This window comes from Pleurodeles waltl, chromosome 4_1, assembly GCF_031143425.1.
Source record: "Pleurodeles waltl isolate 20211129_DDA chromosome 4_1, aPleWal1.hap1.20221129, whole genome shotgun sequence".
NCBI lineage: Eukaryota > Metazoa > Chordata > Amphibia > Caudata > Salamandridae > Pleurodeles > Pleurodeles waltl.
This window is the reverse complement of record NC_090442.1, coordinates 235,608,174-235,752,352: the sequence shown is the minus strand read 5'-3', so window position 1 is coordinate 235,752,352 and position 144,179 is coordinate 235,608,174. Positions and strand designations below refer to the sequence as shown.

The window sequence follows — 144,179 nt, the reverse complement described above, 5'->3', positions numbered from 1 at the left end:
TTTCTTTCATATCACTGTGTGGATCGCTTTGTAGATGGTGTGTCTGTAGTTCTCATGCAGTTTTTTTGTGTGCGTGGAGCTAGGATAAGCTGTGAAAACATCAGCTTTCACAACTAACCCCAGACACTCAACTTTGACAAAGGGGAAACGCAGAGCCGGCTTAAGGGCGATGCAGCACCGAATGCTGACCTGGATTGGGGGGCGCTGACCTCAGGGGGGTGCTGTGCTTAGCAATGAGTTACGAAACTTGTGATATAAAAGCACCTGCTGAAATGTTCCTTGTGCGTCCATTCTTCAGGAAACAATTAAAATTTCAAGATACCTCTTGTGATTAATGTTCCTGCTAGGGAGAGAGATGAGAGTTTTGTCTAGTAGCAACTTAGACTCGCCATAAGTAGCACAGAGGGTTAATATGCCTGCTGCAAAGAACAAAACTATATTTTATGTGGATAGCTGAGTGGATTAATGAAGCCAGCCATTCAAGCGCTTCAGAATAAATGCATTTTTGTGAAAGAGGGGCTATGGAGAGATGAGAGGTACATTTGCCGGGTAGTAGTGAGTGAATCTGTGGAGGTGGTCATGGGGTGGAGGGGCGTTGAGAAAGACTGTCGCACAGGCTGCCACCAGCGCTAAAGCGAGCCCTGGGGGAACGATTAGAAAGGAAACAAAGCTGCAGCAATTAAAATAAAAGGGCACGCTCTCTGTGAACAAGGGCACATATGACTGTAAACGGCTTTCAGACCCATCAAGATTGCTTATTCAGCTATCTGGCCTGCAGCACGCGCCCAGCATGGAGCACACTGGAAAGGTGGGCTAAAGCCCTTTCAGCCCAATGGGCATTGCACGCCTGATGCTTGGAGTCTTTGATGTTGGTGGTGCCTGTGGGACCCACGAACATGCCTTGGTGCCCCACACTGACCTCCTTGTTGGGGGAAGAGGGATTAGGGTCATCATTAACTGAGCTGTCATCATCCATTTTCAGTGGCAGTCCCTTCCTGGCTGCAATGTTCACAACATTCCGCTTGATCATAGCGTGTAGCCCATGACATGAGAAAAAACCTGCAATGTATTAAAAAATTATCTTTGTGTTCTCTAATTCTAGTGGGTGCTTAGAGAGTTAATGTGTGTTTTTAATGTACTTACAAGTTTTCCTAATAGCTGTGTAAACATTTTAGATCACGCAATTAGGGTATGTCTCGAGCCACAGCTATTGTGTATTAATATGTTCCAGAAGTATGAAGCTGTACTGCACAAAAAACCTACATGTGTGTAAGAATTGCCTGACTGAATTTTGTTTGTCTTCCTAGCACTGGATGGAGCTCATCAGTTAGGGCTAAAATGATGCGCTCTGAGCCTGCACCTTCCACACATCCTTCTCACATTGCAAAAGAGAATTAAATTCTTGCAGGAGAATGTATGTTTAAAGGAACAAATAAAGATAATAATGGACTGAATGTTCCTAATTCTAGGTCGCACACTTAGGACCTGATTTAGATATTGGCGGACGAGTTACTCCATCACAACGATGACGGATATACCGTCTGCCGAAATCTAAATACCATAGAATATAATGGGATCTAGATTTCGGCGGATGGGATTTCCGTCATCGTTGTGATAGAGTAACTCGCCCGCCAATATCTAAATTAGGCCCTTAGTACCCTAACCCTGTCATGCATAGCAAAGCAAATGCTGTCTGTGACATGTGGGACCAATAAATCGCCATCAAGTACATAAATGTGGATGTCAGTTTGAAGGTCGTGTGGAAGAATAAAACCTAATTTCTCCATCTAATAAAGCAGGTGTAAATCATGTGAGTAGTGCCTGTAATACTAACACTTAAAAGATAAGCCCCATCTATGTGCATTCACAAAGCACACAGCACAAACATCGAAATGCAATTTACACAATAGAGTAAGCAGCACTGTGAAACATTACACTGGCTTCACTTTATGATCCAGATGTATCATGGATTTTGTTCACAAATCTGTTTATTGTAGTTTCTGTGAATTACAGATTTATGGCAGTATTACATGCACATACGTCACACGCATATAGATCGGTGAAGCATTACAATCTGATCATATGTCTGGACAGTCTTATACAGCACTTTGTATTATGGATATGGGAACGGGTCAGACGATCCAAACAATCTGTGCACATCGTGCGTAAATATCGATTTCGCTTGCAATTAACAATCCGAGCAGTTACGGATTTTGCTATAACAGATGTCAAGGGATGTCATATATCGAGTGCGGATGTCTAATGCGCGCAATATCTGTGCATGGAACTAGTGGATCTATCCTGTGTTAACTAAACCTAAAAAAAGGGGGTTTATAACATTAACTATCAGGCTAGGTCCTGCTCCACGACTTGTTGCTTGTGATCAGCCAATTGGAGGATATTTACTTCAGTGTGTCACACCTCAAGAGGGTCCGGAGTATTTCACGAGGTGAAAACACACCCTAGGGGGAGGGCATATTAAGTCAAGATAGCATTTATGTGTTTGGGGCATCTATGATATCAGTACGTGGCAACTAGGACTCTCCCTGTGGGGACATACCAATGGTTTTTGTGTAAAGGTCTGTCGGAATGGCGTCCGAACTCCTGGCAGTAGGGTTTCTGTGTAGCCTCAGGGAGCCTTCTCTGCGCAGTGCAACTCCTTCAGCCTGCCCAGGTGTATCATCGATATGTAGAAACACCAGTGGGGCTGGAACAATGTTCAAACTAGGGGTGCTGCCATCAGCGTTACATCATAGGAGCTGTGAAAAACCCAAGAACTCACAAAGAACAAGGATAGCAAATATATTCAGCAAGAGAGTGATAAGGATGCTGTATGGATCTGGTGGTGCATTTTGGAGCACACTGTCACACATACATTACTAAAGCATGATGTGGCTGTCATTTGCAGACTGCACACTTTCTATTGGAATAGCCACTATATTTGAACATAGAGTTTTGCCGATAAAACGATTTTGCGCAAAAATGAAAATGTGTGGAAATCGAGTTTCATTAAATATTTATAATTTATGCATTAGCAAGTAGATTCTTGATTTGTTTGATCCTATTAAAATATTTGTTTCCTTCACAGTTCACGATTCTAAAACAATATGCTTTACAGGTTCTGGTATTGTGAAATATTTGTACCGTTTGTTTATAAGTATGTACATTTTGTTGTGTGCTAGAAAAAATGACGTTCTACACCCTGTCCTTTCACACTCCCAGAACCTTTTAAACTCACCCCCTCCCCCACCCCACCCCCCCGGCCCCCGCCCCACCCCCCAACCCTCCCGCCCGCCTCGGCATTCCTTCTTCCAGCAGCTGTGAGACTTTACCGCGAGTAGGCATCCCACGCTGTGTTTTAGTTAACGTACTGGAGACGGGTTTGCCCTTGAGGAATATTTATTTTGTGTGACTGGCTTACAGGAGTTTTAATTAAGAGACATCCGAACGATTTTGCAGTAAATAAAATATGGGGAAAAACATCCACGGTATCACGCCTTAGGAATGTAACCTCCCTCAAGCGTTTCAAATTAAAAGATAAACATTTCATCGCGTCTACTTACATGGGATATCTATGCAGGAATAGAAAGGTGAAAAGTTCACCGGGCGCGTCTGAAAGCACAGGGCAGAGACATATTTATTCAGGTAAGAGCCTGAAACAATTGGCCGCCAGGGCACCCATCACCGACTGCCCCAACTTCGTACACTAATATTCCACCGCTACCGGAACATGAATCCCTGGTGGCAGCGTTCTACAGGGCCCCAAACACCTGCTCCCCACGTTTTGTAATAACAAATAGTTATACAATAATAACAAAACAAACTTAAAAACACTATAATACAATCAGGCATTATATTACATTGTAAGAGATAATAATAGCAATATAATGTAATATAAGCAGAAAAATACCACCACCTAGATCCTCAACTAGAACGAGGAATTTAAAATAAATAGATGTTTCAACAGTTCACTATAAATTCAAGGGACCTATGTGGAAGTTTGCGAACTCGTTACAGCAGAGTTCTCACAACAGTCCCCTCACCACCCACCACATTATCACCTTGGCTACCCACATGTTTACAATTGGTAAATAAAGGACTTCCTCGTCGCCACTGAAACTACAGAGCCGAGTCAAGATGGATCGCTACTTCATATTTATTCAGCAAAGTGCCAGGAAATAACCGGCCGCCAGGACAACCTCCCCCAACTGCCCCAACAGTGAACGTTAACAGCGTTCCATGAACCAACCAGGACCCACCACAACTGAGCCAGCCTGAGGCGGAGGCCGTGGGCTTTACTCGTGGAGGCGCGGCCTGGAGGTGAATTTCCAGGCATTCGCCTCTGCTGTCTGCTCTGTTGGTTTCAGAGTTCAACAATTCAAGTTTACACTGTCCCATCCTACACCTATTATTTGGTCCAGTTAGTTTAAAGCCACCCATGGTCAAGAAAAGGGAATACTGCTATTTTCAAAACCTATAAGAAGATAAACAATTCCAGATTATTTCAGTTGATCCAATAAAATATTTCATAAAAGCAACACAACCCCAACAAAAAATCTCTGCATCATTGAACATATCTCCTGATGTTATGAATACACAAACATCCTTCATATTTGTAAGGCTGAAAATTGATGGTGAAGGTTAATGTAAATCCATCAGCTATCTACAATTACCTGAAGCCGCCTGTCACTGTAGGAGGCAAAGGAGCTTCAACCACTAGAAGGTTAGCAGCTGAGATGACGGTAGCTGTTGAGTGAAGGGCATGTGTGAATGTAGGTAGATTAAACAAGGTAAAGGCAACTCAACGCAGAAAGGTGAGAAAATGGTACACTGGAGATGATAATACGAAGCAAGACTGAAGTAGTGCCCGCTCCAGGAACTCCAGGAAGGCATCTCTCCAGGTTCCTGATGTGTGTCAGATACGTAGATTTATTTATTGATTTATCAGAGGGCCTTTATTCAAGGTCTTCACCCATGGCATGGAAACATCTCTGCCTAGTTGTAGATTCAAGCATGTAGAGCGTCAGTCATTACAGCACAGCAAAGACAGCAACAAGATGTGGAAGAAATGGTCAGATGCCTACAAATGAACCTTTGGCACATGGAAGGCAATATCAAACAAGTCCAGCCCTAGCCCTGTCATAACTCAAATGTCATTACAGTGGTGGAATTCTGTAAGAGTTGACAGTCAACCCATCTGATCATCACTGTAGTCCTTGGTCTGGTCCATCACATACTTTGCCCAACTGGCATTTTCAATTCATATTGAAACTTAAAATACTATGACGTGGACGAGCAGGCACATAGCGCCTTGTGAAGCTGTATTTGATGCATTATTAGCTGTGTATTCTAAAATGGTGAGCGCTTGGAGGCCGCCCCTCTTTGCAGGAGCTCTACATAAACAAACAACACTGCAGGTTGTAAGGCGTGGTAAGCCTGCAAGGCAACTGCCTTAGAGGCTCACATTACGGCAGTATAAACAGCACTGTCATTTTCCATTAATTAAAAAGTTGTCACACTCCAGTCCTCTCGTGTTACAAGAGCTGGAAACATCTGTCAACAAAGCTGTAAGATGACAATACAATACATCAGGGCCTGATTACAACCTTCGCGGATGGGGTACTCTTTCACAAACGTGATGGATATCCCGCCCGCCGTTTTACAAGTTCCAAAGTATATAATGTAAGTTCTAATAATGCAGACGGGATATCCATTTGTGACAGAGTATCCCATCCGCCAAGGTTATAATCAGGACCTTAGTTAAGTCCAAATCTCTTTAATTAAACCGATTCGTTAAGACTCTATAAGACAGTTTTGGAGTGCCATTGAGTAAACTGACCACATTAGAAAGAAACAATATTATTTCAGTAATTTAGTACATTTGGTTACATTTTAATGCAGCTAAAGATGGACAAGGGCTCAAGGACCTAATGCTATTCTGATAGGACTATAATATTTTACTATAAGTCTTCCATTCACCCTCCAGGTTTCATGTTAAACCACTGGAGTAAAAGAGACAGATGTCTAAGAAATATATATTTAAAGTCCATTGATAACTATATTTATTCAACCCCGCAATCTCCACCTCTGCATTAAAAAAATCTACACATTTGCTATAAATATATGGTCCTTCCATTAATTGTCATTGTTGTTGAGTGAGCCCAAAGGGAATGATGACAGTTGTTTTACTTTCGATGTGAAGTGCCAAAGGATAAAAGCCACAAAGTAAGAGGATTCAAACTAAAGAATGATTTCCCTTTTTAGTTACCAGATGCCACCCTACCAGTAGAAACCTTGCCACTGTTTTAACCACACTGTAGTCTTAGTACTTCAGAGGGAGAGAACTAAAAGTAAGTAGATGTGTGCTGATTTTGTCCCTATTGCAGCATTTACGTAGCGCTACACACTGTCATAGTGGGGAGTCACATAGAATGGCATACACTTGAGTGGCACAGAGTAGAGTGGACTGGTGTAAAGTGCATTGGTGTAGAGTGTGCAGAGTGTAGTAGCGTAGAGTACAGTGGCTTTGAATTCAGAGGTGTAGAATACAGCATTGTTGAGTGGAGTGGTGCAGAGTACAGTGGTACAGAATACAGTGGTGAAGAGTACAGTGTAGCAGAGTGGATTGGCATAGAATTGAGTGATGCAGAAGGCAGTGGTGCAGAGTAAATTCAAGTGGCAAGGAGTGCAGTGGTATAGAGTGGAAAGCAGAGACAAGTGCATAGAGTGTAGTGGCATAGAGTGGTGCTGAGTAGAGTAGCGCAGAGTGGTGCAGAGTAGAGTATAGTGCTATACAGTACATTGGCATAGAGTGCAACGGTGTAGAGTGGAGTAGCATACAGTGGAGTAGTGCAGAGTGGAGTGTCGGAGTTCTGTGGCATTAAGTCCGGTGTTGCAGAGTAGAATGTCCGAAAGTGCAGTGTTGAAGAGTAGAGTTTCAGAGTACAGTGTAGGAGAGTGGAGTAGAGTGACGTAGAGAGCCGTGTTATAGAGTACAGTGATTTGGAGTAGAGTGCAGTGGCGTAGTGTGCAGTGACATAGAGTGCAGATGTGGGAGTGCAGTGGTTAAGAGTAGAGTGGAGTGGTACACAGTGGAGTAGAGTCAGGTAGAGTGAAGTTGCATAGAGAGCAGTGGTGGAGAGCAGATTTGAGTGGCACACAGTGGATTGGCATGGAGAGCAGGGGCATAGAGTTGTGTGTTACAGAGTAAAGTGCATTGGCGTAGAATGCATTGGCATAGAGTGCAGTGGTATAGTGTACAGTGTTGCAGAGTGGCATAGAGTACAGCGCCGTAGACTGGAGTTGTGCAGAGTTGCTTGGTGTGGCCAAGACTGGAGTGCTGTATAGTGCAGTAGTGGAAAGTATGATGTTGTAGAGTATAGTGGCGAAGAGTGCATTGAGAGTAGAGTGGTACAGGGTAGAGTAGACTGGTGTAGTGTGAAGTGGTGTAGAGTACAGTGGCGTAGAGTAGAGTGGTGCAGAGTAGAGTGCAGTGATGTGGAGTGGTGCAGAGTAGAGTGGAGTGGCGCAGAGTCGAATATTCATGATGTGATAGCACACTGCCGTTACAGACAAAGCATTTTCAACTGAAATGTCCAACATATTTGACAGACATACAGTTTTACTAATAAAACTACACAGTGCACAGACGAAAATGTGTGGAAATTGCATTCCTGAGTTTAATGATTCGTTTTAATCATAGTATTTATTTCCATTGTGGTCAAGAAAAAGTGCTTCGTTTGTGTGCTCATAATGCTTACATATTCTGAAATTCTTACACAGTTCATTTAAAAGTTGTCCTGTGCTAAAGCTCTTTCGTACCCCCACTATCTAGCAAGATTGTAACATAAATCCTCTCACTTTGAAGTCAGAGAAAGAAAAGTAACTAAGCACCCTTCGAAGACAGCACCTGGCACTTGAATGCGGTCTTCGAATGCACAGCAAATGTGACGAGATAAAAACAAGACTTTCAGCCCTGTTTACAGAAAGGGAGAACTCAGAAGGATTCTGTGACTAAGGTTTTGGCAAGGGAAGGGCCGAACTCAAGCTGGACTACCTAAAACAGATAAAGCCAGCAAATGGAAAGCAAGAATACTCAAGCTACAAACCACAAAGCCAATGGCAAGCAACTGGCAAAAGCATTCTTCGGTCAACTTTCTGAATGTCCTCAAGATATCTTTAACAAACCAGCCAGCTCCACTGTCTGGTAGGCTGCGACCTAAAAACGAGGGTAATAAAGAAAGCCCAGCAATTCATATGGCAACTTGCATAAGGCAAAGGTTCTTTTGAATACATAAAATAATGCCAAGTGGGCAAGACTGGAAGTTGGTGACATGAGCAAAAGCCATGAGCCTTTTTAAAGACAGGAAGGCTAATTCTGAATAAGCACCAATAGGCCAAGAGATTGGTGAACATTGTGCCACAGAAATACCACAAAACATAACAAACTATTAGTGCTCTATCCATTTACCTATCAATGATGATGGAATATGTGAACCCCACAACACCGTGGCAGTTGGATTAGCAACTCTAGATTACTCACACTTCTATACAGAATGCTTAATAATACCGCTGTCGTATGAGCACAAATACATGAATATAGACACATCTGCTTCAAATAGATTCTACATAACCTGCTTCACATTACACTTGACTTAATCTAATGACTGGATCTTGCAACATTTTTTTCCAAGTTTTTATAGGATGATATTTGTGTAAGAAAAAAAGTGACTGTGAAAAGCAACTGTCTGGAACGTCACACAGGTTAGAAGTAGGCATTTCCAAAAAGAATTGGAAAGTATTGACGTATTCCAGATCCTTTATTTTTCAAAAAGCACGAGTTTTGCCTTGAGAAAAGCTGCCTAAAGCCTGTTTCTAATTGGTTCCATGCATAAAACACCCTCAAATTGAAAAAGAAACTGCTGTTGTTTTATTTGAACAGCATGTATGGCAGGCTCAAGCATAACACCATCTAATGGGAATTAGCTTCCTAAACAAGACAACTGCCTTAAACTCAACTCCAACGAGACAGAAGTTCTGATCTTCGGGAAGAACACCTCCATATGGGACCACAGCTGGTGGCCAGAAAGAACTCGGGCAAATACCCACAGACCATACACGCAACCTAGGCATCATCCTCTACAGAGAACTTACCACAAAACAACAAATCAAAGCAGTAGCCTCCTCCTGCTGCCACACCCTTTGCTCACTCTGCAGAACCTTCAGATGGAACCCAATCAACACCAAAAAGACCATCACTGAGGCCATTGTCATCAGCTGCCTCGGCTACAGCAATGCTCTCTACACCCAGCCCCTCAAAAGCCAGACTCATCCTTGACATCCCAAAACAGACCCACACCACCCCCTAACTTAGAAACCTCCACTGCCTCCCAATCCAGAAAAGATGCCCATTAAAGATCCTCAAGCACACCTACAAAGCTCTGCATGATCAAGACTGGCTTACATCAATCATTAACTGAACTTCCACCTACTCGCAAGATACCTGCCCTCCGCCTCACTAGCCCATGCACACCCACCCCACTTCTCCTACATCACCGCCAAGACATAGAACGGCCTACCCCTCCATCTTCAAACTGCACACTCCCTGGAGGATATCAGGAAGAGACTCAAGACCTGGCTCTTCGCTGAGACGTCGCACCTACAATGCCCAGATACCCCTAGGGGTGACAATGGTGTGCTAAGCAAATTCTGATTGATTGAATGAGGATCATATTGTGCTCTTTAGGCATTTGGAGTGACTCAGTATCACTGGTAAAGTTTTAGGTCTAACCAATAAACAGCTTTATGCTGTCAAAGACCTATTGTTTACTGTAGTAACACTTACAGTGTGATTTGGGTCAGCCCATGGCTTACTATTGGCTGGATGTCTTGTCAATTTTAGTTGCTTGATTCTTATTCTATGGCCATTCCACATCTTCTCTTTCTGCCTTCCATGTAACGCAGCTCTTCACTATTCTTGTGAATGAATAATTTGTATACTTATACTGCTTACATTCAAGAAAGTACTTTTTCTTTTTCTTTCAGCACTCCATGGGAGTACTTGTGCTTTTATGCTCTCTCCTTCATGTTCTCTTTCCCCATTCAAATGTACCCCTACTCTCATTGTGTTGTTTCCAGCTTGTGACATTGTTTCGCCTGCCTATCCCTGCCCAGCACTTTTTAAAACATGTTTCCAAACCTCTTCCAAAGCTCCCCCTCCACTCTAGCACCCTGCTGCTTCCGCTGCACTTCAGTGTTGAATTGCTTTCCACATCACACCACCTGCTCCTCCGTTGTCCCCCTCTCTTTGATGTGTATTTGTGTATCTTTGGCATTACTTAGTGTAGTATTATAATTTTTAATACTGCAGATATTTATCAAAATTGATCACTCATCACAATCAAGTATGGGAGCATACACCAAGATGGCTATGGTCCTCAATAAAGCAATCAAGACTTTCAATAGCCTATTCCCCTGAAGTTGAGTCTTTTATACTACAGTCTTGTGACACAAGTACAGTAATTTCTCAACCAGTAGATAGTTTTAATTTCACCTTTATTTTCACCTCTTAGTTCCCTAGTGTTCTCCTATAAGAAACCTCACCATCAGATCACTTGCAGGTGATAGGATTATCAGCACAAGTAGGCAGATAATTTACAGAGAACAGTACACATGAATTGTTATCTATTGAATTATATCTCTCCATTTTGGGCTGCCAAGTGTAAGCCAATATGTCAAAAGACCACATGATATTATGGGTAATGGAGAGTGTACTCAACTGGTGGACATGGCAGATACCTGCTAATAATAAGGCATCTTCTGCCACTGCTACACTGTGGCAGCTGTGGCACTGGAGGCATGCATTTGACTTCCAGGATGTTGGGGAGCCGCTGGGGGTGATGTCGGCCCGGGCAGCAGAAAGATGGAAGCCGCATATTGAGGAGGCCTTTCCCTGACAGGTCAGAGGGGCTGCCTGGAGACTGTTCCTAGCAGTGCTTGGCTGAGGTGGCAAGCGTGGAGGTCAGAGATGTGACCCCTCTCCACTGCAGAAATATAGCCCCTTCTAACTGCAGTGTTGACACTTCTTGTGGCTGCCCTGTACTCAGACTCAGGGGCTGCCAACTTCAGCTGGGGAGCACGCCAGGTAGGCTCGATGGCAGGTGTGGGGTGAGGTGGCGAGCGGCCCACTCCAGAGACCACAAGCTCTGATATTGCCAGTGAATTGGGCCCCCATGAAGCCCTGTGTTTTGAGCTTCCTTTGTGTGGTGAGAGAGGACACTCTTGGACCATATGAGGCCTGGAGAGCTGTTGGCAGCCCGGCCTTGATGGTGATGTGTGCTGACGGCTGTCTAGAAAATGCAGTTTCTCTACCCTCCCTTCCTGGCTAAGGCCTAGACGGATCTGCACCCCTCTGTCTCCGGTGGGTGGGCCCGGTTGAATAGTCCCCCGTTCCAACATTTACGGGGGCTCTCTTAGAGACTGGGGCAAACTGTGTCAGCTGCTCATGCTGGCCCTTCCATTGTTGGGGCAGCCTGGCAGGCTATATTTTGGGAGAGGGCCCTACATTCCCTGCCTTGTGGAGCTGCCTTTGGCACCTGCAATGGACGCAGCCTTCATTACCTGCGCAGCAACTGCTGTTGTGTTGCGCCAGAAGGGATCCTTGTAGTGGATGCAATGGAAACTAAAATTGAAGCTCTTTCTATGGATATCAACCTGCTCCGGGAGGATGGACAGAGTAGCAGCGACGGAACAAAGGCTCCAAGAGCTTCACTCCCGCTACATTTGCAAGAACTCACAGAGAGGATCTGGATGCTGGAGGAGCGGGCAGAGGATGCAGAGTGACGACTGTGACAGAACAACCTGCAAATTATTGGACTGCCGGAGGGGTGGAAGGACAGAACCCCACACTGCACATTGAACAGTGGAAGAGTGGATCCAGACAACTATCGCAACTGACAACCTTTTCAGAATGTATGTAGTGGAATGGGTTCACCAGTGCCTAGCAGATTGCCTCCTCCTGGAGCCACTCAGCGACCGAAGGTGGCCAAACTCCAGAACTTTCAGGACCGGGATCTCATATTGCAGAAAGCTTGAGCGCAACACCCCATCATGAAGGTTGTGTCCTGAGTCTCTGTCTTCCCAGACTTTGTCTTCGCAGTACAACAACTTTGGGCTTTCTTTCGGGCTGTCAAAAAGAGCCTTTGAGACTTGTCCTTGAAACACGCCCTATTGTTCGCTGCACTTTTAAAGGTAATAACGGACAAATGCACTTATTTTTTCATGGACGCAGATGAGCCCCAGTTTTGGCTAATGGAGACCCATGTCCCAGAGAGGCACTCAACTACCCAGGATGCTGATGGAAGCTAGCAGAGCCTGAAGAAACGCCAATCTTTCCTTTGCTGGTGGAACACCGAACTGCTATTGCGTCGCTCGACACCCACTGCGGTACCAGTTGATTGGTCTTCCTGAGGGACTGGGCTCTATCTGCCTCAGGTGAGATGTGTCAACTGCTAAGTGTGAAGATCGTATCTGTCAGAATCTCTGTGATAATCTGGCCAAAAGATCTCTCTAACAAGTGGGCTAATGACAGTCCTTGTATCCTAAATCTTTATTAGAGATTGGAATGTGTGTGCTAGATTGTTCACATTAAAGTATACGCTTATGATGTTGGTGTTATGAGCATGTGGTGGAAAAGGACATCAATTCAGACAACACTCCTTTGATCCAATATCTATACCATTTGTTATGTATCCTTGACAGAAGGAGGAATCAACATTTGACTCAGACTAATGTCTCTTTAGAGTTGGCATTGTTCACTGATCAAGGAGTTAGAAGATGTTATGTTTTTAGAGAAGACAAGGTCTGGCAACAACAGTGCTATCATACAGACACAACAGTGATTCTAGAAGAATAGGGAACACAGCAATGTCTACAGACTAAGATGGAGTCAGGGCCTAGCTAAGACAGAGACTGACTTTCGGGACCTTATGTCATCTTCCCTTAGTGTTGCAGGCCTCCTGCTGATTGTGGATCCCACCCTTGCTGAAGTAATTAAATACATTGGTAAATGCCCCACCAGGAGCAGCATCCTACTGCTCAGCCCACTCTTTCTAACTGACACTCCCCCAGCTCAAGCACTCATCAACATTCCAATACATCACACACTGGCTGAGCAGCAAGGACCTGAGAAACCATGGAGAAGATGCATTATAACAACATTAGATTACAACACATCTCTTCCCCTTCGAAAAACAAATAAAAATACAATAGGACATAAGATGGAAGTTACAACAATATAAGTTTTGTAAATAGTTAAACACATAAATCATAAAGCAAGAAAAATATAATTACACTCCTAAATCAACAAGACTGATAAATGCATGGCAGGACAAGGAACAAATACCCTTTACTGCACAAATTAATCCTTAACCCATAAAGAAGGATTAATACTACATAAAGGTCCGAACCACAACACCACATTACACTGTGTAACACTTTCAGGACCAATGCAACAATAGGGTGCAACACACAAACCCTTGTTCTGCTTAGGGGTAAATAGCCATTTAACTCTTTACTCCATGCTCATCCCAGCACACATGGTATGTTGTGAGAAATAAACAATGGGTGCCTTTCAACACAACCAATGGGTCTCTTCCAACCCATATACATCCCCACACACAGGGAATCTTCGCAATAGGTGCCTTTCAAACCTCACACATCGCCATACACAGGGCATTTCCGCAATGGGTATCTTTCACCCGTCACACATCCCCACACACAGGGAACCTTCGCAATGGGAATCTTTCAAGCCGCACACATCCCCACACACAGGGAATCATCACAATGGGTATCTTTCAACCCTCACACATCCCCACACCCAGGAAATCTTCACAATTAGTATCTTTCAACCCTCACACATCCCCACACAGGGAACCTTCGCAATGGATATCTTTCAAACCTCACACATCCCCAAACACAGGGAATCTTCGCAATGGGTATTTTTCAACCCTCACACATCGCCACACACAGGTGAACTCTCCAATGGGTCTCTTCCAACCCTCACACATTCTCACACACAGGGAATCCACACAATAGGTATTTGTCAACCCTCACACATCGCCACACACAGGGCATCTTTGTAATGGGTATCTTTCACCCTTCACACATCCTTGCGACAGGACACTACTTAAACTTAGAACCACTCATCCCAAAACAAGGGAAACTCACACTCACTTCCACTCATAAAAACTCATTGCAAACTTAGGGAGCATGTAAAATTACCCTTGATACCTACTCATACCACACTGTATACCACGTAGGACCAGGGACACTATAAGCACAAACTCCCTCTCCTGCATACCTTGCAGGGCCAAAGACACTATATATAAAACAGACTTTCCTCCACTGGAACAAATGCACAATACTCTCTGCCTCACTTTCAACATGGCATTCACAAAAATAGTAACTACACAAGCAACATTACTCTCTGCTGCAATTTCAACATGGAATCAGCCAAAAAAATAACAGTACTTCTTAAACATGCAGTACAGCAATAATACCCCACAAGCATATACAGTCACTTGACATTCTGTGAAAAGTCACTGTAGTCCTCCGCCCTGGTGAGTGACCTCTCGCCCAAATACATTACCACAGAGTCTTCTACTCTGGTGAGCGACATCTCACCCAAACCTTTAGTCATTGCAAAACTAACTCCAGCACAGCCCAGTACCTTAAAATCACTCAGCTCCCGATTACTACCATTCCTCACAAAGTTTACATTTTGTAGTCACTTTATTCAATGTATGCATATGTTGCCAGCAGGAGAATGCACAACTGTGTTCATGCGCAATTCTGAACAGGCAGGATGTTAGAGCACATTCTCCATAATGTGAGTCTCTCCTTCACCCACAGTCAGGGACACACCTCCCTCACGACAAGATTTAGAGAGCATTTGACACTTCCCTTATGTCATGCTCTGCAGACGTGGCTTCTGATGAAATATCTGCACACGAAAGAACACTCACACTGGGGCACAAACTATCTTCAAGGTGTACCATGTTCCTCGTGCTGGGAATACGAGTCTCTCACAGCATGACAGAACAGGCACTCGGGCAGTATGAATGTGCACACCTGCGATGTCCCTGCATGGCCTGCTCCACATGCACTGGAAATCTTCCCAGTGTCCAGTCAGCCGCCCACGAGGCCTCGTGCACATCTCCAACAGCAGTGAGGCTCTTGCGGCATCATTGTTATTTGAATCACAGACCTTTAAAACAGTACCTGCCCCATAAACCAAAGCGTCTTCTCTAAACACAGTTGTTTCCCCACAACAGTCCCTTAAGCATCTCACTGTTTGATGTCAAATTATCCACAATAGAAATCTGTACAGCCCACAGCCTCCCACCCATACTAGGGGTCCCTTGTTCACACTGGTTTCCAACTGCACTTCAAAAGGAATCCGTGGTCTCAAACACCACACGTCAACAATCCCTCCAGTGCCCAGGGAACACACAGAAAATAGGCAATACAGATTCTATAGGCTTACCTTCTTTAACAAAGCTGACTGCAATCTTTCTGTTGACATAGACACTGATGCAGCACATACACTTCTTTTGCTTCCATTTGCTGATCTGTATTTCTTTTTGTTCCCTCAGTGTAAAATGGTTAATTTCCAATATACCTTCTGTTCACGTTCCTCCTAATGCATAGTGTTAAGATATAAAGGAGATGCCAGAAATATGGATGAAAAACTTCCTTTATAAGTATGCAGGAACAACTCCTGCGAGGGTTCACAGAAAGTGCCTAGCTCTATCGCCGACTCTGTCTTCTCTCTCACAGTCTCCCCTTCAAATCATAACATTCAAAATCACATTCCTAACAGACCTGCAATGGTTACTAGGATACAACACATCTCCCCCTTTACAAATTTTTTTAACAAGTGCAAGTGAACTAAACAGTAAGATATAAGAAATACATAGAACTTAAAAAAAAAAAAACATAGGGTAGGGAAAATTATATTATTGGCAGATGTTTCAAGGAAAACAGAATGCAATGCTGTATCTCCGTTACCATAGTGCAAAATCTCTGTTATTACACCAGCTTAGTGCCATAATAATCTCTCATCCACGATGTCTTGGATGTAGTTCTACCACTTTTCCTCACATTGCAATCCACTTGATTGGACCTTCCTCTGTTAACTTCCTCACCGTTTGCTCCACACTCCCTCTCATTACAGCTTGTAACTTTTCACACATTCCATTTCTTGCCATCACTTAACCACACGCTGTTGCCTACCCCAACTTCAACTTGTTTGGGTTTAGACCATTTTGACAAACTCTTTCTTTGTCCACATGGTACCAACGACCTGACCCAGTCCCCTTTTTTATACTTATAATTCAGTCTTTTCACACTGTCATTGTGTCTGTCAATATATTTTTCCTGATACCTTTCAACTCTTTTCTCAATCTCCTTTCTGTCTATCCTCTTAACCTTGGCTTTATTCATCCATGGCGGTGTTAATTTAGTACCTGACACTCTCCCCTTTAACAAGCAAAAAGGGGATTTACCAGTAGCTGAATGAGGGGTATTGCGATAATTCCAAATCATTTCTTTGACCGCTTCCTTGCAGTCCATGCCCTTTTCTTCACTCAATTGCACACACTCCTTCAACACTCTATTGAATCTCTCGACAAGACCATTCTCCCTGGGATTGTAGACAGCGGTAGTATAGTGTTCCACCTCCAAATTCCTCATGTAGTCCTTAAACTGTTCTGACACGAATTGTGGACCATTGTCAGTTACCACACATTCAGGATAACCCTCCCTGTGAAACACTTCTTCGCAAAAATTAATTACATTGTCAGTCTTCACCTCTCTCATAAACGCCACCTCCGGCCATTTATAAAAGTAATCTACCAGAACTAGGGTGAACTTCCCCGTTATTCCTTTGGAAACAAACGGGCCACAAATGTCCATGGTTACCTTCTGCCAAGGTTTCTCCGGAAATTTAGTCCCAGATATAGGCGATTCCCTTACCGCATGGGATTTGTCGCTACAAATGCATGCTACGCAGTTGCGAACACACCTCTCTATATCTTTGTCCATACCCCGCCACCAAAAATCCACCCGAGCTCTCCTTTTCATCCCTGTCATACCACCGTGACCTTCATGTAACAGATTCACCAACTTTTCTCTCAAACTCACAGGCACCACTAATCTTTCACCCCTTCTCAACACACCATCTATAGTAGATAGTTCTGGCCATAATTTACTATATTCGCGCAACATGTCCTTCGGATTGCGTATTTTAGTAGAATTCTCAATGTATTCACACAACGTGCTCAAAACTTAATCATCCTTTAATGCTCTCAACCATTCCTCCATTCCTATGCTACCTCCACACGATTCACTGACACTGGCCACCAACCATTCTTCGTCATGCTGATTATCCTCATTATCCACAATACCTTGTAAGGGAATGCGTGACAAACAATCTGCATACCTGTTAACCAATCCCAGAACATATGTCAAATTGAAGTCATACTCTTGCAATCGATAAAGCCATTTAGCTATCCTTGGAGTTGCTTTGCCGGCTCCCTTGGTAGAAAATATATCTACTAATGGTTTATGGTCTGTCCTTAACTCAAATCGATTGCCCCACACATATATTTTGAAGTAGTTCACGCCCCACCGACATGCTAGGGCCTCTCTCTCAATTACTGAATATGTGGCTCCCGCTCCTTTAAGTGTGTGTGACGCAAAGGCCACTATTCTTTCCTGACCCATCTTTTTCTGCATCAATACCGCCCCAAGACCGCGTGCACTGGCATCCACCGCAATGATTGACTGATCATTGGGATCAAACGGTTTCAGACTCACAGATTCTACAATTTCCTTTTTTATAAAGTCAAAGGCTTCCTGACACTCCGTTGACCAGTGAAATTGGGCTTTCGATTTCATAAATGTTCTCAATACATGCACTTTTGTAGCAAATTGGGGAACAAACTTTGAATAATATTCTGCGAGGCCCAAAAAAGACCGTAGTTGGTCCTTGTCCATCGGAGCTGGTGCATTTTTGGTGGCATCGAGCAATTCTTTTTTTGGCCTCACCCCATTCTCAGATAACGTGTGACCTAGATATTCTATTTGCTTTACCCCAAACTTGCATTTATCTGAACTGATGGTGAGTCCAGAATCTTGTAACCTTTGCAGCACTTCCACCAACACATCATTGTGGTCATCCACATCCTTGCCCCATACCAAAATGTCGTCTTGGAATGCTGCAGCCTTCTCAACTCCTGCCAATATACTGTTCATAACTCTTTGAAAGACCGAGGATGCCGATGCTAACCTAAATGGCATACGAACGCACTGAAACATGCCCTCAGGCGTAATGAAAGACTTTAATTTCTTAGATGAGGGATGTAATCGTATTTGATGGTACGCATTTGAAAGATCAATCGATGAAAAATACTTAGCCCCTCTAACAGATGACAATAATTCATTGATGTGCGGTAGGGGATGACGATCCACTAATATGCATTTGTTAAGATCCCTCAAATCTATGCACATGCGTAACTTCCCATTAGGTTTTCGCGCTAAAACAAAAGGACTGAGCCACTCTAATGACTCAGTTGGTTCAATTACTTTATCATTGCATAATTTCATTAACTCCTCCCTCAACTGTGGTCTCAAGGCGAATGGTACATTTCTCACCTTGTGTATTTTAGGAGCAATATCCGATTTGACTACAATTCGATGCTCATATTTTTTTAGATAACCCAACTTATCTAAAAATAGATTTGGAAATCTTCCCCGCCATTTGTTCTTTTCCTCGTCATCTACTAATAACACCTGTTCTAGATGGTTGGGATTTAACACCATTCTTAAAGTCCTTTGCTCACTTCATCCCAATAGGCTCTTTCCATGCTCTACCACATACACAGGTACCTCTGCACTCCTCTCCTTGAAAGCTATAGTACACATTACGTAACCGATCAAGAGTAATTTGTCTCCACAATATCCTGCCGGTTTAATGTTTGTGGGCAAGATTTCACCACACTCCAACTCCTTCCACACTTGTTTGCTTACAATGGTGTATGGTGAACATGAATCTATCCACACTTCCACCACTTTATCATTCGTTTTAACTTTACACTTTGGAGGAGTATAGTTAACTCCAATTGCCCCCACACATTCCTCTTTTGTTAACACCTCAACGTTTCCATCATCCTCATTCTCATCTTCTTCATCTGACTGTGCATCACTGCACGCTTTGATACTGTTCACCGACTGTCTTTGTTGTTGCTTCTGCATACGTCCCAGTCTGCATACACGTGCAAAGTGACCTATTTTCTTACATTGGTAACACTTCATAAATGTCGCAGGGCATTTGTTCACCTTTGCAGTGTGATTACTACTACCGCACCTATAACATTCCCTTTCTTTTTTTTCCCACTTTACAACTTCCACTTTTTTTGCCTTGGAAATAGCGTTCACATCTTTCGAAAAACTTTCATTACTGCGTTGCTTCAGATTAAGTTCAGTTAAATATTTGGATGTGTTTTCTATCCGTCTCGCTATGTTGATTGTCTTTTGCAACAAGGGATCCTTCAATTCTAATAACCATTCTTGAATTTTAGAGTTGTTTGTTTTGTTAATGAATTGGTCTCTTATTAGTTCTTCCTGCAGGTCTCTAAATTTACACGACGTGGCTAATGTTCTCAATTCGTCAACATCCTGCTCTACAGTTTCTTCCTGTGCTTGAATCCTGTAGAAGAATTTGTGTCTCTCCACCACCACACTGACTTTTCTGCCATAGTTGTCATCCAATGCTTTCAGGGCTATGCTGTATTTATCCCCACTGAAATTGTCAGAAGGTGATGATGAGTCATCATCTCCTTCTCCATCTACATTTGAGGAGACGTTCCAACTGGGTCTTGGTAGTGTTTTCAGTACTCTCTGACCCTCGACACCCAAACAGTGTTTTAAAATAGCTAATTTTCGCAATGGTTCGAACGTGACCCCTCCAATTGCCTCCTAGTACGTCTCGAAGGCCTCGCACCAGTCTTCCCACACCATGCATGGTGGGCCCAGACTTTGTAAGGGGCCCAGACTTTGTAAGAGTTTCACTGGCGCTAAAATGGACGACATTTCCATTTTCTTACCTCTTAAGTCTTATTCAATAATCATGAAAAACAGCAATAGTTAAGTAAATTAATGAGTAAATTGCTCCTGAAAAAAAACAAATCTGTAAAATAATTACATAAATAATTGAATAAAGTGGTCACCATCGTCTGCGTTGCTTACTTTTGTCACCTTCAATATCCGAGACCATGTGCATGCTGTAGTGCGTGATACATGTTGTTTCTCCTTATGATGTTATTGCAGTGTTTACCTTGTTATTGTAGTGTTTACCTTGCCCCTTCCGAGTTTGCACTGTGCTATCACATCGCTGTGATTGCTGTGCGTGCAAGTATCACTGCTCGTCCGCTACCCCACTGCTCCGACCGTTGCCGTGGCTACTTGTACGCTGGCGTCCTCCGTGCTCACCTCCTAGGCCACGCTGACTGCTGCCGTGGTTACTAGCGCATTGCTGTCACCGCACGTCTGCTCTTGCACCACGCTGATAGTTGCTGTGGCTGCACACGTGCTGACGCTCTTTGCACGTCCTCCCCCGAGCCTTTCCTCGCTCTCCACCGTCTTCCAACCGAGCGAGCACGGTAAGATTCCTGAGTTTATATTCAAAAGGTGCAAAGGAGCGCGCAGACTCAGTTATTTGCTTTTTTTAATAGAAACTGTCCCAATTTATGCGCATTAGCATTAATACAAATAAATTGAACCGCTGCAACGACACACCTTACGCTGTTTCGTGTTCTTCTGTTTTCTTCTTTTCCTTTTTTTTCCCCTTTTCCTCCTAGCCGTGTGTCACAGTTTATTTTTCCTTTAATCCTTTTCCACACCGCACCGCACTTCGCTTGCTCATTTCACACCTTTTCTTCTCTATCTCCGAGAATTTGTCTCCTTCTGGCAGGGGTTGACACCGTCTTCAGCAGCAGCATCTCATCCTCGTCGCCAATGTTAAGATATAAAGGAGGTGCCAGAAATATGGATGAAAAACTTCCTTTATTAAGTATGCAGGAACAACCCCTGCCAGGGTTCACAGAAAGTGCCTAGCTCCATCGCCGACTCTGTCTTCTCTCTCACAGTCTCCCCTTCAAATCATAACATTCCAAATCAAATTCCTAACAGACCTGCAATGGTTACTAGGATTCAACACATAGGTTCATTTTCCAGTCATCACCAGTGTTATAAATGAGGATAAAGCTCTTGTACGCAGGAAGTAAGGTAGCCTGTTACATTGGTTAGGATGTAGATTTATTAACATGAAGTCTCTTAGGTTGCAAGTTACAAGTAATTAAGTAAATAAATGGGTAGGTGCCCTACCAAGAGCAGCATCCTACTGCTCAGCCCACTCTCTCCAACTGACACTCTTCGAGCTCATCAAGCACTCATCAGCATTCCATTACATCACACACACTGGCTAAGCAGCAGGGAACTCAGAAACCACGGAGAAGATACATTATAACAATATCAGGTTACCGCAGACCACCACAGGGAATGTAGTAAATACACATTCTCCTGTGGAATGTACGTGGTATGGATAACGCCCACAAATGCTATCAGATACGATAACACCTTGATCGACAGAGGGTGAACATAGCCTTCCAACATGAGAAGCATCTTGGTGCTGTGGAAGTACCAGCCGTCAGTCGCAAGTGTCGGGGACAAGTCATTAGCACGTCCTATTCATCCTTTTCCCGGGATGCTGTCATCAGGATCTGGACCGGGGTCCCCTTTCAGCTGGAAGAAACCAATGTTGACAAGGACGGCTGATTCGATCTGGCCCGCACATGGCTGGTTAGCCTGCCTGTGATTCTGGGATTGGTCTATGCCACTATTGCTGACCAACCCCATTATTGGACTGCCCTGTCTGCTCAATTGCGGCCATGGGTGGATCTTGACTGGATATTAGGGGGGGACTTTTACACATTCTTGGACATGCTCCTGGATAGGTCACACCCTCCTTTGCCTAATGCTTCTGCCATGTGTAACTCGAAGTCGCTCTTGAATGGCTACACCAGTGGGGCCTTTCTGATGTATGTAGGTCATTGATACCCAGAGCTACAACACTACTTCTTTTCCACTGTACATTCCCTGCGCATATGCCTAGACTATCTGGTTTGTACAATCTCATTACAATCACAAAGCCTTGACATTGATTATCTGGACAATATCTGACTATATACCTCACTGATGCGTTTGGCTTGGGGCAGAGTCCCAACCCTACTCCGCATATGGCAGAAGCAACCGCTATGGCTTGAATATGAGGATTTTCACAAAATCGTATGGGAAGCCACTACACACTATTTCCAAAAAAAACAGATACTGTCATGTCCAATGCAGCGGAGTGGGAGGCATATGAAGTAGTTATTCAGGGTTTACTATGGCATACCACAATACATCTGGGAGGCTTTCGGGAGACTGAGTAGCATAAGCTGGAAACAACACTGTACAGGTCACTCACTCAGTCACACCTGAGTACACTGAACAACTCTAACAGGCAAGGCATTAGCATGCCGGTTTGCTAGAGAACCTCCGCTGCTTAAATGCAAGGGCTGATGGGGCTACAATACACACTGAAGCGGATAAGCTGGGACGGTTGCTGGCACACCTCATCCAGTCCCTGGAGAAATGCTCGCCCACATTCGCTGTCAAGGGCAGGGCAGGATCATTAGTATACAAGCAGAATGCTAATAATGCAATGTTTTTGCGTGATTATAAATACATTTACTCTATGGGCAATCCTCTTTCTCACCTGCATTTCCAACAGTTTTTGGAAGGTCTGGAATCCCCGCAAATCCTATCAGAGTCTGTTCAGGAACATGACACCCCTACTTCAGAGACCAAGATCAGGCAAGAGATCAGCTGGAGGAAGACGTCAGAATTGGGTGGGCTGCTGGTGTAATTTCACATAACATATGAGACACTTCTTGCCCACGATTCGAAATTCTCTCTGTCGAGGCCCTACAACTCAGTGTCCTTTCACCCACAATGAGGGAGGCAATTGTCACTTCAATACCAAAACCAAACAGGGACCTGTCCAACGCTGCCTCCTATCCCCGTTATCCATACTTAATTCGGTCTACAAAGTCTTGAGTAATATCTTGGCAGATTGTATACTTCCACATCTTCCTGACCTCATACATCCCGATCAAAATAGGTTGGTGCCTCGGTGTCATACCTTCCTTCATATATGTCGACTCTATCAGGTTATGTAGAGGACAGCACAGGCCTGTCCTGCAGAGGCGTGTGTTTCCTTAGATGTTGAACAGGACTTTGACACATTGGGCCAAGGCATATTTTGAAAGTTCAGCAACACTTTGGCTTTGGCCCTCGCATGCTGAAATGGATCTGACTACTGTGTTCAGTGCCAACTGCGCGTCTCCGGATTGGACGCCACATCTCAAAGGCATACCCCAGAACCCGTAGTACCCATCAAGACTGCCCCGTCTCCTCTCAATTGTCCTGGATGTGGAACAGCTGGCTAGCAAAATATGCATGACAGGGAGACATTGGGCAATACCACTAGGGGACACAACACACACTGTATTGGTCTATGCCAACAACATGTTGGTATGCATCAGTTCACTCCAAACAGATCTCGAACCTCATACACACTTTCTTACTGATTTTACACCCTTTCTGAGCTCATGGTAAAACCTGTGAAAACCTTTATTTCCCACTGTGGCAGGAAGTTGCACCACGCCTACTTAAACTAGGGGCTGATCCTATCTAGTGAGTACTACATTTGTTTAAAGCCAATGGCAGTAAAATTTTGCACACTCCATGAGACACTCTGGAGGGCAACCTGGGCCCTACAACTAGGGTGACCCGAGCCAAAGTTGCTTTTTGGACCCCCCACCTACTGACAGCTTCAGGGCAAGTGGCACTCTCTAAAATAGTGGTGCCACCACGCTTGCTCTATTACTTTGTGAACCTCCTGGTGCTTATTCCCAGGAAGGTCTTTCGTGACCTCAACGTTATATTGCACAACTTAATATGGGGGAGGCAAAGGATGCCTTGTCCAAACTCTACCTCCTGATTGATCAAGGGGGCCTAAATGCACCTGATTTTTTAGCATAATACTATGTAGCCCAGCTACAATGGCCAACACTCAGGCTGGCGGGCCACCATCTTGCAGAAACAGGGCTCACAGTAGAGCAGATACAAGCCGGGAAGCTCCTAATATTCTACTCCAGTCTTTTAGAATCCCTTCTCAAGTCACTCTACTACTAGGCACACCATAAACCTGTGTAAGCAACATTCTGACTTATACTATAAAGACACTATCCCATATGCCCCAGCCATCCCACTAAAAGGCAAGCCAACTCGGCCAACATGGAGCTCCTCAGGTAACTTGGTGTGCTGGGACTCCACAGATCTAAGCAAGGTGGATGATTTGTTTGTAGACGTCCTCCTCTTGGACTTTGCTGCCCTGAACAGTTGCTCAAAATTCCCAGATGAAGAGTTCCTTACCTACAGGGGGTTACGATTGGCCCTGCAACAGATATGGCAGGCAGCTCAGCAAGAACCTCCCACACTTGCTGCCTTACAGGCACTGCATACCATGGGGCACAGGAGAATGATATAAAGGGATCAAGACACAAGCAAATACCTCCCTACACATGCTGCAGACAGCCTGAGAGAACAAACTCCACACAGTCTTTAATGACAGGGACTGGCATTCTGAGCTTCAATATCCCTCACAGATTCCGCAGAATGCGTGGTTAAAGTTTATTCAAACCTGCATCCTCCACATAACATATCTAACCCCACAGAAATTACAGTAATCTTCCCCTCAGCCTAGCCGAATTGCCCTCAGTACCACCAGGCACCTGCCCACCTGACCCATATGATGTGGGAATGCACCAAACTACAGCTCTTCTGGTCTGGAGTCCTATCTACCTTAGGACAAGCTGCTGTAGCACTCTCAAAAGTGATCCTCCTGGGTGGCTAACTCCAGCCAGGAGGATCTAAGCCCACAATCAGATTCCTAGATCTTGCTCTCCTCCTGGCTCACTGTGCTAACTCCTGACACTGGAGGGCAGCACCCTTCCCACTCTACCCTCGTGGGATCGTGACCATGCACACGCCAAAGGCACTTCAGTGCACAGGGAGGAAAAGCGGGGATCCGGAAAATATTTATTTCAGATCTATTGAATACCCTAGTCTAGGCTCATAAAGACATGATCTCCACTGATGTTCTCCTGCCATGAGACTCCCCCCCATCTTCCAAGAGCCCTGACTCTAGGCTGCCCTGCCTCTTCCTAAGACTACAGTTATGCTGTATTGCCCCCAGTACACACCGTGTGACCCACCACACAATGCAACTACTACAGCCACAAATGACTGACCTGGATGTCACAACCAAGACTTCGCTAATGGGGTGAAAAGTTAGGGTTGTGAAGGCGCTCAGGATCTTAAGTAGCACAAAATTAATTTAAACATAAGAATGAAGGGTGCCTGCACAAGGGAAAACACCCATCCCTTACAGGTTTATACAAAACCAACCATCAAATGATACAATATGCGGCACACCAATCATACACAATTGTAGTACACATAAGACCCAAATGAATGATCTTGAGGAAATTAAGAGTCCAATTTTAATACAAGTTTGAAATGTCCAATCCGATCCAAATATAATTTCTTCAAATGTTTGGAAACCCCTCCATGATAATACAATTCAAGCCAACACGTGTTTCGTCATGGGAAATTCTTTTCTATATCCCGAACGACTTCTTAAGGGCTAAAAAATTGTAAATATATTAATTGAGTTAGGAACCAAAATACTCAAACTTAGTCGTTGAAAATTAAATAAAGTAAATAAATGAGTAAAGATCCCAGAACCTAAACCTAAAGTGCAATAGTCTCATGCAACACTGGTGTAGTATCCCTTAAAATCATAATTCACCCAAATGTGAAAGAAAACAGATGAGAGATATATATTAAACACGTGTTCCCCACAAACACCACTGAAACCTATTAAATCAAGCAAACAACCGCCATATTGAGAGGAAATGAATTTGACAGTGCTGACCAAAAAACTCTAAATCCGTGCAAAAATAACCTGTGTCAACCAGCATGTTTGCGAAAATCCTTAGTAATACCTCCTAATTAGTAAGATCTTCCAAATCCAAAAACAATCGACCGTATTTATCGAGCATTATCCGGTGTTTATATTGCATCCCACGCTGTGTTTTAGTTAACGTACTGGAGACGGGTTTGCCCTTGAGGAATATTTATTTTGTGTGACTGGCTTACAGGAGTTTTAATTAAGAGACATCCGAACGATTTTGCAGTAAATAAAATATGGGGAAAAACATCCACGGAATCACGCCTTAGGAATGTAACCTCCCTCAAGCGTTTCAAATTAAAAGATAAACATTTCATCGCGTCTACTTACATGGGATATATATGCAGGAATAGAAAGGTGAAAAGTTCACCGGGCGCGTCTGAAAGCACAGGGCAGAGACATATTTATTCAGGTAAGAGCCTGAAACAATTGGCCGCCAGGGCACCCATCACCGACTGCCCCAACTTCGTACACTAATATTCCACCGCTACCGGAACATGAATCCCTGGTGGCAGCGTTCTACAGGGCCCAAAACACCTGCTCCCCACGTTTTGTAATAACAAATAGTTATACAATAATAACAAAACAAACTTAAAAACACTATAATACAATCAGGCATTATATTACATTGTAAGAGATAATAATAGCAATATAATGTAATATAAGCAGAAAAATACCACCACCTAGATCCTCAACTAGAACGAGGAATTTAAAATAAATAGATGTTTCAACAGTTCACTATAAATTCAAGGGACCTATGTGGAAGTTTGCGAACTCGTTACAGCAGAGTTCTCACAACAGTCCCCTCACCACCCACCACATTATCACCTTGGCTACCCACATGTTTACAATTGGTAAATAAAGGACTTCCTCGTCGCCACTGAAACTACAGAGCCGAGTCAAGATGGATCGCTACTTCATATTTATTCAGCAAAGTGCCAGGAAATAACCGGCCGCCAGGACAACCTCCCCCAACTGCCCCAACAGTGAACGTTAACAGCGTTCCATGAACCAACCAGGACCCACCACAACTGAGCCAGCCTGAGGCGGAGGCCGTGGGCTTTACTCGTGGAGGCGCGGCCTGGAGGTGAATTTCCAGGCATTCGCCTCTGCTGTCTGCTCTGTTGGTTTCAGAGTTCAACAATTCAAGTTTACACTGTCCCATCCTACACCTATTATTTGGTCCAGTTAGTTTAAAGCCACCCATGGTCAAGAAAAGGGAATACTGCTATTTTCAAAACCTATAAGAAGATAAACAATTCCAGATTATTTCAGTTGATCCAATAAAATATTTCATAAAAGCAACACAACCCCAACAAAAAATCTCTGCATCATTGAACATATCTCCTGATGTTATGAATACACAAACATCCTTCATATTTGTAAGGCTGAAAATTGATGGTGAAGGTTAATGTAAATCCATCAGCTATCTACAATTACCTGAAGCCGCCTGTCACTGTAGGAGGCAAAGGAGCTTCAACCACTAGAAGGTTAGCAGCTGAGATGACGGTAGCTGTTGAGTGAAGGGCATGTGTGAATGTAGGTAGATTAAACAAGGTAAAGGCAACTCAACGCAGAAAGGTGAGAAAATGGTACACTGGAGATGATAATACGAAGCAAGACTGAAGTAGTGCCCGCTCCAGGAACTCCAGGAAGGCATCTCTCCAGGTTCCTGATGTGTGTCAGATACGTAGATTTATTTATTGATTTATCAGAGGGCCTTTATTCAAGGTCTTCACCCATGGCATGGAAACATCTCTGCCTAGTTGTAGATTCAAGCATGTAGAGCGTCAGTCATTACAGCACAGCAAAGACAGCAACAAGATGTGGAAGAAATGGTCAGATGCCTACAAATGAACCTTTGGCACATGGAAGGCAATATCAAACAAGTCCAGCCCTAGCCCTGTCATAACTCAAATGTCATTACAGTGGTGGAATTCTGTAAGAGTTGACAGTCAACCCATCTGATCATCACTGTAGTCCTTGGTCTGGTCCATCACATACTTTGCCCAACTGGCATTTTCAATTCATATTGAAACTTAAAATACTATGACGTGGACGAGCAGGCACATAGCGCCTTGTGAAGCTGTATTTGATGCATTATTAGCTGTGTATTCTAAAATGGTGAGCGCTTGGAGGCCGCCCCTCTTTGCAGGAGCTCTACATAAACAAACAACACTGCAGGTTGTAAGGCGTGGTAAGCCTGCAAGGCAACTGCCTTAGAGGCTCACATTACGGCAGTATAAACAGCACTGTCATTTTCCATTAATTAAAAAGTTGTCACACTCCAGTCCTCTCGTGTTACAAGAGCTGGAAACATCTGTCAACAAAGCTGTAAGATGACAATACAATACATCAGGGCCTGATTACAACCTTCGCGGATGGGGTACTCTTTCACAAACGTGATGGATATCCCGCCCGCCGTTTTACAAGTTCCAAAGTATATAATGTAAGTTCTAATAATGCAGACGGGATATCCATTTGTGACAGAGTATCCCATCCGCCAAGGTTATAATCAGGACCTTAGTTAAGTCCAAATCTCTTTAATTAAACCGATTCGTTAAGACTCTATAAGACAGTTTTGGAGTGCCATTGAGTAAACTGACCACATTAGAAAGAAACAATATTATTTCAGTAATTTAGTACATTTGGTTACATTTTAATGCAGCTAAAGATGGACAAGGGCTCAAGGACCTAATGCTATTCTGATAGGACTATAATATTTTACTATAAGTCTTCCATTCACCCTCCAGGTTTCATGTTAAACCACTGGAGTAAAAGAGACAGATGTCTAAGAAATATATATTTAAAGTCCATTGATAACTATATTTATTCAACCCCGCAATCTCCACCTCTGCATTAAAAAAATCTACACATTTGCTATAAATATATGGTCCTTCCATTAATTGTCATTGTTGTTGAGTGAGCCCAAAGGGAATGATGACAGTTGTTTTACTTTCAATGTGAAGTGCCAAAGGATAAAAGCCACAAAGTAAGAGGATTCAAACTAAAGAATGATTTCCCTTTTTAGTTACCAGATGCCACCCTACCAGTAGAAACCTTGCCACTGTTTTAACCACACTGTAGTCTTAGTACTTCAGAGGGAGAGAACTAAAAGTAAGTAGATGTGTGCTGATTTTGTCCCTATTGCAGCATTTACGTAGCGCTACACACTGTCATAGTGGGGAGTCACATAGAATGGCATACACTTGAGTGGCACAGAGTAGAGTGGACTGGTGTAAAGTGCATTGGTGTAGAGTGTGCAGAGTGTAGTAGCGTAGAGTACAGTGGCTTTGAATTCAGAGGTGTAGAATACAGCATTGTTGAGTGGAGTGGTGCAGAGTACAGTGGTACAGAATACAGTGGTGAAGAGTACAGTGTAGCAGAGTGGATTGGCATAGAATTGAGTGATGCAGAAGGCAGTGGTGCAGAGTAAATTCAAGTGGCAAGGAGTGCAGTGGTATAGAGTGGAAAGCAGAGACAAGTGCATAGAGTGTAGTGGCATAGAGTGGTGCTGAGTAGAGTAGCGCAGAGTGGTGCAGAGTAGAGTATAGTGCTATACAGTACATTGGCATAGAGTGCAACGGTGTAGAGTGGAGTAGCATACAGTGGAGTAGTGCAGAGTGGAGTGTCGGAGTTCTGTGGCATTAAGTCCGGTGTTGCAGAGTAGAATGTCCGAAAGTGCAGTGTTGAAGAGTAGAGTGTCAGAGTACAGTGTAGGAGAGTGGAGTAGAGTGACGTAGAGAGCCGTGTTATAGAGTACAGTGATTTGGAGTAGAGTGCAGTGGCGTAGTGTGCAGTGACATAGAGTGCAGATGTGGGAGTGCAGTGGTTAAGAGTAGAGTGGAGTGGTACACAGTGGAGTAGAGACAGGTAGAGTGAAGTTGCATAGAGAGCAGTGGTGGAGAGCAGATTTGAGTGGCACACAGTGGATTGGCATGGAGAGCAGGGGCATAGAGTTGTGTGTTACAGAGTAAAGTGCATTGGCGTAGAATGCATTGGCATAGAGTGCAGTGGTATAGTGTACAGTGTTGCAGAGTGGCATAGAGTACAGCGCCGTAGACTGGAGTTGTGCAGAGTTGCTTGGTGTGGCCAAGACTGGAGTGCTGTATAGTGCAGTAGTGGAAAGTATGATGTTGTAGAGTATAGTGGCGAAGAGTGCATTGAGAGTAGAGTGGTACAGGGTAGAGTAGACTGGTGTAGTGTGAAGTGGTGTAGAGTACAGTGGCGTAGAGTAGAGTGGTGCAGAGTAGAGTGCAGTGATGTGGAGTGGTGCAGAGTAGAGTGGAGTGGCGCAGAGTCGAATATTCATGATGTGATAGCACACTGCCGTTACAGACAAAGCATTTTCAACTGAAATGTCCAACATATTTGACAGACATACAGTTTTACTAATAAAACTACACAGTGCACAGACGAAAATGTGTGGAAATTGCATTCCTGAGTTTAATGATTCGTTTTAATCATAGTATTTATTTCCATTGTGGTCAAGAAAAAGTGCTTCGTTTGTGTGCTCATAATGCTTACATATTCTGAAATTCTTACACAGTTCATTTAAAAGTTGTCCTGTGCTAAAGCTCTTTCGTACCCCCACTATCTAGCAAGATTGTAACATAAATCCTCTCACTTTGAAGTCAGAGAAAGAAAAGTAACTAAGCACCCTTCGAAGACAGCACCTGGCACTTGAATGCGGTCTTCGAATGCACAGCAAATGTGACGAGATAAAAACAAGACTTTCAGCCCTGTTTACAGAAAGGGAGAACTCAGAAGGATTCTGTGACTAAGGTTTTGGCAAGGGAAGGGCCGAACTCAAGCTGGACTACCTAAAACAGATAAAGCCAGCAAATGGAAAGCAAGAATACTCAAGCTACAAACCACAAAGCCAATGGCAAGCAACTGGCAAAAGCATTCTTCGGTCAACTTTCTGAATGTCCTCAAGATATCTTTAACAAACCAGCCAGCTCCACTGTCTGGTAGGCTGCGACCTAAAAACGAGGGTAATAAAGAAAGCCCAGCAATTCATATGGCAACTTGCATAAGGCAAAGGTTCTTTTGAATACATAAAATAATGCCAAGTGGGCAAGACTGGAAGTTGGTGACATGAGCAAAAGCCATGAGCCTTTTTAAAGACAGGAAGGCTAATTCTGAATAAGCACCAATAGGCCAAGAGATTGGTGAACATTGTGCCACAGAAATACCACAAAACATAACAAACTATTAGTGCTCTATCCATTTACCTATCAATGATGATGGAATATGTGAACCCCACAACACCGTGGCAGTTGGATTAGCAACTCTAGATTACTCACACTTCTATACAGAATGCTTAATAATACCGCTGTCGTATGAGCACAAATACATGAATATAGACACATCTGCTTCAAATAGATTCTACATAACCTGCTTCACATTACACTTGACTTAATCTAATGACTGGATCTTGCAACATTTTTTTCCAAGTTTTTATAGGATGATATTTGTGTAAGAAAAAAAGTGACTGTGAAAAGCAACTGTCTGGAACGTCACACAGGTTAGAAGTAGGCATTTCCAAAAAGAATTGGAAAGTATTGACGTATTCCAGATCCTTTATTTTTCAAAAAGCACGAGTTTTGCCTTGAGAAAAGCTGCCTAAAGCCTGTTTCTAATTGGTTCCATGCATAAAACACCCTCAAATTGAAAAAGAAACTGCTGTTGTTTTATTTGAACAGCATGTATGGCAGGCTCAAGCATAACACCATCTAATGGGAATTAGCTTCCTAAACAAGACAACTGCCTTAAACTCAACTCCAACGAGACAGAAGTTCTGATCTTCGGGAAGAACACCTCCATATGGGACCACAGCTGGTGGCCAGAAAGAACTCGGGCAAATACCCACAGACCATACACGCAACCTAGGCATCATCCTCTACAGAGAACTTACCACAAAACAACAAATCAAAGCAGTAGCCTCCTCCTGCTGCCACACCCTTTGCTCACTCTGCAGAACCTTCAGATGGAACCCAATCAACACCAAAAAGACCATCACTGAGGCCATTGTCATCAGCTGCCTCGGCTACAGCAATGCTCTCTACACCCAGCCCCTCAAAAGCCAGACTCATCCTTGACATCCCAAAACAGACCCACACCACCCCCTAACTTAGAAACCTCCACTGCCTCCCAATCCAGAAAAGATGCCCATTAAAGATCCTCAAGCACACCTACAAAGCTCTGCATGATCAAGGACTGGCTTACATCAATCATTAACTGAACTTCCACCTACTCGCAAGATACCTGCCCTCCGCCTCACTAGCCCATGCACACCCACCCCACTTCTCCTACATCACCGCCAAGACATAGAACGGCCTACCCCTCCATCTTCAAACTGCACACTCCCTGGAGGATATCAGGAAGAGACTCAAGACCTGGCTCTTCGCTGAGACGTCGCAACTACAATGCCCAGATACCCCTAGGGGTGACAATGGTGTGCTAAGCAAATTCTGATTGATTGAATGAGGATCATATTGTGCTCTTTAGGCATTTGGAGTGACTCAGTATCACTGGTAAAGTTTTAGGTCTAACCAATAAACAGCTTTATGCTGTCAAAGACCTATTGTTTACTGTAGTAACACTTACAGTGTGATTTGGGTCAGCCCATGGCTTACTATTGGCTGGATGTCTTGTCAATTTTAGTTGCTTGATTCTTATTCTATGGCCATTCCACATCTTCTCTTTCTGCCTTCCATGTAACGCAGCTCTTCACTATTCTTGTGAATGAATAATTTGTATACTTATACTGCTTACATTCAAGAAAGTACTTTTTCTTTTTCTTTCAGCACTCCATGGGAGTACTTGTGCTTTTATGCTCTCTCCTTCATGTTCTCTTTCCCCATTCAAATGTACCCCTACTCTCATTGTGTTGTTTCCAGCTTGTGACATTGTTTCGCCTGCCTATCCCTGCCCAGCACTTTTTAAAACATGTTTCCAAACCTCTTCCAAAGCTCCCCCTCCACTCTAGCACCCTGCTGCTTCCGCTGCACTTCAGTGTTGAATTGCTTTCCACATCACACCACCTGCTCCTCCGTTGTCCCCCTCTCTTTGATGTGTATTTGTGTATCTTTGGCATTACTTAGTGTAGTATTATAATTTTTAATACTGCAGATATTTATCAAAATTGATCACTCATCACAATCAAGTATGGGAGCATACACCAAGATGGCTATGGTCCTCAATAAAGCAATCAAGACTTTCAATAGCAATAGGTGTAGGGCTGAAAGATGACAGGGTCAGCCTATTCCCCTGAAGTTGAGTCTTTTATACTACAGTCTTGTGACACAAGTACAGTAATTTCTCAACCAGTAGATAGTTTTAATTTCACCTTTATTTTCACCTCTTAGTTCCCTAGTGTTCTCCTATAAGAAACCTCACCATCAGATCACTTGCAGGTGATAGGATTATCAGCACAAGTAGGCAGATAATTTACAGAGAACAGTACACATGAATTGTTATCTATTGAATTATATCTCTCCATTTTGGGCTGCCAAGTGTAAGCCAATATGTCAAAAGACCACATGATATTATGGGTAATGGAGAGTGTACTCAACTGGTGGACATGGCAGATACCTGCTAATAATAAGGCATCTTCTGCCACTGCTACACTGTGGCAGCTGTGGCACTGGAGGCATGCATTTGACTTCCAGGATGTTGGGGAGCCGCTGGGGGTGATGTCGGCCCGGGCAGCAGAAAGATGGAAGCCGCATATTGAGGAGGCCTTTCCCTGACAGGTCAGAGGGGCTGCCTGGAGACTGTTCCTAGCAGTGCTTGGCTGAGGTGGCAAGCGTGGAGGTCAGAGATGTGACCCCTCTCCACTGCAGAAATATAGCCCCTTCTAACTGCAGTGTTGACACTTCTTGTGGCTGCCCTGTACTCAGACTCAGGGGCTGCCAACTTCAGCTGGGGAGCACGCCAGGTAGGCTCGATGGCAGGTGTGGGGTGAGGTGGCGAGCGGCCCACTCCAGAGACCACAAGCTCTGATATTGCCAGTGAATTGGGCCCCCATGAAGCCCTGTGTTTTGAGCTTCCTTTGTGTGGTGAGAGAGGACACTCTTGGACCATATGAGGCCTGGAGAGCTGTTGGCAGCCCGGCCTTGATGGTGATGTGTGCTGACGGCTGTCTAGAAAATGCAGTTTCTCTACCCTCCCTTCCTGGCTAAGGCCTAGACGGATCTGCACCCCTCTGTCTCCGGTGGGTGGGCCCGGTTGAATAGTCCCCCGTTCCAACATTTACGGGGGCTCTCTTAGAGACTGGGGCAAACTGTGTCAGCTGCTCATGCTGGCCCTTCCATTGTTGGGGCAGCCTGGCAGGCTATATTTTGGGAGAGGGCCCTACATTCCCTGCCTTGTGGAGCTGCCTTTGGCACCTGCAATGGACGCAGCCTTCATTACCTGCGCAGCAACTGCTGTTGTGTTGCGCCAGAAGGGATCCTTGTAGTGGATGCAATGGAAACTAAAATTGACGCTCTTTCTATGGATATCAACCTGCTCCGGGAGGATGGACAGAGTAGCAGCGACGGAACAAAGGCTCCAAGAGCTTCACTCCCGCTACATTTGCAAGAACTCACAGAGAGGATCTGGATGCTGGAGGAGCGGGCAGAGGATGCAGAGTGACGACTGTGACAGAACAACCTGCAAATTATTGGACTGCCGGAGGGGTGGAAGGACAGAACCCCACACTGCACATTGAACAGTGGAAGAGTGGATCCAGACAACTATCGCAACTGACAACCTTTTCAGAATGTATGTAGTGGAATGGGTTCACCAGTGCCTAGCAGATTGCCTCCTCCTGGAGCCACTCAGCGACCGAAGGTGGCCAAACTCCAGAACTTTCAGGACCGGGATCTCATATTGCAGAAAGCTTGAGCGCAACACCCCATCATGAAGGTTGTGTCCTGAGTCTCTGTCTTCCCAGACTTTGTCTTCGCAGTACAACAACTTTGGGCTTTCTTTCGGGCTGTCAAAAAGAGCCTTTGAGACTTGTCCTTGAAACACGCCCTATTGTTCGCTGCACTTTTAAAGGTAATAACGGACAAATGCACTTATTTTTTCATGGACGCAGATGAGCCCCAGTTTTGGCTAATGGAGACCCATGTCCCAGAGAGGCACTCAACTACCCAGGATGCTGATGGAAGCTAGCAGAGCCTGAAGAAACGCCAATCTTTCCTTTGCTGGTGGAACACCGAACTGCTATTGCGTCGCTCGACACCCACTGCGGTACCAGTTGATTGGTCTTCCTGAGGGACTGGGCTCTATCTGCCTCAGGTGAGATGTGTCAACTGCTAAGTGTGAAGATCGTATCTGTCAGAATCTCTGTGATAATCTGGCCAAAAGATCTCTCTAACAAGTGGGCTAATGACAGTCCTTGTATCCTAAATCTTTATTAGAGATTGGAATGTGTGTGCTAGATTGTTCACATTAAAGTATACGCTTATGATGTTGGTGTTATGAGCATGTGGTGGAAAAGGACATCAATTCAGACAACACTCCTTTGATCCAATATCTATACCATTTGTTATGTATCCTTGACAGAAGGAGGAATCAACATTTGACTCAGACTAATGTCTCTTTAGAGTTGGCATTGTTCACTGATCAAGGAGTTAGAAGATGTTATGTTTTTAGAGAAGACAAGGTCTGGCAACAACAGTGCTATCATACAGACACAACAGTGATTCTAGAAGAATAGGGAACACAGCAATGTCTACAGACTAAGATGGAGTCAGGGCCTAGCTAAGACAGAGACTGACTTTCGGGACCTTATGTCATCTTCCCTTAGTGTTGCAGGCCTCCTGCTGATTGTGGATCCCACCCTTGCTGAAGTAATTAAATACATTGGTAAATGCCCCACCAGGAGCAGCATCCTACTGCTCAGCCCACTCTTTCTAACTGAAACTCCCCCAGCTCAAGCACTCATCAACATTCCAATACATCACACACTGGCTGAGCAGCAAGGACCTGAGAAACCATGGAGAAGATGCATTATAACAACATTAGATTACAACACATCTCTTCCCCTTCGAAAAACAAATAAAAATACAATAGGACATAAGATGGAAGTTACAACAATATAAGTTTTGTAAATAGTTAAACACATAAATCATAAAGCAAGAAAAATATAATTACACTCCTAAATCAACAAGACTGATAAATGCATGGCAGGACAAGGAACAAATACCCTTTACTGCACAAATTAATCCTTAACCCATAAAGAAGGATTAATACTACATAAAGGTCCGAACCACAACACCACATTACACTGTGTAACACTTTCAGGACCAATGCAACAATAGGGTGCAACACACAAACCCTTGTTCTGCTTAGGGGTAAATAGCCATTTAACTCTTTACTCCATGCTCATCCCAGCACACATGGTATGTTGTGAGAAATAAACAATGGGTGCCTTTCAACACAACCAATGGGTCTCTTCCAACCCATATACATCCCCACACACAGGGAATCTTCGCAATAGGTGCCTTTCAAACCTCACACATCGCCATACACAGGGCATTTCCGCAATGGGTATCTTTCACCCGTCACACATCCCCACACACAGGGAACCTTCGCAATGGGAATCTTTCAAGCCGCACACATCCCCACACACAGGGAATCATCACAATGGGTATCTTTCAACCCTCACACATCCCCACACCCAGGAAATCTTCACAATTAGTATCTTTCAACCCTCACACATCCCCACACAGGGAACCTTCGCAATGGATATCTTTCAAACCTCACACATCCCCAAACACAGGGAATCTTCGCAATGGGTATTTTTCAACCCTCACACATCGCCACACACAGGTGAACTCTCCAATGGGTCTCTTCCAACCCTCACACATTCTCACACACAGGGAATCCACACAATAGGTATTTGTCAACCCTCACACATCGCCACACACAGGGCATCTTTGTAATGGGTATCTTTCACCCTTCACACATCCTTGCGACAGGACACTACTTAAACTTAGAACCACTCATCCCAAAACAAGGGAAACTCACACTCACTTCCACTCATAAAAACTCATTGCAAACTTAGGGAGCATGTAAAATTACCCTTGATACCTACTCATACCACACTGTATACCACGTAGGACCAGGGACACTATAAGCACAAACTCCCTCTCCTGCATACCTTGCAGGGCCAAAGACACTATATATAAAACAGACTTTCCTCCACTGGAACAAATGCACAATACTCTCTGCCTCACTTTCAACATGGCATTCACAAAAATAGTAACTACACAAGCAACATTACTCTCTGCTGCAATTTCAACATGGAATCAGCCAAAAAAATAACAGTACTTCTTAAACATGCAGTACAGCATTAATACCCCACAAGCATATACAGTCACTTGACATTCTGTGAAAAGTCACTGTAGTCCTCCGCCCTGGTGAGTGACCTCTCGCCCAAATACATTACCACAGAGTCTTCTACTCTGGTGAGCGACATCTCACCCAAACCTTTAGTCATTGCAAAACTAACTCCAGCACAGCCCAGTACCTTAAAATCACTCAGCTCCCGATTACTACCATTCCTCACAAAGTTTACATTTTGTAGTCACTTTATTCAATGTATGCATATGTTGCCAGCAGGAGAATGCACAACTGTGTTCATGCGCAATTCTGAACAGGCAGGATGTTAGAGCACATTCTCCATAATGTGAGTCTCTCCTTCACCCACAGTCAGGGACACACCTCCCTCACGACAAGATTTAGAGAGCATTTGACACTTCCCTTATGTCATGCTCTGCAGACGTGGCTTCTGATGAAATATCTGCACACGAAAGAACACTCACACTGGGGCACAAACTATCTTCAAGGTGTACCATGTTCCTCGTGCTGGGAATACGAGTCTCTCACAGCATGACAGAACAGGCACTCGGGCAGTATGAATGTGCACACCTGCGATGTCCCTGCATGGCCTGCTCCACATGCACTGGAACTCTTCCCAGTGTCCAGTCAGCCGCCCACGAGGCCTCGTGCACATCTCCAACAGCAGTGAGGCTCTTGCGGCATCATTGTTATTTGAATCACAGACCTTTAAAACAGTACCTGCCCCATAAACCAAAGCGTCTTCTCTAAACACAGTTGTTTCCCCACAACAGTCCCTTAAGCATCTCACTGTTTGATGTCAAATTATCCACAATAGAAATCTGTACAGCCCACAGCCTCCCACCCATACTAGGGGTCCCTTGTTCACACTGGTTTCCAACTGCACTTCAAAAGGAATCCGTGGTCTCAAACACCACACGTCAACAATCCCTCCAGTGCCCAGGGAACACACAGAAAATAGGCAATACAGATTCTATAGGCTTACCTTCTTTAACAAAGCTGACTGCAATCTTTCTGTTGACATAGACACTGATGCAGCACATACACTTCTTTTGCTTCCATTTGCTGATCTGTATTTCTTTTTGTTCCCTCAGTGTAAAATGGTTAATTTCCAATATACCTTCTGTTCACGTTCCTCCTAATGCATAGTGTTAAGATATAAAGGAGATGCCAGAAATATGGATGAAAAACTTCCTTTATAAGTATGCAGGAACAACTCCTGCGAGGGTTCACAGAAAGTGCCTAGCTCTATCGCCGACTCTGTCTTCTCTCTCACAGTCTCCCCTTCAAATCATAACATTCAAAATCACATTCCTAACAGACCTGCAATGGTTACTAGGATACAACACATCTCCCCCTTTACAAATTTTTTTAACAAGTGCAAGTGAACTAAACAGTAAGATATAAGAAATACATAGAACTTAAAAAAAAAAAAACATAGGGTAGGGAAAATTATATTATTGGCAGATGTTTCAAGGAAAACAGAATGCAATGCTGTATCTCCGTTACCATAGTGCAAAATCTCTGTTATTACACCAGCTTAGTGCCATAATAATCTCTCATCCACGATGTCTTGGATGTAGTTCTACCACTTTTCCTCACATTGCAATCCACTTGATTGGACCTTCCTCTGTTAACTTCCTCACCGTTTGCTCCACACTCCCTCTCATTACAGCTTGTAACTTTTCACACATTCCATTTCTTGCCATCACTTAACCACACGCTGTTGCCTACCCCAACTTCAACTTGTTTGGGTTTAGACCATTTTGACAAACTCTTTCTTTGTCCACATGGTACCAACGACCTGACCCAGTCCCCTTTTTTATACTTATAATTCAGTCTTTTCACACTGTCATTGTGTCTGTCAATATATTTTTCCTGATACCTTTCAACTCTTTTCTCAATCTCCTTTCTGTCTATCCTCTTAACCTTGGCTTTATTCATCCATGGCGGTGTTAATTTAGTACCTGACACTCTCCCCTTTAACAAGCAAAAAGGGGATTTACCAGTAGCTGAATGAGGGGTATTGCGATAATTCCAAATCATTTCTTTGACCGCTTCCTTGCAGTCCATGCCCTTTTCTTCACTCAATTGCACACACTCCTTCAACACTCTATTGAATCTCTCGACAAGACCATTCTCCCTGGGATTGTAGACAGCGGTAGTATAGTGTTCCACCTCCAAATTCCTCATGTAGTCCTTAAACTGTTCTGACACGAATTGTGGACCATTGTCAGTTACCACACATTCAGGATAACCCTCCCTGTGAAACACTTCTTCGCAAAAATTAATTACATTGTCAGTCTTCACCTCTCTCATAAACGCCACCTCCGGCCATTTATAAAAGTAATCTACCAGAACTAGGGTGAACTTCCCCGTTATTCCTTTGGAAACAAACGGGCCACAAATGTCCATGGTTACCTTCTGCCAAGGTTTCTCCGGAAATTTAGTCCCAGATATAGGCGATTCCCTTACCGCATGGGATTTGTCGCTACAAATGCATGCTACGCAGTTGCGAACACACCTCTCTATATCTTTGTCCATACCCCGCCACCAAAAATCCACCCGAGCTCTCCTTTTCATCCCTGTCATACCACCGTGACCTTCATGTAACAGATTCACCAACTTTTCTCTCAAACTCACAGGCACCACTAATCTTTCACCCCTTCTCAATACACCATCTATAGTAGATAGTTCTGGCCATAATTTACTATATTCGCGCAACATGTCCTTCGGATTGCGTATTTTAGTAGAATTCTCAATGTATTCACACAACGTGCTCAAAACTTAATCATCCTTTAATGCTCTCAACCATTCCTCCATTCCTATGCTACCTCCACACGATTCACTGACACTGGCCACCAACCATTCTTCGTCATGCTGATTATCCTCATTATCCACAATACCTTGTAAGGGAATGCGTGACAAACAATCTGCATACCTGTTAACCAATCCCAGAACATATGTCAAATTGAAGTCATACTCTTGCAATCGATAAAGCCATTTAGCTATCCTTGGAGTTGCTTTGCCGGCTCCCTTGGTAGAAAATATATCTACTAATGGTTTATGGTCTGTCCTTAACTCAAATCGATTGCCCCACACATATATTTTGAAGTAGTTCACGCCCCACCGACATGCTAGGGCCTCTCTCTCAATTACTGAATATGTGGCTCCCGCTCCTTTAAGTGTGTGTGACGCAAAGGCCACTATTCTTTCCTGACCCATCTTTTTCTGCATCAATACCGCCCCAAGACCGCGTGCACTGGCATCCACCGCAATGATTGACTGATCATTGGGATCAAACGGTTTCAGACTCACAGATTCTACAATTTCCTTTTTTATAAAGTCAAAGGCTTCCTGACACTCCGTTGACCAGTGAAATTGGGCTTTCGATTTCATAAATGTTCTCAATACATGCACTTTTGTAGCAAATTGGGGAACAAACTTTGAATAATATTCTGCGAGGCCCAAAAAAGACCGTAGTTGGTCCTTGTCCATCGGAGCTGGTGCATTTTTGGTGGCATCGAGCAATTCTTTTTTTGGCCTCACCCCATTCTCAGATAACGTGTGACCTAGATATTCTATTTGCTTTACCCCAAACTTGCATTTATCTGAACTGATGGTGAGTCCAGAATCTTGTAACCTTTGCAGCACTTCCACCAACACATCATTGTGGTCATCCACATCCTTGCCCCATACCAAAATGTCGTCTTGGAATGCTGCAGCCTTCTCAACTCCTGCCAATATACTGTTCATAACTCTTTGAAAGACCGAGGATGCCGATGCTAACCTAAATGGCATACGAACGCACTGAAACATGCCCTCAGGCGTAATGAAAGACTTTAATTTCTTAGATGAGGGATGTAATCGTATTTGATGGTACGCATTTGAAAGATCAATCGATGAAAAATACTTAGCCCCTCTAACAGATGACAATAATTCATTGATGTGCGGTAGGGGATGACGATCCACTAATATGCATTTGTTAAGATCCCTCAAATCTATGCACATGCGTAACTTCCCATTAGGTTTTCGCGCTAAAACAAAAGGACTGAGCCACTCTAATGACTCAGTTGGTTCAATTACTTTATCATTGCATAATTTCATTAACTCCTCCCTCAACTGTGGTCTCAAGGCGAATGGTACATTTCTCACCTTGTGTATTTTAGGAGCAATATCCGATTTGACTACAATTCGATGCTCATATTTTTTTAGATAACCCAACTTATCTAAAAATAGATTTGGAAATCTTCCCCGCCATTTGTTCTTTTCCTCGTCATCTACTAATAACACCTGTTCTAGATGGTTGGGATTTAACACCATTCTTAAAGTCCTTTGCTCACTTCATCCCAATAGGCTCTTTCCATGCTCTACCACATACACAGGTACCTCTGCACTCCTCTCCTTGAAAGCTATAGTACACATTACGTAACCGATCAAGAGTAATTTGTCTCCACAATATCCTGCCGGTTTAATGTTTGTGGGCAAGATTTCACCACACTCCAACTCCTTCCACACTTGTTTGCTTACAATGGTGTATGGTGAACATGAATCTATCCACACTTCCACCACTTTATCATTCGTTTTAACTTTACACTTTGGAGGAGTATAGTTAACTCCAATTGCCCCCACACATTCCTCTTTTGTTAACACCTCAACGTTTCCATCATCCTCATTCTCATCTTCTTCATCTGACTGTGCATCACTGCACGCTTTGATACTGTTCACCGACTGTCTTTGTTGTTGCTTCTGCATACGTCCCAGTCTGCATACACGTGCAAAGTGACCTATTTTCTTACATTGGTAACACTTCATAAATGTCGCAGGGCATTTGTTCACCTTTGCAGTGTGATTACTACTACCGCACCTATAACATTCCCTTTCTTTTTTTTCCCACTTTACAACTTCCACTTTTTTTGCCTTGGAAATAGCGTTCACATCTTTCGAAAAACTTTCATTACTGCGTTGCTTCAGATTAAGTTCAGTTAAATATTTGGATGTGTTTTCTATCCGTCTCGCTATGTTGATTGTCTTTTGCAACAAGGGATCCTTCAATTCTAATAACCATTCTTGAATTTTAGAGTTGTTTGTTTTGTTAATGAATTGGTCTCTTATTAGTTCTTCCTGCAGGTCTCTAAATTTACACGACGTGGCTAATGTTCTCAATTCGTCAACATCCTGCTCTACAGTTTCTTCCTGTGCTTGAATCCTGTAGAAGAATTTGTGTCTCTCCACCACCACACTGACTTTTCTGCCATAGTTGTCATCCAATGCTTTCAGGGCTATGCTGTATTTATCCCCACTGAAATTGTCAGAAGGTGATGATGAGTCATCATCTCCTTCTCCATCTACATTTGAGGAGACGTTCCAACTGGGTCTTGGTAGTGTTTTCAGTACTCTCTGACCCTCGACACCCAAACAGTGTTTTAAAATAGCTAATTTTCGCAATGGTTCGAACGTGACCCCTCCAATTGCCTCCTAGTACGTCTCGAAGGCCTCGCACCAGTCTTCCCACACCATGCATGGTGGGCCCAGACTTTGTAAGGGGCCCAGACTTTGTAAGAGTTTCACTGGCGCTAAAATGGACGACATTTCCATTTTCTTACCTCTTAAGTCTTATTCAATAATCATGAAAAACAGCAATAGTTAAGTAAATTAATGAGTAAATTGCTCCTGAAAAAAAACAAATCTGTAAAATAATTACATAAATAATTGAATAAAGTGGTCACCATCGTCTGCGTTGCTTACTTTTGTCACCTTCAATATCCGAGACCATGTGCATGCTGTAGTGCGTGATACATGTTGTTTCTCCTTATGATGTTATTGCAGTGTTTACCTTGTTATTGTAGTGTTTACCTTGCCCCTTCCGAGTTTGCACTGTGCTATCACATCGCTGTGATTGCTGTGCGTGCAAGTATCACTGCTCGTCCGCTACCCCACTGTTCCGACCGTTGCCGTGGCTACTTGTACGCTGGCGTCCTCCGTGCTCACCTCCTAGGCCACGCTGACTGCTGCCGTGGTTACTAGCGCATTGCTGTCACCGCACGTCTGCTCTTGCACCACGCTGATAGTTGCTGTGGCTGCACACGTGCTGACGCTCTTTGCACGTCCTCCCCCGAGCCTTTCCTCGCTCTCCACCGTCTTCCAACCGAGCGAGCACGGTAAGATTCCTGAGTTTATATTCAAAAGGTGCAAAGGAGCGCGCAGACTCAGTTATTTGCTTTTTTTAATAGAAACTGTCCCAATTTATGCGCATTAGCATTAATACAAATAAATTGAACCGCTGCAACGACACACCTTACGCTGTTTCGTGTTCTTCTGTTTTCTTCTTTTCCTTTTTTTTCCCCTTTTCCTCCTAGCCGTGTGTCACAGTTTATTTTTCCTTTAATCCTTTTCCACACCGCACCGCACTTCGCTTGCTCATTTCACACCTTTTCTTCTCTATCTCCGAGAATTTGTCTCCTTCTGGCAGGGGTTGACACCGTCTTCAGCAGCAGCATCTCATCCTCGTCGCCAATGTTAAGATATAAAGGAGGTGCCAGAAATATGGATGAAAAACTTCCTTTATTAAGTATGCAGGAACAACCCCTGCCAGGGTTCACAGGAAGTGCCTAGCTCCATCGCCGACTCTGTCTTCTCTCTCACAGTCTCCCCTTCAAATCATAACATTCCAAATCAAATTCCTAACAGACCTGCAATGGTTACTAGGATTCAACACATAGGTTCATTTTCCAGTCATCACCAGTGTTATAAATGAGGATAAAGCTCTTGTACGCAGGAAGTAAGGTAGCCTGTTACATTGGTTAGGATGTAGATTTATTAACATGAAGTCTCTTAGGTTGCAAGTTACAAGTAATTAAGTAAATAAATGGGTAGGTGCCCTACCAAGAGCAGCATCCTACTGCTCAGCCCACTCTCTCCAACTGACACTCTTCGAGCTCATCAAGCACTCATCAGCATTCCATTACATCACACACACTGGCTAAGCAGCAGGGAACTCAGAAACCACGGAGAAGATACATTATAACAATATCAGGTTACCGCAGACCACCACAGGGAATGTAGTAAATACACATTCTCCTGTGGAATGTACGTGGTATGGATAACGCCCACAAATGCTATCAGATACGATAACACCTTGATCGACAGAGGGTGAACATAGCCTTCCAACATGAGAAGCATCTTGGTGCTGTGGAAGTACCAGCCGTCAGTCGCAAGTGTCGGGGACAAGTCATTAGCACGTCCTATTCATCCTTTTCCCGGGATGCTGTCATCAGGATCTGGACCGGGGTCCCCTTTCAGCTGGAAGAAACCAATGTTGACAAGGACGGCTGATTCGATCTGGCCCGCACATGGCTGGTTAGCCTGCCTGTGATTCTGGGATTGGTCTATGCCACTATTGCTGACCAACCCCATTATTGGACTGCCCTGTCTGCTCAATTGCGGCCATGGGTGGATCTTGACTGGATATTAGGGGGGGACTTTTACACATTCTTGGACATGCTCCTGGATAGGTCACACCCTCCTTTGCCTAATGCTTCTGCCATGTGTAACTCGAAGTCGCTCTTGAATGGCTACACCAGTGGGGCCTTTCTGATGTATGTAGGTCATTGATACCCAGAGCTACAACACTACTTCTTTTCCACTGTACATTCCCTGCGCATATGCCTAGACTATCTGGTTTGTACAATCTCATTACAATCACAAAGCCTTGACATTGATTATCTGGACAATATCTGACTATATACCTCACTGATGCGTTTGGCTTGGGGCAGAGTCCCAACCCTACTCCGCATATGGCAGAAGCAACCGCTATGGCTTGAATATGAGGATTTTCACAAAATCGTATGGGAAGCCACTACACACTATTTCCAAAAAAAACAGATACTGTCATGTCCAATGCAGCGGAGTGGGAGGCATATGAAGTAGTTATTCAGGGTTTACTATGGCATACCACAATACATCTGGGAGGCTTTCGGGAGACTGAGTAGCATAAGCTGGAAACAACACTGTACAGGTCACTCACTCAGTCACACCTGAGTACACTGAACAACTCTAACAGGCAAGGCATTAGCATGCCGGTTTGCTAGAGAACCTCCGCTGCTTAAATGCAAGGGCTGATGGGGCTACAATACACACTGAAGCGGATAAGCTGGGACGGTTGCTGGCACACCTCATCCAGTCCCTGGAGAAATGCTCGCCCACATTCGCTGTCAAGGGCAGGGCAGGATCATTAGTATACAAGCAGAATGCTAATAATGCAATGTTTTTGCGTGATTATAAATACATTTACTCTATGGGCAATCCTCTTTCTCACCTGCATTTCCAACAGTTTTTGGAAGGTCTGGAATCCCCGCAAATCCTATCAGAGTCTGTTCAGGAACATGACACCCCTACTTCAGAGACCAAGATCAGGCAAGAGATCAGCTGGAGGAAGACGTCAGAATTGGGTGGGCTGCTGGTGTAATTTCACATAACATATGAGACACTTCTTGCCCACGATTCGAAATTCTCTCTGTCGAGGCCCTACAACTCAGTGTCCTTTCACCCACAATGAGGGAGGCAATTGTCACTTCAATACCAAAACCAAACAGGGACCTGTCCAACGCTGCCTCCTATCCCCGTTATCCATACTTAATTCGGTCTACAAAGTCTTGAGTAATATCTTGGCAGATTGTATACTTCCACATCTTCCTGACCTCATACATCCCGATCAAAATAGGTTGGTGCCTCGGTGTCATACCTTCCTTCATATATGTCGACTCTATCAGGTTATGTAGAGGACAGCACAGGCCTGTCCTGCAGAGGCGTGTGTTTCCTTAGATGTTGAACAGGACTTTGACACATTGGGCCAAGGCATATTTTGAAAGTTCAGCAACACTTTGGCTTTGGCCCTCGCATGCTGAAATGGATCTGACTACTGTGTTCAGTGCCAACTGCGCGTCTCCGGATTGGACGCCACATCTCAAAGGCATACCCCAGAACCCGTAGTACCCATCAAGACTGCCCCGTCTCCTCTCAATTGTCCTGGATGTGGAACAGCTGGCTAGCAAAATATGCATGACAGGGAGACATTGGGCAATACCACTAGGGGACACAACACACACTGTATTGGTCTATGCCAACAACATGTTGGTATGCATCAGTTCACTCCAAACAGATCTCGAACCTCATACACACTTTCTTACTGATTTTACACCCTTTCTGAGCTCATGGTAAAACCTGTGAAAACCTTTATTTCCCACTGTGGCAGGAAGTTGCACCACGCCTACTTAAACTAGGGGCTGATCCTATCTAGTGAGTACTACATTTGTTTAAAGCCAATGGCAGTAAAATTTTGCACACTCCATGAGACACTCTGGAGGGCAACCTGGGCCCTACAACTAGGGTGACCCGAGCCAAAGTTGCTTTTTGGACCCCCCACCTACTGACAGCTTCAGGGCAAGTGGCACTCTCTAAAATAGTGGTGCCACCACGCTTGCTCTATTACTTTGTGAACCTCCTGGTGCTTATTCCCAGGAAGGTCTTTCGTGACCTCAACGTTATATTGCACAACTTAATATGGGGGAGGCAAAGGATGCCTTGTCCAAACTCTACCTCCTGATTGATCAAGGGGGCCTAAATGCACCTGATTTTTTAGCATAATACTATGTAGCCCAGCTACAATGGCCAACACTCAGGCTGGCGGGCCACCATCTTGCAGAAACAGGGCTCACAGTAGAGCAGATACAAGCCGGGAAGCTCCTAATATTCTACTCCAGTCTTTTAGAATCCCTTCTCAAGTCACTCTACTACTAGGCACACCATAAACCTGTGTAAGCAACATTCTGACTTATACTATAAAGACACTATCCCATATGCCCCAGCCATCCCACTAAAAGGCAAGCCAACTCGGCCAACATGGAGCTCCTCAGGTAACTTGGTGTGCTGGGACTCCACAGATCTAAGCAAGGTGGATGATTTGTTTGTAGACGTCCTCCTCTTGGACTTTGCTGCCCTGAACAGTTGCTCAAAATTCCCAGATGAAGAGTTCCTTACCTACAGGGGGTTACGATTGGCCCTGCAACAGATATGGCAGGCAGCTCAGCAAGAACCTCCCACACTTGCTGCCTTACAGGCACTGCATACCATGGGGCACAGGAGAATGATATAAAGGGATCAAGACACAAGCAAATACCTCCCTACACATGCTGCAGACAGCCTGAGAGAACAAACTCCACACAGTCTTTAATGACAGGGACTGGCATTCTGAGCTTCAATATCCCTCACAGATTCCGCAGAATGCGTGGTTAAAGTTTATTCAAACCTGCATCCTCCACATAACATATCTAACCCCACAGAAATTACAGTAATCTTCCCCTCAGCCTAGCCGAATTGCCCTCAGTACCACCAGGCACCTGCCCACCTGACCCATATGATGTGGGAAGGCACCAAACTACAGCTCTTCTGGTCTGGAGTCCTATCTACCTTAGGACAAGCTGCTGTAGCACTCTCAAAAGTGATCCTCCTGGGTGGCTAACTCCAGCCAGGAGGATCTAAGCCCACAATCAGATTCCTAGATCTTGCTCTCCTCCTGGCTCACTGTGCTAACTCCTGACACTGGAGGGCAGCACCCTTCCCACTCTACCCTCGTGGGATCGTGACCATGCACACGCCAAAGGCACTTCAGTGCACAGGGAGGAAAAGCGGGGATCCGGAAAATATTTATTTCAGATCTATTGAATACCCTAGTCTAGGCTCATAAAGACATGATCTCCACTGATGTTCTCCTGCCATGAGACTCCCCCCCATCTTCCAAGAGCCCTGACTCTAGGCTGCCCTGCCTCTTCCTAAGACTACAGTTATGCTGTATTGCCCCCAGTACACACCGTGTGACCCACCACACAATGCAACTACTACAGCCACAAATGACTGACCTGGATGTCACAACCAAGACTTCGCTAATGGGGTGAAAAGTTAGGGTTGTGAAGGCGCTCAGGATCTTAAGTAGCACAAAATTAATTTAAACATCAGAATGAAGGGTGCCTGCACAAGGGAAAACACCCATCCCTTACAGGTTTATACAAAACCAACCATCAAATGATACAATATGCGGCACACCAATCATACACAATTGTAGTACACATAAGACCCAAATGAATGATCTTGAGGAAATTAAGAGTCCAATTTTAATACAAGTTTGAAATGTCCAATCCGATCCAAATATAATTTCTTCAAATGTTTGGAAACCCCTCCATGATAATACAATTCAAGCCAACACGTGTTTCGTCATGGGAAATTCTTTTCTATATCCCGAACGACTTCTTAAGGGCTAAAAAATTGTAAATATATTAATTGAGTTAGGAACCAAAATACTCAAACTTAGTTGTTGAAAATTAAATAAAGTAAATAAATGAGTAAAGATCCCAGAACCTAAACCTAAAGTGCAATAGTCTCATGCAACACTGGTGTAGTATCCCTTAAAATCATAATTCACCCAAATGTGAAAGAAAACAGATGAGAGATATATATTAAACACGTGTTCCCCACAAACACCACTGAAACCTATTAAATCAAGCAAACAACCGCCATATTGAGAGGAAATGAATTTGACAGTGCTGACCAAAAAACTCTAAATCCGTGCAAAAATAACCTGTGTCAACCAGCATGTTTGCGAAAATCCTTAGTAATACCTCCTAATTAGTAAGATCTTCCAAATCCAAAAACAATCGACCGTATTTATCGAGCATTATCCGGTGTTTATATTGCATCCCACGCTGTGTTTTAGTTAACGTACTGGAGACGGGTTTGCCCTTGAGGAATATTTATTTTGTGTGACTGGCTTACAGGAGTTTTAATTAAGAGACATCCGAACGATTTTGCAGTAAATAAAATATGGGGAAAAACATCCACGGAATCACGCCTTAGGAATGTAACCTCCCTCAAGCGTTTCAAATTAAAAGATAAACATTTCATCGCGTCTACTTACATGGGATATATATGCAGGAATAGAAAGGTGAAAAGTTCACCGGGCGCGTCTGAAAGCACAGGGCAGAGACATATTTATTCAGGTAAGAGCCTGAAACAATTGGCCGCCAGGGCACCCATCACCGACTGCCCCAACTTCGTACACTAATATTCCACCGCTACCGGAACATGAATCCCTGGTGGCAGCGTTCTACAGGGCCCAAAACACCTGCTCCCCACGTTTTGTAATAACAAATAGTTATACAATAATAACAAAACAAACTTAAAAACACTATAATACAATCAGGCATTATATTACATTGTAAGAGATAATAATAGCAATATAATGTAATATAAGCAGAAAAATACCACCACCTAGATCCTCAACTAGAACGAGGAATTTAAAATAAATAGATGTTTCAACAGTTCACTATAAATTCAAGGGACCTATGTGGAAGTTTGCGAACTCGTTACAGCAGAGTTCTCACAACAGTCCCCTCACCACCCACCACATTATCACCTTGGCTACCCACATGTTTACAATTGGTAAATAAAGGACTTCCTCGTCGCCACTGAAACTACAGAGCCGAGTCAAGATGGATCGCTACTTCATATTTATTCAGCAAAGTGCCAGGAAATAACCGGCCGCCAGGACAACCTCCCCCAACTGCCCCAACAGTGAACGTTAACAGCGTTCCATGAACCAACCAGGACCCACCACAACTGAGCCAGCCTGAGGCGGAGGCCGTGGGCTTTACTCGTGGAGGCGCGGCCTGGAGGTGAATTTCCAGGCATTCGCCTCTGCTGTCTGCTCTGTTGGTTTCAGAGTTCAACAATTCAAGTTTACACTGTCCCATCCTACACCTATTATTTGGTCCAGTTAGTTTAAAGCCACCCATGGTCAAGAAAAGGGAATACTGCTATTTTCAAAACCTATAAGAAGATAAACAATTCCAGATTATTTCAGTTGATCCAATAAAATATTTCATAAAAGCAACACAACCCCAACAAAAAATCTCTGCATCATTGAACATATCTCCTGATGTTATGAATACACAAACATCCTTCATATTTGTAAGGCTGAAAATTGATGGTGAAGGTTAATGTAAATCCATCAGCTATCTACAATTACCTGAAGCCGCCTGTCACTGTAGGAGGCAAAGGAGCTTCAACCACTAGAAGGTTAGCAGCTGAGATGACGGTAGCTGTTGAGTGAAGGGCATGTGTGAATGTAGGTAGATTAAACAAGGTAAAGGCAACTCAACGCAGAAAGGTGAGAAAATGGTACACTGGAGATGATAATACGAAGCAAGACTGAAGTAGTGCCCGCTCCAGGAACTCCAGGAAGGCATCTCTCCAGGTTCCTGATGTGTGTCAGATACGTAGATTTATTTATTGATTTATCAGAGGGCCTTTATTCAAGGTCTTCACCCATGGCATGGAAACATCTCTGCCTAGTTGTAGATTCAAGCATGTAGAGCGTCAGTCATTACAGCACAGCAAAGACAGCAACAAGATGTGGAAGAAATGGTCAGATGCCTACAAATGAACCTTTGGCACATGGAAGGCAATATCAAACAAGTCCAGCCCTAGCCCTGTCATAACTCAAATGTCATTACAGTGGTGGAATTCTGTAAGAGTTGACAGTCAACCCATCTGATCATCACTGTAGTCCTTGGTCTGGTCCATCACATACTTTGCCCAACTGGCATTTTCAATTCATATTGAAACTTAAAATACTATGACGTGGACGAGCAGGCACATAGCGCCTTGTGAAGCTGTATTTGATGCATTATTAGCTGTGTATTCTAAAATGGTGAGCGCTTGGAGGCCGCCCCTCTTTGCAGGAGCTCTACATAAACAAACAACACTGCAGGTTGTAAGGCGTGGTAAGCCTGCAAGGCAACTGCCTTAGAGGCTCACATTACGGCAGTATAAACAGCACTGTCATTTTCCATTAATTAAAAAGTTGTCACACTCCAGTCCTCTCGTGTTACAAGAGCTGGAAACATCTGTCAACAAAGCTGTAAGATGACAATACATTTTTAGGGCCTGATTACAACCTTCGCGGATGGGGTACTCTTTCACAAACGTGATGGATATCCCGCCCGCCGTTTTACAAGTTCCAAAGTATATAATGTAAGTTCTAATAATGCAGACGGGATATCCATTTGTGACAGATTATCCCATCCGCCAAGGTTATAATCAGGACCTTAGTTAAATCCAAATCTCTTTAATTAAAGCGATTCGTTAAGACTCTATAAGACAGTTTTGGAGTGCCATTGAGTAAACTGACCACATTAGAAAGAAACAATATTATTTCAGTAATTTAGTACATTTGGTTACATTTTAATGCAGCTAAAGATGGACAAGGGGCTCAAGGACCTAATGCTATTCTGATAGGACTATAATATTTTACTATAAGTCTTCCATTCACCCTCCAGGTTTCATGTTAAACCACTGGAGTAAAAGAGACAGATGTCTAAGAAATATATAATTAAAGTCCATTGATAACTATATTTATTCAACCCCGCAACCTCCATCTCTGCATTAAAAAAATCTACACATTTGCTATAAATATATGGTCCTTCCATTAATTGTCATTGTTGTTGAGTGAGCCCAAAGGGAATGATGACAGTTGTTTTACTTTCGATGTGAAGTGCCAAAGGATAAAAGCCACAAAGTAAGAGGATTCAAACTAAAGAATGATTTCCCTTTTTAGTTACCAGATGCCACCCTACCAGTAGAAACCTTGCCACTGTTTTAACCACACTGTAGTCTTAGTACTTCAGAGGGAGAGAACTAAAAGTAAGTAGATGTGTGCTGATTTTGTCCCTATTGTAGCATTTACGTAGCGCTACACACTGTCATAGTGGGGAGTCACATAGAATGGCATACACTTGAGTGGCACAGAGTAGAGTGGACTGGTGTAAAGTGCATTGGTGTAGAGTGTGCAGAGTGTAGTAGCGTAGAGTACAGTGGCTTTGAATTCAGAGGTGTAGAATACAGCATTGTTGAGTGGAGTGGTGCAGAGTACAGTGGTACAGAATACAGTGGTGAAGAGTACAGTGTAGCAGAGTGGATTGGCATAGAATTGAGTGATGCAGAAGGCAGTGGTGCAGAGTAAATTCAAGTGGCAAGGAGTGCAGTGGCATAGAGTGGAAAGCAGAGACAAGTGCATAGAGTGTAGTGGCATAGAGTGGTGCAGAGTAGAGTAGCGCAGAGTGGTGCAGAGTAGAGTATAGTGCTATACAGTACAGTGGCATAGAGTGCAACGGTGTAGAGTGGAGTAGCATACAGTGGAGTAGTGCAGAGTGGAGTGTCGGAGTTCTGTGGCATTAAGTCTGGTGTTGCAGAGTAGAATGTCCGAAAGTGCAGTGTTGAAGAGTAGAGTGTCAGAGTACAGTGTAGGAGAGTGGAGTAGAGTGACGTAGAGAGCCATGTTATAGAGTACAGTGATTTGGAGTAGAGTGCAGTGGCGTAGTGTGCAGTGACATAGAGTGCAGATGTGGGAGTGCAGTGGTTAAGAGTAGAGTGGAGTGGTACACAGTGGAGTAGAGTCAGGTAGAGTGAAGTTGCATAGAGAGCAGTGGTGGAGAGCAGATTTGAGTGGCACACAGTGGATTGGCATGGAGAGCAGGGGCATAGAGTTGTGTGTTACAGAGTAAAGTGCATTGGCGTAGAATGTATTGGCATAGAGTGCAGTGGTATAGTGTACAGTGTTGCAGAGTGGCATAGAGTACAGCGCCGTAGACTGGAGTTGTGCAGAGTTGCTTGGTGTGGCCAAGACTGGAGTGCTGTATAGTGCAGTAGTGGAAAGTATGATGTTGTAGAGTATAGTGGCGAAGAGTGCATTGAGAGTAGAGTGGTACAGGGTAGAGTAGACTGGTGTAGTGTGAAGTGGTGTAGAGTACAGTGGCGTAGAGTAGAGTGGTGCAGAGTAGAGTGCAGTGATGTGGAGTGGTGCAGAGTAGAGTGGAGTGGCGCAGAGTGGAATATTCATGATGTGATAGCACACTGCCGTTACAGACAAAGCATTTTCAACTGAAATGTCCAACATATTTGCACAGACATACAGTTTTACTAATAAAACTACACAGTGCACAGACGAAAATGTGTGGAAATTGCATTCCTGAGTTTAATGATTCGTTTTAATCATAGTATTTATTTCCATTGTGGTCAAGAAAAAGTGCTTCGTTTGTGTGCTCATAATGCTTACATATTCTGAAATTCTTACACAGTTCATTTAAAAGTTGTCCTGTGCTAAAGCTCTTTCGTACCCCCACTATCTAGCAAGATTGTAACATAAATCCTCTCACTTTGAAGTCAGAGAAAGAAAAGTAACTAAGCACCCTTCGAAGACAGCACCTGGCACTTGAATACGGTCTTCGAATGCACAGCAAATGTGACGAGATAAAAACAAGATTTTCAGCCCTGTTTACAGAAAGGGAGAACTCAGAAGGATTCTGTGACTAAGGTTTTGGCAAGGGAAGGACCGAACTCAAGCTGGACTACCTAAAACAGATAAAGCCAGCAAATGGAAAGCAAGAATACTCAAGCTACAAACCACAAAGCCAATGGCAAGCAACTGGCAAAAGCATTCTTCGGTCAACTTTCTGAATGTCCTCAAGATATCTTTAACAAACCAGCCAGCTCCACTGTCTGGTAGGCTGCGACCTAAAAACGAGGGTAATAAAGAAAGCCCAGCAATTCATATGGCAACTTGCATAAGGCAAAGGTTCTTTTGAATACATAAAATAATGCCAAGTGGGCAAGACTGGAAGTTGGTGACATGAGCAAAAGCCATGAGCCTTTTTAAAGACAGGAAGGCTAATTCTGAATAAGCACCAATAGGCCAAGAGATTGGTGAACATTGTGCCACAGAAATACCACAAAACATAACAAACTATTAGTGCTCTATCCATTTACCTATCAATGATGATGGAATATGTGAACCCCACAACACCGTGGCAGTTGGATTAGCAACTCTAGATTACTCACACTTCTATACAGAATGCTTAATAATACCGCTGTCGTATGAGCACAAATACATGAATATAGACACATCTGCTTCAAATAGATTCTACATAACCTGCTTCACATTACACTTTACTTAATCTAATGACTGGATCTTGCAACATTTTTTTCCAAGTTTTTATAGGATGATATTTGTGTAAGAAAAAAAGTGACTGTGAAAAGCAACTGTCTGGAACGTCACACAGGTTAGAAGTAGGCATTTCCAAAAAGAATTGGAAAGTATTGACGTATTCCAGATCCTATATTTTTCAAAAAGCACGAGTTTTGCCTTGAGAAAAGCTGCCTAAATCAAATCAAATCAAATCATTAACATTTATAAAGCGCGCTACTCACCCGTGCGGGTCTCAAGGCGCTATGGGGGAAAGGGGGGGTTATCGCTGCTCGAACAGCCAAGTCTTTAGGAGTCTCCGGAAAGCGGAGTGGTCCTGGGTGGTCCTGAGGCTGGTGGGGAGGGAGTTCCAGGTCTTGGCCGCCAGGAAGGAGAAAGATCTCCCACCCGCCGTGGAGCGGCGGGTGCGAGGGACGGCAGCAAGTGCGAGGCCAGCGGAGCGGAGGGGGCGGGTGGGGACGTAGAAGCTGAGGCGTCTGTTGAGGTATTCCGGTCCCTTGTTGTGGAGGGCTTTGTGTGCGTGGGTGAGAAGACGGAAGGTGATCCTTTTGCTGACTGGGAGCCAATGCAGGTGTCTCAGGTGTGCGGAGATGTGGCTGTTGCGGGGTACGTCGGGGTAAAGCCTGTTTCTAATTGGTTCCATGCATAAAACACCCTCAAATTGAAAAAGAAACTGCTGTTGTTTTATTTGAACAGCATGTATGGCAGGCTCAAGCATAACACCATCTAATGGGAATTAGCTTCCTAAACAAGACAACTGCCTTAAACTCAACTCCAACGAGACAGAAGTTCTGATCTTCGGGAAGAACACCTCCATATGGGACCACAGCTGGTGGCCAGAAAGAACTCGGGCAAATACCCACAGACCATACACGCAACCTAGGCATCATCCTCTACAGAGAACTTACCACAAAACAACAAATCAAAGCAGTTGCCTCCTCCTGCTGCCACACCCTTTGCTCACTCTGCAGAACCTTCAGATGGAACCCAATCAACACCAAAAAGACCATCACTGAGGCCATTGTCATCAGCTGCCTCGGCTACAGCAATGCTCTCTACACCCAGCCCCTCAAAAGCCAGACTCATCCTTGACATCCCAAAACAGACCCACACCACCCCCTAACTTAGAAACCTCCACTGCCTCCCAATCCAGAAAAGATGCCCATTAAAGATCCTCAAGCACACCTACAAAGCTCTGCATGATCAAGGACTGGCTTACATCAATCATTAACTGAACTTCCACCTACTCGCAAGATACCTGCCCTCCGCCTCACTAGCCCATGCACACCCACCCCGCAGCAGGGCTTGCTCCTTCTCCTACATCACCGCCAAGACATAGAACGGCCTACCCCTCCATCTTCAAACTGCACACTCCCTGGAGGATATCAGGAAGAGACTCAAGACCTGGCTCTTCGCTGAGACGTCGCACCTACAATGCCCAGATACCCCTAGGGGTGACAATGGTGTGCTAAGCAAATTCTGATTGATTGAATGAGGATCGTATTGTGCTCTTCAGGCATTTGGAGTGACTCAGTATCACTGGTAAAGTTTTAGGTCTAACCAATAAACAGCTTTATGCTGTCATAGACCTATTGTTTACTGTAGTAACACTTACAGTGTGATTTGGGTCAGCCCATGGCTTACTATTGGCTGGATGTCTTGTCAATCTTAGTTGCTTGATTCTTATTCTATGGCCATTCCACATCTTCTCTTTCTGCCTTCCATGTAACGCAGCTCTTCACTATTCTTGTGAATGAATAATTTGTATACTTATACTGCTTACATTCAAGAAAGTACTTTTTCTTTTTCTTTCAGCACTCCATGGGAGTACTTGTGCTTTTATGCTCTCTCCTTCATGTTCTCTTTCCCCATTCAAATGTACCCCTACTCTCATTGTGTTGTTTCCAGCTTGTGACATTGTTTTGCCTGCCTATCCCTGCCCAGCACTTTTTAAAACATGTTTCCAAACCTCTTCCAAAGCTACTCCCCCACTATAGCACCCTGCTGCTTCCGCTGCACTTCAGTGTTGAATTGCTTTCCACATCACACCACCTGCTCCTCCGTTGTCCCCCTCTCTTTGATGTGTATTTGTGTATCTTTGGCGTTACTTAGTGTAGTATTATAATTTTTAATACTGCAGATATTTATCAAAATTGATCACTCATCACAATCAAGTATGGGAGCATACACCAAGATGGCTATGGTCCTCAAGAAAGCAATCAAGACTTTCAATAGCAATAGGTGTAGGGCTGAAAGATGACAGGGTCAGCCTATTCCCCTGAGGTTGAGTCTTTTATACTACAGTCTTGTGACACAAGTACAGTAATTTCTCAACCAGTAGATAGTTTTAATTTCACCTTTATTTTCACCTCTTAGTTCCCTAGTGTTCTCCTATAAGAAACCTCACCATCAGATCACTTGCAGGTGATAGGATTATCAGCACAAGTAGGCAGATAATTTACAGAGAACAGTACACATGAATTGTTATCTATTGAATTATATCTCTCCATTTTGGGCTGCCAAGTGTAAGCCAATATGTCAAAAGACCACATGATATTATGGGTAATGGAGAGTGTACTCAACTGGTGGACATGGCAGATACCTGCTAATAATAAGGCAGCTTCTGCCACTGCTACACTGTGGCAGCTGTGGCACTGGAGGCATGCATTTGACTTCCAGGATGTTGGGGAGCCGCTGGGGGTGATGTCGGCCCGGGCAGCAGAAAGATGGAAGCCGCATATTGAGGAGGACTTTCCCTGACAGGTCAGACGGGCTGCCTGGAGACTGTTCCTAGCAGTGCTTGGCTGAGGTGGCAAGCGTGGAGGTCAGAGATGTGACCCCTCTCCACTGCAGAAATATAGCCCCTTCTAACTGCAGTGTTGACACTTCTTGTGGCTGCCCTGTACTCAGACTCAGGGGCTGCCAACTTCAGCTGGGGAGCACGCCAGGTAGGCTCGATGGCAGGTGTGGGGTGAGGTGGCGAGCGGCCCACTCCAGAGACCACAAGCTCTGATATTGCCAGTGAATTGGGCCCCCATGAAGCCCTGTGTTTTGAGCTTCATTTGTGTGGTGAGAGAGGACACTCTTGGACCATATGAGGCCTGGAGAGCTGTTGGCAGCCCAGCCTTGATGGTGATGTGTGCTGACGGCTGTCTAGAAAATGCAGTTTCTCTACCCTCCCTTCCCGGCTAAGGCCTAGACGGATCTGCACCCCTCTGTCTCCGGTGGGTGGGCCCGGTTGAATAGTCCCCCGTTCCAACATTTACGGGGGCTCTCTTAGAGACTGGGGCAAACTGTGTCAGCTGCTCATGCTGGCCCTTCCATTGTTGGGGCAGCCTGGCAGGCTATATTTTGGGAGAGGGCCCTACATTCCCTGCCTTGTGGAGCTGCCTTTGGCACCTGCAATGGACGCAGCCTTCATTACCAGCGCAGCAACTGCTGTTGTGTTGCGCCAGAAGGGATCCTTGTAGTGGATGCAATGGAAACTAAAATTTACGCTCTTTCTATGGATATCAACCTGCTCCGGGAGGATGGACAGAGTAGCAGCGACGGAACAAAGGCTCCAAGAGCTTCACCCCCGCTACATTTGCACAAACTCACAGAGAGGATCTGGATGCTGGAGGAGCGGGCAGAGGATGCAGAGTGACGACTGTGACAGAACAACCTGCAAATTATTGGACTGCCGGAGGGGTGGAAGGACAGAACCCCACACTGCACATTGAACAGTGGAAGAGTGGATCCAGACAACTATCGCAACTGACAACCTTTTCAGAATGTATGTAGTGGAATGGGTTCACCAGTGCCTAGCAGATTGCCTCCTCCTGGAGCCACTCAGCGACCGAAGGTGGCCAAACTCCAGAACTTTCAGGACCGGGATCTCATATTGCAGAAAGCTTGAGCGCAACACCCCATCATGAAGGTTGTGTCCTGAGTCTCTGTCTTCCCAGACTTTGTCTTCGCAGTACAACAACTTTGGGCTTTCTTTCGGGCTGTCAAAAAGAGCATTTGAGACTTGTCCTTGAAACACGCCCTATTGTTCGCTGCACTTTTAAAGGTAATAACGGACAAATGCACTTATTTTTTCATGGACGCAGATGAGCCCCAGTTTTGGCTGATGGAGACCCATGTCCCAGAGAGGCACTCAACTACCCAGGATGCTGATGGAAGCTAGCAGAGCCTGAAGAAACGCCAATCTTTCCTTTGCTGGTGGAACACCGAACTGCTATTGCGTCGCTCGACACCCACTGCGGTACCAGTTGATTGGTCTTCCTGAGGGACTGGGCTCTATCTGCCTCAGGTGAGATGTGTCAACTGCTAAGTGTGAAGATCGTATCTGTCAGAATCTCTGTGATAATCTGGCCAAAAGATCTCTCTAACAAGTGGGCTAATGACAGTCCTTGTATCCTAAATCTTTATTAGAGATTGGAATGTGTGTGCTAGATTGTTCACATTAAAGTATACGCTTATGATGTTGGTGTTATGAGCATGTGGTGGAAAAGGACATCAATTCAGACAACACTCCTTTGATCCAATATCTATACCATTTGTTATGTATCCTTGACAGAAGGAGGAATCAACATTTGACTCAGACTAATGTCTCTTTAGAGTTGGCATTGTTCACTGATCAAGAAGTTAGAAGATGTTATGTTTTTAGAGAAGACAAGTTCTGGCAACAACAGTGCTATCATACAGACACAACAGTGATTCTAGAAGAATAGGGAACACAGCAATGTCTACAGACTAAGATGGAGTCAGGGCCTAGCTAAGACAGAGACTGACTTTCGGGACCTTATGTCATCCTCCCTTAGTGTTGCAGGCCTCCTGCTGATTGTGGATCCCACCCTTGCTGAAGTAATTAAATACATTGGTAAATGCCCCACCAGGAGCAGCATCCTACTGCTCAGCCCACTCTTTCTAACTGACACTCCCCCAGCTCAAGCACTCATCAACATTCCAATACATCACACACTGGCTGAGCAGCAAGGACCTGAGAAACCATGGAGAAGATGCATTATAACAACATTAGATTACAACACATCTCTTCCCCTTCGAAAAACAAATAAAAATACAATAGGACATAAGATGGAAGTTACAACAATATAAGTTTTGTAAATAGTTAAACACATAAATCATCAAGCAAGAAAAATATAATTACACTCCTAAATCAACAAGACTGATAAATGCATGGCAGGACAAGGAACAAATACCCTTTACTCCACAAATTAATCCTTAACCCATAAAGAAGGATTAATACTACATAAAGGTCCGAACCACAACACCACATTACACTGTGTAACACTTTCAGGACCAATGCAACAATAGGGTGCAACACACAAACCCTTGTTCTGCTTAGGGGTAAATAGCCATTTAACTCATTACTCCATGCTCATCCCAGCACACATGGTTTGTTGTGAGAAATAAACAATGGGTGCCTTTCAACACAACCAATGGGTCTCTTCCAACCCATATACATCCCCACACACAGGGAATCTTCGCAATAGGTGCCTTTCAAACCTCACACATCGCCATACACAGGGCATTTCCGCAATGGGTATCTTTCACCCGTCACACATCCCCACACACAGGGAACCTTCGCAATGGGAATCTTTCAAGCCGCACACATCCCCACACACAGGGAATCATCACAATGGATATCTTTCAACCCTCACACATCCCCACACCCAGGAAATCTTCACAATTAATATCTTTCAACCCTCACACATCCCCACACAGGGAACCTTCGCAATGGATATCTTTCAAACCTCACACATCCCCAAACACAGGGAATCTTCGCAATGGGTATTTTTCAACCCTCACACATCGCACACACACGTGAACTCTCCAATGGGTCTCTTCCAACCCTCACACATTCTCACACACAGGGAATCCACACAATGGGTATTTGTCAACCCTCACACATCGCCACACACAGGGCATCTTTGTAATGGGTATCTTTCACCCTTCACACATCCTTGCGACAGGACACTACTTAAACTTAGAACCACTCATCCCAAAACAAGGGAAACTCACACTCACTTCCACTCATAAAAACTCATTGCAAACTTAGGGAGCATGTAAAATTACCCTTGATACCTACTCATACCACACTGTATACCACGTAGGACCAGGGACACTATAAGCACAAACTCCCTCTCCTGCATACCTTGCAGGGCCAAAGACACTATATATAAAACAGACTTTCCTCCACTGGAACAAATGCACAATACTCTCTGCCTCACTTTCAACATGGCATTCACAAAAATAGTAACTACACAAGCAACATTACTCTCTGCTGCAATTTCAACATGGAATCAGCCAAAAAAATAACAGTACTTCTTAAACATGCAGTACAGCATTAATACCCCACAAGCATATACAGTCACTTGACATTCTGTGAAAAGTCACTGTAGTCCTCCGCCCTGGTGAGTGACCTCTCGCCCAAATACATTACCACAGAGTCTTCTACTCTGGTCAGCGACATCTCACCCAAACCTTTAGTCATTGCAAAACTAACTCCAGCACAGCCCAGTACCTTAAAATCACTCAGCTCCCGATTACTACCATTCCTCACAAAGTTTACATTTTGTAGTCACTTTATTCAATGTATGCATATGTTGCCAGCAGCAGAATGCACAACTGTGTTCATGCGCAATTCTGAACAGGCAGGATGTTAGAGCACATTCTCCATAATGTGAGTCTCTCCTTCACCCACAGTCAGGGACACACCTCCCTCACGACAAGATTTAGAGAGCATTTGACACTTCCCTTATGTCATGCTCTACAGACGTGGTTTCTGATGAAATATCTGCACACGAAAGAACACTCACACTGGGGCACAAACTATCTTCAAGGTGTACCATGTTCCTCGTGCTGGGAATACGAGTCTCTCACAGCATGACAGAACAGGCACTCGGGCAGTATGAATGTGCACACCTGCGATGTCCCTGCATGGCCTGCTCCACATGCACTGGAACTCTTCCCAGTGTCCAGTTAGCCGCCCACGAGGCCTCGTGCACATCTCCAACAGCAGTGAGGCTCTTGCGGCATCATTGTTATTTGAATCACAGACCTTTAAAACAGTACCTGCCCCATAAACCAAAGCGTCTTCTCTAAACACAGTTGTTTCCCCACAACAGTCCCTTAAGCATCTCACTGTTTGATGTCAAATTATCCACAATAGAAATCTGTACAGCCCACAGCCTCCCACCCATACTAGGGGTCCCTTGTTCACACTGGTTTCCAACTGCACTTCAAAAGGAATCCGTGGTCTCAAACACCACACGTCAACAATCCCTCCAGTACCCAGGGAACACACAGAAAATAGGCAATACAGATTCTATAGGCTTACCTTCTTTAACAAAGCTGACTGCAATCTTTCTGTTGACATAGACACTGGTGCAGCACATACACTTCTTTTGCTTCCATTTGCTGATCTGTATTTCTTTTTGTTCCCTCAGTGTAAAATGGTTAATTTCCAATATACCTTCTGTTCACGTTCCTCCTAATGCATAGTGTTAAGATATAAAGGAGATGCCAGAAATATGGATGAAAAACTTCCTTTATAAGTATGCAGGAACAACCCCTGCCAGGGTTCACAGAAAGTGCCTAGCTCTATCGCCGACTCTGTCTTCTCTCTCACAGTCTCCCCTTCAAATCATAACATTCAAAATCACATTCCTAACAGACCTGCAATGGTTACTAGGATACAACACATCTCCCCCTTTACAAATTTTTTTAACAAGTGCAAGTGAACTAAACAGTAAGATATAAGAAATACATAGAACTTAAAAAAAAAAAAACATAGGGTAGGGAAAATTATATTATTGGCAGATGTTTCAAGGAAAACAGAATGCAATGCTGTATCTCCGTTACCATAGTGCAAAATCTCTGTTATTACACCAGCTTAGTGCCATAATAATCTCTCATCCACGATGTCTTGGATGTAGTTCTACCACTTTTCCTCACATTGCAATCCACTTGATTGGACCTCCCTCTGTTAACTTCCTCACCCTTTGCTCCACACTCCCTCTCATTACAGCTTGTAACTTTTCACACATTCCATTTCTTGCCATCACTTAACCACACGCTGTTGCCTACCCCAACTTCAACTTGTTTGGGTTTAGACCATTTTGACAAACTCTTTCTTTGTCCACATGGTACCAACGACCTGACCCAGTCCCCTTTTTTATACTTATAATTCAGTCTTTTCACACTGTCATTGTGTCTGTCAATATATTTTTCCTGATACCTTTCAACTCTTTTCTCAATCTCCTTTCTGTCTATCCTCTTAACCTTGGCTTTATTCATCCATGGCGGTGTTAATTTAGTACCTGACACTCTCCCCTTTAACAAGCAAAAAGGGGATTTACCAGTAGCTGAATGAGGGGTATTGCGATAATTCCAAATCATTTCTTTGACCGCTTCCTTGCAGTCCATGCCCTTTTCTTCACTCAATTGCACACACTCCTTCAACACTCTATTGAATCTCTCGACAAGACCATTCTCCCTGGGATTGTAGACAGCGGTAGTATAGTGTTCCACCTCCAAATTCCTCATGTAGTCCTTAAACTGTTCTGACACGAATTGTGGACCATTGTCAGTTACCACACATTCCGGATAACCCTCCCTGTGAAACACTTCTTCGCAAAAATTAATTACATTGTCAGTCTTCACCTCTCTCATAAACGCCACCTCCGGCCATTTATAAAAGTAATCTACCAGAACTAGGGTGAACTTCCCCGTTATTCCTTTGGAAACAAACGGGCCACAAATGTCCATGGTTACCTTCTGCCAAGGTTTCTCCGGAAATTTAGTCCCAGATATAGGCGATTCCCTTACCGCATGGGATTTGTCGCTACACATGCATGCTACGCAGTTGCGAACACACCTCTCTATATCTTTGTCCATACCCCGCCACCAAAAATCCACCCGAGCTCTCCTTTTCATCCCTGTCATACCACCGTGACCTTCATGTAACAGATTCACCAACTTTTCTCTCAAACTCACAGGCACCACTAATCTTTCACCCCTTCTCAACACACCATCTATAGTAGATAGTTCTGGCCATAATTTACTATATTCGCGCAACATGTCCTTCGGATTGCGTATTTTAGTAGAATTCTCAATGTATTCACACAACGTGCTCAAAACTTAATCATCCTTTAATGCTCTCAACCATTCCTCCATTCCTATGCTACCTCCACACGATTCACTGACACTGGCCACCAACCATTCTTCGTCATGCTGATTATCCTCATTATCCACAATACCTTGTAAGGGAATGCGTGACAAACAATCTGCATACCTGTTAACCAATCCCAGAACATATGTCAAATTGAAGTCATACTCTTGCAATCGATAAAGCCATTTAGCTATCCTTGGAGTTGCTTTGCCGGCTCCCTTGGTAGAAAATATATCTACTAATGGTTTATGGTCTGTCCTTAACTCAAATCGATTGCCCCACACATATATTTTGAAGTAGTTCACGCCCCACCGACATGCTAGGGCCTCTCTCTCAATTACTGAATATGTGGCTCCCGCTCCTTTAAGTGTGTGTGACGCAAAGGCCACTACTCTTTCCTGACCCATCTTTTTCTGCATCAATACCGCCCCAAGACCGCGTGCACTGGCATCCACCGCAATGATTGACTGATCATTGGGATCAAACGGTTTCAGACTCACAGATTCTACAATTTCCTTTTTTATAAAGTCAAAGGCTTCCTGACACTCCGTTGACCAGTGAAATTGGGCTTTCGATTTCATAAATGTTCTCAATACATGCACTTTTGTAGCAAATTGGGGAACAAACTTTGAATAATATTCTGCGAGGCCCAAAAAAGACCGTAGTTGGTCCTTGTCCATCGGAGCTGGTGCATTTTTGGTGGCATCGAGCAATTCTTTTTTTGGCCTCACCCCATTCTCAGATAACGTGTTACCTAGATATTCTATTTGCTTTACCCCAAACTTGCATTTATCTGAACTGATGGTGAGTCCAGAATCTTGTAACCTTTGCAGCACTTCCACCAACACATCATTGTGGTCATCCACATCCTTGCCCCATACCAAAATGTCATCTTGGAATGCTGCAGCCTTCTCAACTCCTGCCAATATACTGTTCATAACTCTTTGAATGACCGAGGATGCCGATGCTAACCCAAATGGCATACGAACGCACTGAAACATGCCCTCAGGCGTAATGAAAGACTTTAATTTCTTAGATGAGGGATGTAATCGTATTTGATGGTACGCATTTGAAAGATCAATCGATGAAAAATACTTAACCCCTCTAACAGATGACAATAATTCATTGATGTGCGGTAGGGGATGACGATCCACTAATATGCATTTGTTAAGATCCCTCAAATCTATGCACATGCGTAACTTCCCATTAGGTTTTCGCGCTAAAACAAAAGGACTGAGCCACTCTAATGACTCAGTTGGTTCAATTACTTTATCATTGCATAATTTCATTAACTCCTCCCTCAACTGTGGTCTCAAGGCGAATGGTACATTTCTCACCTTGTGTATTTTAGGAGCAATATCCGATTTGACTACAATTCGATGCTCATATTTTTTTAGATAACCCAACTTATCTAAAAATAGATTTGGAAATCTTCCCCGCCATTTGTTCTTTTCCTCGTCATCTACTAATAACACCTGTTCTAGATGGTTGGGATTTAACACCATTCTTAAAGTCCTTTGCTCACTTCATCCCAATAGGCTCTTTCCATGCTCTACCACATACACAGGTACCTCTGCACTCCTCTCCTTGAAAGCTATAGTACACATTACGTAGCCGATCAAGAGTAATTTGTCTCCACAATATCCTGCCGGTTTAATGTTTGTGGGCAAGATTTCACCACACTCCAACTCCTTCCACACTTGTTTGCTTACAATGGTGTATGGTGAACATGAATCTACCCACACTTCCACCACTTTATCATTCGTTTTAACTTTACACTTTGGAGGAGTATAGTTAACTCCAATTGCCCCCACACATTCCTCTTTTGTTAACACCTCAACGTTTCCATCATCCTCATTCTCATCTTCTTCATCTGACTGTGCATCACTGCACGCTTTGATACTGTTCACCGACTGTCTTTGTTGTTGCTTCTGCATACGTCCCAGTCTGCATACACGTGCAAAGTGACCTATTTTCTTACATTGGTAACACTTCATAAATGTCGCAGGGCATTTGTTCACCTTTGCAGTGTGATTACTACTACCGCACCTATAACATTCCCTTTCTTTTTTTTTTCCCACTTTACAACTTCCACTTTTTTTGCCTTGGAAATAGCGTTCACATCTTTCGAAAAACTGTAATTACTGCGTTGCTTCAGATTAAGTTCAGTTAAATATTTGGATGTGTTTTCTATCCTTCTCGCTATGTTGATTGTCTTTTGCAACAAGGGATCCTTCAATTCTAATAACCATTCTTGAATTTTAGAGTTGTTTGTTTTGTTAATGAATTGGTCTCTTATTAGTTCTTCCTGCAGGTCTCTAAATTTGCACGACGTGGCTAATGTTCTCAATTCGGCAACATCCTGCTCTACAGTTTCTTCCTGTGCTTGAATCCTGTAGAAGAATTTGTGTCTCTCCACCACCACGCTGACTTTTCTGCCATAGTTGTCATCCAATGCTTTCAGGGCTATGCTGTATTTATCCCCACTGAAATTGTCAGAAGGTGATGATGAGTCATCATCTCCTTCTCCATCTACATTTGAGGAGACGTTCCAACTGTGTCTTGGTAGTGTTTTCAGTACTCTCTGACCTTCGACACCCAAACAGTGTTTTAAAATAGCTAATTTTCGCAATGGTTCGAACGTGACCCCTCCAATTGCCTCCTAGTACGTCTCGAAGGCCTCGCACCAGTCTTCCCACACCATGCATGGTGGGCCCAGACTTTGTAAGGGGCCCAGACTTTGTAAGAGTTTCACTGGTGCTAAAATGGACGACATTTCCATTTTCTTACCTCTTAAGTCTTATTCAATAATCATGAAAAACAGCAATAGTTAAGTAAATTAATGAGTAAATTGCTCCTGAAAAAAAACAAATCTGTAAAATAATTACATAAATAATTGAATAAAGTGGTCACCATCGTTTGCGTTGCTTACTTTTGTCACCTTCAATATCCGAGACCATGTGCATGCTGTAGTGCGTGATACATGTTGTTTCTCCTTATGATGTTATTGCAGTGTTTACCTTGTTATTGTAGTGTTTACCTTGCCCCTTCCGAGTTTGCACTGTGCTATCACATCGCTGTGATTGCTGTGCGTGCAAGTATCACTGCTCGTCCGCTACCCCACTGCTCCGACCGTTGCCGTGGCTACTTGTACGCTGGCGTCCTCCGTGCTCACCTCCTAGGCCACGCTGACTGCTGCCGTGGTTACTAGCGCGTTGCTGTCACCGCACGTCTGCTCTTGCACCACGCTGATAGTTGCTGTGGCTACACACGTGCTGACGCTCTTTGCACGTCCTCCCCCGAGCCTTTCCTCGCTCTCCACCGTCTTCCAACCGAGCGAGCACGGTAAGATTCCTGAGTTTATATTCAAAAGGTGCAAAGGAGCGCGCAGACTCAGTTATTTGCTTTTTTTAATAGAAACTGTCCCAATTTATGCGCATTAGCATTAATACAAATAAATTGAACCGCTGCAACGACACACCTTACGCTGTTTCGTGTTCTTCTGTTTTCTTCTTTTCCTTTTTTTTCCCCTTTTCCTCCTAGCCGTGTGTCACAGTTTATTTTTCCTTTAATCCTTTTCCACACCGCACCGCACTTCGCTTGCACATTTCACACCTTTTCTTCTCTATCTCCGAGAATTTGTCTCCTTCTGGCAGGGGTTGACACCGTCTTCAGCAGCAGCATCTCATCCTCGTCGCCAGTGTTAAGATATAAAGGAGGTGCCAGAAATATGGATGAAAAACTTCCTTTATTAAGTATGCAGGAACAACCCCTGCCAGGGTTCACAGAAAGTGCCTAGCTCCATCGCCGACTCTGTCTTCTCTCTCACAGTCTCCCCTTCAAATCATAACATTCCAAATCAAATTCCTAACAGACCTGCAATGGTTACTAGGATTCAACACATAGGTTCATTTTCCAGTCATCACCAGTGTTATAAATGAGGATAACGCTCTTGTACGCAGGAAGTAAGGTAGCCTGTTACATTGGTTAGGATGTAGATTTATTAACATGAAGTCTCTTAGGTTGCAAGTTACAAGTAATTAAGTAAATAAATGGGTAGGTGCCCTACCAAGAGCAGCATCCTACTGCTCAGCCCACTCTCTCCAACTGACACTCTTCGAGCTCATCAAGCACTCATCAGTATTCCATTACATCACACACACTGGCTAAGCAGCAGGGAACTCAGAAACCACGGAGAAGATACATTATAACAATATCAGGTTACAGCAGACCACCACAGGGAATGTAGTAAATACACATTCTCCTGTGGAATGTACGTGGTATGGATAACGCCCACAAATGCTATCAGATACGATAACACCTTGATCGACAGAGGGTGAACATAGCCTTCCAACATGAGAAGCATCTTGGTGCTGTGAAAGTACCAGCCGTCAGTCGCAAGTGTCGGGGACAAGTCATTAGCACGTCCTATTCATCCTTTTCCCGGGATGCTGTCATCAGGATCTGGACCGGGGTCCCCTTTCAGCTGGTAGAAACCAACGTTGACAAGGACGGCTGATTCGATCTGGCCCGCACATGGCTGGTTAGCCTGCCTGTGATTCTGGGATTGGTCTATGCCACTATTGCTGACCAACCCCATTATTGGACTGCCCTGTCTGCTCAATTGCGGCCATGGGTGGATCTTGACTGGATATTAGGGGGGGACTTTTACACATTCTTGGACATGCTCCTGGATAGGTCACACCCTCCTTTGCCTAATGCTTCTGCCATGTGTAACTCGAAGGCGCTCTTGAATGGCTACACCAGTGGGGCCTTTCTGATGTATGTAGGTCATTGATACCCAGAGCTACAACACTACTTCTTTTCCACTGTACATTCCCTGAGCATATGCCTAGACTATCTGGTTTGTACAATCTCATTACAATCACAAAGCCTTGACATTGATTATCTGGGAAAAGAAATATCTGACTATATACCTCACTGATGCGTTTGGCTTGGGGCAGAGTCCCAACCCTACTCCACATATGGCAGAAGCAACCGCTATGGCTTGAATATGAGGATTTTCACAAAATCCTATGGGAAGCCACTACACACTATTTCCAAAAAACCCAGATACTGTCATGTCCAATGCAGCGGAGTGGGAGGCATATGAAGTAGTTATTCAGGGTTTACTATGGCATACCACAATACATCTGGGAGGCTTTCGGGAGACTGAGTAGCATAAGCTGGAAACAACACTGTACAGGTCACTCACTCAGTCACACCTGAGTACACTGAACAACTCTAACAGGCAAGGCATTAGCATGCCGGTTTGCTAGAGAACCTCCGCTGCTTAAATGCAAGGGCTGATGGGGCTACAATACACGCTGAAGCGGATAAGCTGGGACGGTTGCTGGCACACCTCATCCAGTCCCTGGAGAAATGCTCGCCCACATTCGCTGTCAAGGGCAGGGCAGGATCATTAGTATACAAGCAGAATGCTAATAATGCAATGTTTTTGCGTGATTATAAATACATTTACTCTATGGGCAATCCTCTTTCTCACCTGCATTTCCAACAGTTTTTGGAAGGTCTGGAATCCCCTCAAATCCTATCAGAGGCTGTTCAGGAACATGACACCCCTACTTCAGAGACCAAGATCAGGCAAGAGATCAGCTGGAGGAAGACGTCAGAATTGGGTGGGCTGCTGGTGTAATTTCACACAACATATGAGACATTTCTTGCCCACGATTCGAAATTCTCTCTGTCGAGGCCCTACAACTCAGTGTCCTTTCACCCACAATGAGGGAGGCAATTGTCACTTCAATACCAAAACCAAACAGGGACCTGTCCAACGCTGCCTCCTATCCCCGTTATCCATACTTAATTCGGTCTACAAAGTCTTGAGTAATATCTTGGCAGATTGTATACTTCCACATCTTCCTGACCTCATACATCCCGATCAAAATAGGTTGGTGCCTCGGTGTCATACCTTCCTTCATATATGTCGACTCTATCAGGTTATGTAGAGGACAGCACAGGCCTGTCCTGCAGAGGCGTGTGTTTCCTTAGATGTTGAACAGGCCTTTGACACATTGGGCCAAGGCATATTTTGAAAGTTCAGCAACACTTTGGCTTTGGCCCTCGCCTGCTGAAATGGATCTGACTACTGTGTTCAGTGCCAACTGCGCGTCTCCGGATTGGACGCCACATCTCAAAGGCATACCCCAGAACCCGTAGTACCCATCAAGACTGCCCCGTCTCCTCTCAATTGTCCTGGATGTGGAACAGCTGGCTAGCAAAATATGCATGACAGGGAGACATTGGGCAATACCACTAGGGGACACAACACACACTGTATTGGTCTATGCCAACAACATGTTGGTATGCATCAGTTCACTCCAAACAGATCTCGAACCTCATACACACTTTCTTACTGATTTTACACCCTTTCTGAGCTCATGGTAAAACCTGTGAAAACCTTTATTTCCCACTGTGGCAGGAAGTTGCACCACGCCTACTTAAACTAGGGGCTGATCCTATCTAGTGAGTACTACATTTGTTTAAAGCCAATGGCAGTAAAATTTTGCACACTCCATGAGACACTCTGGAGGGCAACCTGGGCCCTACAACTAGGGTGACCCGAGCCAAAGTTGCTTTTTGGACCCCCCACCTACTGACAGCTTCAGGGCAAGTGGCACTCTCTAAAATAGTGGTGCCACCACGCTTGCTCTATTACTTTGTGAACCTCCTGGTGCTTATTCCCAGGAAGGTCTTTCGTGACCTCAACGTTATATTGCACAACTTAATATGGGGGAGGCAAAGGATGCCTTGTCCAAACTCTACCTCCTGATTGATCAAGGGGGCCTAAATGCACCTGATTTTTTAGCATAATACTATGTAGCCCAGCTACAATGGCCAACACTCAGACTGGCGGGCCACCATCTTGCAGAAACAGGGCTCACAGTAGAGCAGATACAAGCCGGGAAGCTCCTAATATTCTACTCCAGTCTTTTAGAATCCCTTCTCAAGTCACTCTACTACTAGGCACACCATAAACCTGTGTAAGCAACATTCTGACTTATACTATAAAGACACTATCCCATATGCCCCAGCCATCCCACTAAAAGGCAAGCCAACTCGGCCAACATGGAGCTCCTCAGGTAACTTGGTGTGCTGGGACTCCACAGATCTAAGCAAGGTGGATGATTTGTTTGTAGACGTCCTCCTCTTGGACTTTGCTGCCCTGAACAGTTGCTCAAAATTCCCAGATGAAGAGTTCCTTACCTACAGGGGGTTACGATTGGCCCTGCAACAGATATGGCAGGCAGCTCAGCAAGAACCTCCCACACTTGCTGCCTTACAGGCACTGCATACCATGGGGCACAGGAGAATGATATAAAGGGATCAAGACACAAGCAAATACCTCCCTACACATGCTGCAGACAGCCTGAGAGAACAAACTCCACACAGTCTTTAATGACAGGGACTGGCATTCTGCGCTTCAATATCCCTCACAGATTCCGCAGAATGCATGGTTAAAGTTTATTCAAACCTGCATCCTCCACAGAACATATCTAACCCCACAGAAATTACAGTAATCTTCCCCTCAGCCTAGCCGAATTGCCCTCAGTACCACCAGGCACCTGCCCACCTGACCCATATGATGTGGGAATGCACAAAACTACAGCTCTTCTGGTCTGGAGTCCTATCTACCTTAGGACAAGCTGCTGTAGCACTCTCAAAAGTGATCCTCCTGGGTGGCTAACTCCAGCCAGGAGGAACTAAGCCCACAATCAGATTCCTAGATCTTGCTCTCCTCCTGGCTCACTGTGCTAACTCCTGACACTGGAGGGCAGCACCCTTCCCACTCTACCCTCGTGGGATCGTGACCATGCACACGCCAAAGGCACTTCAGTGAACAGGGAGGAAAAGCGGGGATCCGGAAAATATTTATTTCAGATCTATTGAATACCCTAGTCTAGGCTCATAAAGACATGATCTCCACTGATGTTCTCCTGCCATGAGACTCCCCCCCATCTTCCAAGAGCCCTGACTCTAGGCTGCCCTGCCTCTTCCTAAGACTACAGTTATGCTGTATTGCCCCCAGTACACACCGTGTGACCCACCACACAATGCAACTACTACAGCCACAAATGACTGACCTGGATGTCACAACCAAGACTTCGCTAATGGGGTGAAAAGTTAGGGTTGTGAAGGCGCTCAGGATCTTAAGTAGCACAAAATTAATTTAAACATCAGAATGAAGGGTGCCTGCACAAGGGAAAACACCCATCCCTTACAGGTTTATACAAAACCAACCATCAAATGATACAATATGCGGCACACCAATCATACACAATTGTAGTACACATAAGACCCAAATGAATGATCTTGAGGAAATTAAGAGTCCAATTTTAATACAAGTTTGAAATGTCCAATCCGATCCAAAGATCCAAACATAATTTCTTCAAATGTTTGGAAACCCCTCCATGATAATACAATTCAAGCCAACACGTGTTTCGTCATGGGAAATTCTTTTCTATATCCCGAACGACTTCTTAAGGGCTAAAAAATTGTAAATATATTAATTGAGTTAGGAACCAAAATACTCAAACTTAGTCGTTGAAAATTAAATAAAGTAAATAAATGAGTAAAGATCCCAGAACCTAAACCTAAAGTGCAATAGTCTCATGCAACACTGGTGTAGTATCCCTTAAAATCATAATTCACCCAAATGTGAAAGAAAACAGATGAGAGATATATATTAAACACGTGTTCCCCACAAACACCACTGAAACCTATTAAATCAAGCAAACAACCGCCATATTGAGAGGAAATGAATTTGACAGTGCTGACCAAAAAACTCTAAATCCATGCAAAAATAACCTCTGTGTCAACCAGCATGTTTGCGAAAATCCTTAGTAATACCTCCTAATTAGTAAGATCTTCCAAATCCAAAAACAATCGACCGTATTTATCGAGCATTATCCGGTGTTTATATTGTACACCGAACTTCCAGATCTATCGTGTAAACAGAAAACAGGAATACGATTCATTAACACATAATGTTGGCTGAATAGTATAGCCAAACGATTAAAGCCTCATTTATACCATGCGAGCCCCATATGACCCCTATGTCAAATACCTTTAATCCAGAGTCCAATGGTATCAAAGCACTTCCCGTATTAGTCCAACATCATCCGTGAGGTACAATGTAAAAATTATACAAGTTGCTGACATTATATCCCGATAAAACAGGAGCTCGACTATGAGTCTCCTACCAGACCCAGACAATATTCAAAGAGTAAAGAAGATAAAGCAACACCAAACCCGGCACTCACCGTGCTGTAGTGTAATGTTACATATATCGACGAACGCTAAACCGCGACTATGCGACTCAGCTGTAACGCGTATTCACACCGGAAGCTAAGTAGACTTCCGATTGCAATACTAAAGTAAATCCATGGAAAGAGAAAGCGGACTAGCGACTACTTCAATAAATCGGTATCCAACCAAACTTCGGCTTCAAAATAAACACCACCATGCCCACTAAAATATCGAAGCTACAAGTGGAACTCACTATTCACACACATGATCCAATTACCAATGACAATTAAACAGACTCGGCAAAGTATGATTTTTTTCTTTCTTTTTTCTTTCACAGTCAAAACAAAAATAGACCTCCTCCATGACTACACAAACTGCCCACTCAACAATCAATCAATTGATTAGAGATATTTTCCCTCAAATAGTGTTCAGTCTAAAATTGATCTAAGTTGTGCCCAACCCACATGGTATTGCTATCCAACGTACCCTATATAGTATCATAATGACAATGTTGAAGGATTTTGGTTGATAACTCCATGTTGTGTCCCTCATGAATATGGGAAACATTGACATACAAAACAAAACAACAAACAAATAGGTAGATGATACAAAAATCACAAGCAAAGATATCATATAAACAGAAATCAAAATTTCAGTCACCTAGGAAGAAATTCCATTTCCCTATCAGAGTTAAGACCTGATTCCACAGCCCTCAATCTCATGATCCAAAGTGCCTCTTTTTTACGTAGGGCTAACTCTCTATTACCCCCCCTAGGATCTCTAGGGACATGTTCCAGTCCCAAAAATTAAAAGCTCTTATGTACTGATTGTGAATTACAGTCTGCAATATGTGCTACTATTGGGTATCTAGCATCATCATTTTTAAGCGCTCGGACATGTTCACCAATTCTAGTCTTCAGTTGGCATATTGTGCTACCCACATAAATGTTAGAGCATTTACAAGGTATTATGTACACAACATAAGTCGTATTGCAATTGATCAATGAACTAATTTTAAATTGTCTTTTTCCATCAGAGAACTCCTTAATGTTATGGCAAGCCCAGCGGCATACTCCACAGCCGCCACATTTGAAAAAACCCACAAGTCTTGTAGAAAGCCATGTTTTGCCAGGAGAACTAGTAGTGAAACTAGGACTCAAAATACTCTTCAAATTTCTACCTTTTCGATATGTTATTGGCATTCTTTCAGGTATCAACTCTTTTATTGATTCATCTTGAGACAATAAACCCCAATGTGTATTCATAAAAAAATTTAAAATCAAAGAAGCATCATTGAAGTCTGTAATGAACCGAACTACATTAGATTGATCACTCATCTTGCTTCGATCTCTAGTTTTCAAAGTATCACATCTCTCCAAGCGTTTAGCTTTAAAACGAGCCTTCTTCACCATCTTCTTCGAATAGCCTTGTGCTATAAATCTCCTACCCATGTCATCTACCTTTTGGAAGAACTCCTCATCCAAACTACAATTGCGTTGAGCCCTCACAAATTCCGCAAAAGGAATAGAAACTATTTGATGTCTAGGGTGTGAACTATCAGCATGAAGGATAGAATTACATGCCGTAGCTTTACGAAACAGTCAACTCTGAATTTTACCATCTGCAATAAATTCCTCAACATCTAGGAATTCAATACTTACAGAACTGTAATGATATGTGAATTTCACATTCATAGTTTTGGAATTTAAAAAATTGCAAAATTCCACCAATTTCTGTTCTCCACCAGTCCAGATATAAAAACAATCATCTATAAACCTTCCCCAAAACAATATATAAGTTTGCCATTGAGTTGAACCAGGACCCCAAATCCATTTGTGTTCAAACCACCCCATGAAAAGATTTGCATAGGAGGGGGAGAACTTGGATCCCAACGCCACACCTTGTTTTTGTCGAAACCAGTCTTTATTAAACAGAAAGAAATAATTAGTGAGAATAAGATTAATCATTTCAATTAACATAGCAGTGTGTTCCCAAAGACTTGCCGATCTTCTGTGTAAGAAAAACCGAATAGCTTCTTGTCCCAGTTCATGGTTGATACACGTATAAAGTGAAACCACGTCCAATGTCACCAATAACATGTTGCTTTCCCACTCTACATCATTCAAAATACTTAGAATATGTACTTAGAATATATACTTAGAAAAAATTCAAAAATTGAGGGAAAAATGAAATGTTTTTTTAAAACTCTGCTGTTCACAAAAGCTGGGAAGTGGGGGAGCTTAGCACAGCATACCTTTTGTAGATGTCTTTCTTAGAAAAAAACACAGACTTTTAGTGCAATGCACATTTTCCCATTATTAAAAAAGCACAATTTTGCTAAATTAAGGATATTGTATTGGTTCCCACCAAGGAATCACAAATCCTGGGTACCTTTAGAATCTCCAACATGTTGGAAACAAGCATTGGCTAAGACAATAAGGGGGTCATTAGGACCTCGGCGGTCGGCATTAATGTGGCGGGAAGTACCGCCAACAGTCTGGCAGTACTTCCTGCCACATTATTACATTGGGGGTTGACTGAAGCCAACCCGCCAATGTACCACTCCGACCGCCACAGTGGTAACAGCCACCGGGCTGGAGATATTCATCTCCAGCCCGGCAGCTGCTATTGTGCCACCTGCGGGATTGTGACCCCATCTACCGCCATGGTTTTCGTGGCATTCGTAATGCCACAAAAACCATGGTGGTAAGCCATATCAGTGACAGGGAACTCCTTCCCTGTCACTGATAGGAGCCTCCCCCCTACCTCTCCAGTTATCCCCCCACCCCTCTACCTCTCCATACCCCCCAACATCCATGCCCCCCTTTGCGCACACACACACACATTCACACATGCATACACGCAAGCATACATCCAATCACAGACACATCTGTACACACTCACAAACATACACGCAGACACACATTCACATTTCACAACATACACGCACTCACACGTCTTTACATGCACACATGCATTCAACATTCAACACACACCTGCATTCTCACACACACATACATTCACACTCCCCCACACACACACAAACACCTCCTATCCCCCTCCCCTGTCGGAGACCCGACTTACCTGGATCCAGGGGGTCTTCAAGCAGGAGATGGAATGGGGCGCTGCTACTGCCAGCAGCGCCCACCAGCAGAACACCGCCAGGCCGTATAGTTTGTCATAATACGGCTGGCGGTGGTCTACTGGTGTGGCGCTGATGGTGGTAGCAGCGCCACCTTACCGCCATCCGCCAGTATGGCCACAGCCGGATATCCGCCATTCTTGTTGCGGAAATCCGGCTGTGGTCATAATATGGCAGATGGCTGGTAGCCGCAGCGACAGTCTTTTGGCAGCCATCGCCGCGGCGGTAGGCGGTTTTTACCGCCAATGTTGAAATGAGGGCTTAAGTCTTGTTCTATGCAAGAATTATTGCCTTTGCCTATGTCTTTTATAGATGGCTGCTGTTCAGCATGGCTAAAAGTTAGTGGCACATAGGAGAGTGAAGTAGAGTGGCATACCTTGGATGGACATAGAGTAGCATAGAGTGGAGTGGAGTGCCGCAAATTAGAGTGGAGTGGCATAGGGTAGTGTGCCATACAGTGGAGTTGCGTAGATTAGAGTGGCATGGAGTGAGAGAGCATAATTTGGCTGTGCCATTATACATTCAAGAAAGGGCAATAAAATTTATTCAATGACGTATATAATGTTTAAATATATTAATGTAAGTTAGGTGTGCTGGAAGTCATGTAGTTCTGGTTTTACGATATCTTAGTTAAATGATATATTCATAGTTATTCTTCATTTATTGTACCTTATGAGAAATGCACTTATAATTACGTATTTAAATGTGCATTGAGTTCTATGTTAAGTTAGCTGGTGTTAGGGCCTGAAATGTTTTTCTGTGTTTAACCTACAACATGGAAGTTTTGCTCTTGCTGCATATTTCTTTTTTTGCAGGCTTGTCTGCACAAGTCTCCAGTGAATGAAGAGGTATGGGAAGACAGGTTGCCAAGTGAAGGCAGCGTTAAAGAGAAGTTGTAAAGAAGAACTCCCCTCCAGATTCCAGGATATGGGAGTGATCCAAGGTCATCCTGATGCTTGGACTGAGAGATGAATGTCTAATGAGAAGTTACCATTCACAACTGTGCATAGACCATGGAAATGTACTGGCAGTGATGTTGGCTGCCTAAGGTTCTGCAGAGATAAGTGTGGTTTGGTTAGCTAGAGATTCAGATTTCCTTTGCCCTTTGACTAGAGCAGCCCGCCATATTTAGATGTATTGTGACTGAGCAGCTGACCACCACAATGGAGTGCTCTTCCTAGCCGTCAGGCCAGCGGGTTCCGCTGCCAATATTCAGATGTTACAGTCTTGCAGGCAGTGCAATGGCAGTAGTTTGCTAACAGAGAGAGGACATCCCTGGACTCAATGGACATTGGACAATGGCGGTGACCATGGATTAGAGGTAAGTCCCATCCACACACTCAACCATTGCCATATGCGTCCCCCTGCATCACACAAGACACAATACACCACTTTTATACCAATATCCATTGGCATTCCAACACAACATAACACGTACATGCTGCAAATACAGAGACACATACACCCATGACACAACATACACACACCAGGGACATTGCACCCCCACATGACACAGCCAACACAAATAGACACTCATCTACACAAACACCTGCACACACAAGTCCAACTACACGCATCACAACAGCAACTGCCATACAACATGCACCTTGATTCTGCACACAGCAACACAACAGACAAGACAACATCCATGCCATATGCAGGTGGCACACGTACTGAAACAACCACATCACACACTACACCTCCCTCCAGCTCACACTGCCAATCGCATGGCGCGCACATATACACATATTGACACACAAATAACTCGAAGCACAACATGACAGGTACAGCAATATGCACATATCTGCACAGTTGACAAGTGTGAATGTACCATCATTGTGGTGTCAGCATTCATTTGGCAGTTAATGCTGACGCCATAATGACAGCTGTGTATGTGTTCGATATGTGTTGTGTACCACTGTGTCCCCACCCATGCCTGACCCACCCATGTCCTCGACATATATATGCCACAGTAATATAATAAAATTACTGTGACATATATATGTCTGCATTGGTCCCGTGCCCATGTGCAGTGACCCCCTGCAGTATTTTCTCCATGTCTTCCCATGGCAGCAGCGACGGAGGGTCCTGTCCAGTCGTTTCCAGATGGAAATGGAAGTAGAATCGGGAGAAAAGGTGAATTTTCACCCTCTTCCCCCCCCCCCAATCTGCCAAGTTAGAAGTGGAGGTCAGACCACCACTTTTAGCTTGGCGGTTTCGCACATCCAAATCTTTACAACAGTAAGTGCGCTGGAGTTCCACCATCAGCTACACTTTCCTATTGTGCCATTGCAGCGGATTTGAATCCTTGATGGAGTTGGCGGGACTCGGGTGAGTTAAAGTATAGGGGACTGCCAACATTTAAATCGGGTAAGCGGACTGCCAAGGCAGCGGGCGTGTTTTCCATCGTAAAACTGGCGGCGGGACAGTTACCGCCAACATCTAAATCAGGCCCTTAGAGAGGTAAAGACCTCGGTTGCTTTGCTTTGGCTGATGTGACTTTATGCTGTGCACATCTCTCTTTTAGAAACTCTACTCTACAGAAACGTTACTGACACCTTTAACTTATTATTACTTCCATAAATCAGAGAATTCCTGGTTCCCTGTAGCTTATTGGAGTAGCTAGATTTCTATAGGTTCAAAGGCTAGGCAGCGAAATTAAAGTTTGGACTCTGAACACCACGTATTGTTTCTCATCTTTTGAATTGCTGCTACTGAGATTTTAGTATGTCTCATGTTGGTACGATTTAAGTTGATCCAACGCTTTAACTCACCTTTGGTGAATCTGTATTTATAGAGTTTGTTTTTGAGACTCATTTACATTAGTCTGACTTTGTATTTGTAATAAACCTTTTGAACGTTGATTCTTCCTCCGAGATTCAATTTGTGACCAAATGAGTTACAGTGTAAATTGATTAGTTTAGTTTGATGTGTCTCTCCTTACCCTGCAGAACGCTTGAGAGATTCATCGGATCTACAAAACTAGTGAGTGGGACAGACTCTGGGTCAGAGTATAGAAGCACAGAGTGGATGGAGTGGTGTGGAGTGGAGTGGTGTAGATTGGCAGGGAGTGACATAGAGTGGCTTGGCATAGAGCAGAGTACCGTAGAGTAGAGTGGTTAGAGTGAAGGAGAGAAGGACAGAGTAGAGCGACGTGGAGTAGAGTGGAGTGGAGTAGAGCAGCATACAGTGGAGTGGCATGGAGTCGAGTGACAGAGTACCATGGTGTGAGGATGAGTGCCATAGAGTAGAAGGGCATAGAGTGGAGAGGTGTAAAGTGATATAGAGCAAACTGTAGTGGCATAGAGTGGAGTGGAGTGGAGTAGTGTTGAGTGGAGCAGAGTAGAGAAGCACAGTTGTGGGTGTACTGGGGATGAGTGGCTGAGAGGCAACGAAAATAAGCATACTGCATCAACTATAATTAAGGTGTAAATTTGTTGTTAGTGTGGCATCTATACATTATAACGGCTTAATCCAACCCATTTATTTTAGTTGTACGAGTAAGCTAAAAGATGCAAGGATGGACAAACAGGGTCCAAAAATTTGTTTGAAAACAGAACGAATGGAGAAATAAACACGAGAGCTGGAAACACAGAAAGTGTCCTGAAATGTGTACCTCATTCACAGCACAATCAGTGAAGGGACAATGTTGAAGAGGAATGTATCAGTGCTTGGTTCATGCTCCACATAATGAAAAAAAGTGATGCCTGGCATGTGCTGGCCAATTAGGAGGCAACAAAAACGAATGTCAATGAAACAAACAAGGAGTAAGCAATGGGTGTGCTCCAAACCCTTTATTGTAAACAATGCTTCTCTTAAGCAAGAATGATGTGCAGACGAGATCTTTACATTTCACTGTGTGATACAGGGTGGGCCTTCCAGCACCTAACCTCTAAACAGCCGTGGAGGCTCAATTGAAGGTGCTGTCCAATCGAGTGGGGCAGGACTTAGAGCCAGTGATGGCCTAAGAAACCTCTTCTGTCCTCTACAAAGTTCAACAAAAATGACAGCTTCTGAACCTGCCTCCAGATTTTACAAATGATGCAAAACCCTGAATGGCTGAGGCACCAGAGCTTCCAAAAAAACAAACGGGAAACCTATTCTATGTAGAGGTTTCCAGTTCACCCTAGGTTCACTGTGTGATATTAGCTTTTCTCCAGGCAGCCATGCCGAGGGTTCTGAAAAAGTGTGACACGTGATTGACAGGTCTGTGAGAGCAAGGCAAGTATTGCAGTGAGTGAAGAGTAGGTAAGTGAGCTGGTGATTCATTGTGTTCCACAACATGTTGAGTATTCTGCACAATGCAACCTCCGTGCTATCCTTGAAGAAATGGTCATGCATTCCACACATAGCCAGATGTATCTGAAAGGGAAGGGCAGAGAGCCAAGAACATGGTGTGCCGCGCCCTGCAACAAAATAAGTAAACAGTGGAGAACCTCACGTTCGGGTCTTGTTTTATATCCTCCACAAAGCAGAGTTCTACTTCGAAATAGCAAGTACAGTCATCCAGTGTAGCATAGGCTTGGTGTCCATGTTTCCATGCTGGTGCCAACTCCCCACAACAAGTTATCTAAAAATAAGACAGTTCTTTCTCCCTCTGAAATGTAGCCAAGTAAAACCCAAGAAATGTAATCTACAGAGTTCTCAAGCTCCGAACGGGACATACAAAGGGAACCGAATGCCCATATACCCTGACTTCATTCTGGCGGCACAGCGGCCAGGCATGAATTCTATGTCAGGACCAGAGGCTTCGGATTACGCTTATCTCTTATCTTTACTGCAACACACAGCAGCCAATAACATTAAAGAGAACATGAAAACTACATTTCCCACCATCCCCGTAATGACCCTCCAATCAGGCAGCATAGTCACTCATAAAGTCCGAAGCAAGCAAAGTCCGTCCTCTTTCTTTGCTGCTTCGCACCAGAGAGAAGTGCCTTGTTTTTACTGTGTTGTGATTACGAGTGTTTTCATTCACATTTCATTGTCTAGTAAAAGCGCGACTATTGCCTTCATGCGCTGCACCGGTAAACGTTAATTTAAATAGCGGTTTCATTTGTTTTTCTTAAAAACGATCGACGATCTTTTTTTCTCACGATCGTCTAGCCGATGGAGGGCCTTCGAGAAACGTGACCTCAAAGGGCAGTCCCCTTTCTGTTCCGACGATCGCGCATGCTCAAACCAAGACTTTCTTGGTTTCTTGTTAGCGCGATCGTCAGAGAGAGGGCTCTCTGCTCGGCTGAAACTCCGTTTTTTCCAGTACACGCCCGGAGGGGCTGAAATAATACCAACAGAGCTCTGCTCTAGGAGGAACAGGTGCCAGGCCCCTCAAGCACTCTGACTGCCCCAAAGTGAATGTCTTTTGTTGCCAGTAAATTGTATTGAGCTCTACCGGCAAGGAAGGTCTGTTGACCTTTTGGGCACTGGGGTTTCCACCCCCATTGCTAAGTGGCAATAAATATATATTTGCCATAATGCCCCCTTTTCTCATTATGGCTCAACAAGATGATTACTATGGGGAATACTCAGAAGGCCATCAGATGGAAGAACGCCTGGTTGGGGCTCTTGATTTTCATGTGCAAGACTCTGTAAATAGGGCTTTAGTTAACGCTTTACGCCCTTTTGCCCAACCTATATTTCATTTTGGCCGCAGTCGTTTTGGTGCAGGCTCGGGGAACACCACCCCTAATGAGGTCGAAATAAATGAGCCTGGCCGGTCTGATTCAGACCCCTTGTGACATACCATTAATGCGGTTCTAAATTATCACGAATACGGTGCCTTTTTCGAACAGGGCTCTGTTCACACACCAGTCTACAATTGACTCTTCAGACTCCTCCTCTACTTCCGACTTGTAGGATAAGTCCTCCTCAGATAAACGTAAAGGAAAACGCAAATCCAAAAAGCACCATTTAGACAATAATGATCCTTCTTCCCCTCCGGCGAAGAAGCTGCTCTTTGACCCAGATAATATCATCCACCCAAAATCAACCAAATGGACTCCCTGCCCGGCAGCTTACGTCCAATCCAGACTCAGAAAGAGTTTTGAGAAAGATGTGCGCAGTACTCTGAGATCAGAATGCCCTGGCCCAGCCCTCGAGGGAAAAGTAGCGGACACTCCGGAACTGGACCCACATATGATTACTTTTCTTTAAAAAAATTCCAGAGATCCCAAGAAAGGGATTGATAGAGCTTGGCGAGGCTTCCAAGATAAACTCCCGGACATCTCAGGTACCCTTACCAAAATCCTGGTTTTGGCCATCCAGGCAAAGGAGTTGCAAGAGCCCATCGACCCTGACACCCTGTTGCAATGGGTGAGCCATCTGCCTGCTAGGTTACGCAAACTGTTCAATGTCTACTGAACACAGGAAGTCCTTCCTCCTCCGTATCAACCCCAAACTGTCGGAATTGGCCTCAGCGGACGCTGGGCCAGCGGCCAAGGGACTCTTGTTTGGTGGTAAATTTGTGAAAGATCTTGGCAAATACGTTGTTACTTTTTCGCCGCTAGACAAAGCCCAAACTTCCATTAAAAAAGTATTTAACAATAGCCTTTTTCAGCGGGCTGGGAGTTTCAGGGGTCGCTCGTCAGGCCGTTACTCTTCACAGACCTCCCGCCCTTACCAAAGATCTTGTGGGGACTCCAATTATCAATCCACCCCAACTTCTATCCCAACAGAAACCTTGGATACAGGGGTCGTAACCCCAGAGGACCTCGCAGAGGAGGTTATTATGGACAGAATGCCTCTCAAACAGGTGAGTCTAATTCCCCACTCAGAGGTTGTTTTGGGGGGGAAGAGTGAGTCAGTTTATGCAAAACTGGTTGTTGATTACTCAAGACGCCTGGGTGCTAGACCCCATATCGGGCTACCAACTGGAATTCTACTCCGAACCCCTCCAACATGAGATTTCTCCCCCTCTCCTTTTTTCCCAACAAGAGATGGTTTTTATAGACCAAGAGTTAGAGGCGCTGTTACAAAAAGGCACTATTGTAGAATCATACCCGCATCCAAGAGGATTCATCAGCACGATCTTTTTAGTCCAGTAGAAAGGGGGAGGATCCCGTTTAGTCCTCAATCTGAAGCAATTCAACTCTTGGATAATATATCGACATTTCAAGATGGAGGGTATTCATCTCCTCAGGGAACTGTTACAACAGGGAGACTGGTTGGTTGGGTTAGACCTCAAAGATGCGTATTTGACCATTCCAATTTTTGCCCCTCATCGCAGATTTCTTCAGTTCTTTTGGCTAAAACAATGCTACGAATTGACACCCCTTCCCTTCGGCTTTTCGGCAGTGCCCTGGTGCTTCATGAAAGTGATGCGCCCAGTGGTGCAATGGCTGCAAGAAAAAGGAGTTTATTTGATCATTTATCTAGACGACATCCTAATTATGGCCCAGGAAGAACGCCTTGCTCATCTCCATCTTTCATGGACGATACAGCTTCTTCAGGATCTCAGTTTCGTCATAAACGTAGAGAAATCTCAACTTACCCCAGTTCAGAACATAGAATTCTTAGGTTTCAGGATAGATTCTGTGGCGCCTCTTTTGAAACTGTCTTTGACAAAGAGACTTGCTATAAAGAAAGAATTGAGGAAAGCCTAGTTAGCTCCTTCGATTTCCTTGAGGGTACTTGCCCGTCTGGTGGGCCTCCTAGCATCGCCTATTCAAGCCATTTTCCCGGGTCCTCTTCATTATCGGGCTCTTCAAAGACTGAAGATCCTTCATCTTCAAAAGGGTTTGACATATTCCGAATCGATTGTACTCTCCCAAGATGCTCAGACGGAACTTCAATGGTGGCTGAATCATATGGACACTTGGAACGGCAGAGCGATATTTGCCTCGGTTCCAGAAGTGGTCATAGAATCAGATGCCAGCAGATGGGACTGGGGTGCCAGATGTGGACAGATAGAAACAGGGGGTCGTTGGTCTACGGAGGAACTCAACCTCCACATCAATTGCCTAGAACTCCTTGCAGGTTCTTTCGGAGTGAAGACTTTGTCCCCGTCCAAATCAAAATGCTGCATTCTCCTTAAGATGGACAATATTTCCGTGGTTTACTATGTCAACCAACTGGGGGAACTCGTTCCAAGATGTTAGCGGAAATTGCCAAAGATTTTTGGCACTTTTGTCTAGATCACCAGATTTCGGTGACAGCGGAATAGATTCCAGGGAGAGTGAATTTGGTGGCGGACTGGAATTCCAGGTATCTGAGGGATGCCAGCGATTGGCATCTTCAACCCAGAATTTTTCAGTATTTGAACCGCCTCTGGGGCCCATGCAAGATAGATCTTTTTGCTTCTCGTCTGAATTCTCAACTCCCACTCTTTTTCAGTTGGAGACCAGATCCGAATGCCCTCAGTTTGGATGTGTTTCTCCAGAATTGGGAGGGACATCTTCACTTTGCTTTTCCCCCTTTCTCCATGATTCAACGGGTTCTATCGCAAACCATTCGACAAAAATCAGAATTGATTCTGATAACCCCGTATTGAAAAGCACAACCATGGTTTCCGATAGTTCTAAGCTGGTGCTGTGCCGCCCCAGTTCAAATTCTCCCATCATGGGACCTCTTATTAGACCCTCTGGGGAAACCTCATCCCCTGAACCTGGAGAATCAGTTGATATTCATAGCTTGGAGGATTTCGGGGAACCCCCTTGTACGAGGTTGGCCGATCGAAAACACCAGACTGCCTGTTATGGGTGTTAGATATATTGCCTTTATTGCTCTTTATACAGTATCAATGGTGTTGTGGGCGGATGTCTTGTAGATAGGTATGGGTGAGTGTCTTCTTTCTTCTAGTCGCTAATCTTGTCTTCTTCATTCTTTCTTCCAGAGGCCTCGCGGGAAGCGTGTGGGGACAGAAGAAGAATAGATGTGGTAAGTGTTTGGTTTTTTCACCCCTCCTTTTTCCCTCTCTACTTCTCCTCTCCACTCTACTATCTTACTGCGTGGTTTTTCCTGCTATCCTTATCTTCCTCTGCTATCTTTTTCTTTCAGCCAGTTGGGTTTTCCCTTGGTCCCTCAGTGTTTCCCTTTCTTATCCCTCTTTCCTGATGCTGGCGTTTTTTTTTTCCTTTTTATTTACTTTCTTTTCCTCACTCGTATTATTTATATATTTTTTTCTTTTTCCCTTGTCTTTTACCTATTATACGCTTGGCGTATACGTCTCGCTAATGTCTTTTCCTTTCTTCCTCTTTGGTCTGTTCCTGTTCTTTTCTTTCTCTCTTCTTGCTCTTCAGGCTAAGCTCCTCTGGTTTACTGTCTTACATTGTTCTCGTCTTTGTCTTTCCAATTCCTTACACCTCCCCCATTCTCCCCGTGCTCTTAGTGCTGTGCCCGTGATTTACCCCTTTTCCGCCCCCCTCCCTCCTCCCTGTCCCGAACTCCCGTACCTGGCTTGGCCACGCTTCTCCTGAAGCGTGGCGGGCTCACTCGTGGGCTCCCCGGGGCCAGCGGTCCTCTTCTCGGTATCGGGTCCGCAAGGATCTTGATTCCGGCTTCGGTCCGGGCGTTGGATGGAGAGTCCTGGTGTCTTCCACATCTTCCTCGTCCCTCGTCCTCCGCTGCTCGTCCTCCGATTCTCCCGTCGGCTTTCTCAATCTTCTCCACCGGATCCCGACTCTCTTCCCTTGAATGGGTGAAACCACCCCTTTTACGGCCTCATGTCTGCGCGGCTTCGGCAGGGAGCCAATGGAAAGGGGTTCTCCCCGGGTTCCTTCGGGTTGTCCGGGGCAGAGACAGCACAAGACATATTGGTGTGCGGATCGGTCCGGTCCGATCTGTCACACCCCTCAAGCTCCGGGAATTTCAGAAGACACTAGAATTTTTCTTGCCCAATCCTTGGCACCTAGTACGCATAAACGATATGCCTCTGCCTGGAAGAGATGGTTGGATTGTTGTGATCAAAGGAAAGTGGATCCCATGGGGGCCACAGTGCAAATGATTGCACATTTTTTGTCTCATGTGGCGGCTCAGGGTTTAGCATACAGAACAGTGAATCATTTTAGGTCAGCCATTTCGAATAAGCACCTCCATGTAAATGGGAAATCAGTAGGTGAGCATCCACTAATTTGTAAACTGTTGCGTGGTGTTCATATGCTTCGCCCTCCTCTTCCAAAGTATTCATCTCTTTGGGATGTAGAAGTCATTTTAAAATTCTTGATGGCGTGGCCGGCTAACAAGGGCCTTTCAAGGAAGCAGTTATCAGCAAAATTAACTATGTTGCTTTGTTTAATCTCATGCAGGAGAGTTTTGGATGTCAAAGCACTGGATATTGCAGGTAGAGTTTCCTTTCGTATTTCTAAACGCACAAAATCAAATTCGAAATGTATTAGTTATCCAACATTCAGGGACAATTCCAAACTGTGTGTAGTAAATTGTTTGAAATCATATGAAGATGTGACTAGAGAATTTAGAAGAGATGTACACGGACAATTGTTAATTTCTTTGAGAAAGCCCTTTGGGCCAGTCTCTTCTGCCACTCTTGCAAGATGGGTCAGAGGTTTGTTGCAAGAAGCTGGCATAGATGTTTCCATTTTTGGAGCTCACTCTGTTAGAGGAGCTATGGCATCTAAAGCTTTTAATACGGGCTCCACATTAGAGGATATAATGACAGCAGCTGACTGGTCATCGGATTCTACATTTAAGGTATTTTATCATAAACCAATTGTTGATGTTGCTTCTAATCTGATCGCTCAGCTTTGAACTAACATAATCCGAAGCCTCCAGTCCTGACATAGAATCAAAAATGTTCTAGCTTACGCGACAAGAATTTTCAATTCTATTAAGGACACGGAGGCGAGGATTATCCCACCCAGGAGAGTTGTTTATTAACAATCTAAAAATCAGACATTTTTCCCACCCCGTATGAAGTTATTATGTATTCCATTCTCAACATTATTATGTTAAAATGCATTCAAATATTGATAATGGTCAGGAGGTTACCGTTTTAATTTCTTCATTTAGATGAGAAAACTACCTGATGGAAGTGGACGATTTCTGTGATGTCTTGGAGATATCCTGATGTTTCCGGCATCGTTGTGCTTTTCTATCTGAGTTCCGGTTGAAGTTTTGCTTATGACGGTCTCAGTTTGCTAGGATTGGTTCAGTTATCTGGTTAAGGACATACAAAGAAAGAGGACGGACTTTGCTTGCTATGGACTTTATGAGTGATTATGCTGCCTGATTGAAGGGTCATTACGAGGCTGATAAGGATGATGGGAAATGTAGTTTTCATGTTTTCTTTAATGTTATTGGCTGCTGTGTGTTGCAGTAAAGATAAGAGATAAGCATAAGCTTAATAGAATTGAAAATTCTTGTCGCGTAAGCTAGAAAAGGTTTGATTCCTGCCTGCCAAACTACTCCTACAGAAGGCTGGAGTTTCATATTCCCTAGTTTACCCTGCTAAACTGCGAGTTGCTGTGAACGGACGGCCGCAGCTCTTCACTTACCAAGACCTAGCTCACAAGTTCTGTGACAGCCTTAGTAGCAATTCTGCGGAGCGGAAAACAGTCTCTGATGGCGAGGATTGTGGTGCCCTCAGTGATAATGATTAGCCACCAGGCCACATCCCCTGTCATTGCAGTCAATGGCTAGATATACCACCCCCACAAACTGTATGTTACATGCTAGAACCTGCTCTGGACTGCTGGGATTGGAGAGAGCAAGTCTGGAAATTAGATCCTGGGTCTCTTTGCTATGCTTCACTGGGCTCTTATGGATAAGCCACCCTCATGGCGTGCCCAGACACCATCACCTACGGGGAATGGAGTTCGCCTGGTAACCAGTAGCAATAGTGATCCCCATGGAGCACTAACAAGGTGATATGGGACAGAAAAGGTAGATACATCATACTATGTGGGACTTTGCAAGGCAAATACATGGCAATTGTCTCCTTGTATTGCCACAGTGTGGATGATCCTGATTTCATTATGGACTTTTGGCACCGGGTGATGGGCCGGGGCTGCGGTGTCATAGAATGGGGAGGTGACTATAATGTGATACTGGATGCAGTGATGGGTAGATCTAGAACCACAGGCAGCTCACCAAATACACAATATCATTACAGACAAGAACCTAGTTGACATATGGAAGCTGTTTAGGGCACATGCATCACCTACACACAAAACATGTGGTCGTGGATAGACTATTGGTTGGTCACTCCGGTTCTCTGCTCCTGCGTCGTGTGAGTACACTCTCTGACAACTCTCCAGAGCTCAGAGAGCTTTTCACAGAGGGAACGCAAACAAGGATGTTTGCATGGAGGCTCCCATCAGGGGCACTCCGTGACCAAGTAGTGAGTGAAGACATCCACACCGCTATTGCGGACTACTTCACCCTTAACTCCAAGACATCCCGGGGTTCTCTTTGGGCGGCCTTCAAGGTGGTGAAAAGAGGGGCCTGTATATCTAAATAGCTGTGTGTCTCCAGCTACTTGCGTGCCCAACTGGCACAACTGGCGACAGACATCCGTAATCTGGAGCTGTGCCACTCTGCGACTGGTGACAAAGCCATGCTTGGAAACATCCAGCGAACGTTCATTGAATACAATGAGCTGGCTGACAGGGAACTTCATTTTTGAGTAAAGAATCCAGGGCCAGAGTGTATGGGGGGGGGGGGAGAGCAAAACCTTGATCAGCCTTTGACTACTGCGTACATACCTCAGATTGTTGATGAACTGGGAGAGACGCAAAATGCTGCTGATAGTATTGCTCAGACCTTTACACATTTCCACAGCACCTTCTACCAAACCACGGTCACACTGACAGTGGACCGCATAGAGGCCTATTTTGACTCCATACAGCTCCTCTGGCTGGATAACAAACACAGGCAATATATTGATGTCCCCTTTACAGTCAAGGATATTGTGCAAGTGATCCGTGCCATGTGCGGCGATAAAGCACCTGGGCTGCATGGTCTGCCACCTTCCTTTTATAAGGAATTTGCCCATTTGCTGGCCTCTCGTTTGCTTGCTCTGTATGAGGAGGCTTTCAAGTTTGGCAGGCTCCCACCTTCCCTTCTGGAGGCACTTGTTGTTACCATATTGAAACAAGACAAGAACCCTGAGAACAGTGATCCCTAAAGACCGCTGTCTATGATAAATGTGGACAATAAGATACTAAGATACTGACCAGGTTGATTGCAGATAGGATGGCACCTCTGATGCTGACTATAGTCTGGCCGAACAAGTCAGGCTTTGTCCTGGGATGGTCAGTTGTTCACAACCTCAACGATGTTCACACTCATGCATACTTTATACACAGAGCTAAGGGGTGCTGCTGTCTTTTTGGATGCCACCAAAGTGTTTGTCTCGCTAGAATGAGAGTACCTATTTCGACTCCTAGCATGAAGTGATATTAACCAACACTTCCTGCGATGGATCTGATTGCTCTATATGGACACTACTGCGTGTTTCCGGGTGAACGGCGAGGTCACATCCTCATTTACAATCTCAAGCGGCACTAGGCAGTGGTACCCGTTGCCCATTTTGTTACTCGCAATAGCTATAGAGGCCCAATTGTGACAACACTACCCATAACATGGACTCAATAACACCTCTCTAGATGCCTGATTGTCTCTATGTATGCGGATGACATAATGTTATATAGATAAGACCCACAAGCAACCTGTCATCCATTCAGTGGGAATTCAACTAGTCTGGAGTCATGATAAACTGGTCCAAGTCCGTTAAATTCATACGGCATGAGCATGGTCAGTATGGAGGACCTACTGTATTGGGCTGAATCAGCCGTTAAATATTTGGGCATATGGATTAGTAGAAACTTAGATGAGACAAGGTTAGAAAATTACGGAAAAAAGCTGACATGGCTGGAGAAAAGAGTGCCATTTTGTAATAAATTGCCGGTGTCTATGGCAGGCAGGATTGCATACCCAAATCGGTAATCTTGCCAAAATTCTTATATCACCTGGTGTGAGTGGGTCGACAACCCAGATTCACCTGGAAATTGGTTACACTCCCATTTGAAGGAGGGGCTCTGTGCACCTGACATGCAACTGTACTAATACTGTGCTCAGGCCCAGTTTGTGTATATTGGCATCACCCTACACCGTTCCAGACGCATGTGACTGTTGAGTTTGATAATATATTGCTCTGCCCACTAACAACTGTGATATGTCTCCCTATAAAGCGACCTAAGGCCATAGTGGATACAGTTAACAGCACAGTCTGGGCATGACAGCCTCAGTCAGCACTCCACTGCAAGCATTTTTGATCCATAGACTCCGTGCCATGGTGCGAGACGCATTCCTGACGTTCCCTGACACTCCACCATAGCTGCTAGAGCTTCAAACTATGCTGGGTGCGACTTCCCCACTACAAATCATTACCCGATTATATGCTACAATGCAAGAGAAGTCACCACTCTATATTCAGAGGGCTTGGGATCTTTGGCAGCAAGACTTGGGCACGGAGTTAAAGGAGAAACCATTGGTATACTGCTGCTGACTGTCTTTTATCCACAAACTATTGATTACAACTGATACACCATTAATGCCTACATAGACTGTATCATACCCCCTACATGCAATGTAAAATGGGAGTTTCTGGAGGATGCTAGATGTGTAGGATGTGAGGCACTGAATGCACATTTTCTACACCTGGTATGAAGGTGACCTTGGACGGCAGCCTTTTGGGGAGCTGTGCTTTGTTTTTAAACTGTTTTAATTGGTTTTCAGAAAAAATCGAATTGGCAGTGCATTCAAGCATAGTATGTGCGAACAGTAAGGATAAGCATACATTAACACACATGTACTGCATAAATGGACATCGCAATATATAATTGTACGGCATTGTAGAAAGCAGTGAGAAACTGGTAGGTTAATGCCATTAGCACAAAGTCGCTTAGGAATATTATCGTGTGGGGGTCATAGGTAATAAGAGTCGTCATCCACTCTCCATAAAATGGTGGTGAATGGGGAGGGGGCAGTGGTGAAAAGGAAGATGGGTTGATTGTGAGGGGAAAGAAGGGGGATCATATAGTACAGTATCTCAATACTGCCCGGGCCCGGTGCATTTATAGTGGCTACCTGTGAAGGGGCACGTGATGTTGACTACCAATTAGCAGATCATGGGGTGACAGGGGGTGGGTCGGATAAGAGTTACCAGCCCCCCCGGGGACTGATCTGTGTTTGCAAATAAATAATCGCGTAGGAGCTGCCAAATATCTCTTGCTCTAGTGGTTGCAGGTTGAAGAGTTGCATATATCTCACTGGTAGTGTTGCTGTAAGTCATGCAGGTGAGCGAGTTAGTAGGGGTGGGGGGATGCACTTACCCCAGTGTGGTGCAACTTTGCATCTAGCCAAAAGGGGCGCCATAGTGGTAAATCGCCTAATGATTTTAGGAAGAACTAATACACAGCCCAATAGGACGAGTAGGGGTTCCGCTTCCAGCTCAATCTCCACCCCTGTAAATTGCTACAAATCCACAGGACCAAGCCATGCTGAGGAAATCCGTTCCTGGAGTATGGCATTTCAGACAGTCGGAGGAGCGCGATTGGTCATACTTGTGCTGATCAGATGGAGTTATGTAAGTGCGTTGCAGAAACTTAAAGTGTAGAAGTTTGTGACGATGATTGGATGACACCATCCGGGTTTGGGCACAGCATGCAGTTTACATCTTAGCTGTAAGGGGCCTCCCGGGGTGTCCGTTCCCAGGTCGATCTAAGTTTGGCATCATGGGGTAGGAGCAATGCAATGCTAGCTCGTGTAAGTCTGGACACTATCCAGATAAATTGAGCACTGATATTAGGGGGGAACTCGTCTGGAGCTAATGGGTAGGTCGGTATAGTAGCCGAAAGGGCTTTGTGGATATGGTGAATAATAAAGTGGTTCATGATTGTGTTGTCATTGAAGCCTGGGTCTGTGGAGTGTGCTAGTGCATGCCTCTGTGAGAATAGGTCCCCAAAGGTGTGGAGAACATGTGCCAGGGTACACTTTACTAGTGTTTTATAGGTGATGGAAAGACAGGGGTTATCTGTCAGTTTCAAGACTGTCAGATAAAGAAGGGACCCACTTAAAAGCCATAGGAGTTGCCTCCATGCTCAGCAGGTGGTGGATAGTGTTTGAACATCCTTGGGGTCCAAAGGGATCCCTTTTGGTAGGATGGACGCAAGAAGAGCAGAGTGGATGCAGCAAGATCCTTTTCAGGTAGTTAACAAACAAACGGTGCCAGCCTAAAGTGGAAGCATATGTGTGCACCTTCCCCTTAGAGGAAGGTGAGTCTCCTGAAGAAAACCAATGTGTGCCCATGGCAGGAAATGTAAGATTTGTTTGCCTTTGTGGAGTGTGAGTAGTTCAACTCAGGAGGACGTACACAGACCATGAGTTATGGCAATTGGACCTGGGAGAGAAGGATAGAGAGCAATCCTCATATATGGACTAAGACAACAAGGAATAATGCAAACATTCTCCAAATAAACCCACCGCCACCCTACCACACCAGGCACAAAGGAGCCTAGTAACAAACCCCTAGAATCAACCCTAAAGAAAACAGATAATGGCCATGCAATTAACATAAATCGTGTGTACCACTAGGGTGGTGGCAACACTACGGCAGACACCCGTGCAGTAAAGGATCAATATAGGGATTGAGAAGCGGATGTACATTGTCCATTGCAGGAACACTGAAAAAAGCAAATGGACATGTCTACTACAGGCCCGAAGTGAGGTCCACGAACACCTATACAAAAAGACGTTCCTGGGGGGGGGGAATAGATCAGCACTAGCACTGGAGTTAATGTCTGGAGGTGATCGGTCCAGGGAGGAGTGACAGGAAGAGGAGCGTTCACCTGAAAGTTGTTTTCAAAAAGCCTAAGCCTCAGCTGGGGTGTCAAAGAAATGCAGCTTACCGTTTACCTCCACTCAGAGGTGCGCCGGGTAGAGCATACCACAGCAAAAACCTAGTTTTCGAAGTGTAGATTTGATGTCTGTGAACTTCGTCATGCCTTCTGGGCCACAGTGGTAAAGTCAAAGGACAAAGATATGGTAGAGCCCCGCCACTGTAAAGGATCCTGCTCTCGAACGAGGTGTAGTGCTGGGATGAGGTCCTGGGTGATCAGTAGGCAGGCAATCAGAGACCTTGGGTGCAGCCAGGTTTGGGGAGAGGTCCAGAGAGTGATGAGCCCGTTCCACCACAAACGCTGAAGTAAAGAGCTGCTTGCCAAACAGATCAGTCAGTAGCCCTTCAACAAATAGATTGAAGTAGCTAGTATTGAAGGCTTCAGGTACCCCCACTATATGTAGATTATTACACCTGCTCCATACCTCCAGATCTTCATGGTCACTGATTTGAGCAGTTTTTCTTTTCTTTCCAGTCATTTCATAGATTGCTCAGTGCGGTCTTCCAGGTCATACACCCTCCCCTCCAGGGCCTTCGGTTGATTTTCATGGCGGTCAAGATGTTCGCCCATTGTGTCTAATCTCCTGGTCAGGGTGTCAAATCAGTAATTGATGGCCTTGAAGCCTACTCTCAATTCAGCCATGATTGGTAGGGTTCATGGACTTTTGCTTCTCAAAATTGAGACGTCGCTCTTTGGGATTGACGCGAACCATAGCCTGTAGAGTTAAGTAGGGGGAGGAGTATACCAACCCCGGTAAGCAGATGGTAAATTGTGGAGAGGTAATCACCAAGAAAACCCACAGTGATCAGTAATGTATGGAAAAGTCCTGGAGCTAGCCCTGGTAGGTTAGGGGAGTGTGATGGTAGCATCCTGTCTGTAGTGCGGTAGTGAGAAGAACAGGATCCTGGATGGTGTAGGTGTGCCTCAGTGAGGACAACAGTAAGCAGGCCCTCAGGTGACAACAGTTTGTAAGAGACGCCGAGTTATGTCGGGTGGCCCCAGCTGGCAAAGCATTTCAGTGCCACTGTATTAGGCACAAGGAGAAGCAGGTGTGGCAAAAAGCGCCTCCAAATAGGCGAGCAGCAGGTCTGCAAGGCGCCAGTACCAGGCGAAAGTTAGGGGGCAGGAGACTTGGCTGATCACCAGGCCCCAATGTGGGAGTCACCAGACACAGGAGCTACCAACTGTGTTGTGGCCAAAACAGTCCGGGCACGCTTGATGACAAAGTAGGCAGGTAAGCCAGCTGCCAGTGCTGGATCTAACAGCTGCATACCTGCGGGGTGGAGAATGGCAGCAAGCCAGCATCGGTCATCCAGTGGCAGGTCAGGAATCTGGGACATCCACAGCTAAGGACAGAGTACAACTGGGCCCCACTCAGGGCCCAGGTCACTTCAAAATGCTAAATGGGTCTCCAAGGTGTAACTCGGTCCTAAACCGAATGACCACCAGATTAGGAAGAAGCAGGGCATTCAGGGATTTCCTGGGCCAGCCTTACCTCAGGATGGATCACAGGCAGTTTCTCCAGTGCCACCTCCGCTCTTCTACCTGCCAGTAACCAGCCTCTTCACTGCTGCTGTCCGGGTGAACAGAAGGGCCACAATCACTCCATCAGCCGGCCTGGATGCACAGCAGTCATCAAAAGGTGCTCCTTCCTCACCGCTAGGCTGAGTTGGGAAAGGGTGGGGTAGAAGCTGCAGGTCAGAAGACGAGAAATTGAGTCTGCACATTTTATCATCAGGAGACTCTGCTTCCTGCACTGCATTTAGTAGGGGCGCCATTTCAGATCCAGTGGAGCAAAAGTGTGCTCTCCAGGTGGCGTGTGTGTGGAAAGGAGCCTAGCTTCCATCCAGATGGTGCCCTGCAGCCCCCAACTTGTTTTCATGTGCATAGACCAGATAAGTTATTAAACAAAGTAAAAAAACATTAGCAGCAGCTGGGGAAGAGAATGTTCACTTTCTTCATCCTTTTGAAAAGAGGAGTATAGAAGTTGCCTCTTATTTAATCAAAGACGAGTATAAACTCCAGCATTTTCAAGCCCCCAGAGTTATTGGGCACGGTCACTTTTTTTTTCTACTGCGTTATACATAATATGTCATTAGGATATATACATATAATTAACAGTGCCTAAACCTGTGCTCACAGTGCACAGCAGTATGATTTTCAAAGTTTCAACCTCCAAAGTGGTGCTGAATTTTGTTGTAGGTATAGATGTTCGGCTAGGGTTTTTTTACACTCAATTGGATTTGAAAACCGATCGCTACTCGCAGAGGAATTTAGAGGGGGAACGAAACTGTTACACCTATAGCCCTCCCTGTTGCAGGGCAGGTTGCCCAACTCTTCTGACACCAGCCTACCCCTCGCGCCTGGTAGTCTGGGTTGGCACGCTGCATGCAGTTCTTTCACATGGGGGGGCAGAGAGCAGCCATGCTTGGTATCCACCTGCTTTCAGCCATCTGCTCTGCAACAAAGCAAAGCTCTGAGGGTAAGAATGTATCACAACACTTGACTGTGATGCTGACCCTTGACCTTCACACTACTCACATTTACCTGCAGATTGACTAATTCAGCTATTTCACTAGCCAACAAACTGACGTGCAAGAAGAGTTGAAAGCATGAGGGCTGGGATCCACAAACTGAAGTGTATAGAATAAAGTCAGCTTGCCTCACCCTGTGGTAAGAAACCAATGAAGACTCTGCTTCTTGAATTGTGGTCACAAAGCAGGCCTTAGTTATGATAGTGCCCACAGCGAAATCAAATTAGTGCCAATCAAGGTGAGATAAAACAGGCACCGGTGGCCTAAAATAAAGAATAATTAATTAAGGCAGTTTTCCAGGCAATCCCAGCGCTCCCCTCTGCAACTAGATGCCCTGGTCCAGGCTTGCCTGCAGCTGGAGCAACCAAACCCACTGAGCTATCTCAGAAGTAAAATAAAAACTTGGGTCCTCATTCCGATGGGGAGGTTGCCGCAACACTGGCTACCTCCCCGCCAGACCCACTAAGAGCTTTCCTCTGCCCACCAGCCTAGCCGGAAACAGGCTACAGCATTGTCTCTGGCTCGTAATTGAGCCAGCAACAATGCTGCAGCCAGCTTTGCAGACAGTGAACATTGCAAGGGTGCTGGGCAGGGAGGCCCCTGCACTGCCCATGCCAAATGCATGGGCAGTACAGGGACCCCCCTATGGCCTTCTGCACCTGTTCTCCCCTAGCCTTTTTCATGGCGGTGTTACCACCATGAAAAGGCTGGCAGAGAACGAGATTGTAATCCACAGGGCAGAGCTGCATGCAGCCAGGAAGGTGGACTTGGCGGTTCCCTGGTGGTCGTTATGTGACGGTCCGACCGCCACTGCAAGGCGATCATATGAGAAAATCACCTTGAGTGAATGTGGGTATTTATGAACAGATGTCCGAATGTCTGAATGCATGTGTCTGTAATCCATGTATGTGTGTTGAAGAATATGAATATCTATGTACATTTTATCCAGATGTCCACTATGGGCACTTTTCAAAAGATACACCCACAAGCCAACTTGTGGAATGAACCAATGTTGTCTCAACAAGATAACATTTTCACATGAAAGTTCAGAGGCCACCTGTGTATATGCACAAAGATGAGATGCCAGACATCTGTCATGAGGCCAATCTTTCCTGACATGTCTCATCACACATTTGAGAACATCATCCAGTTCTGCAGCTTAGGACCAACTCGATTCTGAAAATGTCATATTACAGACACTGACTGCAACAACAAGTGCCATAACACATTGTTGCTCAGTGTCATCAACATCATCCTAACAACTCCCTTTGACAGGCACTCTTAAGAGCCAGTCCGCCCTAAAATTCTTGCCACCTTGTACATATATTACTGAAATTTCATACTCCTGCAACTTCGATAAGAGTCTGATCAAACAAGCAGAAACACTGCCATGCCCATTGCCATCCAATAAATAAACCAGCTGTTTATAGTCAAGAAAAACTTTAGAAATGGTTCCCCAAAGATAATCTTTAAATGTTTTCAATCCCCTATACACATGCTAATTCTTCTTTTTCAATAGTACTTTAGTCGATTTCAACATTTTTAAGAGACCTGGTAGGAAGGGCTACTGTGTGCTCCTTCCCCATTTACCATTTGCCCCAAAACCACTCCCAAACCATACATTCTAGTATCAACACTTATGAATCACCTCTTTCCAGATATAAAGGGATGTAATGCGGGTGCCTCAACAACTACCTTCTTAGTTTCTCATCAAAAGCTTTTTGGATGGATGATGACCAATTAAATTTGACACCCGTTTTAAGTAGGGATCTCTAAGGTTGAGCTATAATGGCATACCCAGGGACAAAACATGCATAATATTCAATCTTAAGAATGATCTCCCCAGGGAGGTGGAGCTTTTTGTGTGGCTACAAGGTAGCAGAATTTTGGGCAGATTCCTTCTGATGATAAGGTGTGCCCTAAATACTCCACTTCTGAGGTTAAGAGATTACATTTCTCAGGTCTAACTGCAATCTTTGTACATCAGAATATTAAGTACATGCTCTAAAACGATCAAAAGTTGTTCAGGATCCTAAGTGAAAATCACAATATCATCCTGAAATGCTTGAACATTTGATATATTGCTAAAAAGAGCATCCATCATTTTCTGGAAAACGCTTGTGGCTGAAGTGGCTGAAGCAAGTCCGAAAGGTATGGGTAAGTATTTTTAGACATCAAAATGTGTAAGAAAGGTGGTGAGGTCCTGTGAAGTTTTAGAAAGTGAAAATTGGTGATAAGTGGAATGAAGATCAATGAAGGAAAAGTATTTAGCATTACCAACATGGGAAAGCATCTTTTGAATATGAGACAAAGAATGACAGTCACTCAAAATGTTCTTGTTAACAGTGTGGAAGTCAACAGACAAACGTAAATCTCCTGAGCGTTTGCGTGCCAAAACAATGGGTGAAACCCATTCTGGAGAATCTGTTGGTGTAGTTATATCCTCAGCACAGAGATCATCCAACAAAACCCTTAGGTCATTGCGAACACCTACAGGCCTGACCTTATGAACAAGAGGAAAAACTCAATTTTTATTTAGTTTAACGTCATGAATGAATCCCTTTACTGTTCACACTTTTTTGTTAAAAACTTCAGGAAATCTAGTAATCATGGTGTTGGACAAGTTTACATCAAGACTAATGGCACAAACAAGCAGATCACCTAACACAATGGGATTATCAGAACCTGGTTTAAGATAGAGACCCAACCTTGCTAGGTCCAGCCACCCAATGATGTCACGACCTTTGAGTACTACATAAATCTTGGTTTCTGTTTTCCTTCCTAAACACTCAAGAGTACTTAAGAAAAAGCCCAGCATGTCTATATCAAACTCCTCAAAAGCTTTAGAGTTAACATCAGTGTGCTGTAGCATAGTTCCTCTTGGTCAATGTTTAAAGATAGTGGTGTCTGCAATAAATGTTATGAGCGCACCTGAATCAGTCATTACTTTGATAATGATGCCTCGAATGTTTCTAAAACATTAACTTCGAAAAAAGAGGGGGGTAAGAGAGGAGGATTGGGCGGTCCAGTGTACACCCTCCTAACAACGTACTAATATGATGTGGTACACTGTTCCGAAATTGAAGGAGAAGGAAAGAGAAAGGGTCCTGATAATCAGGAGCAATAGTCCTCACACACCATATTTGGTGTCATGCTTCATCATCGGACAGCTCCTCGTCAGACTGGCGCTGCAATGTCTGACGGGCACCCCCCGAGGGGGGGCTCTTTGCCGGAGATCTTTTTGAATATACTCGATGATGCCGCGGAGCCAAATATGGGTCAGAGAGAGGGAAAAATGTACAGAGAAAGAATAGTAAAATTGGCTCAGATCCCTCACTTAATAGTTTATTATTCGCTGTTGGGAAATGGTCAAGATTAAAAAGAAATCAAGGGAGTGAAACTGGAGACAATGCCCAGACACTCACACAAGAACAATCAGAATAATTAGGGAGGATGGAAGTGATCCAACGCTCCTTAGTATGCGGTCGACATGTTTCGCGTCGTTGTTGGTCCAACAGGATCCCGTGACGCTTCTTCAGGACCTACTAAATCATGAGTTTTCTCAAAAAGAAAAACAAAATACCTACACTCCTGTTGACTAACACTCACAGTCTGGGTGTCATCAGTCGCTTGCTAGGACTAAACCGGACTGGTTTTCCTTTCCTATCAGTCGCCCTAAATATGGGAAAAAGAGGGGGGCTAAAATTAGCTCAGTATATCATCACTTCACCAGTATTCAGGAATGATGAGTATGATTAAATGTAGAAAAAAGGGGGTGACAAACTTGTGCAACACTCAGTGATCAGGTGGTTGTAAGCACGCCATGCTGGTAAAATATAGGGTGGCTTACCATATCCATTAGACAATAGGCTCCATGGGATATCGCTGGCCCATCGCCCGGTATACAGAAAATCTGATGGTAAGAGAACACATGCCAAAGAAGGGGGCACCATATTGTAGTTACATAATTATCATAAAAGACCAAGGTAAAATGACCATAGTTTGGAAATGCGGGACTGACAGTGAAAGTGAGATATAAAAAATAATATACATATATATATCTCACTCCAAATCTGAACAAATACATCAAAGAAGTAAAAAGATGTGTAAATCATCAATTTATGCAGAAATACTCATGGACATCCTCAATGTCATGTGCAAGGTGGAGTGTGCAATGAAGGTAGCACATTCAGAAAGTTACAAATGAACGGAGAAATACTTTATTTCAAAATAAATCAAGAGTAGTGCCAAAGTTAAGAGGTACATGAAGGGGATAAAGATAGGGGGGTATAATGACCCACGAGTAGTTAAACCCCATGTATCACACCGCAGTCAGTAAAATGAGAAGTTGAGCTAAGGAAGTACATACAGCTAAACCACGGGCGTCTCGCTAAGGGCAGAGCAAAAGGTCCCCATGACCTGAATGCATGAGTACTGCAGCGTTCGAAAGAAGCGTCGTGATGCAATTCGGCATCACAAATGAGAAAATGGGCACTTACTTTCTTCGTTACCGGTGTTAGATGCAGCACCTACCCGGGGGTCGCGTTCCCGAACGTAAACGGGAAAGGAAGGCTGCCGGTATAAATAGTCCGCGCTTAGAGGGCGTGTTTACCAATTAGGTAATTAGTTGCTAGGTAACTCCCTCGGGAGTTGGAAACCTTTAGAGAGAATGGAAAAAGGACTGGAGAAACGGGACGTGGTGAATGTACTCCGCGTGCGGCGGCCATCTTAAGCTAATGTATTGGTCATAAGAAAACAAGAAATAACTCAATTTAAGCTGTAAAAAGTTGTCAAAGACCTGTGTAAAACTAAAATAGCCTTACCAATATTATGAATACAGGGTGGAAAGGTCTAATCCCCTATAATAAGGGAAAAAAATAAATTGGAAAGAAAAAGAAAAAGAAAAAACAAAAAACAAAAAAACAAAAAAACGATATAATGGATGGAAGGACCATCGAACAGAACCTTCTAAAATCATTGTTAGAAGGGCAGGAAATCAGCAGCTGCCTACTTTGAAAGATGGAACCAAGGGATATCATCGTTTAATCCCTGGTGGTGGGTGTTGAGTCTATATACCCAGCGTTGTTCAAGTTCAAATAGTGAGCGGGTGCCTGGTAAGTCACAGGTCTGTAATACCACCCACCGCATATCATCTGGTGTGTGGTTAAGTTCAATAAAATGTATGCTAAGTTTGGTAGTAGTACGTCCACACCGGATGTTGCTACGGTGTTCATTTATCCTAATCTTTACAGGTCGTGTGGTCATCCCCACGTATCTGAGATTACAAGGACAGGTGATAAGGTAAACACAATTGCGGGTATTGCAATTAGTATGTCTCAACAGATGCCAAGTTAAAAAGGGTTCTAGATGTAAAGTGTCTGTATGTTTAGTGAGTGAACAGACATTACAATTCCCACACGGAAAGTGACCTTTGACTGGGGGGAGATCCCATAGAGATCTCTGTCTGGACGGGGTGGTGGTGGGTCTAGGTCGGGTGTGTACCAGCATGTCTTTTATGTTTGACGTCCTCTTGAACGCAAAAACAGGCTTGGGAATATTTTCACCCCCACTACAGAGGACCGACCATCTCTTATTGATTATCTTCTTAACTGTGTTAGAAAGTGGTGTAAATGTCGAAACACAGGTAAGTTTGTTGTCCGTAGACTTCGGGGTTAGCTGTAATAGTGAGTCCCTATCACTATACTTGGCTCGTTTGTAAGCTGTTTTTATAACTCTGTCCGGGTAGTGGCGGTCATGTAGTTTAACCTGTAAACTAGAGGCTTGGGTATTGAATAGTCGTAAATCACTACAGTTCCGTCGAAGACGTAGAAACTGTCCAAACGGTAAATTTTCTCTTAGTGCTTTTGGGTGATGGCTCTCGTATAATAATAAGCTGTTCCGATCAGTCATTTTATGAAAGGTGCGGGTCTTCAGTCGACCTTCCTCTATGCTGATTAGCAGATCTAGGAAAGGGATCTCTGTGGTAGATACAGAGGAGGTAAAATTAAGGAAGGGGTCTAGACTATTTACCCATGTGGAAAATGCATCTACTACATCAATAGGGCCATGCCAGATGACGAGGATATCGTCTATATAGCGACGCCACAATTTGATATTAGCGGTAAAGGGATTAGACTCAGGTAAAATAAAACGTTTTTCAAAGTCGTACATGTATAGACAAGCTAGGCTCGGAGCAAAAGTGCTGCCCATCGAGGTCCCGCGGATCTGATGGAAGAGTTTATCCTCAAACTGAAATTTTTTTTGAGTCAAAGCTAGACTGGCACAGTGCATAATGAAATGGACAGGTGTCGTGAGTCCTGAACTGGTAGATAAAAGAGACGTCTCAACTACCTCCAGTGTGGCCATTTGCGGGATGTTGGTGTATAGAGCCTCAACATCAAGTGTGATCAAGGCATCGACATACACTGTGGAATTAATGGTTTCAATTAGGTTAAGAACGTCTGTAGTGTCTCTCAGGTAGGTAGTTGATTGTTGTACAAGAGGTCGTAGAAAGTGGTCACAGAATATCGAAAGTGGTTCAAGGACGGACCCAATCCCTGAGACTATGGGGCGTCCTGGTGGAGGGGAAATGCCCTTATGAATTTTAGGGAGGCAGTAAAAGTAAGGGATACGAGGATCATCTGTATCCAAAAATTCTGCTTCCTTTTGTGATATCCAAGTGTTATTGACAGCTTCCTCTATCATTCCACGTATCTCAGCTTGCAAATAACCCGTAGGATCCCTTTCAATATGGGCATAGTGGGTAGAATCGCCAAGAAGGCGAAGGCATTCCTGTCTGTAATCTTCAGTATTCATCACAACAATGGCGCCTCCTTTGTCTGCTGGTTTAATAGTAATATTGGAATCGGTTGCTAGAGTTCGGAGTGCCTCGTTCTCAATTCTGGACAAATTAGTAAATTTATGTTGTGGTTGTAGATTTGCGATGTCAGAAGTGACCGCTTTCTCAAAAGCCTGAACCTCACAGGGCATAGAGATAAGTGGAGGAATGAATTGGGAAGGTTTTCTAAGACCCGAGTCCAATGGAGAGTCAACAGTAGGTCTATCTTTAAAGAAAAATTGCAGGCGTATTTTCCTAAAGAACCGAGCCAGTTCGCATTGCAAACGGAACGGATCGTCCTTTGGAGTGGGGACATACCCCAATCCTCTATTCAGTGTCTTGGTTTCATCAGGGGAAAGGAGCCTAGAGGACAAGTTAACCACTAGGTCTTTGTTGAGGGGGTCTTGCCCTGGCTCCTCGTGACCATCTGTGGTTCCTCCTGAGACCAATGGACTCGTCTTCCTCTCCCTCGTCTTCTGCCTCTTCCTCTGCCCCTGCCTTGGCCTAAAAAAGGCACATAGGGTGGCATCGGACGGGGTTGGTAAAAAGGGAAGGGTTGTTGCCATGTCATCGGGTGACCCGGGTGGTATTGTGGAAAATTGAAATAAGGTTGGAGTCTATCGTCATCCGTGCTCCATCCGTCAGAGGATGAACTATGACTGTATTTGCGGGGTTTCCTACCAGAGGTGGAGGAGTCATTTGATGAAACGGATGGAGTCTCTATCGTATAGTCTTCTTTGATGTAAGGGTAGATTTTCTCTCTATTAAACCTATTAATATCTTTTTGTAGTTTGGTGATCTTCTGTTGAGTCAAGAAATCTTTAGTTTCGTTAAGGTCAGTGTTGATTTCTGCTAAACGGCTCTTGAATGCTGCTATAGAGATTGTGGTTTTGAGTGTATTCTCCATAAAAGTGATCTGTATCGCTATGGATTCTGCTAGTCGTCTAGATGTATTGATAATGAGGACCAGCCAATCCCGGGTGCATTTCCATGCAATCTGCGCCCAGTCCTTCCTAAAGGCAAGGTCTTGTAGGAAGATTCTGGGCATGTTGGATACCAGTAGTCCATTAGGAGCTATATTAGCTCTCAGGTATTCGGTCATGATAGTCCCATGCAGGACTGTTTTAACCAGGTCACGTTTAAGTGAAGATAGTTTGTCCCATTCTTCTTTGGTGGGGCCAGAAGGTCCCGCACCGTCATTAACCAAAATGGAGGGGGTCTGCAAAATGGCAGACACGATATCATCATCAAAGCTGAGACCTTGAAAATTATCCATACTAGAGATCTCAGGGAAATTATCAATATAGCAACCCCACAGCGAACCCGCTGTACTAAATACTTCGAAAAAAGAGGGGGGTAAGAGAGGAGGATTGGGCGGTCCAGTGTACACCCTCCTAACAACGTACTAATATGATGTGGTACACTGTTCCGAAATTGAAGGAGAAGGAAAGAGAAAGGGTCCTGATAATCAGGAGCAATAGTCCTCACACACCATATTTGGTGTCATGCTTCATCATCGGACAGCTCCTCGTCAGACTGGCGCTGCAATGTCTGACGGGCACCCCCCGAGGGGGGGCTCTTTGCCGGAGATCTTTTTGAATATACTCGATGATGCCGCGGAGCCAAATATGGGTCCGAGAGAGGGAAAAATGTACAGAGAAAGAATAGTAAAATTGGCTCAGATCCCTCACTTAATAGTTTATTATTCGCTGTTGGGAAATGGTCAAGATTAAAAAGAAATCAAGGGAGTGAAACTGGAGACAATGCCCGGACACTCACACAAGAACAATCAGAATAATTAGGGAGGATGGAAGTGATCCAACGCTCCTTAGTATGCGGTCGACATGTTTCGCGTCGTTGTTGGTCCAACAGGATCCCGTGACGCTTCTTCAGGACCTACTAAATCATGAGTTTTCTCAAAAAGAAAAACAAAATACCTACACTCCTGTTGACTAACACTCACAGTCTGGGTGTCATCAGTCGCTTGCTAGGACTAAACCGGACTGGTTTTCCTTTCCTATCAGTCGCCCTAAATATGGGAAAAAGAGGGGGGCTAAAATTAGCTCAGTATATCATCACTTCACCAGTATTCAGGAATGATGAGTATGATTAAATGTAGAAAAAAGGGGGTGACAAACTTGTGCAACACTCAGTGATCAGGTGGTTGTAAGCACGCCATGCTGGTAAAATATAGGGTGGCTTACCATATCCATTAGACAATAGGCTCCATGGGATATCGCTGGCCCATCGCCCGGTATACAGAAAATCTGATGGTAAGAGAACACATGCCAAAGAAGGGGGCACCATATTGTAGTTACATAATTATCATAAAAGACCAAGGTAAAATGACCATAGTTTGGAAATGCGGGACTGACAGTGAAAGTGAGATATAAAAAATAATATACATATATATATCTCACTCCAAATCTGAACAAATACATCAAAGAAGTAAAAAGATGTGTAAATCATCAATTTATGCAGAAATACTCATGGACATCCTCAATGTCATGTGCAAGGTGGAGTGTGCAATGAAGGTAGCACATTCAGAAAGTTACAAATGAACGGAGAAATACTTTATTTCAAAATAAATCAAGAGTAGTGCCAAAGTTAAGAGGTACATGAAGGGGATAAAGATAGGGGGGTATAATGACCCACGAGTAGTTAAACCCCATGTATCACACCGCAGTCAGTAAAATGAGAAGTTGAGCTAAGGAAGTACATACAGCTAAACCACGGGCGTCTCGCTAAGGGCAGAGCAAAAGGTCCCCATGACCTGAATGCATGAGTACTGCAGCGTTCGAAAGAAGCGTCGTGATGCAATTCGGCATCACAAATGAGAAAATGGGCACTTACTTTCTTCGTTACCGGTGTTAGATGCAGCAATGTTAAAACATTAACATCAGAATTAATTGTAAATACAAGATCATCCATTGATGTCAACGTTGCTGTGTCATTCCTGTTACTTCTGTAGACTGAAAGAAAATGACCGATTTTCCTGCAAACATTACATTTTTTTCCCTGCACCAGGACACATTGGACTGCCACCAAAGGTGTCTTTTTGAACCACACCTATAACAATTAGTTACTTTTTTCCAATTATTGCTTTTAAGATCCTTGCCCTTCACACTTAACATACTTACAGAGTCTGAATCACTCAAATAACTCACTGGTGAGTGTCCTTCACCCATAGACAACATTTTGCTTGAAACCATTGATCTTCCAATGCTTTTAGAAATGTCAATGGTTGTTTCATTCAAAGTGAGATTCCTACAAGTAAGTAAGCATTCTTGAATTTTTTTAGCGAAACAATTGAAAACAAAGTGGTCTGTAATGTAAATGTCCACAGAGTGTACAAAATCACAAGTAGAAACAACAATGTGTAAGGCTGCTATATATTCCTCAACGCTCTCATCACTTCCTTGCTTTCTTTTAAAGAAATGATGTCTTTCTCAGTGGTGGCTCCTCTGCTATGGCATAGGAGATTCGCCCCCACCCCACCAGCAGCAGCTGCTACAAACCTTTAACAACGAAACGATAATAAACAATGTTTATTGTTGTTTTGTTAAGGGGCGGGGCCATGGGGGATGACGGGGACGAAAGGGGAGTGCACAGCGCATTGTGCTGTCTCTGGCCCAGCACTATGTTGTCGGGTTGGAGAGAGTAGGCACAGGCTCCCAGTTTGCCTGGGAGCGCCAAGCCAGGGCGCTCCAGCCAATCCTAACTCTGCTTTCATGCAGCATTAGGATTGGCTGCGGGTCGGGCTGGGAGACTGTGCCTCCTGTGACCAGGAAGAAGGAGCGGTGGTATGGCAGCAGCGAGGCAGGTAAGTTTAATTTTTTTTATTTTATTTAATGTTTATTTTGCCACCCTGCACGCTGCCCCACCCCTTCACCACACAGCAAGCCGTGACTGGTCTTTCTAATAGCGTGCTTGGCTCCTCCATGAATTGTTTCCTAAGTCACTTCTTGGCTTCAGAATAAACATCATAGTAACCTGATTCACCTTGTGGAATTTGAGCCCGGTGTAAAGTACAAATTATTCTCCTACCTACTTGTCCCAGATGACTGAATAAAATATCCACTTTTCTTGGTGCTTCAAATTTAGCAGCGTCAATGGCCACTAAATGATCTTCAAAAATGCATAATCATTCTTGCCTTTTTATGTTTGGTTTACCTGGTAGTAGCAAAAAAGGTGGTGGTTGCTGTGCAGGCTGAATGGATGCCATAACTAACAGGTAAGACACAACAAAAGTTAAAACATTTTTAACACTGCAAAAGTGGGTCAATAGTTTCAGATGGAGTGCTTTAATATGCAAATCAGTCAATCTAACAGGGCTGAAGAATATAATAGCAACTCAGTTTTAAAATTGATGAAAGAAGATATGAAAATGATGCTCACAGCACTTTCAATTGAGAAATGGCTCAATTCAAGATGGCCGAATGTTTGTGACATCACACATTGTTGCGTTGCATTATGGTTAACGGGAGACTTCCAGCTCCTTGAAGAAATGGAACAGCATGAGTAAGCACGCTGGACCCTCTACGAGTGAGATCAGATGTGCGACCTAACTTCCAAACATCATGTAATTGCAGCTGGACACGCACAGAGAAACTGTTTGTGCGCAGAGAGAGAAAAGCGACTGACTCAAGGCAGTCTCAAAGTCAGAAGAAGGCTCCAGTCTTGAGAATCATTCACCAGTCATTGCTTTTGACATTAGCGCCAAGATGACAAATGGCATTTGTGCACTTTTCAAAACCAATTAATCAATATACAAATTAAATTGCTCCCAAATTAGCCAAACTTTAGAAAGCTCACTAAGGTCAAACAGTACCGCCTGGCCAATCCAAAAAGCAGAGCAAGGTGAAGCAGACCCATGTGAAAATGGGTTGATCCAAGAGGAGGCCATTGGGTTCAGTATTGGTAGGCTCAGAGAAATCCTCGTTGCCAAATGTGACAGGAACAAACTGTGTAGAAAATTAAGTTTAGTAGATAAAACAAGCTCACAACCAGAATAGGTCTTCAGGATCAGTAGCAACTGACCTTAGAAAACCAGGTGCCTTCTTGAAATGGAATACAAATTGAAATTACACAAACAGAGAATGTAGAACCTTGAAATAAGAAAAGGAATATTAAACACAATGAGGAACTTTGCAGTGAAGGAAGATTAGTAAAAGGATATCACATTGACAAAAGAGCCAGCACACAACAAGAGGGCTCATGGGGCCTTGGGCATGGGACAGGGAGTGGTTCCTCTTACTATAGGGTCAGTGTTAGAAATGGGGTTTCTGGTTGACTAGGGTATGCACCTAAGCCAGGTAGAACCCATCACTGTAGTAAGGGCAAGACAAGTACACAACCTAAATTAAACTGTGCTCAACCTCTAGTAGCTTAGCACAGAGCAAGTACGCTTAACTTAGAAGGCAATGTGTAAAGTATTTGTGCAACACACAATCAGAAATCACACTGGGCACACCACAAAAAGTCTCCACATATGTGTAGAAAAATAGATACTATTTATAAGTTTAATATAAGACCAAAACGACAGAAATCTGCTCAACAGAAGTTGAGATATTCAGATTTTCATATTTTAAAGCAGCATAATTTAGCAATAATCTGCAGGGCTCGTTCTATGAGGTATACAGTAGTTCCTTCGAGTATCTATGAAAATGTATCAGTGTTCCAAGCATGTGTGTCGCACTGAGATTCTGGGAGGGCATGCAAGCTCCCTTTGTATTGATTATGGTACTATGATCAACAAGGCTCTTCCTGGTAGAGCAGTCGGCTGTTACAGGATTATAGCAGGTTCTTAGAGTACGGTGAGGAGAAGCACCAGATCACGTGCGGGGACCCCCACCCGGGGCAGAAGGAAAGTTGTAACATAAGTACCTTGTGCTGAGCTTTGTAGTCATTGGATGAAGGGGGCCACTGTGCGACATGGTCCAATGGAGGTTGCAGAGCAATCCGCTGCTGACCCTGCAACAGAAGGTATCCAATGTGGAAAGGTTACCAAAGATTGGGGCGTGCGTGCAGCTTCTCTAAGCACTCGCAGCTGCAGCAGCACCGTTTGTGGTGACTGTCAGAGCCCTTGAGAGCAGCTCTTAAGCGCTCGTGGCTGTAGCGATACTGCTTGTGGTGACCACTGGTGTCCCCCTCGAGGGCTGCAGAGAGTGTCACGCCACCATACCAGATGCCGCTGAGATAAACACCTGCACCACAAGGGTTGTTACTGTATGAAGGGTACGGGTGGCTGGGCTTGCAGAGTTCTTGTGACCATGGTGGGGAAGCCAGCTACCCTGGGAGACACTCTGGAGATTGATTTTTGATTTCTTGATAAGGGCAAAGGTCAGCAGGCAGAAGGGCAGTCCAGTCAGGCAAGGCAGAAGTCCATCAGAACATTCAGCATCACCAGATAGTAATCCTCCAGCGCACCACCTGTACTACAGAGTTGTTTCTTCCAGGTCCAGTAGTGTGATGCCTAAGTGGGTCAAGAGACCCAGTAATTATACTAAAAAGTGGCTTTGATGTAGGGGAGGACTACAAAGGATTTTCTGTGAAGTGCACAAGTCCCCCTTTCAGCTCAGCCTCGGCTCCAGACTATCAGTGGGGGGTAATCAGCCCCTTTGTGTGGGCTCTGGTCACTTCCCTTTGAGATGTAAGTTTGAGCCCTTCCCAATCTCCTCCCCAGGAAGACTCATCAGTATGTAGATGAATTCAGATGTAATTGAGTATCCTATTTTGTGGGTGTCTGAGGGAATGCACAAGTGTAACTGTCACCTAACCCCAAACGGATGTGTATTGGAGGTAGGCTGTAGGCACACAGGGCAGAGAGTGCAGAGAAATGCCCACTTTCTAAAAGTAGCATTTCTAAAATAGTAATAATAAATCTGACTTTACCAGTAAAGACAATTAATTATTCCCATTCCATAGTAAACATGATGCAGCTACTCCTCTCAGATCACAAATTACAGCTTAAAGATATTATAAGGAATTCCCAGTGCTGGCCTGTGAGAGGGACAGGCCTTGCAGCAATGAAAACTGACTTTAGGAGTTATCCATTACTAGGACATGAAGAACTTAAAGGTACATGTCCTGCCTTTTGTTTACATGGCACCCTGCCCTATGGGCTAACTAGAGCCTACCTTAGGGGTGACATATGTAAGAAAAGGGGAGCTCTGGGCTTGGCAAGAGGTTTTAGATGCCAAGTCGGAGTGGCAGTGAGACTGCACTCACCAGCTCTGCCGTGGCAGGCCTGAGACATGTTTACAGAGCTAGTTAAGTGGGTTTCACAATCAACACATGCACTTTAGCACTGGATAGCAGTGGTAAAGTGCTCAGGGTCCTAAGGCCAACAAAAAGATACAGCAACAAAACAGGAGGTAAAAAGACAAGAAGTCTGGGGTAAGACCACCCTCAGGATGCCAGGTCTAATAGGCAGTTTGACTGGTTATACCAGGCTCACACTACAGCCCCCCTTCCGAGTCTTTGTGACCAGAGAGCAGTCTGGATTTGTAGGAGGAAGAAACACATTACACCTGCTGCCCTTTCTTGCTACAAGGCGAGATAGCTGAATCTTCTGTCCCCACATTAGCCTCCTATCTGGCACTGCAGGGTGGCATACTGGTTACATTGGCTGTTTCAAGCCGCAGCACTATGCTGTGCTAGCCTTGGTTAGTGCACTAAATGCTAGGAGATCTCTTTCCTTGCCCAGTGATTGTAAATTACCAGGCTTGCTGATCGTTTAAACAACACTGCTCAAATTCTTACTGGGGTATATGGGGCAATGGAATGAGAAAGAGTTGCTTCTCCCCAATGAACTTTGGTATTGGAGAGGCACGCCATGACTTCTCACTTCGACTCTTTGTTTGAGAGTTGTTGGCCTTCACAAATCATGCAGGTTCATGTGGATGAGGGTGCCTTGGCACAGGCAGTAGCCATTCATTTTGCTGTGCCTTATCTTGGGAGAGGTGGGAAGATGCCTATGTGGGTCTATGGAAATTATATGATTTTGTGGCTGTGGCTATGGTGTTTTTTGCTTAATCATGGATTTGCAGCGTTTGCCACATAATCTGCCACCTGCTGCAAAATTTGCAGATTTTAACAAAAATTGTATATATATATATATATATATATATAGATATAGATAGATACGTATATATATATATATATATTTATATATATATATATAGAGAGAGAGATATATATATATATATATATAGTCAAGGTACATATATGTGGAGTCCACTCAATATTTTTTTCCTATATTTTGTCTGCACCCCAGTGATTATGACCCTTACTCTGGATGAAAGACAATGCTTTAAAGTTAAACGTGATCAAAACAGATGTCCTCATTTTCCAGACCCAGCATTCTATCTGGTCTGAACTGTGGTGGCCTGAGCCCTGTGGATCACTACCGACCCCAGTGGAGTCAGCAAAAAATCTTGGGCTCCTTTTTGATAGTTCTTCACACTACTAGTACTTGCTTTTATATCATTAGGACCCTGAAGAAAATATTTCAAATTATCCCTCTTGAATTTTGTAAGTAGTCATCGCCCAGATCATGTCACTCTTAGATCACTGTAATGCACTCTATTTGAACATTAAGAACTCTTCTCTGAATAAACTTGAGGTGATTCAGAATGCTGCAGCTTGGCCCATTCTAAACATTCTGAATTATCTATAGGTCAGCGAAGGTATTTCTAATCTCCACTGGTTGACAGTTAGAAAGCGAGTAGTATTCAAAGCACTCTGCATGGTCTTTCTTGCTTTACACCACGAAGGACATCAGCACTTTAGATCATCCTTTTAGTGGTACACCCCAAGTAGAATACTCAGAATAGCTTCTAGCAGAAGGCGTATTGTCCCAACGTACCACAAAGCTAAATAGGGAGGACGTTCCTTCCCTGGCACTGCTGCAAAACTTTGGAAAACTCTGCCAGCTTATATCGCTGAATTTGAGTCTTTCTCTTTATTTCACAAGCATCTTAAAAGTTGGCTCTTTTCTCTCCCCTGAGAGCTTCTCCCGATCACTGGTGTAGTACTCTTTTTAGGCTTATCGCTTTGACACCTTCAAGTTTAGTGCACTGTAGGAAAGTACCATCTTGCCTGGCATGTTACCCCCATTTTTCACTGTATATATGTTGTTTTAGTTGTATGTGTCACTGGGACCCTGCCAACCAGGGCCCCAGTGCTCATAAGTGTGCCTGAATGTGTTACCTGTGTAGTGACTAACTGTCTCACTGAGGCTCTGCTAATCAGAACCTCAGTGGTTATGCTCTCTCATTTCTTTCAAATTGTCACTAACAGGCTAGTGACCAATTTTACCAATTTACATTGGCTTACTGGATTATAATTCCCTAGTATATGGTACTGAGGTACCCAGGGTATTGGGGTTCCAGGAGATCCCTATGGGCTGCAGCATTTCTTTTGCCACCCATAGGGAGCTCTGACAATTCTTACACAGACCTGCCACTGCAGCCTGAGTGAAATAACGTCCACGTTATTTCACAGCCATTTTACACTGCACTTAAGTAACTTATAAGTCACCTATATGTCTTTACCTGGTAAAGGTTAGGTGCAAAGTTACTTAGTGTGAGGGTACCCTGGCACTAGCCAAGGTGCCCCCACATTGTTCAGGGCCAATTCCCCGGACTTTGTGAGTGCGGGGACACCATTACACGCGTGCACTACATATAGGTCACTACCTATATGTAGCTTCACAATGGTAACTCCGAATATGGCCATGTAACATGTCTATGATCATGGAATTGCCCCCTCTATGCCATCCTGGCATAGTTGGCACAATCCCATGATCCCAGTGGTCTGTAGCACAGACCCTGGTACTGCCAAACTGCCTTTCCTGGGGTTTCACTGCAGCTGCTGCTGCTGCCAACCCCTCAGACAGGCTTCTGCCCTCCTGGGGTCCAGCCAGGCCTGGCCCAGGATGGCAGAACAAAGAACTTCCTCTGAGAGAGGGTGTTACACCCTCTCCCTTTGGAAAATGGTGTGAAGGCAGGGGAGGAGTAGCCTCCCCCAGCCTCTGGAAATGCTTTCATGGGCACTTTTGGTGCCCATTTCTGCATAAGCCAGTCTACACCGGTTCAGGGACCCCTTAGCCCTGCTCTGGCGCGAAACTGGACAAAGGAAAGGGGAGTGACCACTCCCCTGACCTGCACCTCCCCTGGGAGGTGTCCAGAGCTCCTCCAGTGTGCTCCAGACCTCTGCCATCTTGGAAACAGAGGTGCTGCTGGCACACTGGACTGCTCTGAGTGGCCAGTGCCACCAGGTGACGTCAGAGACTCCTCCTGATAGGCTCCTTCAGGTGTTGCTAGCCTATCCTCTCTCCTAGGTAGCCAAACCCTCTTTTCTGGCTATTTAGGGTCTCTGTCTCTGGGGAAACTTTAGATAACGAATGCAAGAGCTCATCCGAGTTCCTCTGCATCTCTCTCTTCACCTTCTGCCAATGAATCGACTGCTGACCGTGCTGGAAGCCTGCAAAACTGCAACATAGTAGCAAAGACGAATACTGCAACTCTGTAACGCTGATCCTGCCGCCTTCTCAACTGTTTTCCTGGTGGTGCATGCTGTGGGGGTAGTCTGCCTCCTCTCTGCACTAGAAGCTCCGAAGAAATCTCCTGTGGGTCGACGGAATCGTCCCCCTGCAACCGCAGGCACCAAAGAACTGCATCACCGGTCCCCTGGGTCTCCTCTCAGCACGACGAGCGAGGTCCCTTGAATCCAGCAACTCTGTCCAAGTGACTCCCACAGTCCAGTGACTCTTCAGTCCAAGTTTGGTGGAGGTAAGTCCTTGCATCCCCACGCCAGACTGCATTGCTGGGAACTGCGACTTTTGCAGCTACTCCGCCCTCCGTGCACTTCCGGCGGAAATCTTTTGTGCACAGTCCAGCCTGGGTCCACGGCACTCTAACCTGCCTTGCACGACCTCCTAAGTTGTTCTCCGGCGACGTGGGACTCCTTTGTGCGACTTCGGGTGAGCACTGTTTCACGCATCCTTGTAGTGCCTGTTTCTGGCACTTCTCCGGGTGCTACCTGCTGCTGAGAGGGCTCCTTGTCTTGCTCGACGTCCCCTCTGTCTCCTGACGCAATTTGCGACATCCTGGTCCCTCCTGGGCCACAGCAGCGTCCAAAAACCCTTACCGCATGATTTGCAGCTAGCAAGGCTTGTTGGCAGTCTTTCGGCGGGAAAACACTTCTGCACGACTCTCCACGGCGTGAGGGATCCGTCCTCCAAAGGGGAAGTCTCTAGCCCTTGTCGTTCCTGCAGAAACCTAAGCTTCTACAGTCCAGTAGCAGCTTCTTTGCACCCACAGCTGGCATTTCCTGAGCATCTGCCCATCTCCGACTTGCTTGTGACTTTTGGATTTGGTCCCCTTGTTCCACAGGTACCCTCGACTGGAAATCCATTGTTGTTGCATTGCTGGTTTGTGTCTTTCCTGCAGAATTCCCCTATCACGACTTCTATGTCCTTTGGGGAACTTTAGTGCACTTTGCACTCACTTTTCAGGGTCTTGGGGTGGGCTATTTTTGTAACCCTCACTATTTTCTAATAGTCCCAGCGACCCTCTACAAGGTCACATAGGTTTGGGGTCCATTCGTGGTTCGCATTCCACTTTTGGAGTATATGGTTTGTGTTGCCCCTATCCCTATGTGTCACCATTGCATCCTATTGTAACTATACATTGTTTGCACTGTTTTCTAAGACTATACTGCATATTTTTGGTATTGTGTATATATATCTTCTGTATATTTCCTATCCTTCTCACTGAGGGTACACTCTGAGATACTTTGGCATATTGTCATAAAAATAAAGTACCTTTATTTTTAGTATAACTGTGTATTGTGTTTTCTTATGATATTGTGCATATGACACTAAGTGGTACTGTAGGAGCTTCACTCGTCTCCTAGTTCAGCCTAAGCTGCTCTGCTAAGCTACCATTATCTATCAGCCTATGCTGCTAGACACCCTGTACACTAATAAGGGATAACTGGGCCTGGTGCAAGGTACAAGTACCCCTTGGTACTCACTACAAGCCAGTCCAGCCTCCTACATGCACTTTATATAAATTTGTTTTTCATTTAATCTCATTTTACCTTTTGGTTGCATATTGTTGACGTGTCCTCTCGTCCAACCACACCTCTCTCAAACTTCACCAGTTAGCACTGTTAGAAGCCTTGGTGACCTTGGGTGCCTGGAAGCCACTTTTGTAAGGCACAATCCAGGAATTAATAATGCATACTATCACGGGAGGGAAAGTTTAGCATTCTTCTTCATAGCCTTCAATAACACTTTCGGGTGTGGTTCAATAATATTCTAATGTATAAAAATAATTCTTAGAAAGTAAAGGACAGAATTTAAACGTGCGTTTTCTCTTTGTCTGGGTTTTATTCACATTTAATTTATAACCAATTGTAAAAGTCATTTGTTTTTGAGTGAACTCTCTCATATTTCTCATAACAAGCCACCTTTACATGCTACGCTACAAGATCTGAACCCTTTCCATGTGGCTTAATACAAAGTTAATGGGATCCATCTCTGATGATGTGGGTAAATATTGCCAACCAGTCATACTGAGAACTGAGAACTGATAACTACAAATCTTCGCAAAGTATTCATAATGTTAATTTAAGAGGCAATCATTTATTAATAATTATCTAAAGATGTCCACTTTTCTCTTTGTACTGTAATCCCTGTTGGCCAAGGCACCATTGCGGGTTAATGATTTATGGGTTGTCTCGATTGAAAGATGTCTCAGAATCATGCCTCCAGAATGATTTTATCCCTCAGAACTATAAAGTATGTACAGTAGGAACTTTGGGCTGCAAGGGGAGCCCCAGGGCCCCTGCGACCCTAGCCACTCCCCACATGGTGCAGGACACAGCATTTCTCCCCCCAAGGGAACAGGTATTTATGCTGTTCCTCCGGGTGGGAGCAATATGTATTCTATTTCCTTGCCTGCACTAATGGGGCGGGGTCCTTGAAGCCATTAAAGGATCAGGCAGGGAGGCCACGAGCCCCACCCTTTATTTTTTAATACTGCCCCAGGGGATGGGGTCCCTGGGGTCTTTTTAGGATTGGGCGGCGCACAACCCCCCTCACCTTTCACTTTGAATTGGGCCCCACGGAGGGGCACCGCACACCCCCTCCCCTAAATAAATACATTGAGCCCCAGGGAATGAGGGTCCCTGGGGCAAAACAACTCAGGATAGGGACAGCAAGCCACCCACCCCTTCAATAAAATACCTGCCCCAAGGATGGGGTTTCGAGGGCCCAAATGGGCTCGGGGAGGGGGGCCCTACTCATGCCCCTTCTTCCCCATATATAGATACAAAATTGCCAGCAGCCACTTGTATTTGTTGGGATTGTGGCAAAAACTGCCAAATGTTTTGTATTTTGGCCCTGGGGGTGGATCCGCTGGGTCTCCCCTCAGGGCCTAGGGGGCAGAGTATCCTTACCCTTATGTTATTCTTTTTTAGACTTCAGGATAGGAGCCTAAGTCCCTGAGTCCCATCGTTGTTACCAGCAACAATTTTCTCATGTTGCTGGCAGCTAATCAGAGCGCTCGCTCCGACAGGTGCAAAGTGGCCCAAGGAAAAAAGCTCCCTGGGCCAATCAGAAAGCTCTATTTTTAAATTTGATTTGAAGGACTCTTGTCAGAGTCCCTCAACCCCAACCGTCCAGATATACAAATATTTTAGGAGCTTAATTTCTCAAAAGCTACTGAACAGATTTACACCAAATCACAAAAAGCACAATCTGCAAACCAAGATCTAGCATCCTGCCAAATTTGGTGTAATTCGGCTAAGCAGTTTTTGAGGTAGTGCTAGTGGACCACCACTTCCCCGGGGTCATGGTCATATTCAAAGGAGGAGGGGGTCACACAGCCCCGTTCCTGCGCCATATTCAGCCTGAGGAACCTACCCTCCGTAGGGTTTGGCCATATTTTAATTTTGGAGAGGAGCTGAGTGGTCCCCACGGGGGCTGTTCCAGCCCTGGGGACTACCACCGCCCGGGGCTGCTGTTACACAAACAAAGGAAAGGGGCATGTGCCCCCCCCCTGGAGCCATTAATGGCCCTGTGGACCGCTGAACCCCAGGGCTGGCTCCCCATATCCACCTATTAGACCCTCTCACACTTATTCTAACACCAAGAGAGACAGGCCGGAGCCAACTCCTGCTGTGCACAGCGTAAAGCCAGGCCCTGCAGCCAACCCTGAAGGCCGTACCCAACGCAGGTTTGTGTTATTATAGGGGCTGGCTGCAGGCCCTGCCACAGCTGCCGCTGCACACAGCCTTGGTTGGATTAACGTACAGTAATGAAAATGACTTTATTTTTTTTTTAAATCATAGAAATTCACTGAAAAATCAAAGGTTACAGGGACGTTATAGTTAGGAAATAGAAATTAAAGAAACATAGAAATTCATTCCCTAAGGTAACTGTAATTCACTCCTTCGCCATGCACTGCTAAACACCCTACAAATGAAGGCACTCATGACACCTTTGATAACACAACTGATAATATCATTGTGATATTTGCAGTTACATTTTTGATGAAAAAACTGTGCATGGCAAGGGCATGAGTTATAGTTACCCTTGGGCACGAGTTATAGTTACTTAAGATAACTCTAACTATTACAGGTGAATTTCTATGGTATGGTGCATATAAAATGTGAGCCTAACTATAACATTCCTGTAACCTTTGTTTTTTTTAAATGAATTTCTATGTTTTTTAAATTCTATTTCCTAACGATAACGTCTCTGTAATCTTGTTTTTTTCAGTGAAAGGTTTATGGCTTTTATATTTTTTACATTGCCACCAACATTAAAGCCAGTATGACGCGTTTCAACTACAAGTCTTGATCACATAAAGTGCCCACCATCTTTGCCCACTATTTATTTTGTCCTTAAAATAATTTTTAATTACCCAGCAATGCATTCTGGTAACTGTAGTTCATACTCCAAGAATACAATGTTTACACTAATGATAAACCAAATTTTAACATAATATGAGTAATAATCATTCTCCACTTGTCGTAAATCTTTTCTTATCCATAATGCATGGAATTACCCAGTGCACATGATATTACCAACTTTCAATTACATTCCACACTTTTTTGTGAAAGATACTGCCCTATGGTGGGCCTACCTCAATCCATAGTTTCTGGAATGCATTAATTTTCAGCATAGTCGAAACTTAAAAACCAAAACACAGTTGTATATCTGTTTACAATCACCCTTTGATAACTGTTGCAAACAAAAATTGAACTTTCATTGGGAGTTAAGTTCCCCCCTTGTTTCATTTTACTCTCTTTGATATTTAACCCATGTGTCACATTTTCCAACAATACAGGAAGCAGTCAATATAAACATTCTTCATAAGTGTACATAAATATGTTTGTCTTGATTGTGTCCCTAATTGGATTTTTATCTGAATTTTCTGGTATATTTTGATTGTAGCTGCTGTACAAGTCGTTTTCTATCTCCTCCCCTATTGATTTTTTCCTGTACATCAATACTCCAAAATTCTAGGGATGTTGCTTCTCCATCATAAGTTGTACTATAATGTGTTGCTACAGGATAATTGGTGTCTTTGTCCTTGGTGGTCCAGAGGTGTTTCAACATTCACTTTTGTAACTGACACTTTGGACTCCCTATATACAATAGATCGCAAGGACATTTTAGTATGTAAATTACATACATATTTTTGCTAGTGATCCTCTTCCTGATTTCATATATTCTTCCTTTGATCTTATATTCTTTTAATGAGATCCCATGTTTGCAAGCTTTGCATTTTGCGCACTTCCCAAATCCTTTATTGTCTTTCGATCCCAGCCATGATTTCATTTTATCCTCCTCTTTTGTTGGAAAAAATGACTGCTATTTGGATAAGGACGTTGCTCTTTTGAATGTTAGTTTAGGAAAGGGACCAATTCTCTCTGTCAAGTCATTGTCATGCTTTATTAAGTGCCAATGTTTCATTATGATCCTTTTTTGGAATTCACTTCCTTATTGTGAGAGGTGACCAGTCTTATGCTTTCACTTTGCTCCGTTTTCTTTCCCTTCATTTTATTTAATAACTCAGTTCTCGAGAAAATGCTTTCTCTCAATGTTGTGTTTCAGGGCACTACCAGTGGTGGACACCAGGCCCACCTACACCAGTGTGTAGAATTGTTATCAGGAGACATGTGGAAATACTGAGGTGTAGGATATTTGTAGACCACGAGGATTCCAGAAATGTTCCTGACATAAATGTGAGAAAAATGCATGTTTTAGCCAAAGTTTGAGGTTTGCAGGGCATTATGGGTAAGACGAGGTATTGGGAACCATGCAAGTCAGACCACCCTGGACTCCCCTGGGTGTCTAGGTTTCAGAGAGATCTAAGTTTGGTAGGCTTTCCAGGGTCCAGCCGAGACCCATGATCTCTCCATGTTGCATTTTGAGGCTTTGAGTGTTGTAGGTGCAAACCCACCTACACAAGTAGGATACCATTTTTTATTGGGAAAAGTGTGTGGATGCTAGGTGGTGAGAATTTTGTTGATCCCCACAGAGCAACCAACTGGAAACTAAGCCCACTCTACGTGGACAATAGGGCCTTTGCAAACAGCTTGCACTGTCTGGTAGGCGAAACCTAAAAGTCTACTATCTCACATGCTTCTGCAAAAGGCCAAAACCATCCCACAAGTTCTGGACACAGGACAACCTTCTGATGTGGCTTCACACAAACCCCTCAGCCACTATGGGGTGAATGTCAACAATAGCAAATGGGGTAATATTGTTGAAGGGCCAGCCACAAACTCATGATCATTTATAGTTAACAAACAAAATAGGACCCCAGTTTTTCAGCTCTCACATGAGTACAGCAAAGACTAAAACATCTTACATTTCTTATTACACACATCACCAGCAAAATAGTAGAAGCTATCTCAAGTCTACAATCAAGGTGCCTAGGCTCTGTATTATAAGAAGTGGGTTAGCAACTGCTTCCAAATAATCATGTGATGCACCAGTGGTGTGCAGAGAGCAACAAACATAGTTTTTAATTTAGTACATATAGTCCTACTTGGTGCAATTTTACTCTTTTATTGTATTAAACTTTTAGTGAAATAGTCCATGTTCAATACAGAATAGAATAACCTAACAAAGAGAACACATCAATAATTACATAATTCAGAATTTAATTTCCAGGTTCACAAGCACATCCATGGAAAAGGACACATCAATTTATCCCCACAGAACCTATCATCTTTGCCACACTACACAACATAGCACTAAGTACATTGGAATAGAAGCAATCATTTATGAAATTAGGAACAATGCTTCTGATTCCACCTTAGTTCGCTAAACTCAAAACAAAATGTATCGCTTCTCTATATAACCCAGCCCCATAAATTCGTCTCCTGATGGAGAAGTGTTAACTTCAGCATTTTCAGCCATCACTTGATTTGTTTTGCTGCTCCTGAAGGAACAACTTGGAAAGTCAAGCTTAGGAATCGTAGAGGTGTCACTGTTGACAAAGTCTTGTTCTGATGAAAAAAAAAATAGCAAAGCGCACTAAGGCATCATAAAAATATGTTTCTTCCAGAAAGCTCTGAATATGGGACGTTGCCAGCAAGAAACATGTTTTTTTCTGTTGTGATATTCCATTAGCTACCGACGTGAGCAGTATTAAAAGGCTCCTGCAAATTAAAACGTCACAGTTTAGTACTAATTACCCCAAATAACACTGTAAGCACATCTGACCTTATTTGGTTTCTTGATTTTAATTTATAAGGGGACTCATTAGAAGTTTGATGGAGCTTTTGACTGCGCTCAGAGTAATTTCCACCGTAAGTCACAAATTCAATACAGATCATCAAACAAATGTCAATCAACAGTATCAATAATCTTTGGAGTTAATAATATCACGCACCATGACCCCTTTGGCCATGAATAACCACACCTTTATGTAAAAGATTAGAAAGTTTATTTCCCTATATTAACAATGTTAAAACTAGTCTCAAAACCATCTGATACACATACAAGAACAACACTGGTTGACCAAATCTTCTAAAGAATCTCAATTTACCAAATGCATGGATCACTACGCATTCAAGAGTTGCTAGAGTCACGTAAATTAGTCTCAAAACCATCTGATACACATACAAGAACAACAATGGTTGACCAAATCTTCTAAAGAATCTCAATTTAACTAATGCATGGATCACTATGCATTCAAGAGTTACAGTCCAAATCAAAAGCAAGAACAGCTGTGTAATAGAAATAGCATATACTTCTAGGTTCAGCAACCGAGCAACATAAAATTTTGTTAATAGCACCTGTTAACATTTCAGGACTTCCCTTACTAACCATCCGATTAGAGTTGCATGTTTGGGCTTCATGCAAAACAATTTATTCAGCATTAATTTGGAAAACATCTAGCTGTGGCTCTATCAAAATAGCTAACAAAGGACACAATTTACAACAAGAAAGATAGTATTTGTTATACCTTTCCTCATGTGGATCAGCAAGCTGTGATTATCTTCGTCAGTTGGACATCAGTTCGGTCAGCATCAGCATCGGGCCATGAAAAGGAATGGTTCAGTAGTGGGGACTCTAAGCAATCCGACCCATTCGGAAAATAACGTCTAAGAGATCAGCATTCGGCATCGGGCCATGGAAGGGAATGGTTCAGAAGTGGGGACTCTAAGCAATCTGAACCATTTGGAAAATAAAGTCTAAAGTATCAGCATTCAGCTTCAGAAGTTTAAGCAATAAAGTTAAAAATAGAAAAAAATCATCAGGAACTGTTCAGCTCCTCAGACAGAATAGAATGAGCGCGCAAATGAGAATGAGCCACTTCTACTCTGTGCAGTCATGCAAAATTAAAATTGTCCAAAGAACTTCCCACGTTTCCATTGGTCAAAGAATCATAAGTTTACATTTAGTCCGATAAGAATGTATTTCTAAATCTAAGATATAACTTAACTTTCTTTCACATGTCGAAGATTGGCTCCTCTTCTCCTGTTCCCACCGTCAGGCTTGTCAGGTAAACATTTTTGTATCCATCCGTACTCCAGTCAGTGCGTCCATTGTTAGCTCCTGGGAACATCGCCATCTCACGCACTAAACTATACAATGTTTCTCCTACTATTACCAGATATTTTACAAAGCAGTTCTCATGAGAAAGTTAAAGACATCTGCCAATGTTTAGTTAACGCAGTGAAAACAATGCATGTATTAATTTCTTCAAGCATACATTTCTCTCGATTTTATTTAAACAGAGCAACTTAACAGGAGGCTGTGCAAACTAGGCCCAAACCTCGCTAACTTATGGCCTAAAATTAATAAACCAAATACATACTTTGTAATTATAAATATGACACACTACTACAGTAACCTAGGCATGAGCACTTCAATTAATATTAGTAAGCATTTAATAAGGACACTTCATGATTAATGGCGGCCACTCAAGTGAACATACTTTCCAAATCACACATTATTTTCTATATTAATCAAATTCTATGCAGATTCATAATTCATAATACATGAATATTTATTAGTGAAAATTCAGCTTTCACAACACTACAGCATGATCTGGGGTATTTGTAGCAGACGATTCAGCAACACAGTGCACAAACATTGACCTCCTTTGGACCAGGGTTTGGAATTAGTCATCTGCGAGGTTTCTCATCTACAGGACACCATTGAGAGTAAACACCGGCAGAGCTCTCTGACGCCTGGTTCATCGCCAGCCCTGAAAAGGTTTCCCAAGTCCATGTGTGATGTGCTGCTCCATTCCAGGTTTTTTCTTTGAATTATGGGACTTGTTCTCTTGTTATATTCCATTATAAAACATGGCTACAAGTCCCAGAATTCAAATAAAAAAACTTGACCTGGGAAACTTGACAGCTATGCATTGCGGCGGGCACCCAAGATGCTTTTAGACTTTACTGCAAGGAGCACTGAAAACAGGAATGAGCCTCTGAAGGTCACCAAAACTCCAGGTCGCACAGCATTAGATCTGTGTAAAGTACAGGCTGAATCCCACATTAATCCCAGATTGCTGCCGTGGCGAGGGGAGCCCAGAAACCTGCTATCCAAGCAACACATATTGCTCGTCCCGTTCACTGGACCAAGAGATTTGACCACAGCTTACCGGTTCAGGGACTGAGAGGAAACAGGAGATGCAAATGGGCTGAGAGATGACAGCTTCGGGCTTCCCCCTTTACGTTGTGAGATGCCAGGAAGGAGGGAAAATGATAAATAAGCATTGGTAAAGTGAACGGGTCTCGACCTTAAGGACCTACTGGCTTTGCTACTACTAACAACGTATGCGTGTCATAACACCTATTTGTTATCTACCAATCCGAGAAGAAAAGCTTGTTAACCTGATTTGCTGCACCACATATTATGTAAAATGGTCATACTTACTATAGGTCTCATATCTCTGAAGGTACATTTCAAGCGCTCTTTTGACATCAAACAAATGTAAAAGAAACCTGTGCATCTTGGAAGACATCTTGGGAAGGAAAGATAGATTTTGCTTAAACAAAACGTCACCCTCCAAAATCCCTAAGAAAGGAGGCTTGCACAACAATGCTCCTAACTCTCCAATCCCCCTAGCAGAGGTAACCGCCACTGGAAATGCCACCTTAAAAGACAGGTATTTTTTTATTTTTGTAATCTTTTTATTTAAGTCAGCTCAGAGTACAGTACATTTGTATTACTACGAGAGTTCCGCTCGGCATAGCAGATAGCATGAACATCCATCACATTTCCCCACCCCTTTCCAATTTTACCAGCTTTTGGAGCTTTTATGGCCCAGGTCTTTGTTCTTTTTCTCATATCGGGCAATCAGTGGCTATCCTCAGTGCCCCCTGGCAATCTCATATGTGGTGATTCTGGCCTCATGTGGCCCCTGGGTCCCCATATTTTTTTCCCACTTCATTGGGCAACCCCGGCTCTGGTATAAAACCCTCTCCGCCCCTTGACACCAGTCCGGGTCAGACTCCCACTGCTGCTCTGTTGGCGGGGCTGGGTGCTCCCATAGTCTTCCTACATTTTATTTAGCCACTCCATATGCCAATATCGCCCATGTCTTAGCATATCTGGGTATTTGCTCATCTTCCGTTATGTGCAGTAGGATCCATTTCTCAGGTATCTGGTTCTGAATTCCCAGTGTCTGTGCGACCCGTGCTGTGACCTCTGCCCGGAAGATCTGGAATACCGGGCATGTCCGAAGGGTTTGAAAAAAAGTGCCTGGCTGTCCACATCCCCGGAGGCACTTAGGCGTGTCAGCCATGTGAATTTTGTGAAGCAGCTTTCTGGAGGAGTATGCCCGGTGAAGGACGTTCAACTGTATTAACCTGAATCTGGCTGACAGTCCTCCTCCGTTAATTCCCCCAGATCCCTTTCCATGCTACTCTGAGGGAGCCTAATGTGTCTGGGGCATTGTTTAAAGGTTTCCTGTATGTTAGTGAGATATCTTTTTCTGGCATATGCCCTGTGAGGAACCTGTCTTCCAGGGGAGTGGCAGCTGCCAATTGTTCCCCTTCCCTGATGTGGCATTTCAGGGCATGGCTCAACTGTAAGTATTTATAGTATTCAGTTTTTTTCATACCATACTCCTCTTCCAGGGTTGCAAAGGAGAAATATGCCCGATCTCTCCAAATGTCACCCAATCTTTTGATGCTTAGTAGTTCCCACTTACTGAAGCCCCTCAGCCTACCCACCTCTCGTAGGAGGTCACTCTCCCACAGTGGGTTCTGATCTGTCAAGATGCCTCTTGATCATAGGGCACACGTGGCCTCCCTCCAAGCCTTCACCACTGTCCGCGTGTGAACCAGGAGTGTTCTTTCAGCGTTGCGCCTATACAGTACCGTAAAATAGTCCCTCCTGCCCTTTTGGGATCTATGGACCTGATGGGCAGGCTCGTCCCTGTCCGCAAACACCTATTCATTTATTACTGCCGGATGTGAGGCCCAGTAGTACTTGGAGATATCTGGGAGCGCTATCCCCCCTCAAAGACCCCCTTTGTAGCTTACTCAATGCAATGTGTTGGGTTCCCCCATCGCATAGGAGAAGCCTAAGCCCCTGGTCTATTTGCCGTAACAGCACCTGCGGGATCTGGTATGGTGTATTTTGGAGGGCATATAGTAGGAGGGGGAGGGACATCATTTTGAATAAGGACGCTTTGCCCACCAATGATAGCGGTAAGGATCTCCAGTGCGAGACATCTGATTTAAGCCGCTCTATCTGTGGGATGAGATTTGTGTCCAGAAAGTTCTGGCGGTCCCTTGTAAAATGCATCCCTAGGTATTTGAAGCTATCCTGCGTCACAGAAATCTCAATGGGCCATGATAAGTGCAGCAAACCCTCTGTTAGTGGGAAAAGTACAGATTTGGACCAATTTATGCGATATCAAGAATAGTCACCAAATATTTGGAAGATGTGCAACAACCTATCCACTGATCAGGCTGGCCTTGTAAGATACAGCAAGATGTCGTCAGCGTAGAGCGAAATGCGCTCCTCCCAACCTCCACACCCCGGGGTCTTGGCTGATCCAAGCCGCCAGGGACTCCATTGCAAGGGCGAATGTCATGGGTGAGAGGGGGCAGCCCTGTGATGTCCCCCTGTGCAAGGGGACTACCCAGGAGACCGTGCTGTTCACCCTCACTTGTGCTAGTGGTGACCAGTAGAGAAGGCGTATCCAGTTGCTAATCTTCTGTCCAAATCTGATTTTCCTGAGTGTGGCAAAGAGATATGGCCATTCAATGCTGTCAAAGGCCATTGTGGCGTCGAGCGCCATGAGGACTGCTGCTTCACAAAGAGGGGTGCTTGCCATATATAGCACTCTGTAGAGTCTCCTAAGGTTGAGTCTCGTTCCCCCCCGGGATATGAAGCCTGATTGGTCATGGTGAACCAGGGATGCTATTACTGCCTGAAGCCTATTTGCCAACACCTTTGCCAAGATCTTGGTTTCTGCATTCAGGAGGAAGATTGGTCTATACCAGTTGCATCTGGTTTGTGGTTTCTCCTTCTTATGTATCACCACTATGGTAGCCATACGTTGGTCCTCCGGGAGGATCCCATATCGCAGTGCTGTTTGAAACATGGCCCGCAAATGCGGTGCCATCACTGAGGCCAAGGCCTTATACATCTCTATGGGCAGCCCGCTAGGGCCCATTGCTTTCCCGGATTGTAGCCCCTGCATTGCCTTTGTTATCTCCTCCACCGTTAAATCGCCCTCTACCGCCTCCCGCAATTCTTCCCCCAGTTGGTTTAACTAGATATCGCTCAGGAGTTCCGTACATTCAGTCTCTCCCATGTGGGTGACTGATTGATACAATCCCTCATAGTATTTAGCAAATATGTTGGCGATAGACGGACTGTCTCGCCAGAGCATCCCCTCTTCATCCTCTATTTCTAGCACCCATGATCTCTCACAGTCTCCTTTCTAGCCTCACCAATAATTTGTTGGCCTTGTCACCAACATCGTACAGGTGCCGCTGTCCTGCCAAAGCATGGCTGCAGGCTGCTCTCTCCAGCAAGTCCCTTTCGTTCCGTCTGTTTTAGGTGCATTAGGTGTCCAAGCCTACTGTCTTGGTCTGCCTGCGCTGTCGTCTCCAACAATAGTATTTCTCGCTCCAGCTCCTGACATTGTAAAGTCGATTCATTTCTTTTCCCCCCTATTATAGCCTGCGCCTGTCCCCTTATAACCGTTTTGAATGCTTCCCATACAATGCTTGCTGAGGACACAGATCCAATGTTTTCCTTAAACTAAAGTTCAGCCCCGATCTTTAGTGCCTCCCTAATGTCTGGATCTTTGAGATACCATGTGCTTATTCTGGGGGGCAGGGACGTAGTCCGCACCATACTCCGCAATGTCACCACAACTGGGGAGTGGTCTGAGACTCCCTGGGGTATGATACTAGTGTCCTGGAAATGTATGAATATCCCCGTGGCTCGTAAACAGGTAGTCTATGGGAGAGTAGCTATTGTGTGGGGGGTGAGAAGTGGGTGTATCCTCGGACATGTGTGTTGTGTGCCCCCAAATGTCCACCGGTCCCAGGGCATCCTCAAATGTGCTCAGCACCCTCGTGTCGCCCCCTCCTCGGCCTCCGAGAGCTTGTCCATTGCTGGGTCCATAATGGCATTCATATCTCCCTCCAAGATCAAGGTCCTGTGAGGAAGACCCAGTAATGTCGCACTCAGCTCGGGAAACATCGGCGAGTGCAGGCGGGGGGGAACATACACCAACCCCACGTTCATAACCTCTCCCTCCCACACACCTGACAGCAATCCATACCTCTCAAGAGTGTCGTGCCATGTGCCCCGAGTCACAAAGGGGGTCAGCTTCTTAACCAGTATCCCCACTCCTCTAGAGCCACTTGTGTACCCTGCATGCGCAATTAATTTATACCCAAATCTGTCCAGGGCCTTGCATACCGTGCCTCGGAGATGTGTCTGCTGGAGCAGCACCAAGTCTGGGGAATGTTTCCTAGGACATTGGAGGATTAACATATGTTTTATCTTATTTCCCAGACCGTTTACATTCCAGGACCAAATATGCAAGCTACGTGTTACTGCCATATGATAAGCTGTGTGGTCCTACTGGGAGCGGTCTGTTTATTGCTCCCTCGGAACAGGGCCTGGATGTGATGCTGCGCCATGCCCTGCGTAGCCTCGTCTTCCCATATGTTACCTGAGCCATAATCAACATATCTCGACAAACTGTAGCATTTAACAAAGGACTGTTCAAATTTCCCGCTAACTTCCTCCCACCCTGCTGCTTTGCTTTTTGAGTTGTCAGCCACCCATCTCCCCAATTCACAGAGAGCCTGTCATCCTAACAGTACAAACATATGTGGGCGTGTCATATCCATCGCGCAGTGTTGTCCGGATAACTGACTTTATCTTAGTTCAATGTCCCCCCAAATCTTACTGTCCATCAGTAGTTCTCATTCATGCCAATGGTCGGGCCTGAATGTTCGTTGAAACCTTCCAGGTGTCATCTTCTGGGTCCTGTCCAATGTCATGTTTCTGTTGCAGTGTTTGTACTTCTTAAGCAGCTACACTCGCCCGACATCCGGTGGCTGCCTCGACGCCGCCGCTGGTCCGGCGAGACTCTGCATGTCCCTTTTTTCTTCCCTTTCGCTCTCCAGCTCTCGAACCAGTCCCACTCTTCTTCCAGTGTGCTAAACAGCCATGTCTTCCCCTCTTTTATCACCTTTAATTTTGCAGGAAACAGCATCATGTATTTCAACTCTTTGTCGTGCAGGGCACGTATGCCCTCATCAAAGCATTTCCGTTGTTTCTGCACTTGTAGAGTGCAGTCCGGGAAGATGCATACTGTTACATTCTCAATGCGAAGCTCTTCATGTGTGCGAGCTGCTTGCAATATTGCATCTCGATCCCTATAATTGAATATACGGGCTATGAGCATTCTTGGAGAGGCCCCCGGGGGTGGCATGGGAATCGGTGCCCTGTGTGCTCTTTCTACTGAACAAGAATTTTGAAAGTCTCTTCAGCTGCAGCTAATTCGTGATTAAGTCCTCCACAAACAGATCGACGCTGTGGCCCCTGGTCCCCTCGGGCAACTCCACTATGTGGATGTTGTTCCGTCTCGCTCTTTCTTCCTGATCCTCGAGATTTGCATGGAGGACCGTAGTTTGTTTTGTGAGAGTTTGCACTTGTTCCTCTAGGCATTTCGTGACCAACTGTAGGCCAAAGATTTGAGACTCAGCCACAGTCAATTTCTCTGTGACTTTTTTGTGATCCGTCTGATGAGGTTTACTTCCAGCGTTACTGTGTCTACTTTCGGCTCCAAGGTGTTCTTCACACTCTGAGTGGCCATCATGATGTCTCTCAGTGTGGGCTCCGTTTGTGACGGTGGGTCCGGGCAGGCAGGCCCCGGCCCAGGGGCCACCTCTGTTGCTGCCATTTGTGGGATTGCATATTTGGTGATAGTGTGCGATTGCTGGGGCCGCCAGCCTCGGCCCCTGACCATATTCATTATACAGTTGTTATTGACCCCAGGAAAGGCCTCGGGTGATGCTCCAGGGCTCAGGCTTCACCATTCTTCACTGGGGAGGAACCACCGAATGCATGTGTAGTTACTGGTGTCCCCAAGGTATCTTCCCTGTGGCTCCCCCGCCCCACCCCCCATCTCTCATCGCCTCTTGACCACCCGTCCACATCCCGTCCATCTCACTGGGGCCCCATCTGTGTTACGGCCTGCTTCCTCTGGGCTATCTCAGCGCCCAGGGCCTCTGTGGTCCTGCTTCGTCCTCTAATGCCGTTTGCCTCTTCCACATGCCTGCACACTGACCTCCGCCTCTGTGGCCTTCGTGGTCCTCTTGTAGGGTTCTCCTCTCTTGTTGCCTGCCCGTTCTGGGTGCTGCTGTTGTTCTCTGGCCTCCCGGGGCCCACGAGGCTTGCTTCAGGGTGTTCGGGGGAGGGGTGGCCAGGCCAAGATGGGAAACCTCTCTGGGCCCCGCCGCCTTCCCTTCACACTCGGCCCCCGGAGGCCCTTTTTCTCTCCCCTCCCCTCCTGGGTCCTCCTCATGGCCTGATATAGTGCAACGCCCTCTCACCGCTGTCGGCCACAGGGCTGTCCTCCGGACTCTGTGGTCCTCCCAGCTGGAAGGCCGCTCCGCGTCTCGGCCCGTCGCCGGGTCTCCACGGTGACGACCACCTCCATTGCGCCCCCGGATCCGGGACTGATCTACGGGTCCGCTTGGCCATCCTTGCATATTTTTACTCCCTCCTGGCAGGATAAAGGGTGGATTTTCGGGGTTTTCCCAGTAACGGCGTCCGGAGAGCTTTTAAGGTGCGGCCATCATCGGCATTAGCAAGCCATGCTCCCCAAGACACGTATTTTAAATCAACTGAAAGAAGGGGCTCAAAAGGAACTTCCTGCAGAGCCTTAAGCACTAAGGGCAAAACCTAGGGAGGTGCTGAAGATCAACTCACAGGTCTAGAAATGGAAAAACCCTTTCAAAGCCTGACCACCAGATCATAACCAGTGCCGTAACTGAACCAAGGCTCCCTAAAAGCCCAAATGCGGCCCAGGGTTGGAAGCACACCCAATATCAAATTTCTTCCAGGGTTTAGAGTAAGATTGAAACATGGAGGAGCCTCTGGAACCCTCAATAATCTCAGTTGAATGCTGTGGCACCCCTTTCCTCTGAAGTTAATCCTCTCAACCTTCAGACCTATAAGGCCAGTCTCTGAGGAGCAAGACACCCCACTACCTTGCGTAGGGAAGAAAACAATGTGAGTCTCCAGGGAATCCTAACGAATGTGACTGTATTTTACGGACAGGCCATGAGGTTGGGATGCTATTGTTTGTGATATGTTCTTGTACTGATGTGTACTCTGCTACCTGAATGGAAATGCGCAAGAGCTAGGTGGGGTGGGGGGGTCATTGGGAAAATCTGATATGTTTTGATTGTTAGAGCTGTTACAATGTTCTTATATTGTCTTGGATACTCAGTCCTTTGGTCAAATGTATCCTTTGTAACCAAGATAGAGATCTTTAAAAAAAAAAAAATGTACAAAGGCTTACACAGTGTCAAAGCAAATATCAGACAGCATTTACACTTTATTCTCTATAGCCTTGAGAAGATACGAGCATTCCAAACCATCCTGAACATCGTTGAAGACACTTAAAAAGTAGAGACTGAGCAACATTATCCTGCCCTTAATGCTACATTAGTACCTGCATAAGATTTCTTTAATGCAGAGTCCATCTTTTATTCTGTCTGATCATTACTAATGCTCTTTTCCGCCATAGAGGTTTTGCCAACCAGACTAGTGTCCAACAAGTCTACTGTAAGCTTCCGGTATAGATTTATCTGCTTCATCCAAAGGTTAAAAATGAGACATAAACCTAGGAAAGGAAATCTAGTCAAGATCCTTCCACTCTCTTTTAAAACATCAGACATATGTTGATCAATAGTGAGACCTAAAGGTTTAGGTTGCTTGAACTGTGGGATCTGTTTTCCTAAATTGTAGAGCTTATGAGAACCCAAGCTTACACTAACTTAACAACTAACTTAACACAAGCTTAACAACTTTGGTGGTCATTATGACATTGGCGGTCAGCTGACCGCCATGCCGACAATGGCGGCAGTACTGCCATGACCATGGCGGTGATCCCTCCCATAGACAGACAATGTACCACCCCAACCACAAGTGCGGTACGACCACTAAACCCGGCTGTAGCAATCTCCAGGCAGGCGGAAGACAAGGAACCACCCACCATATTATGACATAGCAGACCGCCAGGATTTCCGGGGCGTTAGCAACGCCACCAAAAGCCTGGCGGAAACACATCATATCCAAGGAGACAATCACCTCCAGGGACACAGAGGAGTCAGCGGCCACCATGGTACCAGAACAGGAAGTTTTCCCAATGCTGTACCATTCGATGGCAGTCCAGGAGCACCGCCGCCCACAAAGACGATGACGGTGAGTACAGCCGCCTAGCACACAGGGGAGGGAGGGGACAGTGACACACACATGCACAACGCACATCATACACACATACCACACACCCAGAACCATCTGCAGAGAAATCCCACACCAACATAATCCAGAAGGAAAGAATGCCAGGACACATAACTTTGGTCCAACAAACTGTAATACGTTGGGTATAGCGAACTCAAGGTTGGAAATGCAAATATTTACAGTTAGGGCCATGGGCCAGTCCAAGTGAAGCACAATGCCACAGGGCAAAATCCAAGGCCCAACTTGACTCCTGACAGCCCAGTCACTCCACTGGGCAGGGGCATCATGGTAACGGTAGGCAGGCACCTCAAGGAGCAGGGGATGGTGTGGGGGGAGGTGTTATTTTTCACAGGGGGGGTCCTTGGGCTTGGGTTTGGGAGGGGGCAGGTCCTGGCCCTTCTGTTTAGGGGGCAGAGGAGTGGGCTTGGGGCGGGGGGGCTGGAGTTCCACTCTTGTGCCTCTTAGTGGCAGCTGAAGTCTCAGGGAGAGGAACAGGGCTTGATTTTGTGCTGGAGGTACTGGGATGGGGGGTGGGACTTTTCTCTTACGGGCGAGGAGGAGGGGGAGGGAAGAGGTCAAGGCAGGAAAGGAAAAGCTTCTTAGGACCAATGGAGCGGGTTGTGGGAGGAGGTATGGGAGTAGAGGTAAAGAGAGTGGTTGTAGGAGGAGGAGGTGTGCTGGACTTGGGTACAGGTGCATGGACTGTGCGTGTGTGAGGTGGATGGCTGTTGGGGGTCTGAGTGGGAGTGTTGATGTGTCTTTGGAGGGGGGCAGACAAGGTGGGGGAGGTCAAACAGGCCATGTAGATGGATGTTGTGGAGGTGTCTGCAAGTGAGATGGATGTGCTGCATGAGGTGGTGATGGTGGTGGTGGTGACTGTGCCTGTGGTGTGTCGGGTGCATGTCTGCGGGGTTGCTGTTGTAGTGACTGTGGGCAATGGTATGCAGGGGGCAGGATCTGGGGCTCTGGATGCTGTGCATGCAGGTGAGAGTGCTGATGTGACTGTGAGGGAGGAGGAGGGGGGACAGTGGGGGCATTGACTGATGTTGTGTGTGCATCTGTGTGTTGGTTGTGTGTGTACTTGTGGACTGAAGTGTGCTGCCTGTGCTTGTCTGTACGAGTCTTGTCTGTTGTTTTGGGTGCATGCTTGTCAGAATGTGTGCGTAGGATGGGTTGGGGAGAGGAGACATGGACTGGGAAGAGGTAGTTGGAGGGGGGACAGAAGAAACAGGGACATTGGCTGCCGTCAGAGAGGAGGCCGGAGCGAGCCTGAAACGATCTCTGTAGGGCTGCCAAGCCACCGTGAATGCCCTCCAGGAGGGCATTGCATTGCTGCATCTGGGATGCCAGCCCCTGGATGGCATTCACTATGGTTGACTGCCCTACAGAGATGGATCTCAGGAGGTCAATAGCCTCCTCACTGAGAGCAGCAGGGCTGACTGGGGCAGGGCCTGAGGTGCCTGGGCCAAAGGAGATGCCCACCCTCCTGGGTGAGCGGGCACGTGTAGCTTGGTGGGGGGCTACTGGGAGGGCGGTGCTGGTACGGGTGTGGCGAAAGATGAACTTGCTGGGGGGGTCGAAGAGGTGTCTGCTACCACCAGAGAGTTCCCATTGGAGTTGGAATCAGAGTCAGTTGTATCAGCTCCTGTCTTCCCGTGGTGCTCCCCTCGCCCTCCAACCCACTGGTACCCTCTGCGTCAGTGGACTCTGACTCCAGGGTCCCGTGGACTGCAGCTCCCTCACTCGCCGGTGTCCCTGCTCCTTCGCCAGATGATGCTAATGCACACATGGACAGGATGACAAAAGGAGTGGAGGGGAGAAGGAAAATGTGCACAGGGTCAAAGACAGCACCAACAGCACAGGTGGCATACACATCACTATCACTCACTGGGACTACAAATGGGCAGTATGGACCACACTGGCATACCATTGGCTAGGTACTACAGAACGTAGGAGCCAAACACTACCATCTGCACACCCACTGGGACCAACTAAGCCGTGTCTGCCATGGAAAGACAGCTACCACGCAATAAAAAATATGCATACAACCCAACATACCTAAGCTGTACCACGCAGCAATGTCTAAACTGCCAATGTTGGAGCACCCACTGACTAGAACCCTTCACCCAAATCCCATACCAGGCAACACATGATGAATGTCACACACACTGTACTCACATCCTTGTGGCTGCTGTGCTGCCCTGAAGCGCCCACCCAGCTCTGGGTAGGCCACTGCCGGTATGCGGGCCATTAGGGGGGGTCAGGCTCCGACAGGCATCCCTCCCTCATTGGGAGGCCAAACCCAGCTGGGTCTCCATGGTCTTCCAGGCCCAGCATCTCAGGTCCTCCCACCGCTTCCTGTGGCTATGGACCCCCAGGGTCCGCACGTCCTTGACGATGGCACGCCACAGCCCTTCTTCTGATGGGTGCTGACCTGCAGAGGAAATACAGACAGAGGGACACCATGAACCATACAATCCAGCCTGTCACACATATGTATGTATGTATTGAGTATTTATAAAGTGCATTCCGGCCCGAGGGCATCGAACCGCAAACTGGGGTGAGGCTATGTCTGCTAAAGGGGAGACTCCAAATCTTATCGCGGGAAGAGCCAGGTCTTAAACAGTCTCCTGAATGTCAGATAATTATGTTCTTTCCTTAGTTCCAGTGGAAGTGAGTTCCAGACTTTAGCAGCTGCAATAGTAAAAGCTCTGTCGCCCCACTTTGCCTTTTTGGTACGGGGAGTTTGAATTCGATAGGCGGTGGCAGATCGCAACAACCTTTTAGGTCTATACCATTGCAGCTTAGTGGTCAATGCCTTAGGCCCAATCCCATGGACGGCCTTGTGAGTAATGCAGAGGGCCTTGAAAGAGATCCGTTGGATCACCGGAAGCCAGTGTAGATTTTTGAGGCACTTCTTAGCAGAGGCCGCGCAAGGCAGCTTCAATAGAAGCCTAGCAGCGGTGTTCTGCATCAACTGTAGTTTATTTAGCTATCCTTTATCCAGGTTGAGCAGAAGCGCATTCCCGTAGTCTAATCTGGAAATAACCAGAGCCAAAATACCAGTAGTTCTGCAAGGTTGTGGGATAAAAGGAAAAACTTTCTTTAATTTCTTCAGAGTCCACATGCAGGTTTTAATTATCTGATTAACCTGGGGTTTAAAGGACAGTTGATCGTCGAACAGTAGTCCTAAGTTCCTGGAGGTAGACCCTGGCACGGGAAGAGTGCCACACTCTTTGGGCCACCAAATGGAAGACCAGTATTCCCTCTTGATCCCAAAGCACAGGATCTCCGTTTTTTCGCAATTCAATTTTAGCCAATTGGCCTTCATCCAGCTGTTCACCGCTATCATGCAGGCATTAAAGCGGATCGCCACTTCCTCCATGTCTTTGTTAATCAGGATGATAATCTGGGTATCATCTGCATAGGAGGTTGGGATAAAACCGAAAGAACGGATTAGCTCTGCTAGCGGTGCCACGTACATGTTAAATAGCGTCGGGCTGAGAGTAGAGCCCTGAGGGACCCCGCACGGCAGGAGGTAGGCAGGGATCCTAAAATCACCACTGCTGACTGTGGCCCATCTATCAGATAGAAAGGATTCAATCAGCTTGAGAGCTTGATCTCTAATGCCTGCCTGATGTAAACGTTCTAGCAGGATGTGTGGGGCAATGGTGTCAAATGCTGCCGACAGGTCTAATAGAACCAGAAGGACCCCCTGACCCTCATCAACCAATCTGCGTAAGGTATCAGATGAGGCTATGAGAGCTGATTCGGTACTATGGGATTTCCGAAAACCGTGTTGCGAGCTGTCTAGGCCCCCTGAGGCTAACAGGAAATCGACCAGTTCTTTATTAATATATTTTTCCAGAATTTTGGCCACATAGGGGAGCAGAGCTATTGGGTGTAAATTAGTCAGATCATCAGGTTTACCCATTTCCTTCTTTTTTAAGGGAATAATGATGGTTTCTTTCCATGCCTTAGGATATAGGCTAGTCGTAAGGACCTCCTGAAAAATGGGGACCAGCATGGATGCCACCAACTCCGGTACTAGTTGAAGGATGGCGGGGGGACAAGGATCCAATGGGGAACCTGATTTGCATTCCAGAAGCAGCTTGCAAATAACCTCTTGAGATGGCGTTTTAAACCTAAAAAGTAGACATGGCTTATCTGGAGCCCCATTGAAGCCACCACAGGGAGCAATGGCATAGCTGTCCAGGGAGGAGAGTTCACCTGCTCCTTGTCCGAGTTGAAACTAGAATAGATGTTAAGAATTTTACTTTCAAAGAATATGGCCTACATACAGCATTTGCCCCTCATCAAGCACACACATGACCCGTACCTCTTCATTCACACTGCCTGCAGCCATACCCCCCAAATGACACACTGCCAGCATACACATACATCTACATGCAGACACGTCGCATTCAACTTACCCATGATGTACTCACCTGTTGCTCTGGAGGCCCATACAACTGCCCATACAGGGGTAGGACCCCATCCACGACCCTCTCCAACTCCTCCGACGTGAAGGCTGGGGCCCTTTCCCCTGTAGCACGGGCCATGGCAGCTACCAGACACAGGTCACAGTAGTACACGCAGTGGAGACGTAGTCCAGTGGAAAGTCAGGAATTAAGTGAACTAGTAGGAAGAAAATGGTGGTCACGTCCGCAGCCGTGAACACGGTCACCACCGGCGTTGATCATCATTGGTTCCTGTACTCCAATGAGGAATTGCTCGGTGGTGCAGACCGCCTTCCGCCATGGCATCTAACACCGGTGGAGTGAGGTCACTTCCACCTGTCCCTGCATTCGGGTGTTTTGCTTCACTAATGACAGAGCTGAAATACACACACAGTGAAAAGAATCTCTGGAATACAACTCTTAGTCTAGGAAATACATTTAATAAATCACTCTGCGAGGCTCATAAAGGAAAGTCAGTACAACTGAAAGTGCACGTGCAAAATGTGCGCAGCAAAACATGTACAAAGAACCTTCAATCTATAAGCAGTAAATATATACATGCAAAGATGCAGATACTTATATTTATATATATATATATATTCATACACAATGCAAAGCAAATAATTAGTAAAAATTCATCACCATGGGGCACAGTTGTTCCTTAATCTTTCTCCCAGCACTTCAAGCAGCAGACCCCAGATTGACTGTCAAGAGAAAGAGAGATCTGATTTATCCTCACGGGAGATGTCAGGCATTCTTGACTGAGGTTTCTAAATCTACCCACTGCCAAACCTGGGTCTCTTATATACCTTAAACAAGCCAGAGAGGAGATTTCTAGAACACCACCCCTTTGCTTCGCAATTGGTTATTCAAAAATGGTGGCTACTTCAGGTCAGTTTTGAAAGGAACATGTTGGAAATGGCCAAGATCCCAAGGTGCCCTCTCTCAAAACAAAACCATTCACTGCTGTACCATAAACATTATCTTAGCACATTCTTATCTTCCTAAGCCCTTGGTGAGAAAGAACACGCAGATATGCAGAATAAAAACATGAGCAAAAAGCACATTGCATAACGTGCACATGGAAAAATACTCACAGCTTTAACATGGCAGTGGCTAATGCTAAAATAAAGTCAATAGGCAAAATGAAGCTAGTAGTCACTAATGTGACTGTGTGCTGCTAGGAGTCAGTGGTCAAAATACAAATACCATTACACGCCACCCTTTTGACCAATGAGTCATATACCCAATAGTCCTAAAATCAAACATTACAACCAAATTAGGTATGCATTGTACACAGCAACATAATGAAATGATAAGAGCAATCACTATAAAGCAATAGAAGTGTGAATAATATTTTGAACAATTAGGCATGCTAACTTATTGATCATTCAGGTATTATGAACAGCTAAACCAGGCACACCTACAATAAAAAGACTTAAACTTATATGTTCTGATTTGGATAATAACTGAGGGCCAGATGTAGCAAAGGTTTTTTCCCATTCTGTGTCTATGGGAAAAAGTGTTCGTACATATGGCCCTGAATATCTGAATCACAGTCTTTACTTAATTAAATAGTGTCTCTAGGATTACAAGTTTGTGTAGAGTTAGATGGAAACATCATAAGTCCTAATCATGTAAAGGTACACAGTCCACCTGTAATGTTTGCTGGAATGTAGGTAAAAGTGAGGTTCCCATGCAAGAAAAGCCAACTGGCAACTTATCACTGGCAGCAGTCACCAGGTGATAACAAGCCATGTAGCTAGTTCCATTAAAATTGCAATCAAACAGGTTGATAGGACATCCATGGTACTCTGCATTATTCCCATGAAGGACTTTGATCTGTGAAGCACAGCTTGCGCCAAATGGATCCATATGTGTTGCCCTTCAAAAGCAGCAGGGGTGTTGCACAAAGTGATCGATTAATCAGGTTGAAGCTGGGGGTGTTGGGTCCCTCCCGACCCCACACACACAAGCCCGAAGGGAGACCACACAGCACACGTGGTCAGAGGCAAGCTGTAGTACGATCTGTAAAAGAAACAAGTATGATCTTCCAGCAAATAACATTTGCCAGACGGGATGTGCTCCCATGTTCCCTTTCCTAGTTTCATGATCAGCAGGACATTATTAGGGCACTTGACTATAATTTCTGCAGGTTCTGGAGGGCCATTCGGGAATTCCACCCAGACCTTAGCACCAGGGTTTTTGTCAGTTGAACCAAAACCTCCCTCTCCATGTACTGTCAGAAGGGCTGGGGCAGTCCCCTTCCTCGCCAATCTTCCATACACTGGAATTATGACAAGTTGGGCAATTTTGTAAGCATGTAGGTCAAGAGAGGTACCTGTGAGCAAGGGCGGAAAGACCGAAACGCGTTGGGTGTGATACTAGTTGGGGACTGAATTGAGCTCTGCATTAAAGCATAGAAATGGATTAACAACTTTGGAGTGCAGCTTTTTCTTTCGAGAATCGAAAAGAAATGGTGATATATTAAATGGTATATTTACATATATATATATATATATATTGCAATTCCATCGGTGTTTTTTGTTATTTGATATATATATATATATATATATATTTATACACAATGCAAAGCAAATAAAAGGTAAAAAATCATCACCATGGGGCACAGTTGCTTCTTCATCTTTCTCTCAGTAGCTTCAAGCCGTAGACTCCAAGATCGTCCGTCAGGAGAAAGAAAGATCTACCCTCACTGGATGTCAGGCATTGCCATCTCAATCCTGACTGAAGTCTCTGAATCTCCCCACCGTCAATCCTGGGTCTCTTATATACCTTAAACAAGCCAGAGAGGAGATTTCTAGAAAAAAAAAACTTGCTCCTTGTTATTCAGAAATGCTAGCTACTTCAGGTCAGTTTTGAAAGAAACACGTTGAAACTGGCCAGGTTTCCAAGGTGTCCCTCCCATAAACATAATCTTAGTACATTCTTATCAGACTAACTCCCCCATGTTATACCTTAGCTCTTGATGAGAAAGAACACGCAGATACGTAGAATGAAAACATGAGTGAAAACATGTTGTGCACGGAAAAATACTTGCAGTTTTAACATGGCAGTGAAGCTAAGACTAAATACAAAATGGAGTCTGTAGTTGGTGGCCGCAAATGTGACAGTGGACAAGCTAAGCTAAGAGCAAAATAGTGTAACATGGAGTCAGTGTTCAAAACACAAATATCATTACAACAGGACAGGCGGTTGCTAAGAGCTTAGGCATAACATGGGGGAGTTAGTCTGATAAGAATGTACTAGGATGATGTTTATGGTACGGCAGGGAACAGTTTAGTTTTGGGATGGATACCTTGGGAATCTGGCCAGTGTTCTCGGTTGTGTTTGCAAGGGTTTTGGCTGCTTTGCTCAAACACATATGCAGCTACATTGCATTCCCCCACGTTGAAGATTTGCCCACTGTGAAGGCTGGATTCTACGTAATGGGACACATACCACATGTGACTGGGGCAATTGACGGCACCCATATTGCCTTAGTCCCCCTCCAGGGCCAATGAACAGGTGTACAGGATTAGGAAGAGTTTCTACTCAGTCTCCAGATGGTGTGCCTTGCTGACCAGTACATCTCCCTCATCACTGGGTCTGTGCATGATGCCTTTGTCCTGAGGAATAGCAGCGTCCCACAGCTGATGGCACGACTACAGAGGCACAGAGTGTGTCTTATAGGTGAGCCGGAGTCCCCACCCAGTGTATGTCAGTGTATGCCTACAGGAGTCATACTCCATGCCACTGTGCAAAGCTAATGTGTGTTTCTCACTTCTTCCAGGTGACTCAGGCTACCCAAACTTGACCTGGCTGTTGACCCCTGTTAGCAATCCAAGAACAGGGGCTAAGAATTGGTACAATGAAGCTCATGGGCATACCTGGAAGATTTTGAACGCACCTTCCGTCTCCTGAAGGCCAGGTTCAGGTGCCTCCATCTGAGAGGTGGATCCCTATGCTACTCCCTTGAGAAGGCCTGCATGATTGTTGTGGTGTGCTGCATACTGCACAATTTAGCCTTCAGACACCATGGCCCTCATTATGACATTGGCGGTAAATCACACTTACCGCCATGCTGACTGCTGCCAACTTACTGCCGCCGCGGCAGATATCCATTCACCATATTATGACACACACACACACCAATCCGGCAGTATTCAGCCACGGACACAAATCCGCCAGACCAAAGCTCAGTGATAAACTGGCGGTATCAAAACCCACATTGTTACAAGTTGATAACCAATGTTAACAAGTTTTAGGGAAAGAGCACAAGCATTTGGACACTTGTCAGCAGTGGTAAAGTATGCAGAGTCCTAAGGCCAGCAAAAACGAAGTCAGCACAGCCAGGAGGTCTGAAGACAAAATGTTAAGGGGAAATCACACCAAGGATACCAGCTCTAACAATCTGATTCTTGAGTACTCCAAAGAATTGGATTATGTTGTATGTTCTATCTCTCACCAGGTCGACGTCAAAACTCCATCTGGACGAAAAACGCCATATCATGACCTGAGCCCTGGTGGCTGGGCATATGAAGAAGCACATTTGCAAGTAAGTCATGCTTAGGGGAATGCTGGAGATATCAAGTGATCTTGGTCACCAATGCCAAAATAAAGTGTGCCGGATTGCCAAACTGGATACATGCCCACAATATCAATAGAGTGAGACAAGCAGAGGAAGAAATGGCGCTAACATCTACTAACATCCCAAGTCCACGTAGGTAAGAGGTTCTGAGGCATCTGAAGAGGAAGGCCAGTCTGAAACTTCTAAGCTCACCATAGCAGAACACCATTAGCAGCAAGAGCAGATCAACAGTGTTGACCCTTCAGTCATGACTGGCACTACAGACTCTAGACCAGAGGTCTTCAAACTTTTTTGCTCTGCGCCCCCACGCAAAAAGTTTTGAAGTCAGGCCCTCTTCCAAAACTTTATGGAAAGGCATGGGTGAGTGGGAGGGGTAGGGCTGAGCTCAGGGGTGGTGCCTATGAAATAATTTCAGGGGCCCTTTTTCAGTAGCCAATAATCCACATTGAATGTCAGACATATAAAAGAGCAAACACATTAAAAAACTGAAATAAACAAAAAAACACTGCTCCTATTAATTGAGATCTTGTGAGACCCTCATACTCATAGGTCCCAATGCAACTGCACCTTCTGCACCGATGATAGTTGCTGCCCTGAATAGCAGACTATTCCCTCTCTCTCTTTCCCCACCATGGCTGGCCATCACTCCAATCTTGGAAAGGACTGTCTGTTCCTTTCAGAACAAATACGTTCCCATGTGCTCCCCATCTTTTTGCAGCAAGGGTGCCCTCTTCCCTAATGCGCTTCCCATGTCTCTATTGTAAAGTAAGATAGTCAGACATTCATAATGGTGATTCAGTGGGCCATTCACTCTCCTGGGCCTCAGTGCCGTTTTGCCTACTTAACTAATGAAACCTACTGCCTGGTGAAGTGGGAATACTCCTCTGCCCCTTGTTAAAACCCTTACACCAATTAAGATTTTTCCTGGTGGAGAAAAATATATGTGTCTCAATGTATGTACTATGTATCTATTCCTAATTCTCATCCACAATTTCACAACCTACTGTGCTATCTTGTCTCTCACTAAAACAAGCTGCAGCGTAAAGTCCAAAGCAGCTCCCGCTGCCCACCCTCGTATTCCACCCGAGACCAGAGGTCTCACTTCGTTTTCACATTCCACCTCCCTTTTTGTCTGTGCTCGGACCACAAACATCTGGTACCAAGAACGGACACTCCCCCCTCACAGTCCTCTTGTGTCATCCTTACTATGAGTTGTGGTACAGGTGTTTTCCTTCCATTTTATGCTTTTGCTGCATTTCTTTTTGTTTGGAAATGTTTGGCTCCGTGCCTTCTTTGTTCCTCATGACTGTTACAATGACTATTCGGGGAAGAAGGGAACCACTGTATGCACAGGGTTTGTGTGCATCTGCTTTTCTTCTTTGGCCAGCCAACAAGCACTGGTACCTATAAATACATTCCATTTGTTCCTAAGCATATGGTGTCTGGTGTCCTTCTTTCCATCCACTCGGCAAAGGTGCATGAGTAGCTCTCTGACATCTCTTCTCCTATTTTTGTTCTCTCTTAGGTCTTTGGTCCGATGCCGAAAACCACACTGGCACAGCAAGGATGCACTGAGCCCTAATGTAGGAAAGGATATAGTATAACACCCACAGTGGGGTTTAATTGGGACTTACGCACCTGGACCCGATGCCACTGCACCTCCTGCACCAATGATACCTATTCCTCTGCCCATTCCACTGGGCCGTAATTTCTAGGCCTGAGGCCCACCACAGATTGTCCGCCCCTTTCTATTGAAAAAAGGGGAAATAATTAGTTGCACTCCTGATTTGTTAATGGGGACCTGGAGGTATCTCTGCAGGCGATGGAAAGAAGTGGATCTAAAGTGCTTTAATTTATGGAGCTACTTGAAGGAGCATCATGATGACAAAGATGTATTATTTTTGAGAGCTAATGTAAGGATGCTGAGTTTTGGAAAGTGTCCTTTTAATGGACTTATAAAAATGCACACACTAGGTACAGTCAAGTTGGCTATTACTAATATGTTTCTTTGAAAGCGCTTGTTTTGTCATATACAGAGCTACTGGAATTATGTGATTCTGCAGCATTTTCGCATAATTATGGATTTTCCGCTTTTGCCAAATAATCCACCACATGTTGCATGCAGGTTTTAACATGAAAAATAGTTTCTAGTTCAAACGTTAAAAAAAAATATTAAAAACAATGCAACATGTGGAAGGCCCATCGCAAGGTTTAACTTGTCATCTTTCAGTTGCTTATTTCTGCATTTGGTTCAATTGGTACTAATGTGGTGAAATCTTTGCCAAGAAAGTACTGCCTTGTGAAAAACTACAAAGTAATGAAGAAATACTAGCAAAGAATGTGCCACATTAAACTGCATAATTTAGTTAACACATAGGGGGTCATTCTAACTCTGGCGGGCGGCAGAGGCCGCCCGCCAGAGTTCCCCCGCCAGAACACCGCTCCGCGGTCTGAAGACCGCCGCGGTGATTCTGTGTTTCCCGCTAGGCTGGCGGGCGACCGCCAGAAGGCCGCCCGCCAGCCCAGCGGGAAACCCCTTCCCACGAGGAAGCCGGCTCCGAATGGAGCCGGCGGAGTGGGAAGGTGCGACGGGTGCAGTTGCACCCGTCGCGAATTTCAGTGTCTGCAAAGCAGCCACTGAAATTCTTTGTGGGGCCCTCTTACGGGGGGCCCCCAGGGGCCCCACAACACCCCATACCGACATCCTGTTCCTGGCGGGCGAACTGCCAGGAACAGGATGGCGGTATGGGGTGTCAGAATCCCTTGCTGTGCCGCCATGGAGGATTCCTGAGGGCAGCGGAAAACCGCCGCGGTCAGAATGCCCTGTGGAGCACCGCCAGCCTGTTGGCTGTGCTCCCGCCGACCCCGGCGGTCCTTGGCCGCCGGGGTCGGAATGACCCCCATAGTTTGGTGCTCTCTTGCCGCATAATTCCAGAGGCCCTTATATAGACTGAATCGTTGGGGGATAGCCTATTTTATACTGTGTGTAAAACACATTTAAAATAATGCCTTCCATACTCACAGTGCTTTCTGCTATATGCTGGAATCTCATTGCACTAGTGATCAGTGTAGGGAAAGGTGCAGAAGACATTGTGACCCAAAGGATTAATTAGTCTGAGCGGTGTTGATGAGCGTGATACATGCAGAAACCTGAACAATACGAGGAAAAGTTCACAATGTCGCTTTCAAGCTTGTTTTCCAACTTTGCATGGATAAAATTATCTGCAGTCTGCATGTGCAAGAAGCAGAAAGTGTGGGAGAGGCAGGCAAAGGTTGCTCTAACCCTGAGAAAGAGAGTTCAAGAAAAGGCCAGGAGACTAGTGAGCAACAGGGCAGCCAAGGGGCATGTACTGATAACATAGCTAGAAAATGTGAGAAAGGAATAGAATCCAAGCTTCAGGTTATTTAAGCACCGAAGCACATGTGGGGGAATGGAAGCTCGCGGATGGAGTTGTGCAAGCTGCCATCGCCCACATCGCTGCTTCCCTAGTTTTGCTGTTTTTAGACTGCGACGCTTGAGGGGGAGAGAGACTCGAAGAAGCGGGAGAGGGTTTCCCAGCATTGTGGATAAAGTTAAGTTCCACCCAGGGATGAAAGGCCTTTGTTTCTCTGCTTTATTCTAATTGATCAATATACTAGCGCTGTGTCTGTAATAAAATGTATTCTGTTCATTTATATCTATTTTTCTTGAATGTTTCAATGTGATGCTGTAGCTGAATGTGTATTTCATAGGCAGTCAATTAATGTAGTTCCATATAGTAAAGCTATATTTAGATTGCTATATTGGTAAACTCTTTGCATACATATAAATAGGTGTTTTTATTGCTATTCTCATTCTACTCTGTTAGTGTGCCAATAATATATATATATTTCACTGATCATTCTATTAAAGCTAATCTTTGTGCATTATTGGTGTGTCGTCCCTCATTGAGCATCCTTATTGACTTATATTGATTAAATCAGATGTCAATCACCTGGATAAGACAACTATAAATACACAAGTCACTATTCTGCACTGCACTAACCAGGATTTGTTTATGTGACTCTATGGTCTATCAACCAATTGACATTTAATATTGTGAAAGAGTGCATTTCCCACTAATTAGTTGAATTTGCACTTATTGTACACAAGGTGTTTGCATTTTTATATGCAGTT

The 144,179-nt window shown here is 44.7% G+C and overlaps 1 long non-coding RNA gene across 2 annotated transcripts; it reads left to right on the top strand.

Moving 5' to 3' along the window:
• The first annotated feature begins 81,436 nt into the window (after positions 1-81,436).
• LOC138287618 (uncharacterized) lies at positions 81,437-143,922 on the top strand. 2 transcript variants are annotated; one of them, XR_011202248.1, is made up of 3 exons: positions 81,437-82,994; positions 85,074-85,117; positions 141,549-143,922. It is a non-coding gene; the product is annotated as an uncharacterized lncRNA (long non-coding RNA). The 2 variants fall into 2 exon arrangements; XR_011202249.1 differs by having other exon boundaries at positions 139,904-143,922.
• The last annotated feature ends 257 nt before the right edge of the window (positions 143,923-144,179 follow it).